This window comes from Bos mutus, chromosome 19 (assembly GCF_027580195.1).
Source record: "Bos mutus isolate GX-2022 chromosome 19, NWIPB_WYAK_1.1, whole genome shotgun sequence".
Lineage (NCBI taxonomy): Eukaryota > Metazoa > Chordata > Mammalia > Artiodactyla > Bovidae > Bos > Bos mutus.
The window spans coordinates 28,033,816-28,166,905 of NC_091635.1; the positions used below are offsets into that span (position 1 = coordinate 28,033,816).

At 41.0% G+C, this 133,090-nt stretch overlaps 12 protein-coding genes and 2 pseudogenes across 21 annotated transcripts; all 14 read right to left on the reverse strand.

Annotated features, from left to right (window-relative positions):
* Positions 1 to 9,015: 9,015 nt before the first annotated feature.
* LOC102265335 (keratin, high-sulfur matrix protein, IIIA3) lies at positions 9,016 to 9,442 on the reverse strand. The gene has a single exon (XM_005899601.3). The coding sequence runs from the start codon at positions 9,412 to 9,414 to the stop codon at positions 9,016 to 9,018; it is 399 nt and encodes a 132-aa protein (XP_005899663.1). The 5' UTR covers positions 9,415 to 9,442.
* Positions 9,443 to 19,625: 10,183 nt separating this feature from the next.
* Positions 19,626 to 20,061, reverse strand: LOC102285173 (keratin, high-sulfur matrix protein, IIIA3). Its single transcript, XM_005899587.2, has one exon. The coding sequence runs from the start codon at positions 20,022 to 20,024 to the stop codon at positions 19,626 to 19,628; it is 399 nt and encodes a 132-aa protein (XP_005899649.1). The 5' UTR covers positions 20,025 to 20,061.
* Positions 20,062 to 26,773: 6,712 nt separating this feature from the next.
* Positions 26,774 to 27,170, reverse strand: LOC102284895 (keratin, high-sulfur matrix protein, IIIA3). Its single transcript, XM_005899586.2, is given in 2 exon segments — positions 26,774 to 26,822; positions 26,824 to 27,170. Coding segments are annotated over 2 exon segments (396 nt in total).
* Positions 27,171 to 40,660: 13,490 nt separating this feature from the next.
* LOC138992015 (keratin-associated protein 4-7-like) lies at positions 40,661 to 41,287 on the reverse strand. 2 transcript variants are annotated; one of them, XM_070388824.1, is made up of 2 exons: positions 41,132 to 41,287; positions 40,661 to 40,999 (listed from the first exon to the last, which is right to left on the reverse strand). In XM_070388824.1, exons 1-2 carry the CDS (start codon positions 41,285 to 41,287, stop codon positions 40,661 to 40,663), a joined length of 495 nt encoding a protein of 164 aa, XP_070244925.1. The 2 variants fall into 2 exon arrangements, with proteins under 2 accessions (XP_070244925.1, XP_070244923.1); XM_070388822.1 differs by having other exon boundaries at positions 40,661 to 41,287.
* A 6,322-nt stretch (positions 41,288 to 47,609) lies between these two features.
* On the reverse strand, positions 47,610 to 48,077 carry LOC138992016 (keratin-associated protein 4-11-like). The gene has a single exon (XM_070388825.1). The coding sequence runs from the start codon at positions 48,075 to 48,077 to the stop codon at positions 47,610 to 47,612; it is 468 nt and encodes a 155-aa protein (XP_070244926.1).
* A 5,414-nt stretch (positions 48,078 to 53,491) lies between these two features.
* LOC138992018 (keratin-associated protein 4-9-like) lies at positions 53,492 to 54,090 on the reverse strand (annotated as a pseudogene).
* A 4,578-nt stretch (positions 54,091 to 58,668) lies between these two features.
* Positions 58,669 to 59,298, reverse strand: LOC138992017 (keratin-associated protein 4-7-like). Of its 3 annotated transcripts, none has more exons than XM_070388828.1 (2): positions 59,162 to 59,298; positions 58,669 to 59,044 (listed from the first exon to the last, which is right to left on the reverse strand). In XM_070388828.1, the coding sequence occupies exons 1-2, from the start codon at positions 59,296 to 59,298 to the stop codon at positions 58,669 to 58,671; spliced, it is 513 nt and encodes a 170-aa protein (XP_070244929.1). The 3 variants fall into 3 exon arrangements, with proteins under 3 accessions (XP_070244929.1, XP_070244928.1, XP_070244927.1); XM_070388827.1 differs by having other exon boundaries at positions 59,132 to 59,298; XM_070388826.1 differs by having other exon boundaries at positions 58,669 to 59,298.
* A 6,417-nt stretch (positions 59,299 to 65,715) lies between these two features.
* LOC138992020 (keratin-associated protein 4-11-like) lies at positions 65,716 to 66,228 on the reverse strand. Its single transcript, XM_070388832.1, has one exon. The coding sequence runs from the start codon at positions 66,226 to 66,228 to the stop codon at positions 65,716 to 65,718; it is 513 nt and encodes a 170-aa protein (XP_070244933.1).
* Positions 66,229 to 71,154: 4,926 nt separating this feature from the next.
* LOC102265056 (keratin-associated protein 4-7-like) lies at positions 71,155 to 71,784 on the reverse strand. 2 transcript variants are annotated; one of them, XM_070388830.1, is made up of 2 exons: positions 71,648 to 71,784; positions 71,155 to 71,530 (listed from the first exon to the last, which is right to left on the reverse strand). In XM_070388830.1, exons 1-2 carry the CDS (start codon positions 71,782 to 71,784, stop codon positions 71,155 to 71,157), a joined length of 513 nt encoding a protein of 170 aa, XP_070244931.1. The 2 variants fall into 2 exon arrangements, with proteins under 2 accessions (XP_070244931.1, XP_070244930.1); XM_070388829.1 differs by having other exon boundaries at positions 71,155 to 71,784.
* A 5,365-nt stretch (positions 71,785 to 77,149) lies between these two features.
* Positions 77,150 to 77,777, reverse strand: LOC138992019 (keratin-associated protein 4-7-like; annotated as a pseudogene).
* A 13,056-nt stretch (positions 77,778 to 90,833) lies between these two features.
* Positions 90,834 to 91,464, reverse strand: LOC106700505 (keratin-associated protein 4-7). 2 transcript variants are annotated; one of them, XM_070388834.1, is made up of 2 exons: positions 91,160 to 91,464; positions 90,834 to 91,071 (listed from the first exon to the last, which is right to left on the reverse strand). In XM_070388834.1, exons 1-2 carry the CDS (start codon positions 91,462 to 91,464, stop codon positions 90,834 to 90,836), a joined length of 543 nt encoding a protein of 180 aa, XP_070244935.1. The 2 variants fall into 2 exon arrangements, with proteins under 2 accessions (XP_070244935.1, XP_070244934.1); XM_070388833.1 differs by having other exon boundaries at positions 90,834 to 91,041; positions 91,079 to 91,464.
* Positions 91,465 to 99,649: 8,185 nt separating this feature from the next.
* LOC138992021 (keratin-associated protein 4-11-like) lies at positions 99,650 to 100,159 on the reverse strand. The gene has a single exon (XM_070388835.1). The coding sequence runs from the start codon at positions 100,157 to 100,159 to the stop codon at positions 99,650 to 99,652; it is 510 nt and encodes a 169-aa protein (XP_070244936.1).
* A 5,575-nt stretch (positions 100,160 to 105,734) lies between these two features.
* Positions 105,735 to 106,363, reverse strand: LOC102282929 (keratin-associated protein 4-7). The gene is given in 2 exon segments (XM_070389817.1): positions 105,735 to 106,282; positions 106,285 to 106,363. Coding segments are annotated over 2 exon segments (627 nt in total).
* An 8,551-nt stretch (positions 106,364 to 114,914) lies between these two features.
* LOC102282286 (keratin-associated protein 4-7-like) lies at positions 114,915 to 115,605 on the reverse strand. Of its 5 annotated transcripts, XM_070389815.1 has the most exons (3): positions 115,469 to 115,605; positions 115,358 to 115,405; positions 114,915 to 115,302 (listed from the first exon to the last, which is right to left on the reverse strand). In XM_070389815.1, exons 1-3 carry the CDS (start codon positions 115,603 to 115,605, stop codon positions 114,915 to 114,917), a joined length of 573 nt encoding a protein of 190 aa, XP_070245916.1. The 5 variants fall into 5 exon arrangements, with proteins under 5 accessions (XP_070245916.1, XP_070245917.1, XP_070245915.1 ...); XM_070389816.1 differs by lacking the exon at positions 115,358 to 115,405 and having other exon boundaries at positions 114,915 to 115,293; XM_070389814.1 differs by having other exon boundaries at positions 115,391 to 115,605.
* Positions 115,606 to 133,090: the final 17,485 nt, after the last annotated feature.

Sequence of the window (133,090 nt, forward strand, 5' to 3'; positions counted from 1 at the left end):
GTAGTGATGCTTTCTAAGGTCCACTTGACTTCACATTCCAGGATGTCTGGCTCTAGGTTAGTGATCATACCATTGTGATTATCTTGGTCGTGAAGATATTTTTTGTACAGTTCTTCTGTGTATTCTTACCACCTGTTCTTAATATTTTCTGCTTCTGTTAGGTCCATACCATTTCTGTTCTTTATCGAGCCCATCTTTGCATGAAATGTTCCCTTGGTATCTCTAATTTTCTTGAAGAGATTCCTAGTCTTTCCCATTCTGTTGTTTTCCTCTATTTCTTTGCATTGATCGCTGAGGAGGGCTTTCTTATCTCTCTTTGCTATTCTTTGGAACTCTGCATTCAGATGCTTATATCTTTCCTTTTCTCCTTTGCTTTTCACTTCTCTTCTTTTCACAGCTATTTGTAAGGCCTCTTCAGACAGCCATTTTGCTTTTTTGCATTTCTTTTCCATGGGGATGGTCTTGATCCCTGTCTCCTGTACAATGTCACGAACCTCCATCCATAGTTCATCAGGCACTCTATCAGATCTAGTCCCTTAAATCTATCTCTCACTTCCACTGTATAATCATAAGGGATTTGATTTAGGTCATACCTGAATGGTCTAGTGGTTTTGCCTACTTTCTTCAAATTTACGTCTGAATTTGGTAATAAGGAGTTCATGATCTGAGCCACAGTCAGCTCCTGGTCTTGTTTTTGTTGACTGTATAGAGCTTCTCCATCTTTGGCTGCAAAGAATATAATCAATCTGATTTCGGTGTTGACCATCTGGTGATGTGCATGTGTAGAGTCTTCTCTTGTGTTGTTGGAAGAGGGTATTTGCTATGACCTGTACATTCTCTTGGCAAAACTCTATTAGTCTTTGCCCCACTTAATTCCGTATTCCAAGGCCAAATTTGCCTGTTACTCCAGGTGTTTCTTGACCTCCTACTTTTGTATTCCAGTCCCCTATAATGAAAAGGACATCTTTTTTGGGTGTTAGTTCTAAAAGGTCTTGTAAGTCTTCATAGAACTATTCAACTTCAGCTTCTTCAGCGTTACTGGTTGGGGCATAGACTTGGATTACTGTGATACTGAATGGTTTGCCTTGGAAACGAACAGAGATCATTCTGTCATTTTTGAGATTGCATCCAAGTACTGCATTTTGGACTCTCTTGTTGACCATGATGGCTACTCCATTTCTTCTAAGGGATTCCTGCCCACAGTAGTAGATATAATGGTTATCTGAGTTAAACTCATCCATTCCAGTCCATTTCAGTTCGGTGATTCCTAGAATGTCGATGTTCACTCTTGCCATCTCCTGTTTGACCACTTCCAATTTACCTTGATTCATGGACCTAACATTCCAGGTTCCTATGCAATATTGCTCTTTACAGCATCGGACCTTGCTTCTATCACCAGTCACATCCCCAACTGCGTATTGTTTTTGCTTTGGCTCCATCCCTTCATTCTTTCTGGAGTTATTTCTCCACTGATCTCCAGTAGCATATTGGGTACCTACTGACCTGGGGAGTTCCTCTTTCAGTATCCTATCATTTTGCCTTTTCATACTGTTAATGGGTTTCTCAAGGCAAGAATACTGAAGTGGTTTGCCATTCTCTTCTCCAGTGGACCGCATTCTGTCAGACCTCTCCACCATGACCCGTCTGTCTTGGGTGGCCCCACACGGCATGGCTTAGTTTCATTGAGTTAGACAAGGCTGTGGTCCTAGTGTGATTAGATTGACTAGTTTTCTGTGAGTATGGTTTAGGTGCGTCTGCCCTCTGATGCCCTCTTGCAACACCTACCGTCTTACTTGGGTTTCTCTTACCTTGGATGAGGGGTATCTCCTCACCACCGCCCCTCCTGACCTTGAACGTGGAATAGCTCCTCTAGGCCCTCCTGCACCTGCGCAGCCACTGCTCCTTGGACGTGGGGTAGCTCCTCCCAGTCGCCGCCCCTGGCCTCAGGCCGGGGTTGCGGGGGTCGTGTATCTCCTCCCAGACGCCACCCCTGACCTCAGACATGGGGTAGCTCCTCTCAGCTGCCACCCCTGACCTTGGACATGGGGTAGCTCTTCCCGGCCGTTCCTACACCATCGCAGCCTGGCATTCTCGGCCGTTGCCCCTGACCTCGGATGTGGGGTACCTCCTCCTGGCCACCGCCCCTCGGGCATGGGGTCCTCCCAGCTTCTGCCTCTGACCTCGGACGTAGGGTAGCTCCTCTCGGCCACGCTTGTGTGTGGTCGCAGCCGCCTGCACTTTCATTTCATGCAAAGATGGGCACAATAATGGACAGAAACAGAAGCAGAAGATATTAAGAAGAGGTGATAAGAATACACAGAAAGACTATACAAAAAAGATCTTAATGACCCAGATAACCATGATGGTGCAAACACTCATCTAGAGCCAGACATCCTGGAATGTGAAGTCAAGTGGGCCTTAGAAGCATCACTACAAACAAAGCTAAGTGAGGGTGATGGAATTTCAGCTGAGCTATTTCAAGTCCCCAAAGTGCTGCACTCAGTATGTCAGCAAATTTGGAAAACTCAGCAGTGGTCACAGGATTGGAAAAGGTCAGTTTTCATTCCAATCCCAAAGAAGGGCAATGCCAAAGAATGTTCAAATTACAGCAGAATTGCACTCATCTCACACGCTAGCAAAGTAATGCTGAAAATCCTCCAAGCTATGCTTCAATAGTAGATGAACTGAGAACTTCCAGATGTTCAAGCTGGTTTTAGAAAAGGCTTAGGAACCAGAGATCAAATTGCCGACATCCACTGGATCATAGAAAAAATAAGAGAATTCCAGAAAAACATCTACTTCTGTTTCATTGACTGTTTAGGTTTGATTTTGACTGTGTGGATCAAAACAAACTGTGGGAAAATCTTAAAGAGATGGGAATACCAGACCACCTACCTGACTCCTGAGAAATCTTTATGCAGGTCAAAAACCTAGAGGGATGGGATGGGTAGGGAGATGGGAAGGAGTTTCAAAAGGGAGGGAATATATGTATCCCTATGGCTGATTCTTGTTGAGGTTTGACAGAAAAGAGCAAAATTCTGTAAAGCAATTATCCATCCAAAAAAAAAAGTAAAAAAGAAACAGAACCAGGCATGAGACAATGGACTGGTTCAAAATTGGAAAAGAAATACATCAACACAATATATTGTCACCCTGCCTATTTAACTTATATGCAGAGTACATCATGTGAAATGTTGGAGTGAATGAAGTATAAGCTGGAATCAAGATTGCCAGGAGAAATATCAATAACCTCATATATGCAGATGATGCCACCCTTATGGCAGAAAGCGAAGAGGAGTTAAAGAACCTCTTGATGAAAGTAAAAGAGAAGAGTGAAAAACCCGGTTTAAAACTCAACATTCAATAAACAAAGATCACGGCATCTGGTCCCATCAATTCATGGCAAATAGATGGGGACACAATGGAAATAGTGAGAAACTTCATTTTCTTGGGCTCCAAAATCACTGCAGATGGTGATTGCAGCCATGAAATTAAGACACTTGCTCCTTGGAAGAAAAGCCATGATCCACCTAAACAGCAGAGACATTACTTTGCCAATAAAGGTCCATCTAGTCAAAGCCATGGTTTTTCCAGTAGTCATGTATGGATGTGGGATTTGGACCATAAAGAAAGCTGAATGCTGAAGAATTGATGGTTTTGGACTGTGGTGTTGGAGAAGACTCTTGAGAGTCCCTTGGACTGCAGGGAGATCAAACCACTCAATCCTAAAGGAAATCAGTCCTGAATATTCATTGGAAGGACTGTTGATGAAGCTGAAGCTCCAATACTTTGGCTACCTGATGCAAAGAACCAGCTCATTGGAAAAGACCCTGATGCTGGGAAAGATTGAAGGCAGGAGGAGATGGGGACAACAGAGGGTGAGATGGTTGGATGGAATCACCAACTGGATGGACATGAGTTTGAGTAAGCTCTGGGAGTTGGTGATGGACAGGGAAGCCTGGTGTGTTGCAGTCCATGGGGTCACAAAGAGTCAGACATGACTGAGCGACAGAACTTAACTGACATATAGCTGTGTAATTTTAAGGTGCATGTTGTGATGATTTGATATATGTCTATATTGCAAAATGTTTACCACAGTAAGGCTAGTTAACACATTCTTTCCCTTACCTAATTGTCATTTCATTATTGTTATGATGAGGATATTAAAGCTGTACTCTCAGAGTACCTTTCAAGTATACAGTATACAGTTGACTCTTGAACAACACAGGTTTAGACTGCATGGGTCTACTTATATGGAAATCGTTTTCAGTCATAAATGCTATAGTGACACATGACCTGTGGTTGGTTTCATCATGGATATGGAGGAACTGAAAGTACAGAGGAACCATAGATATGAAGTCTTGGATATGGAGGGCAGAATATAAATTGTACTTGGATTTTGACTGTGCAGAGTGTCAGTGCCCCTAACCCCAGAGTAGTTCAAGGGTCAGTCATAGTATTGTTAACTATAGTCACCATGCTGTACATTAGATCCTTGGAATTATTCATCTCATAACTGAAAGTTTCTGCCTTTGGACCCAAATCTCATTTCTTCTACCCCTCAGCCCTTGGTAACTACTTTTCTACTCTATGTTTCTTTGAGTCTGATGGTTTTAATTCCATGTATAAGTGAAATCATTGCAATATATGCTTTTCTCATGTCCAACTTATTTCATTCAGCATTATGCCTTCAAGTTTCACCCCTGTTATCACAAAAGGCAGGATTTCCTTCTTTTTGTGACTATTTTATATATATACGTGTGTGTGTGTGTGTGTGTGTGTATATATATATAATTTAGCCTAATTAACAACTAATTTTATTTAGTCATTCATCTGTTGGACATTTAGGTTGTCTCAGTGTCTTAGCTATTGTAAATTACTGTTGTGAACATGAGAATGTGGAAATCTCTTTGAGATAGTGATTTCATCTTCTTTGGATGTATACCAAGAAGTGGAATTGCTGGATCATAGAGTAGTTCTATTTTCAGTTTTTTGAAGAACTTCCAAACTGTTTTCCATAGTAGCTGTAGCAATTTACACCCCCCTCCCCCCCGCAAATAACAGGGTACCAGGGTTCCCTTTTCTCCACATCATCACACTAGCATTTGTTATCTCTTGTCTTTTTGAGAATATCCATTCTAACAGGTGTGAGGTGATATCACACTGTGGTTTTGATTGGCATTGCCCTGGTGATTAGCAATGTTGAACATCTTTTCAACATGTACTTGTTGACCATCTATATGCCTTCTTTGAAAAAATGTTTACAAATCCTCTGCTTATTTTTTAAGTGAATTGGTTTTCTTCTGTCTTTTGTTTTGGTCTGTTGCTATTTACTTGTAGGAGTTCCTTGTGTTCTGTGGATACTAACTGCTTATCAGATACACAGTTTGCAAATAGTTCCTCCCATTTGGTGGTTGCCTTTTCATTTGTAGATGGTTTATTCTGCTCCATAGAAACTTTTTAGTTTGATGTAGTCCCATCTGCTAGTTTTTGCTTTTATTGCTTGTGCTTTATTCTTCTCAAGGCACATTGTCTAATAATCAAATTTTCCTGTTGCTGGGGGTGAGGTGTCTTCATAATCATCACATTTTGGGCAAGGAGAACCTCTTCAGAGGATAATCTCAGGTAAGAAGACTCATTTCTCTACTCTAAACACTTCTGATCCAAAACTGTTCTAAGATGACTTTTTTCTTTCTTTTATAAAGATATACAAAGAATGAGAGGCCATGAGCCCTTCAGTAAATAATTCCAGTGTTTTCAGCCGAGGATACTCATCCTACCCCACACCCAAGTTTCATTTCCTGGCAGAGAAAAAATGGGTCATGTGTGAATAATTCATACCACTGAGCTCTGTGATTTGACACTGGTGGCAAGTCATGTGCTATTTTCTGATGCCACTTATTCTAAAACCAGACAACACTCATCGAAAACTTTGCAACTTACCGACTATGTGTCTTTGGGCCATATGGGATAATAATAGATGTGTAATCAAGGTTGTTGTGAAGGTTAAATGAGCTAATAATTTTGTCAAGCACTAAGAACAGTGCCTGGCACTTAGTGTCTTATATTTGTTGAGTTAGTAAATATATTTTAATAGGTATTGTTTCAGTGGTGCTTTATAAGCTCTAAATTTTGAATTTAGAACAAAGATGAATGGTGTTTGATATGGTAAGTAGCCAGTTCTCTGCTCCATCACCAAAAAATACATATTAAATAGGATTATTCAGTGGGGGATTTCATCAATCATGTAAAATAAAAATATCTTGAAGGAAGATATTAGAATTCCCTCTATTTGAGCACCAACCCTATGTAAAGGGGAATCAGGCTACTGTAGAACAGACGAGAAGAACATGTGTCAGAATTGTGGATAGTGACATTAACCCTATTGAGAGTCCCACAGCCCATGCAACAGAGGGAGGTCTTAAAAAACAACCATAAAAGAAAAGGCTTAAAATTTAGACAGGTTCTTAGTGATGATGGACAACATATTTTGCATAATGAATGCTAGGGCTTTATTTAACAGTATCATTCAACAACCACATTATGAGCAAATTTTAACATGAAAAATACCATCTTGTGTTCTCAATTCTCAGTTGCTATACAAAAGGAGAAAAGCAATTGCACATGTAATCAAAAACAGCCAGCAATTTTTAACAATTTTTATTGGTACATATTGAAAGTGGACCTTACTTTATGCCATTGGAATGATCCTAAAAAGTTAAAATATGATTTCAATGTTTAATAATTTGATCACATTTTAAAGACCTCAGAGAAGTCCACTATTTACAACATAATGGCATACTCTTCTATATATAATAAAAGACTTCTTTAGGAGTACAAACAGATGCTCTCTAACTTATCTGCTTTAAATTCATTTAGACTTTGATAAATATGTTTTTAAAAAGCCTAGCATAATCATAAGAAAGTTTTAAATAATTTCCCCCAGAATAGATATGTTTTAATAGTCCATTTCATTAAAAGTAAAATGTGTGTTCATTTTTAAAAATAATTAAGAAACATGTGAAGAAGAAAATATTAATTCCCAGTGACTGTTAGATTTTTGTGTATAATGTTCCAGGTATATTTTTAGGTATAAAAACACACAGACACAGACATACAGAACACACTTTTTCTTCATAAGATAGTTTAATATTTTACAGCTTACTTATTTTTTACTTAAAAGTGACAGGACAATTGTATGCAGTTTCCTAATAGGTTTACAGTCTTCAACTATTTTTGGTAGTGCTGATATTATGTATTATTTGACTTTTTTCTTATTTATATCTCATCTCCCTAAGTAGATTATAACCTCTTTGAAGCAGGAACTCTGTTTTATTCCTTTATCTTCCTTCAGGGCAAGTCAACTCAGTGCCCTATTCATAGTAGATATTCAATAAATACCTGTAGATAGGCAGTGATTTATTTGCCTGGAAGATGCCATAAATGGCCAATTCCTGAGCATCAAGATAAGCAACTCTCAAAAGCCAGTGTGGATTTAATATCCACACTAGTTGACATTATGAATAATAGTCTAAATAATAATAAGATCTGTAATATATAGAAGGGAGTGTATTACATGAAGAAGCAGTCATACTTGGTCACAAAATACATAACAGTTCCCTTGGGCAGAGGAACGTGTCTCTGATCATACTAAGGTGAAATGTTTGGCCTAAAGGCTTAATATCAGGGACCTTGCATTCTCTTGGGTCTTTTCTGAACATCAGTGGTTATAATTACATTAAGAAACATAGGGAGCTTCCCTGGTGGTCCAGCAGTTAAGAATCTGCCTTGCAATGCAGGGAACATGGGTTCAATCTCTGGGCAGGGAACTAAGATCGATGTACAGCGGAGCATCTAAGCCTGTGTGCCCCAACTACTGAGCCCACAGGCTACAGCTAGAGAGTCTGTGGTCCACAAAGAAAGATCCTGCATGCGGCAACTAAGACCCATGCAGCCAAATACATAAATAAATATTAAAAAGAGAAAGAAACTTATTTGATCTTTCATTACTCATTGCTCTTTAACTTCAGGAAATTCTTTTTTTTATTTTTTATTTTTAACTTTACAACGTTGTATTGGTTTGCCATATAGCTCTTTAACTTCAAAAATAGACAATTGGCCAGATGCTGCTCAAAGTTTCTTCTGCCTCTTTCTATGATGTGCTGCTACTGCTGCTGCTAAGTTGCTTCAGTCGTGTCTGACTCTGTGCGACCCCATAGATGGCAGCCGACCAGGCTCCTTCATCCCTGGGATTCTCCAGGCAAGAACACTGGAGTGGGTTGCCATTTCCTTCTCCAATGTATGAAAGTGAAAAGTGAAAGTGAAGTCATTCAGCCGTGTCCAACTCGTAGTGACCCCATGAACTGCAGGCTACCAGGCTCCTCCGTCCATGGCATTTTCCAGGCAAGAGTACTGGAGTGGGGTGCCATTGCCTTCTCCCTATGCTGTGCTAACAGGTGTCATTTCCGTGAATGAATACTCAGACTGGGAATATAAGTGGTAACCCGATGTAGACTCCTTACTGGTCACTACTGAAGACCATTTCTCAGGTGTTTGGTACCTACCTGTCTGAACTGTAGGCATTGGTGACTTGGAGACGTAGCTGTTCCTATCTTCGTAATCAGCTACTGTGTCTTATAAATGCCATTTACAATGATAATGAGGAAACTACCCAGATTTTGGTTATTTTAGAGAAGAACAAGAGGATTATTTCCTATCTTGCTTTGGATATCTCTGGAAAATAGAGACAGAATCTAATGAAAGGAAATATCACAGACACCATGATTTCTTTGCCGAAAGTGTTAAGTTTATTAGAGAACCAACAACACAATATAGGAGTGAGCAGGGGTCGTGGGAGGACAGGATATTTTTCATCATTTGAAAAGGGTGCCGCCTAGTTTGAAGAGAGGAGGAATGGGCTTCTCAAGAAATGAGGTGGTTCTGCTGTGAAGCTGTGGGACAGCAGGATAGACCCCGCCATCTACCTAATGATGATGCGCGCCTAGGAAGCTCTGCTCAGCAGCAGGGGGAGGTCCTGAAGGTGCGGCAGGTGGTGCGGCAGGGGGCGGGCCGGCAGCAGGTGGGGCGGCAGCACGGGGACTGCACAGAGATGGGCTGGCAACACGTGGTGGCCCAGCAGCAGGGGCGGCAGACCACGGCCTGGCAGGACGTGGGGCAGCAGGTGATGGGGCGGCAGCAGCCCTCCTGCAGGCTGCAGGGGTCGCAGCAGACTGGGCGGCGGCAGGGCTCGCAGATGGGGCGCGTGCAGCGGGGCACGCAGGTCACGGGGCGGCTCACGGTGGTCTGGCAGGACACTGGGCGGCAGCAGCAGGGGTCGCGGTAGCAGCAGGGCTGGAGGCAGCCTCTGCCACAGCTGAAGGAGGAGAAGGTGGGGCCGCAGCAGGAGACGGTCATGGTGGTGTGTGGGGCCGAGTGGGGTTGAGGTGGTGAGAGGAGTTGAGTGTTCTCAGCTGTGAGTGTCTTCCTCCTGCTCTGGGCCCTTTATATACCCTGGCCAGGAGATGATGGCCCCCACGACACATAATCATTTCCTTGTATTTGTTTATTCCTTCTGAAATAGCCTTGGCAAGGTTAGTAAGTTCCCTAGACATTTTTTTCCAGATGCTCAAGTACTCATAAAAGACTGTTTTCCTTATTTAATGAAGACTCATTATATTTTTCTATTTATGGTTCAAATATGAATTTAATGACCCTGACTTCAAAGTGTCCAATTATCTTCATAATTCAGTGATGCTTTTGCCAATTGATGTTTTGATAACATGAGACTGGTTGTCATGTTCTTACTAATAGTGGAAGTGAATTCCCCAACTTATGAGTATCCTTTAACACTGTTAAGCTTCATGGGCAAAGCAAGTTCAGAAAAATACTATAGAGATATTTTGTTTGTCAGCAAAAGAAGTTTTCTGTCTACTTTTTGGAGCTACAGGAATGCATCTTAGGTAAACTATCATCAGTAGCTTTTCCCCCAAGTTTTTTAGTGCTAAAATACACATAACATAAAATTTACTGTTGTAATCATTTTTTGTGTGTACAGTTCAGTGGCATTAAGTACACCCACATTGCTGTGCCACCATCAGCACTCTTCATCACCAGAGCTCTTTCATCTTGCAAAACTGAAATCCTGTACCCATTAAACAATGGCTCCCCGTGACCCTCTCTCCCCAGCCCCTGGACATCTTCAGTGTAACTTTAAAAAAATCTCCCCTTTCCCCCCTGACATCCCATAAATATTGTTTCCAACACAGATATTGGTCCTAGCTAAAGGACCATAGTCAAGTCAATTATCTGGTATCTTACGTGTAAAATGTGGAATATAAACCCAGCTTCTGGAAAGCACCATTCTACTCTTACTATGTGTTTAGCTTTTTTTGGTCTTAGGTACATGCTTATTAATTTCCATTAGTTGTATCTTTCCAAATCATGGTAAATTTTATGTAATTTTCATGATAGCCAGAATCATTGCATTCTAACCACATTCTAAGCATTATACTAAAAGAAATAAACGGATTAATTTATTCTTCAAAAAATCTTATGATACTAGAGAACAAACTTATGGTTACCAAAGGGGATAGCGGGTGCTGTGTTGTACTGTGCTAAGTTGCTTCAGTCGTGTCTGACTTTTTGTGACCCTATGGACCATGGGATTTCCCAGGCAAGAATACTGGAGTAGGTTACCAGGCCCTCCTTGGGGATCTTCCCCGATCCAGGGATTGAACCTGCCTATCTTATGTCCCCTGCATTGGCAGGCGGGTTCTTTACCACTAGCGCCATCTGGGGAAGCCTGGCTAGCAGGCAGAGGAGGACAAATTAGGAGTTTGGGACTGACATATACACAATACTCTATGTAAAATATGTAAACAGCAAGGACCTACTGTATAGCACAGGGAACTATGCTTAATATCTTTTTTTAAATTTTATTTTATTTTTAAACTTTACAACATTGTATTAGTTTTGCCAAATATCGAAATGAATCCGCCACAGGTATACCTGTGTTCCCCATCCTGAACCCTCCTCCCTCCTCCCTCCCCATACCCTCCCTCTGGGTCGTCCCAGTGCACCAGCCCCAAGCATCCAGTATCGTGCATCGAACCCGGACTGGCGACTAGTTTCATACATGATATTATACATGTTTCAATGCCATTCTCCCAAATCTCCCCACCCTCTCCCTCTCCCACAGAGTCCATAAGACTGATCTATACATCAGTGTCTCTTTTGCTGTCTTGTACACAGGGTTATTGTTACCATCTTTCTAAATTCCATATATATGCATTAGTATACTGTATTGGTGTTTTTCTTTCTGGCTTACTTCACTCTGTATAATAGGTTCCAGTTTCATCCATCTCATTAGAACTGATTCAAATGTATTCTTTTTAATGGCTGAGTAATACTCCATTGTGTATATGTACCACAGCTTTCTTATCCATTCATCTGCTGATGGGCATCTAGGTTGCTTCCATGTCCTGGCTATTATAAACAGTGCTGCAATGAACATTGGGGTACACGTGTCTCTTTCCCTTCTGGTTTCCTCAGTGTGTATGCCCAGCAGTGGGATTGCTGGATCATAAGGCAGTTCTATTTCCAGTTTTTTAAGGAATCTCCACACTGTTCTCCATAGTGGCTGTACTAGTTTGCATTCCCACCAACAGTGTAAGAGAGTTCCCTTTTCTCCACACCCTCTCCAACATTTATTGCTTGTAGACTTATGGATCGCAGCCATTCTGACTGGCGTGAAATGGTACCTCATAGTGGTTTTGATTTGCATTTCTCTGATAATGAATGATGTTGAGCATCTTTTCATGTGTTTGTTAGCCATCTGTATGTCTTCTTTGGAGAAATGTCTATTTAGTTCTTTGGCCCATTTTTTGATTGGGTCATTTATTTTTCTGGAGTTGAGCTGTAGGAGTTGCTTGTATATTTTTGAGATTAGTTGTTTGTCAGTTGCTTCATTTGCTATTATTTTCTCCCATTCTGAAGGCTGCCTTTTCACCTTGCTAATTGTTTCCTTTGTTGTGCAGATGCTTTTAATGTTAATTAGGTCCCATTTGTTTATTTTTGCTTTTATTTCCAATATTCTGGGAGGTGGGTCATAGAGGATCCTGCTGTGATGTATGTCGGAGAGTGTTTTGCCTATGTTCTCCTCTAGGAGTTTTATAGTTTCTGGTCTTATGTTGAGATCTTTAATCCATTTTGAGTTTATTTTTGTGTATGGTGTTAGAAAGTGTTCTAGTTTCATTCTTTTACAAGTGGTTGACCAGTATTCCCAGCACCACTTGTTAAAGAGATTGTCTTTAATCCATTGTATAGTCTTGCCTCCTTTGTCAAAGATAAGGTGTCCATAGGTGCGTGGATTTATCTCTGGGCTTTCTATTTTGTTCCATTGATCTATATTTCTGTCTTTGTGTCAGTACCATACAGTCTTGATAACTGTGGCTTTGTAATAGAGCCTGAAGTCAGGTAGGTTGATTCCTCCAGTTCCATTCTTCTTTCTCAAGATAGCTTTGGCTATTCGAGGTTTTTTGTATTTCCATACAAATTGTGAAATTATTTGTTCTATCTCTGTGAAGAATACCGTTGGTAGCTTGACAGGGATTGCATTGAATCTATAAATTGCTTTGGGTAGTATACTCATTTTCACTATATTGATTCTTCCAATCCATGAACATGGTATATTTCTCCATCTATTAGTGTCCTTTTTGATTTCTTTCACTAGTGTTTTATAGTTTTCTATATATAGGTCTTTAGTTTCTTTAGGTAGATATATTCCTAAGTATTTTATTCTTTCCGTTGCAATGGTGAATGGAATTGTTTCCTTAATTTCTTTCAGTTTTCTCATTATTAGTGTATAGGAATGCAAGGGATTTCTGTGTGTTGATTTTATATCCTGCAACTTTACTATAATCATTGATCAGTTCTAGTAATTTTCTGGTGGAGTCTTTAGGGTTTTCTATGTAGAGGATCATGTCATCTGCAAATAGTGAGAGTTTTACTTCTTCTTTTCCAATTTGGATTCGTTTTATTTCTTTTTCTGCTCTGATTGCTGTGGCCAAAACTTCCAAAACTATGTTGAATAGTAATGGTGAAAGTGGGCACCCTTGTCTTGTTCCTGACTTTAGAGGAAATGCTTTCAATTTTTCACCATTGAGGATAATGTTTGCTGTGGGTTTGTCATATATAGCTTTTATTATGTTGAGGTATGTTCCTTCTATTCCTGCTTTCTGGAGAGTTTTTATCATAAACGGATGTTGAATTTTGTCAAAGGCTTTCTCTGCATCTATTGAGATAATCATATGGTTTTTATTTTTCAATTTGTTAATGTGGTATATAACTTTGATTGATTTGCGGATATTGAAGAATCCTTGCATCCCTGGGATAAAGCCCACTTGGTCATGGTGTATGATCTTTTTAATGTGTTGTTGGATTCTGATTGTTAGAATTTTGTTAAGGATTTTTGCATCTATGTTCATCAGTGATATTGGCCTGTAGTTTTCTTTTTTTGTGGGATCTTTGTCAGGTTTTGGTATTAGGGTGATGGTGGCCTCATAGAATGAGTTTGGAAGTTTACCTTCCTCTGCAATTTTCTGGAAGAGTTTGAGCAGGATAGGTGTTAGCTCTTCTCTAAATTTTTGGTAGAATTCAGCTGTGAAGCCGTCTGGACCTGGGCTTTTGTTTGCTGGAAGATTTTTGATTACAGTTTCAATTTCCGTGCTTGTGATGGGTCTGTTAAGATTTTCTATTTCTTCCTGGTCCAGTTTTGAAAAGTTGTACTTTTCTAAGAATTTGTCCATTTCTTCCACATTGTCCATTTTATTGGCATATAATTGTTGATAGTAGTCTCTTATGATCCTTTGTATTTCTGTGTTGTCTGTTGTGATCTCTCCATTTTCATTTCTAATTTTATTGATTTGATTTTTTCTCCCTTTGTTTCTTGATGAGTCTGGCTAATGGTTTGTCAATTTTATTTATCCTTTCAAAGAACCAGCTTTTGGTTTTGTTGATTTTTGCTATGGTCTCTTTGTTTCTTTTGCATTTATTTCTGCCCTAATTTTTAAGATTTCTTTCCTTCTACTAACCCTGGGGTTCTTCATTTCTTCCTTTTCTAGTTGCTTTAGGTGTAGGGTTAGGTTATTTATTTGACTTTTTTCTTGTTTCTTGAGGTATGCCTGTATTGCTATGAACTTTCCCCTTAGGACTGCTTTTAAAGTGTCCCACAGATTTTGAGTTGTTGTGTTTTCATTTTCATTAGTTTCCATGCAAATTTTGATTTCCTTTTTGGTTTCTCCTGTGATTTGTTGGTTATTCAGCAGCGTGTTGTTCATCCTCCATATGTTGGAATTTTTTATAGTTTTTCTCCTGTAATTGAGATCTAATCTTACTGCATTGTGGTCAGAAAAGATGCTTGGAATGATTTCTATTTTTTTGAATTTACCAAGGCTAGCTTTATGGCCCAGGATGTGATCTATCCTGGAGAAGGTTCCATGTGCGCTTGAGAAAAAGGTGAAATTCATTGTTTTGGGATGAAATGTCCTATAGATATCAATTAGGTCTAACTGGTCTATTGTATCATTTAACGTTTGTGTTTCCTTGTTAATTTTCTGTTTAGTTGATCTATCCATAGGTGTGAGTGGGGTATTAAAGTCTCCCACTATTATTGTGTTATTGTTAATTTCTCCTTTCATACTTGTTAGCATTTGTCTTACATATTGTGGCGCTCCTGTGTTGGGTGCATATATATTTATAATTGTTATATCTTCTTCTTGGATTGATCCTTTGATCATTATGTAGTGACCTTCTTTGTCTCTTTTCACAGCCTTTGTTTTAAAGTCTATTTTATCTGATATGAGTATTGCTACTCCTGCTTTCTTTTGGTCCCTATTTGCATGGAAAATCTTTTTCCAGCCCTTCACTTTCAGTCTGTATGTGTCCCCTGTTTTGAGGTGGGTCTCTTGTAGACAACATATGTAGGGGTCTTGTCTTTGTATCCATTCAGCCAGTCTTTGTCTTTTGGTTGGGGCATTCAACCCATTTACGTTTAAGGTAATTGCTGATAAGTATGATCCCATTGCCATTTACTTTATTGTTTTGGGTTCAAGTTTATACACCATTTTTGTGTTTCCTGTCTAGAGAATATCCTTTAGTATTTGTTGGAGAGCTGGTTTGGTGGTGCTGAATTCTCTCAGCTTTTGCTTGTCTGAGAAGCTTTTGATTTCTCCTTCATATTTGAATGAGATCCTTGCTGGGTACAATAATCTGGGCTGTAGGTTATTTTCTTTCATCACTTTAAGTATGTCTTGCCATTCCCTCCTGGCTTGAAGAGTTTCTATTGAAAGATCAGCTGTTATCCTTATGGGAATTCCCTTGTGTGTTATTTGTTGTTTTTCCCTTGCTGCTTTTAATATTTATTCTTTGTGTTTGGTCTTTGTTAATTTGATTAATATGTGTCTTGGGGTGTTTCGCCTTGGGTTTATCCTGTTTGGGACTCTCTGGGTTTCTTGGACTTGGGTGATTATTTCCTTCCCCAGTTTAGGGAAGTTTTCAACTATTATCTCTTCAAGTATTTTCTCATGGTCTTTCTTTTTGTCTTCTTCTTCTGGGATCCCTATGATTCCAATGTTGTAGCGTTTAATATTGTCCTGGAGGTCTCTGAGATTGTCCTCATTTCTTTTAATTCGTTTTTCTTTTGTCCTCTCTGATTCATTTATTTCTACCATTCTATCTTCTAATTCACTAATCCTATCTTCTGCCTCTGTTATTCTACTATTTGTTGCCTCCAGAGTGTTTTTTTATTTCATTTATTGCATTATTCATTATATATTGACTCTCTTTTATTTCTTCTAGGTCCTTGTTAAACCTTTCTTGCATCTTCTCAATCTTTGTCTCCAAGCTATTTATCTGTGATTCCATTTTGATTTCAAGATTTTGGATCAATTTCACTATCATTATTTGGAATTCTTTATCAGGTAGATTCCCTATCTCTTCCTCTTTTGTTTGGTTTGGTGGGCATTTATCCTGTTCCTTTATCTGCTGTGTATTCCTCTGTCTCTTCATCTTGTTTAGATTGCTGAGTTTGGGGTGTCCTTTCTGTATTCTGGCAGTTTGTGGAGTTCTCTTTATTGTGGCGTTTCCTCGCTCTGTGTGGGTTTGTACAGGTGGCTTGTCAAGGTTTCTTGGTTAGGGAAGCTGTGTCGGTGTTCTGGTGGGTGAAACTGTATTTCTTCACTCTCCTTTCGAAGACTTGGGTTGCTTTTCTGGGTGCCTGATGTCCTCTGCCGGCATTCAGAAGTTGTTTTGTGGAATTTACTTGGCGTTTAAATGTTCTTTTGATGAATTTGTGGGGGAGAAAGTGTTCTCCCCATCCTACTCCTCTGCCATCTTAGCTCCTCCCCCTGCTTAATATCTTATAATAACTTATAAAGGAAAGTAATCTGAAAAAGAATATATATATATATGTGTGTGTGTGTGTGTGTAATTGGACTGCTTTGCTGTACTCTTGAAAATGATAGAACATTGTAAATTAATACTTCAAAAAAAAAGAAATCCTATGAGGCAGTTATTGTTATATCTCTTATTTCACGCATAAAGCCAGATAAGTGACTTGCCTAAAGCCATCTGCTAGTGTTGGAGCCAGTAGTTATTCCAGCAGTTATTAGTTATTCCAATCTATGGCAACATTGTAAGCCTGAGGAGTTGAAGAATGAAATTGTGGAAACCTCATTTCCTGTCAATAAGGAATTTCTGCTTTATTTAGGAATTTTAATGACAAATTATTTTTAAAATTGTTGTGTGTGAAATGGCTAATTTTGAGAGTCATCTGGAAGAACTCTATGTCTTAATTAGTATCCTCAGGAATGTGAGGAATTATCTCCCACAGAGCCTTCTCAGAATTCCAAAACACACTTTAAGGAAAAAGTATTAAAGTTGGACATAGTTGAGTGATCTTGAGGCACTATCAACAGAACCACCATCTAGATGAAGGTAGCAGCCTGCCAGCACGATGAACCCCCCAGGTACAGGTCCCACAGCCCTAGGTGGTCTCAAGCCTGCCTTGCCTTTACCCTGCTGTCTCTTGCTTCAGTGTCCCCTCATGTACCAGGCTTCCTTCTGCTTACAGACCCCTTGTGATGTTCAATTATTTCAAATTGTCAGGGTCTGCAGGAAAATCATGTCACTCAGCAGTTTTTTTTTTTTTCCCTCTGCCTCTGGATTTGCTTGGTTCTGACCCGTGCTTTACAATCAAGTCTGTTCTAGATCTGTGACTGAAGGCTGCAATTTAAGCCTTCTTTTCAAGCATTCTGCCCACAGAATCCCTTGCAGGCTTATCCAGACCTGCATCAGCCACTGTGGCTGGCCAGGGTGTGGTGTTACAGTGCAACAAACATGATCCAATAATAATGATGAGCTTGGGATCAAACAGGACATTCTACATCTGAGAAAACACTACAAGATGAGCAAGTCTCTAGAAGGTTAAGGAGGAAAATTCTGAAAAAAGGAAAACAAAGTGTAGTGAGAGAATTTATTAATTTTTAAAATTATTAATAAAACACAACGATCAAGAATATATAGATAGAAACTGGAGTTTTGAACTGTCAACCAGTAAATTGTCAGATACTTTGACCACCTGATACGAACAGCTGACTCATTGGAAAAGACCCTGATGCTAGGGAAAGATTGGAAGCAAAAGAAGAGGGAGAAGAGGGAGGCAGAGGACGAGACAGTTAAGTAGCATCACTGACTCAATGGACATGCATTTGAGCAAACTCCGGGAGGTAGTGAAGGACAGGGAAGTCTAGCGTGCTGTAATTCATGGGGTCACAAAGAGTCGGACATGACTTAGCGACTGAACAACAAAAGCGTCAAACTTAATTAAGAGGAAATTCCATTGTACATACTGACAATGTAAAGGTTTTAAAAATAATGAGCTACTTGTTGAGAAACCTTTATTCCAAGAAAACTACTTCTCTTCAAGCTGTGGCTTCTTGTTTTACTGTAAGAATGCACATGTCCAGCCTGAGAAGAGAACTGGGGTGTAATGAAATCTTTCTGTCTTCCAACCCTTAGAATTTATTCATTCAATTATGTAGTAACTAATTTCTGATCATATACTATGTGTCAAGTATTGTGCTGATCAATGGGAATCCAGCAGTGAACAAAGTCAGTCAAGATCTGGGTCTTCACAAAGATTTCCTTGCCTGATTCCTGTAGCTGGGCAGGTAGATGAGACCAGGTGTATAAACAGCATATTCCAAAAACTCTTTAAGATCAGATGTCAGGAAGTCAATACATTATTTCTCAGGATAACAATAGTGGCTAGTTTTCTGACCAGCTTACAAGTATTTAAAAGCCACAAAAACAGATCTACTGTGGATTAATGTTATTATTTCAAATACATTGGCATGGTTTGGATAGTAAAGTTGTTTAGAGTTCTAAATTAGAAATGGTTCTAGCCAAGCTACATTTCTCCTTCCTTGGCTGGAGGGATTCTGGAAAATATGGCATACTGGTTCTTCTAGGACAGGCATTTCAGTGGTTAGGAATTCCAGGTACCAATTGATATTAATCACTGCACAGTTTTCTAGGTCAGGGAACAAATGGGATTCTGACTTAGGCTGTTGTTGTTCAGTTGCCAAGTTGTGTCTCACTCTTTGTGAACCCATGGACTGCAGCACGCCAGGCTACTCTGTCCTTTACTATTTCTTAGAGTTTGCTCAAATTCATGTCCATTGAGTCGGTGATGCTACCTAACTGCTCATCTTCTGCTGCCTTTTTCTCCTTTTGCCTTCAGTCTCTCTCTTAGCATCAGGATCTTTTCCAATGAATTGGCTCTTCGCATCAGGTGGTCAAAACACTGGAGCTTCAGTTTCAGCATCAGTCCTTCCAATGAATATTTAGGACTTAGGTTTCCTCCCCCTTATCACAGATGTGAGAATGATTCATTAGTCAAGTTTGGGATCAGAGAGACTTCCTATCAACTCTCCACTTCCTCAGCATGAATGAAAACTTTGACTTGAAATATGAAGGTGGTTCATGTAAGAGGTTCTGAATTATCTGGATTGCTATTAAAACTAGAGACCTTGTGCGTGAATTGTTCCTAAAATTAAAAAATAATGGCCCTTGGAAAATCTTTCTTCACTTGTTTCTTCTGACACCCCCCCCCCCGTATTATAACATAAGCTAAAAAAATGAACTTTTGAAGATTAATAAACAATAAAGAAACACATTTGCATCTGAGAAACAAAAATTTATTATTTTACCATGCACAGCCCCCGGATAAATGTAATATTATCCTAGAAAAATATCTCATCTTGAAATAGTAGAGAAGTGATGATGAGTCAGTGGACTAGGGCTCTATTCAAGAGCAATTTTAATCTTTGTTTATTCATTTTTTAAAGCCAAGAATTCAAATCCTGAAAGCTGGAATTTTTCTAAAGACCGTCAAAGAAGGCCAGATTTAGGTACATATTTGTGGGGGAAAAGGGATCAAGAGTTACTGCTCAGTTAATTGTTGCAGGCAGATAGGTTTCAAAAGTAGTATCTCTCATCTGATCCATCAGGGTCGGAAGGGCTGGCACATGTTTCTGAATACCTGGGGTGATTTCCTGCAGGGCTACTCAGCAGCAGGGGGAGGTCCTGAAGGTGCGGCAGGTGGTGCGGCAGGGGGCGGGCCGGCAGCAGGTGGGGCGGCAGCACGGGGACTGCACAGAGATGGGCTGGCAACACGTGGTGGCCCAGCAGCAGGGGCGGCAGACCACGGCCTGGCAGGACGTGGGGCAGCAGGTGATGGGGCGGCAGCAGCCCTCCTGCAGGCTGCAGGGGTCGCAGCAGACTGGGCGGCGGCAGGGCTCGCAGATGGGGCGCGTGCAGCGGGGCACGCAGGTCACGGGGCGGCTCACGGTGGTCTGGCAGGACACTGGGCGGCAGCAGCAGGGGTCGCGGTAGCAGCAGGGCTGGAGGCAGCCTCTGCCACAGCTGAAGGAGGAGAAGGTGGGGCCGCAGCAGGAGACGGTCATGGTGGTGTGTGGGGCCGAGTGGGGTTGAGGTGGTGAGAGGAGTTGAGTGTTCTCAGCTGTGAGTGTCTTCCTCCTGCTCTGGGCCCTTTATATACCCTGGCCAGGAGCTGATGATCCCCATGACAAGCTGTTTCCTGGAGTTGTGGTTGCCCATTGAAATGAGAACCCCAGATTGGTGGATTCAACTGCTGAGGCAGCAATACCAGCATCGCTGATAGGTGCTTTTGTTTCTTCCTGTCTGCTTTTCCCCTTGAAATGAATACTTAATGATTTACATCATCTGAAAAATTACTCATTGAATAGCTAATCCTTCCAGACCATGTCATGTGACAGACGAGTTGAAAGTTTGAGGAATCCAGTGTTGCCACCATCACACTTTCCTCTGTTCATCATCCATGACTAAGCGTGGGACTATAAGGTTCATGAGTCGTAAGCCTGGTTTCTGATTGACGCTGAAATGAAGGATGAGTTTCTGGAAAACCAAAATGGCTTGTAAAAGGTGATGTGTACTGCTTCTGCAATGGAACAAATGGCCCAGTGCTTCTGTAAAATAATGTGTTATTTCACCTTGTTTATCAGGAAATAACCACCTAAGTCACTCAAGTAATGCTGTTTAGTGGCCTGAACTGGCCTATCACTTCATAGCAACATATGGGACCCTTACTAAGTAAATAGTGCTATACTGTAGTTTCTTATCACAGAGTAACTACAATTTTTAGAAAGGTAAGACAAAGGCAGGGAAGCCAGTTAAAGGAGACAAACTTTTCATGCAACAGTAAGGCCAAACGAAGTAAAGATTTTATTCGTATTATGCCTTTCTGAGTGTTCCTTCTTGAGTCTTAGGAATAACACCGAAATTGGAATATTTCTTGCTTCCTAGGTGTGACATAAGCACTTGTACTGAGTTCTTCTACACACATTAAAATATTTATAAAGGGACTAATTATCTTGCTGTTGTAGATGCTTTGGTTTGTTGGCTGAGGATTTTGCTTGCTTACATATCAAGTGTGAAGGTAGGCTTCTAAGAAAGACAAGGGAGGGACGTCCCTGGTGGTCCAGTGGTTAAGACTCTGTGCTTCCACTGCAGGGGGCATGGGTTCCATCCCTGGTTGGTGAAAGAAAATCCCAGATGACACATGGTACAGCCAAAAAAGATAATAAAAATTTTAAAAATGACAAAGGGAAGTAAGTGAACTGGTGATTGATAAGATTATTTTGTCTTTTTCAGTCTCAGCTAAGAAAAATGGGGGTACAGAAAATAAATGTAAATTGGAAAAAAGGTTAAAAATAACAGTGTACTCTTTTCTATTGGCATAACATTGTAAACCAACTATACTTCAAAAAATGTGACATTAAATAAATAAATGCTAAAAAAAGATAACATTGAACAAAGGTTGCTGAGGTAGTTGACACACTTCTGTCCACCATAATTCTGGTCCTTAAAGGCCTTTGAGTTTCTGATCCATGATAGTCTACCCCAATTTGTGGAAGGCCAAATTGGTGAAGTGATTTCTCCAGAGATGTACAGGTAAAAGAGTGGCAAAGCTTCAGCAATACTGCACACCATCTTTTGAGTACAAACACTGATGCATAACTCCTGGTCTTTTTCCAACTCTGAGTCACTTTAAAAGAGTGAACAGGTAGTAGTAGTAATCAAAAATTCTGTCTCATATAGGGAAATAAAATAAGAACTCGCTTAATTTATGGATTATTTTAGCATATTGTTATTCGGCTTAGAATATATTGTTGTTTGTTTAGTCACTAAATTGTGTTCAACTCTTTTGCGATGCTATGAACTGTAGCCCAACAGGCTCTTCTGTCCATGGGATTTCCCAGGGAAGACTAGTAGAATGGGTTGCTATTTCCTCCTCCGGAGAATCTTCCCCACCCAAGAATCAAACCTGAGTCTCCCGCACCTACTGCATTGGCAGGCAGATTCTTTACCTAAGGGATTCCAGGGAATCCCTTAGAATATATACAGAGATTCAAACATTAGGAATAGGAATACATCTGTAAACTCATTGCTTATTTTAACTGACAAACGGACATAGTCCTAAGAAATCTTGTGTTCTGTGATCATGGACTGTCAGAAACTTTGCTATTTGAAGTAACAATAGTAATAAGGGCTGTGCTATGCTTAGTCGTGTCTGACTCTTTGTGGCCCCATGGACTGTAGCTTGTCAGGCTCCTCTGTCCGTGGAGTTTTACAGGCAAGAATACTGAAGTGGGTTGCCATTCCCTACTCCAGGAGATCTTCCTGACTCACGGCTGGAACCTGTGTCTCTTGCATCTTCTGCATTGGCAGGCGAATTGTTTACCACTGAGCCACCTGGGAATCCCAAGTAATAAGGGGACATCCCACTATTGCTTGGATAGGACCGTAATCACCTTAACACAAAAGCAGTCTCAATATCCAATCCAGGGGGCAGAGAATCAGATACGAGATTTTCAGATACCACATTCCGCAGTTATCTTAACTGTGGTTTCCAGAGAAAGGAGACAGTAAGTCCACTTCACTGCCCAGCGCTGCTGGGACGACCCGGAGGGAGGGTATGGGGAGGGAGGAGGGAGGAGGGTTCAGGATGGGGAACACAGGTATACCTGTGGCGGATTCATTTTGATATTTGGCAAAACTAATACAATATTGTAAAGTTTAAAAATAAAATTTAAAAAAATGAGAGAAAAAAAAAAAAAAACAAAGCCGCATTTGGCTTTGAACCTACCATTTCACGTAATTTTACCTGAATTTTCCCATTCCTCAAAATCCTATAAAAACCTTTACCTTCACTTGGTGGGATGTCCTGTGTTTCTAATGCTGTGTGCTCTCCCTTGCTATAGCACACTAATGGACCTAAGTTTGTTAGAAAAGGGATGTGTCCCTGGCCTTTATCTCATGGGCTTTTTTAGTTACATTGTGCAAATTCCAGATGTTCTGCACGAGCATAATTGTTAGAGTAGAAGAAAGTAAACATTATCTAAGGTGGCGATAACTTATGGGATTTTTTAGTTGGATTGAAGAAGCATGTAGTGATGATGACTCTTTCTGATGGCCAGAAAAAGCCATGCCCTTACCTCAATAGTTTCATGAGTTGTGTTTTGTTATGAGTGTCATGAGTTATGTTTTTTTAGAAACTAGTTTGGGCGCCCTGGATGGTAGGACATTTTGCAAGTTCTGAAAATAGAAAATGCATTCTGTGTTCTCCAAAATGATCCTTAAAATAGCCTCCACTCATAAGTGTCAGAGATGGGAGTGGGGAAGATTGAAGGAAAAAGGGCAGGAGGAGGATGGGGAAGACAGAGAAATAAGTCAGATAGAGAAAGAGAGATATCAGAACCTAAAAAGAAATAATACAAGTAAACTTATTTACAAAACTGAAACAGACTCACAGACTTAGAGAATGGAATACTTATGGATACCAGGAGGGAAGGAGCTCAGGGAGAGATAGGGAGAATGGGATCGAAATGTACACACTGCTTTATTTAAAAGAGATAACCAACGAGGACCTACTGTATACCAAAGGGCACTCTGCTCAGTGTTATGTGGCAGTCTGGATGGGAGGGGAGTTTGGGAGAGAAAGGATACGTATATATGTATGGCTGAGTCCCTTAGCCATCCACCTGAAGCTATCGCCACATTATTAATTGCCTATACTCCAATATAAAATGAAAAGTTAAAAAATAAATTCTTTCTCCACCACCTGTCAATTTTGTAATTTAGAGCAAATACTTTAACACTAGCAGCCCCAGTTTCCTCATCTGTAATAACAGTCTCTGATGTTCTTCATAATCCAAATTTATTATAAAATCCACAAAAATGTAGACGACAGAAGATACGGGTATTGTTAGTTGAAAAGAGAAAATATTTTAGTTGGAAAAGACAAAAGGCCTGTGTGATCAGGGAACTACTGGGATTTATTTATCGAATTAAAAAAAATAAATATCTCTTCTAAGTGGTTTAAGTATTTATCTCCTTAAATCTAAGGAAGACTAAACAAGTAATCTTTTGGAGTCTCCTACAGCTTTGTGTTTAATTCCTTTGGGTTAGGGTGAAAGGGAAAGTGTAACTATCAAATGCATATATATCCCCAGTTCTTATTACCCCTGATGATAAACCCCTATTCATATTCATAAATCCTGCCATCAAGGACTCTTTCCTGCATACTGTAAATCAGCCTTTAAAGAGCCCTTTCATCCTGAAATAGCCTGGACCTAATCATGAATTTTTTTGTGCCGTCTTTATTGTATTTATTAGGAAATTAGTCTCTGGCAGTGGTTATGGATTATCCTGAAAAAAGTCTTCCCCCGAATGCCTTCCAACTTAAAATAACATGATGTGTAATAAGTAGCACATCTTTTGAGCCTGTTTGTTACAGCGATGATCAAATGTTCAACAAATATGAATGGTATTGAAACAGGCCAGGACGCTGTGGGGCCTTCCCAGGAACAAATTCCTCCTTGTCCCCGTCTGCTTTTTGTTTGCAGAAAAGCTTTAGCTTCCTAAGCCTCCCCCAAGTTCCAAAGAGCAAATTTAATAGAAGAAATGAGAAATACAGAAACAAAGAAAGACAGTCAAGCAAGACAAAATCATGATAGTTCAGCCATAAAACAAAGTCAAGGACTTTCAGTTCCTTGTCAAGGATACTATTCTGAGCCATACCCTTCAGTTGTTTTGCAGACACTAAACCCCGCATCAGGCAGAAGAAATTAATTGCATGCTGATCACACGCACAGAGACCCCAGACCAATTAGAATCAGAAGGTTGAAGGCAGATTCCTGAAATATCACCCTGTTAACCTCACTATCAACCAATCAGAAAACTGAGTGTGAGCTGATCCTGGACCCAAGACCCTCCTCTTCACCTTGCCTTTAAAAACACTTCCCTGAGAGCCACTGGGGAGTTCAGGTCTTCTGAGCCCAAGCTGCCCATTCTCCTTGCTTGGTTCCATGTTGGTTGCCTTGCAATCAACTCTGCACTTCTCTTCACCACAATGCAGTGTCAAAAGATTTGTTTTACTGTGCATGAGTGAGCAGATCAAAATTGGTTTGGTAACAGTAGGGGTGCTTCCTATGTGCCAGGCACTTTATAAACATTAAGTTGCTTAACTTATCCAGAAATCTACATTTATAAATATTAATTTTCTCATTTTGTAGACAGGGAAAACTGGAGGTCAGAAAATTTAAGTTAAACTGATGAATTTTTTGCTTTAAGTAAATATATAGCTTTTAGAATTCTTTTCATAAAGACAATTCCCTTCTAATGTATTTTGATTCAATAAATAGAAATTGACTACCAGCTATATTCTAAACATCAACCTCAGTAATGGGAACCAGGCAAATTGTGGCCCCTTCATTTGAGGTAGAGAAATAGATAATCTCAATACTATGCCTTGTGAAGAGGGAAGGAAGTATAGGATGTTATTGGCACAACTTAGGGGCACCTAACCTAGCTTGTGGGTGTGTGCATGTGTGTTCGTGCATGTTATGCATGTGTGTTTGTGTGATGGAGGTCTTCAGTTCAGTTCAGTTCAGTTCAGTTGCTCAGTCATGTCCAACTCTTTGCAACCCCATGAATTGCAGCACGCCAGGCCTTCCTGTCCATCACCAACTCCTGGAGTTCACTCAAACTCACGTCCATCAAGTCCATGATGCCATCCAGCCATCTCATCCTCCGTCGTCCCCTTTTTCTCCTGCCCCCAATCCCTCCCAGCATCAGAGTCTTTTCCAATGAGTCAACTCTTCACATGAGATGGCCAAAGTACTGGAGTTTCAGCACTTTAGCATCATTCCTTCCAAAAAACACCCAGGACTGATCTCCTTTAGAATGGACTGGTTGGATCTCCTTGCAGTCCATGGGACTCTCAAGAGTCTTCTCCAACACCACAGTTCAAAAGCATCAATTCTCCGGCACTCAGCTTTCTTCACAGTCCAACTCTCACATCCATACATGATGGAGGGCTTAGGACAGAACAATTGGAGAGGACTGAGCTGAATCTTGGAAATGACTCAGGGTTAGGTAGATGGAGAGGGTGGAGGGAAGGGGTAGATGAAAAAATATTCCAGATTAAATGAAGAACATGACAAAAGCAAAGACATGGAACTTCATGACTTGTGCCAGTTACTGTGAGAAGTTCAGAGTTGTTTAGAGTGAAATACAGTTGGGGAGTGTTGAGACATGAACCTGGAGATGTGGGCAAAGGACAAGCCACGGAGGACCTAGTGTGCTCAGACTTCCTACGCACGTGGGCAGTCTGAGGACTGGTCTCACAGTCCTGTACCACTTGCTAAGACTCATACCTGGATCCCTGTACCTCTTCTTTTCCTCTCCTGTCTCCTTCATCCTCTCCATCTGTCTTCCTTTTCATTGTTTGCTCATCTGTGTACACTCATAAACATGCACTAATGAATGAATCAGGAAGCGGGAGTGTTACAGGAAAAAATTAGTTTATTGAAAAATAAGCAGGCAATACATTCAAAAGATGGAGGGGAGAGTTTAAGCAGCCTCTGGAATTCAGAATGGCTTTGCAACACCCATTCTGGGGACTTTTAAAGATGGATTTAGCATCCATTGTGACTTCTGCTGATGGAGACACCTGCACGTTTGACTGGACATCTGCTTATATATCCAAATGGTAAAATATAAAAATGACTATTGTCACCTTATGAAAAAATGTCTATTTTTCTTTCAGCGTAATTAAAATGCAGAGTGGATGCTTAGGCTCCAGGATGTTGCTTTATAAGAAAGTGGGGTCTCAGCAGCAGGGGGAGGTCCTGAAGGTGCGGCAGGTGGTGCGGCAGGGGCGGGCGGCAGCAGGTGGGGCGGCAGCACGGGGACTGCACAGAGATGGGCTGGCAGCACGTGGTGGCCCAGCAGCAGGGGCGGCAGACCACGGCCTGGCAGGACGTGGGGCAGCAGGTGATGGGGCGGCAGCAGCCCTCCTGCAGGCTGCAGGGGTCGCAGCAGACTGGGCGGCGGCAGGGCTCGCAGATGGGGCGCGTGCAGCGGGGCACGCAGGTCACGGGGCGGCTCACGGTGGTCTGGCAGGACACTGGGCGGCAGCAGCAGGGGTCGCGGTAGCAGCGGGGCTGGAGGCAGCCTCCGCCACAGCTGGAGGAGGAGAAGGTGGGGCCGCAGCAGGAGACGGTCATGGTGGTGTGTGGGGCTGAGTGGGGTTGAAGTGGTGAGAGGAGTTGAGTGTTCTCAGGTGTGAGTGTCTTCCCCGTGCTTGGGGCCTTTTATATACCCTGGCCAGGAGCTGATGATCCCCAGAGACTCATGCCATTCCTTGTTAATATTCTGGCCAATCAAGTGAGGATTTAGCATTGACTAATACCAGTTTTGGTAACCCTCTACCCCTGTACCCACGCACACACCCCACAGATATTTTCTGTTTTCTTGTTTTGTTTATAGTCACCAAATCTAGCCACATGATTTGAAGCTAGTGAAATTTCCTTTGAAATATGCAATCCATATAAAAAAGAATGTGTTTTCCAAATTATGCTAGTATCTAATTACTTTATCCTTTGGCCCTGTAGTTAGCATTTTATTTCTGGACTTCAAAGACTCCCATAATTGCCACCCAAACAGTGACCTGGTATTTGCAACCATGCACATGAAGCTAACAGGCTCACAGTAGCACTCCAGCCAGCCCAGTGTCACCTGTTTCCCGGGTGTCTCCTCCATGACTAACTGAAAGGCAGGTTTGTGGTTCTCCATATGAGGAGGGCTACATGGCACCCAGGATGGCTGCCACACGGTTTAATCACTCCTCCCCAGGAGGGCCTGGGTGGTCCTGGTGGATTCTGTACCCTCCTCACCTTCCAAACCAAACTCAACCTCTACCTTAATGATAAAACCCTCATCAAGCATCCATTGCAATTTTTATCTGTGTAATTTCTCGGGGTTGTCATTGCATGTGTAGATTCTGCGAAGAGATGGCAGAGAACTTATACATATATCTCCTCATTTTATGAAAAGGGTCATGTGGCTTCACCATGGTCACCTCATGGGGTCCCAGTCTCCTCATTCCTCAGTAAACAACGTCTACTGTGACTTTTCTGTTTATCAGCCTTTGCAGATGATATAGTTGTCAGACAGGAGAGAGAATATCTTAAGTATTTTTTCCTTCCCCAGTTTTACTGGAATATAATTGACAATCTCAAGTAGGGATCACTTAGAGTGATTGTTGCCGTTGTTTAGTCGCTAAGTTGTGACCTCATGGACTGGAGTCCTCGCCAGGCTCCTCTGTCTATGGGATTCTGGAGTGGATTGCCATTTCCTTCCCCAGGGCATCTTCTCGACCCAGATTCTTTACCCCTGAACCACCGGGGAAGTCCCCAACTAAAAATGAATGAGGAAACAATTTACCCCAATGACAGATAATCCAAAAGGGCCTCAGGGCTTGCAAGCTAGGCCAGATCTGTGCACCAGCACAGAGAATCAATAGAGGTTGACTTATTAGAGCTGGGATGGGGTGGGGGAACCGCTTTTTCCCAGGTCTTAAAGTATAGTCTTGCCTGGAGAATCCCAGGGACTGGGGAGCCTGGCGGGCTGCCGTCTATGGTGTTGCACAGAGTCGGACACGACTGAAGCGACTTAGCAGCAGCAGCAGCAGCAGCAGCAAAGTATAGTCTGGCTTCCCTTGGTAGCACATTGTGGCTCTGTGAGATATGCACTTGTCTAATCCCTTTTATTGTTTTTTAATTGTACCTTCACCCTATACTTTACCCTTTATGATGAGTTCTATAAATTTGAATCTTATGTATGAAGTACATTTACACGTTTCCTTTGAATTAAAAAAAAAAAAAGAATCCTGTCCTGTCAGCCATGTGCTAAATGGAAAAAAAAGGGCCAAGAGCTTGCAAATCACTAATCAAATGCTTTTAAAATGTCATTTGTCCTAAAATTACCCCCTTGAGCTACAAGGAGGAGGCTTTTTGTTGTTGTCATGAGGGTATCAGTTTTATTTTTCCTTCAATGATATCATGAAAGATATCACGAATGTGAATTATATCAAGTTCATTCTCTATATTCCTCATGCCAAGATACTCTCTTGGCTCCTTTTATAATATTAGTTGATTTTTACTGTACAGACTAAATGTTCTCTGACATAATGTGGCTAGAATTACATAAAATATTGTGGGCAAAGTCACATTTTAATTTGATATAAGGGTAATATATTCTGATTTGCTTACAAATAACATTTTTATTTATGACTTACATTCTGTGGAAATTTTTGGCCTCAACAGTCCTTCGAATTAATGTATCACAGTTTTACAAGGAATTTCTTAACTAGGCCCTTACTGGAAGCTTATACGCATTTTCCCCTAAGAACAGTTTATAATAGTTCCCTCTGGATGTATCGTTTTGTTTGCTGATGCTGTGAGCACTGGTTTTTCTTCTCAGTATGTAAGAGCTTTAAGTTACTATATGTATCGAGTACTAGGAGACACAGAAGAGGTGTGTTTGATCCCTGGTTCAGGAAAATCCCCTGGAGTAGGAAATGGCAACCCACTCCAGTATTCTTACGTGGAAAATTCCATGGACAGCAGAGCCTGGTGGACTAAGTCTGTGGGTTTTCAAAGAGTCAGACGCAAGTGAGCATGCACACACACGTACACACATGCACATTCCAGGGACTATAATAGGTATCTTTACCTGTCTTATTAGTCATCATAGCAATCAAATGAGTTACATATTATTACTTCTGTAGATAAAGATTTGAACCTCAGCGAGTTTAAGTAGTTTGCCCAAGGTTATACAGTTCTTAAATAATTGGAATAACACAGCTCTCAAGAGTCTGTGTTACATCCCAAGTATGTCTGACCCTTAAACTTACGTTTTAACAAACATGCTTACAAAATCCAGTGGGATTTTTCTTCACTTTAAGATGAATAATTTCACTTTTTACTATTCTTAAGTGCTTTTAAAAATATTTGCATTTATTTTTAAATAAACTATTGAGATATCTTGCATGTCCTTCGATTTCAGCCTCATGCACAAAGTGGTCTGTGATGGTCCTGTTCCTGAAAGCGCTATGTCTATCAGGGACTAGTGGGGTTACCATGAACTGGGGAGAAGCACATCCTAGCATTTCAAAATAAAATTAGGGGTAGGGATCAAGGGGCTTCCCTGGTAGCTTAGGCAATAAAGAATCTGCCTACAATAAAGGAGACCTAGGTTCGATTCCTGGGTCAGGAAGATCCCCTGGAGAAGGAAATGGCAACTCACTCCCAGTATTCTTGCCTAGGAAATCCCATGGATGGAGGAGCCTGGCAGGCTTACAGTCCATAGAGTCACAAAGAGTCAGACATGACTGAGCTACTAACACTTTCCCCTTCAGGGGATTAAGAGATACGAACTGTTTTGTATAAAATAGATAAGCAACAAGGATATATCATACAACACAGAGGACCATAACCAATAACCTGTAATGGAGTATAATCTATAAAAATATTGAATCACCATGCTGATCCAATATAATATTGCAAGTCAACTAAACTTCAATAAAAAATAAAACAAAATTTCAAAATAGAGACTGCATCTCATATGGCATATCATAAATGTCTTAAAGCTTATTTTGCAGGGTTTTTCTTTTTTTTCCAGGCATTATACACCCAGTCCATTAAGTAGTCAAGATACTCTTCAACTGTGAGGCTTGATACCTTTCATGTTCTTCAGAAAGAGGGACAGTCCAAACCTGTGCTCCTGCAATTGGCTTGGGGTTGAAGATGCCCTGTGGATTGTGTTTGGAGTCTCCACAGCTATGGAAGGAAAACCTGTCCTCACTAGTGCATGATGAGGGAAATGAGTATCTGGCTCTGCTTATACATTAGCGTGTGCTTTTCCCACTACACAAACTGCATGTTCTCCATAAAGTAAGACTGGGTCTGTGGTGGCAAAGATGAAGCAAAGTTGGGGCCCCTCCTCTTTGCCCCACGTGCTGGGGTGATGGTTGGTCTCCAGGGGGTTATCCTGACTCTCCCCCTCTGTCTGGTCAGCAGCCTTTCCTTGCAGTCCACGTTGGGGCTGTTGTGCTGGAGTTTTGTGGACAGGAACTTTCTCTTGTTGACCCAAAGCCTGCTTCCCAGCTCTTCTCTTCTGGGCCGTGGAGCACTGCTGGTCCTGGAGTGTCTCCTGGGGAGGTAGGGTGTGCCTGTGGCTCTCCCTGGTTATGGGGACACCAGTAGTGGGGCTCTCAAACAGTGTTCAGCCACAGGAACTCACAGAGGCAGACATCCTGCCTGGGCCATCAGCGACAAATCATAAGAACTTAGTTTTATCTATAAACCTGGAGATTATTATTAATCTAGTCTTCCAGAAAGTTGAGATAAAATCAAGTCCAGCAAAACACTTGGGCATTCCCCTATTGTTATTTCATTTATGGAAAACTATCTGGTTAATCTTTTCATACCAATTGATATATTTACTAGTTTCTCATTGCCACCACAGTTGAATTAGTCAACTCTTGCTGCATAACAAATAATCACAAACTCTTATAACATACAACAGCAAGTATTTATTTCTTGGCCACTTGTCCGCAGTTCAGTTGAGTTTGGCTGATTTTTAAGGCTGGTCTTGGTTTCTGGCCATGGATTAGTTTTGGACTTCCTTCTGAATTCATGTTTCCAGAATCAGCAAATAAAAATACACATCTCTCAGTTAAATTTGAATTTCAAATAAGCAACAAATAATATTTTACTGTAAGTATATAATATTTTAGTGTAAGTATATGTAAGTATGCATAGGGCATCCTTACATAAAAAATTATTTGTTGTTTATCTGAAATTGCAGTTTAATGAGGCATCCTGCATTTTACCTAGTAACCCTATTTCTGACAGCACAAGGGAGCAATTCCCATCATGCAAACACATTCCAAATCTTGGCTAGGGTTGTGTCTTCTAGTATCCCATTGGCCAAAGCAAGTCACATGGTGAAGTCCAAATCATGGCTAGGAAATGGGGAGAGGACACGTCTCCCAAAGACGCAGGAGAGGCAGACAGTAAATATTAGTGAAGAGTGATCTAATCTGCCAGAGTGCAAATTAGTTACTTTATAACCTTTGTTATGAAGCTTGAATAAAGACTTTTAGAAAGTCCAACTGGATTTCATCCTCTGGATCTCCATTCATGTGGGTAACTTTCGTTTTACTTACTCTTTTCATCCTGATCAACCAAGAAATGTCATTGATTAAACAGGGGCTGCTTGGTTTCTCCATAAGAAATTCATGTTATCTGTCTCCTAATAGTTTGTCTTTGATTAGGTATTCAACAGGCAAAAGTATGGGAATGGCACTGATTTTATGAAAGCAGCTATTGATTTAATCAAATATTTCATTAGAAATCCTATTTCATTGTGTACCAATTATTTCAATGACTAGCAGACAAAATTTTCTCTTGGGAAAGTTAATTGAAGGACTTCAGCAGCACGGATACCAAATTGATATGAAATCTCCCCCCTGACTATATATATGCATATATATGGATTCTGGACATAATTTTTTGTTTTATTTATTTATTTGTTGACCATACTGAGTGACTTGCAGGATCTAACCTAAGTCCCTGGCAGTGAAAGCACTGAGTCCTAATCACTGGACTGCAAAAGAATTCCCATTCTCCACATCACTTTCATTTTTTGGCTGTGCCATGGCATGCAGGATCTTAGTTTCCCAACCAGGATTTTTTTTTCTTTTTTTTTTAAAATATAAATTTATTTATTTTAGTTGGAGGTTAATTACTTTACAATATTGTATTGGTTTTGCCATACATCAACATGAATCCACCACAGGTATACATGTGTTCCCCATCCTGAACCCTCTTCCCTCCTCCCTCCCCATAGCATCCCTCTGGGTCGTCTCAGTGCACCAGCCCCAAGCATCCAGTATCATGCATCAAACTTGGACTGGCGATTCATTTCATATATTAAACTGTGTCCCCTGCAGTGGAAGCGCAGTCTTAAACTGAACCACCAAGGAAGTCCCTGGATATAATTTTTAAAATAATAAATTTCTTGTATTGTTTTGGGGATGTAAACTGATACAGCCACTATGGAGAACAGTATGGCTATTCCTTAAAAAACTAGAAATAAAACTACCATATGACCCAACAATCCCACCACTAGGCATATACTCTGAGGAAATTGTAATTCAAAAAGACGCATGTACTCCAATGTTCATTGCAGCACTACTTACAAAAGCTAGGACATGAAATCAACCTAGATACCCATCGACAGAAGAATGGATAAGGAATTGTGGTGCATATATACAATGGAATACTGCTGCTGCTGCTGCTAAGTCGCTTCAGTCGTGTCCGACTCTGTGCGACGCCATAGACGGCAGCCCACCAGGCTCCCCCGCCCCTGGGATTCTCCAGGCAAGAACACTGGAGTGGGTTGCCATTTCCTTCTCCAATGCATGAAAGTGAAAAGTGCAAGTGAAGTTGCTCAGTCGTGTCCGACTCTTCGTGACCCCATGAACTGCAGCCTACCAGGCTCCTCCATCCATGGGATTCTCCAGGCAAGAACACTGGAGTGGGCTGCCATTTCCTTCTCCAACAGTGGAATATTACTCAGCCATAAAAAGAACACATTTGAGTCAGTTTTAATGAGGTGGATGAACCTACAGCTTATCACACAGAGTGAAGTGAGTCAAAGAGAAAAACAAATATCATATATTAACACATATATATGGAACCTAGAAAGATGGTACTTATGAACCTATTTGCAGGGTAGCAGTGGAAATGCAGACATAGATAACAGACTTGTGGACACAGTTGGGGGAGGAAAAGGTGGGATGAATAGAGAGAACAGCACTGAAACATATACACTGCCATATGTAATAGAGATAGTTGATGAAAATTTGCTGTATGATGCAGGGAGCTCAAACCCAGTGCTCTGTGACTACGTAGAGGAGTGGGATGGGGTGGGAAGTGAAAGGGAGTTTCAAGAGGGAGGGGACATTTGTATGCCTATGGCTGACTTATGCTGATATATGGCAGAAACCAACACAATATTGTAAAGAAATTTTGAAAATGTTAGTTGTTCAGTCGTGTCCAACTTTTTGTGGCAAGGAAATTATCCTCCAATTAAAAATATAGAAATTAATAAAAATTCAAAAAGAAAGAAAACAAAAGTTTCCAGACTCCAAAATGAAGCTGGAACTTCAGACCAAATTTTTCAATCTGTGAACTGATGCTGAAGCTTCTTCAGGATATGAACCAATGACTCTGGGCTAGGGTTTTAACTCCCTTACTGGGCCCAAAAGATTACAAAAGAGTCTGGAAGGATCTCTCATCTGAGATAGCCAGAACTGTAAATTCTTAGCAAGAGAAGCCCAGTGAATCTTATTCTATGTGAATGTTGATAGAAGGAAAACAAAATCTATATGTAGAACTGTTTGCAATATAAATGAGTTTAAAATCCAATTTTACTCTTTGCTATGGTGTAGGAATACCAGGCTGAGAAAATCATCTGTCTTGGGCCAGAGAAATCCCTGGGACTCCCAGCAACAGCAAGGTCTAAACCATTATGAGGGTGAACCAGTGGAGATCCATTTCCTCTTGTGATGTGTCATTATTTATCATGAGTTAATGTTCTTCAGGAATTGTTTTTGCCTTAGAACTTTCGCGTTCCTTGGGTGTGGAAGCACTCTATGACTGTATTTTTTATTTACTAACCAACTATTGGTCTTGGTTGCCCCTGAATACTGGGGGTTCTACTCTTGTCAGTTTGATGTTATGATGACAAATAATACTTTCCTCCACTCCTTCAACCATGTGGTTACCTAACACCAGAAACCACACAGTTCATCTGTATAATGGTGAAAATCGTGGCTTCCAAAGTCTTTTAGGGACTTTCCTTCGGTGAAATTGCTTTTTCAGCTGGGATGGGGGATGGGGGATGGAGGGCACTGGAGAGTAAATATTCCATTAATCCATAGTAAATATTAGCTTTAGCAGGAGATGACTGGAGAATTTGTCCAACTGCCATACCTCCTCCTAAATCACGAAGATGTTCTGGGTTCTATGTCTTTTGAGATCAAGCCAATAACAATGAACTCTTTTGCGTCAGAGTCTCTTTCCATGTCTTCTGCAAAGCTTCAATAGTCTTAGTCTCTTGATAGAAGAAGTGAGAGAGATGGCACTCTCTGCCACTTGACATTTATTTTTTTGGCTGGTGGTTTGTAGTTTTGTTAGTTATTATTATTTTTATTGGACTATAATTGCTTTACAGTGTTGTGTCCATTTCTGCTGTACAACAAAGTGAGTCGGCTCTATGTACACATATATCCTCTCCCTCCTGAATCTCCCTCCCCACCGTCTCAGCCCTCTAGGTCCTCACAGAACATGGAGCTGAGTTCCCTGTGCTATACAGCAGCTTCCCACTAACTACCTATTTTACACATGGTAGTGTATATATGTCAATGCTATTGTCTCTTTGCAGGGAAGGAATAGAGATGCAGACATAGAGAATGGACTTGCAGGCACAGTGGGAGAAGGAGAAGGTGGGACAGATTGCGAGAGCAGCATTCCCTCTTGACATTTTCACTTTTGCTTTTTTAAGTAAAAAATCTCTTTTGGCTTTTTCCATCATATCAAATCTCAAGTGTATAGGGGTCATACAGTCTCTTTTGTTACTCAGTCAGTCAGTTCAGTCGCTCAGTCGTGTCCGACTCTTTGTGACCCAATAAATCGCAGCACGCTCGGCCTCCCTGTCCATCACCAACTCCCGGAGTTCACCCAGACTGACATCCATCGAGTCAGTGATGCCATCCAGCCATCTCATCCTCTGTCGTCCCCTTCTCCTGCCCCCAATCCCTCCCAGCATCAGAGTCTTTTCCAATAAGTCAACTCTTTGCATCAGGTGTCCAAAGTACTGGAGTTTCAGCTTTAGCATCATTCCTTCCAAAGAAATCCCAGGGCTGATCTCCTTCAGAATGGACTGGTTGGATCTCCTTGCAGTCCAAGGGACTCTCAAGAGTCTTCTCCAACACCACAGTTCAAAAGCATCAATTCTTCGGTGCTCAGCCTTCTTCACAGTCCAACTCTAACATCCATACATGACCACAGGAAAAACCATAGCCTTGACTAGACAGACCTTTGTTGGCAAAGTAATGTCCCTGCTTTGAATATGCTATCTAGGTTGGTCATAACTTTTCTTCCAAGGAGTAAGCGTCTTTTAATTTCATGGCTGCAGTCACCATCTGCAGTGATTTTGTTACTAGGAAGGTGACAAATTTTCACAACCCGTGAGCAACTAATGTCAGGTGCACACTTGGGACCCTTCTGCAGTCTGGAAGTTCTCATTTTCCTTATTTCTCTTCTCTTAAATATGAAGAGCTGTCATTACATGGAGCCCCATCTCTGCCAATAATTGCAGCCAAAACTTTCTCATTGTAATTCATAGAGGTGGGAATCCATATCACCTACATGAATCAATGTTCTTATTTATATTCAAATAAGTGGAAGACAGGGAGGAAGGGATCCTCAGGACTGACATTGACTTAGTAGAGCTTCCGCATTCTGCCTCAGCCCTGAACTGGCCAGCATGTCTTGCAATTCTTCCCATCAAGAGGTAGATTTTGTTTCCTTACTCTTTGTGTCTAGTTTGGCCTTAGGACTTGCTTTGACCAATAGCATACAGTGGAAATAGTGTTATATGAGTTCTGGAATCTAAGCCTTAAGAAGTCTTCAAGCATTTTCCTTTCCTTCCTGGAAGAGTCAACTACCAGACATGTAAATCTTGGAACTTTGAATCCCAGTTAAATTTTGAGATCAGCACAGTGGTATGAGTGAGAACAGGAAAGATCATCAGAATGCCCAGTCAATGCACAGAATTGTGAGAAATAAAAAATTGTTGCTGTGTTTGGCTATTAAACTTTGGCATGGATTGTAATATAGCAACTGGCAAGTGAGATGATATATATTCAGTTTATTTCTAGTGATAATTACCCTTGTGAAGAAGGTGGTCTGTGTGTTTCCTTCAGATGAGCTCCCCTTACTTTCCTCATCCTGGAAGTAGCCAGCATAGAAAGTGTTTTAGTAGTTGAGAATGTTTGATGCTCTAATGATGCTTTAACTTTTAGTTCAATTTTAAAATATTTTTATAGACAAGTCATAGAACATTATTTTGGAAAGTAATTTCTGACACTATCCAAATGTGAAAGTGAAAGTCACTTAGTCGTGTCCCACTCTTTGCGACCCCATGGACTCTACAGTCCATGGAATTCTCCAGACCAGCATACTAGAGTTGGGGGCTGTTCCCTTCTCTGGGGGATCTTCCCAACCCAGGAATCAAACCCAGGTATCCCACATTGCAGGCGGGTTCTTCACCAGCTGAGCCACAAGGAAACCCAAAAATACTGGAGTGGACATTATCCAAAGGTGTTGCTATTTCAAATTCTAAATCAGGGGTTAGGAAATCTTGCCATTACTTACTCATTGGGCAGGTTTCAATCTTCTTTGTAGAATTCAGTATCAACGTGCCCCCCACCCCGAGTCAGTGTGTACCCCAACTGAGAACTACTCAAAACTACAAATTAGCATCAATTAAAAGAATCGTTAAAAAGTGAACTCTGAAATTCCAACCTCCTAGGAGGAGATATTTAAGTTATGTTAAGTGAGTGAGGAGGAGGAGACATTTGAATTGTTAAGTGAGGAGACATTTGTTAAGTGAAGAGACATTTGTTAAGTGAGGAGACATTTGAATTACAAGGAAAACTCTGAGAGATATACTCAGAAACACAGCACACCATCCAGATCTGGCATATTTTCTAAAAAATATCAAACTACCAATGGTATTTTTCACAGAGCTAGAACAAATAATTTCACAATTTGTATGGAAATATAAAAAACTTTGAATAGCCAAAGCAATCTTGAGAAAGAAGAATGGAACTGGAGGAATCAACCTGCCTGACTTCAGGCTCTACTACAAAACCACAGTCATCAAGACAGTATGGTACTGGCACAAAGACAGAAATATAGATCAATGGAACAAAATAGAAAGCCCAGAGATAAATCCATGCACCTATGGACACCTATCTTTGACAAAGGAGGTAAGAATATACAATGGAGAAAAGAAAATCTCTTTAATAAGTGATGCTGGGAAATCTGGTCAACCACTTGTAAAAGAATGAAACTAGAACACTTTCTAACACCATATACAAAAATAAACTCAAAATGGATTAAAGATCTCAACGTAAGACCAGAAACTATAAAACTCCTAGAGGAGAACATAGGCAAAACACTCTCCGACATACATCACAGCAGGATCCTCTATGACCCACCTCCCAGAATATTGGAAATAAAAAGCAAAATAAAAACAAATGGGACCTAATTAAACTTAAAAGCTTCTGCACAACAAAGGAAACTATAAACAAGGTGAAAAGACAGCCTTCAGAATGGGAGAAAATAATAGCAAATGAAGCAAATGACAAACAACTAATCTCAAAAATATACAAGCAACTCCTGCAGCTCAATTACAGGAAAATAAACAACCCAATCAAAAAATGGGCCAAAGAACTAAATAGACATTTCTCCAAAGAAGACATACAGATGGCTAACAAACACATGAAAAGATGCTCAACATCACTCATTATCAGAGAAATGCAAATCAAAACCACAATGGGGTACCATTTCACTCCAGTCAGAATGGCTGCGATCCAAAAGTCTACAAGCAATAAATGCTGGAGAGGATGTTGAGAAAAGGGAACCCTCTCACACTGTTGGTGGGAATGCAAACTAGTACAGCCACTATGGAGAACAGTGTGGAGATTCCTTAAAAAACTGGAAATAGACCTGCCTTATGACCCAGCAATCCCACTGCTGGGCATACACACTGAGGAAACCAGAATTGAAAAAGACACATGTACCCCAATGTTCATCGCAGCGCTGTTTATAATAGCCAGGACATGGAAGCAACCTAGATGTCCATCAGCAGATGAATGGATAAGAAAGCTGTGGTACATATACACAATGGAGTATTAGCCATTAAAAAGAATACATTTGAATCAGTTCTAATGAGGTGGGTGAAACTGGAGCCTATTATACAGAGTGAAGTAAGCCAGAAAGAAAAACACCAATACAGTATACTAACGCATATTATGGAATTTAGAAAGATGGTAACACAAAACCAATACAATATTGTAAAGTTTAAAAATAAAAAAAATAAAAAAGAAAGATGGTAACGATAACCCTGTAGGAGAGAAAGCAAAAGAGACACAGATGTATAGAACAGTCTTTTGGACTCTGGGAGAGGAAGAGGGTGGGATGATTTGGAAGAATGGCATTGAAACATGTATAATATCATATAAGAAATGAATCGCCAGTCCAGGTTTGATGCAAGATACAGGATGCTGGTGCACTGGGGTGACCCAGAGGGATGGTACGGGGAGGGAGGTGGGAGGGGAGTTCAGGATGGGGAATACGTGTACCCCCGTGGCGGATTCATGTTGATGTATGGCAAAACCAATACAATATTATAAGGTAATTAGCCTCCAATTAAAATAAATAAATTTAAATTTTAAAAAATAAAATAAAAGCTGAAAAATATACAGTAATATATAACTCATTGAGTTGTATTCATTAAACATATATAACTTTTTAATACAGCAATCAGACCTTAATAAAATGTTTTTTTTTTTTAAATACAATGAAACATGGTATCTCCTCAACTGAACTCAATGGAACATATAACCCGTCTATGATTATAACTTGGAAATGTTGTTTATTAAGTGAAAGGAATTGAATACATTAAATTCTTTACAGGCAATTTTTAAAAATTTCTTTGACATGTACTCCACACTCAGAAATTTTATCCTTTTTTTCCAAAAGGGAGCTAGTGCAATTTTTAAAAATTTCTTTGACATGTACTCCACACTCAGAAATTTTATCCTTTTTTTCCAAAAGGGAGCTAGTGCTATTAAAGGGTATAATGTGTTTTGATTAACTCTGCCCTAATTTAGTATATTAAGCCACATGCACATGCACATGCACATATACATACATGCCAGTTTTGCTCTAAAATCTTAAATCATCTATATCTGATGTAGCATCTATTGTCAAAGTGATTTCAACATGGGTTATTCTTCCTGTATCTTCATATACAATATAAATTGTCTAGTTAGTAAGTAAAATGATCATGAAAATAATAGGAAAAAATACCAGTGAATTTTTATGTGCAGAGAAGTTTATTAGAAAGCAGAGACGTGACAAAACAAAAGAAATTCACTTGAGGAGAAAATAAAGGGTAAATTGGACCCCCCCACCCCTGATCTCAGGGTGTCAAGTCAGTGCCACTCAGCGGCTGCAGATAATAGCCACCTGGTGGACCACCTGCAGATCATGACCAAAATATCAGGAAGAATGAAACATTGAGAGGACTGAGATAATTTCTTATCTGATGGATTGCAAATTAATTCTTACTTGGTGCTGATATAGAAAGGAAAATATGACAAGGAAGAATTATAAATGAGCCAGAATATGTTCACAGAGTCAGAAGAACAGTGGTGGACCCACTGTAATCATGAGATTCAACTAACTGAGTGATGTCAGCTAGACTCCATGAGTCCTATGGGTCAGCACAAAAAAGGATCTACATATGTGGGACAGAGGTAAGTGGAGAGAGTGGTCACAAGACAGCAGGTTCAGCAGCAAGAGGAGGGACAGCACACGGGGCGGGGGCAGGTGGAGATGACACAGGTGGGGCGATAGCAAGTGGTGTGGCAGGAGACCCGGCCACACACTGGGCGCAGGCAGCAGCTGGAGCCACAGCAAGAGGGGCGGCAGCAGCTGGAGATGCGGGAGCAGGTGGGCTGGCAGCACACAGACTGGCAGCACCGGGGCCTGCAGCAGCTGGAGATGCAGCAGGTAGGCCTGCAGCAGCTGGAACCGCAGCTGGACCCACAGCAGGAGGGGCGGCAGCAGCTAGAGATGCAGCAGGTGGGGCGAGGGCAGGTGGGCTGGCAGCACACAGGCTGGCAGCACTGGGGCCTGCAGCTGGAGATGCAGCAGGTAGGCCTGCAGCAGCTGGAACCACAGCTGGAAACACAGCAGGAGGGGCGGTAGCAGCTAGAGATGCAGCAGGTGGGGCGAGGGCAGGTGGGCTGGCAGCAGACCGGGCGGCAGCAGCTGGACACACCACAGCTGGGGCGGCAGCAGGTGGTCCTGCAGCAGGTGGTCTGGCAGCAGCTAGGGCGGCAGCAGGTCTCCAGGCAGAGACTTCGGCCACAGCTCTGGTCAGAGCAGACGGAGCCACAACAGGAGCTGACCATGGTGTCAGAGGGTGGAGGTTCTAGGTGAGTTTCCAGGAAAGTGAGTTTCTTGAGTATGAGAGTTGCCTTGGCCCACAGCCCCCTTTATATCCTGCTGAAAAGCTGCTATCATGACATCATTATTTCCTGGTTATTGTTTACCCTTCTAGGAAACTTGATCATTTAATTACATAATTGTGTGTTTCTCAATTAGTATTCCAAAATGGAGAAAATAACACTATTCCTTTTCCTAGTATGCTCCTGTGTGTCCAATTGAGAGCCCAGTCCCAGTTCTTCCTTAGTGGGTGTCACCTTTGCTCCTGGTGGGTTCAATGTCTTATGAAACATTAGTCATATGACACTAACATTTTTTTGGGGGGGAATGTGATATTCTCTCCTATCACTGCTCTTTGAACTTCAGAGAGGAAATGTTTCTTATAAGGCTCATGTGTATTTTGTTGTCAAAGGTGAGGGGAACATGGCTTGTCAGATGAAACATTGAAAAGGAATTAGACAGAAAGATATTTGGGGGGAGGTTGTCCCACAAATAATATGGATGAATGTGATCCTACGTGGGCATCTTGGATGAGCAGGAAGATAGTTAGACCACAAGGAAGTTTCAAATTCTGTGTCTGATTTCATTCCACTGTCTCAAGCACTTAGCAATACTCATAGCTTTTAAAGAGAAGAAACACATTTTTGCTGTATGTCTCCCAGGCTAGGCAATCAGAATGAGATGTTGTGATTTATCTTTTAGTTGTCAAGCTTATATACAGGATATTTTATTATAAAAGCATTCGTTGTATATAAACATGTTTGGAATGATTAAGCCTTCAAAAATATGTATCCAAGATATTCGGTTGGGTAGTAAGAGAACCTGACAGATAACTCCTCATCTGTTTCCTGTAGATACTTGACTAAGACACATGCATAAGAAACAGATTCAGTCAGTTCAGTTCAGTCACTCAGTCATGTCTGACACTTTGCAACCCCATGGACTGCAGCATGCCAGGCCTCCCTGTCCATCACCAACTCCTGGAGCTTACTCAGACTCATGCCCATTGAGTCGGTGATGCCATCCAACCATCTCATCCTCTGTCATCCCCTTCTTCTCCCGACTTCAATCTTTCCCAGCATCAGGGTCTTTTCAAATGAGTCAGTTCTTCACATCAGGTGGCCAAAGTATTGGAGTTTCAGCTTCAGCATCAGTGCTTCCAATGAATATTTAGGACTGATTTCCTTTAGGATGGACTGGTTGGATCTCTTTGCTGTCCAAGGGACTCTCAAGAGTCTTCTGCAACACCAGAGTTCAAAAGCATCAATTCTTTGGCACGCAGCAGCTCCAGCAAGTCCGTAGGCCCTGGAGCATTGGCTATGTGGTGCTGGGGTGACTGTGAGGAGATACCCCATATCCAAGGACAGAGAAGCACCTGCAAGATGGTAGCTGATGCTGTAGTGGTGGCTGTGTGGCACTGGAATGACTTTAAGGAGATACCTCAAGTCCAAGGGCAAAGGAAAAGTCCCAGAAAGATGGTAGAAGGGGCAAAATTGCATTTAGAATCACTGTCCATACATGCTAGAGATGCTTAGAAGGCTCAAACATACCTTGTTCACACCAGGACCTAAAGACCCCACAGAGACTGAGACAGAACTGTGTTTGAGTGTCTCCTGAGGAGTTACAGTTCAGCAGTGGACTGCTGAAGGGGCAGGAGCTCTGGGTACAGAAGACCTGGCATAGCCCCCTTGGAGGAAGTATGGCATAGTCTCCTTGGAGGAAGTCGCCATTAACCCCACCACAGAGCCACCAGAACTTACACAAGACTGGGGAAACAGACTCTTGGAGGGCACAAACAAAACCTTGTGTGCACCAGGACCCAGAAGAAACAAGCAGTGATACTACAAGAGACTGACCCAGACTTGCCTGTGAGTGTCCAGGAGTCTCTGGCAGAGGTGTGGGTTGGCGGTGGCCTGCTGCAGAGTTGGGGGCATTGAGTGTAACAGTGTGTGCATGGGACCTTTTGAAGGAGGAAGCCATTATCTTCATTACCTCCGTCATAGTTTGGCCCCAGGTAAATAGCACAGAGGGAACATAGCCTTGCCAATCAACAGAAAATTGTATGGCTCCACCCATCAGAACAAGACCAGTTTTCCCCTCAGTCAGTCTCTCCCATCAGGAAGCTTCCATAAGCCTCTTATCTTTCTCCATCAGAGGGCAGACAGACTGAAAACCAAACACAGAAAACTAACCAATCTCATCACATGGACCACAGCCTTGTCTAACTCAATGAAACTATGAGCCATGCTGTGTAGGGCCACCCAAGACAGACGGGTAACAGTAGAGAGTTCTGACAAAGCATGGTCCACTGGAGAAGTGAATGGCGAACTACTTCAGTATTCTTACCTTGAGAACCCCATGAACGGTATGAAAACAAACAGTTTGGCAATAGTTAAAAGAAGGGCTTCCCTGATAGCTCAGCTGGAAAAGAATCTGCCTGCAATGTGGGAGACCTGGGTTCAATCCCTGGGTTGGAAAGTTCCCCTGGAGAAGGGACTGGCTACCTATTCCAGTATTCTGACCTGGAGAATTCCATGGACTGTATAGTCCATGGGGTCGCAAAGAGCTGGACATGACTGAATGACTTTCATTTTCAAAAGAAGGACAGTTATTTAAGTCTTTATTTTTTAATTGGAAGATAATTCCTTTACCAGGTTGTGTAGGTTTCTGCAGTACAACAATGTGATTGACTCATAATTATATATATGTCCCCTCCCTTTGAGCTGCCCTCCCACCCCAATCCCATCCCACCCCTCTAGGTTGTCAAAGAGCACTGAACTGAGCTTCCTATGTTATTTTAAATGAAGAACTGAGATCAACATATATAGTATGTGGATAAGTTCCATACATTTTCAATAAAAGGTGAGGAATGATGACATTTATCATTTGTGCAGTACTCACTATTCATTATGCTAAATTCACTAGGCATTGTGCTGTATTCACTAAGCATTGTGCTGAATATCTTATATTTGTTTTGAATCTGTAATGCAGCATATAATATAGAGTGTATTCTTACTACTTCTTTAAGCAATAGGCCAAAGAAGCATAGAAATGTTAAGAGGAAAAAAAGAAAGCTTGTGTGTAAGATTAAACAGAAGTTAAGCTGTATTAGGACAACTGAGAAGGGGTGAAAAATAAAGCTTGCAAGCCTTTGCTGAAGCTGCTTCATCTTCCTGGAATGTTTCATCTTTGTCATTATCTTTGCAAACTACTATTCCTCTGTCAAAACCCTAGCTTTCCCCTGAATGCTTCCTACAAATGATTAACTACCCTGTTCAAATACAATTTGTCCCTGCATTGTGCTCCGAATTTTGCACTCTCTGTGATGCAGACACCCTGAGGGCATGAACTATAAAATTTAATTTCGTTACTGGGACAGAGCACATTAGTGACAAATGTTTGTCGAGTGAATGAAGGTTTTTGGATAAATTAAGGGTATGTAATGGTCCTTTAAAAAATATGTCTGTTTTGCCTGGTTGAGAAAAGTGGGAGAAACATTCCAAACAAAGGGATCATAGTTATACTTGAGGAAAACCACATTTGTTTAAGTGGCAAGCAATGTGTAACCTGATGAAACACATTTGAGGAAGTTCAAATTGATCTATAGAATGAAACTTATTTACAGGTAATCATGGATAAAGATACTGTATTAACACAGAAACAGATATAATAGAAAGGAGGTGAGTACAAATGTTGATACTGGTTCTCTTCACTTCCAGACATCCCAGTTTAGCTCTCTTTTCTGAGAAATAACCACCATCACTGGTTTAATGTCAATCAGCTAAAAATATTTGCTGAACATCTACTGTCTTTGTTTGAATTGCAGCCAAAGTAGATACTGAAACAAAGATGTGAGTGCAAGTAGTTCACCTGGGGCAGCAATTCTCGGAAGTACACGTGAAGAAGTGGGAAAGGAAGACAGGAAAGAAAGAAAAAGCCAAAAGTCTGGGTCAATAATGCAGTTGCCATGGTGGGTAACTGAGGAATGACTCTGGGGCCTACCTGAGGCTGGGAAATATTAGCTGCCACCGTTATATGCCTAGAAAATCCCACAGAATCAACTGAATATTATTGTTAACAGTGACGCTGGCTATCTTAGAAAATTGATAGATTTCTTATGCACTTTTATATTTCTTCATAAGATGTAATGGCAAAATGAATTCACAGATCTGAGCAATAAATATAAAAAGATATGTAAACAAATCTGTCAAATAGTACACTTATCTGGTATTGGAGGAATGTATTAACATTGCCTGAAGGCCAAAAAATAATATTTGAATAAACATCATTAAAAAAAGTACAAAAAAGGTGAGTTTGTGAATAAAGACATAAATGTCCCACAAAAGGATTCAGTAAGAATGTATATCAATTTGTAAAATTGGTTTTGAATGGGATTGGCAAAGACAAATGATGGGCAACTCACTTATGATCACATTCTTTTGTGTTATTTTTTTTTTTTTTAAAGCATGTGTTTGTGTATAAGTGACATAAAATCCTTAGAAAAGAATTAAAGTACTTCAGATAAAATTCACAGTTCTCTCTACAAATTCAGTTCCATAAGTTTTATATGTTTGTGTTTAAGTTTGTACTTATATTATCGCTCAGTCTTGTCTGACTCTTTGTGACCCCATGGACTGTAGCCTACCAAGCTCCTCTGTCCATGGGATTTTCCAGGCAAGAATATTGGAGTGGGTTGCCATTTACTTCTCCAGGAGATCTTCCCAAACCAGGGATTGAACCCGGGTCTCCCACATTGTAGACAGATGATTTACCATCTGAGCCACCAGGGAAGTCTTATTATATACTAAAAGATGATGACTACGTTGCAGTCAGTCTTTCCAGCTCTCAAATTAACTGTTGTGAATTACAAATTGCTTTTCGGGACTGTTTGAGTTCCCTAGGAAGAAGACCCACAGATGAAAATTAGCAAACAGGGTGTTTATTGAGAAGTGATCTTGGGATTAGTACTGCTAGGCGGAAAGGGAAGGAAGTGAGCAGAAGTGGACAGTTGGAGAAATCAAGCTAGGATAGAGTTTCAGTGGACGTCTAAGCATGGCACTGGAAAGGTCCCTTTTTACTCTTGGACATAAAATCAGAGTCACCAGCAACACCAAGAAACTGTCACCAGGTCTGTTTCATTGCTTTATATCACCTGCCTGGCACTGAAGGTAGCCCCACTATAAGACAGAATCAACTGAATATTCTGAATAGTAATAATAATAATAAACCAAATCTACTGAAGCTCTGGCTACCAGAATAAAGAAGAACTCCACTGTATGTACAGGGGCTTCTATGGTGGCTTAGAAGATAAAGAATCTGCCCACAGTGCAGGAGACCTGGGTTTGATCCCTGGGGCAGAAAGATCCCCTGGAGAATGGAATGGCAACCCACTACAGTATTCTTACCTGCAGAATCCGTGGACAGAGGAGCCTCGTGGGATACAATCCACAGGGTCGCATAGAGTTGGACACGGCTGAGTGACTAACATTTCAACTGTGTACGTGGATGAAAGACTCATTGTATGTGACCCGAAACAGAAATTAGATAGACTTTACTAACCTATCTATCTGCTGCTTTTGTAGGTGAAAAAACCCTGAAAGGTGGTGTTGTTAAAAATTATGAATTGTGCTCAATCTTTCCAAATCTTTTCTCATGTTATTATATGCATAGATGCTCTATCACTTCAGTTTCACCTCCTTTCCCCATAAAGACTAGAAAATGATTAATTTATTTTCTAGACGTAACTAGTAGTGATCAGTATCATTTGACCTCTCTTGAAGGTTGATTAATTTGTGCTGTTTGGCAGGTGCAGGCAAAATTCAATTACTTTGGGTTGAAATGTAAATCCTTTTTAAAAAAGAAAGAGACTAACAATCAGATTCAAATTTCAGTGCCAATAGGGGGACATTTATTTAGGTTCATGGAAATAACAAGACATAAGAAAATCTTTACCAAAGAGTACACCAAAAAATCTTCATTGTATTTCCATATCAGAGGTAAAAATCAGTGGACCCACAAGTGATGGAGACAAATTCCTTAAGCATGATTAAGAGATATCCTGAAGAAAAAGGGAGGAGTGTTTAGAAATTGTAATTTCCTGGGAGATTCTGAGTGATCTCATTTGTATGGGAGGGACTGTGGAGAGAAGATAGAACGTGGGCTCATTATGTCTGGTGTTTGCTTATCAATTCAAGGGACCAGTTCTCTTGAATCTTCCACATTTTAAAAAGAAGCTCTGCAACTGTGGGGAGGGAGGAAATGAGGAAGCAGTATGTTCAAAGCAGAGATTCAGCAGCAAGAGGAGGGACAGCAGACGGGGCGGGGGCAGGTGGAGATGACACAGGTGGGGCGATAGCAAGTGGTGTGGCAGGAGACCCGGCCACACACTGGGCGCAGGCAGCAGCTGGAGCCACAGCAAGAGGGGCGGCAGCAGCTGGAGATGCGGGAGCAGGTGGGCTGGCAGCACACAGACTGGCAGCACCGGGGCCTGCAGCAGCTGGAGATGCAGCAGGTAGGCCTGCAGCAGCTGGAACCACAGCTGGAAACACAGCAGGAGGGGCGGTAGCAGCTAGAGATGCAGCAGGTGGGGCGAGGGCAGGTGGGCTGGCAGCAGACTGGGCGGCAGCAGCTGGACACACCACAGCTGGGGCGGCAGCAGGTGGTCCTGCAGCAGGTGGGGCGGCAGCAGGTCTCCTGGCAGAGACTTCGGCCACAGCTCTGGTCAGAGCAGACGGAGCCACAACAGGAGCTGACCATGGTGTTAGAAGGTGGAGGTTCTGGCTGAGTTTCAGAAAGTGAGTTTCTTGAGTCTGAGAGTCTTCTCGGCCCACAGCCCCCTTTATATCCTGCTGAAGAGCTGCTACCATTACATCATTTCCTTGTTATTGTTTAACCCCCTAGGAAAATTGATCATTTAATTACATAATTGTGTGTTTCTCATGCAGTAGTCCAAAATGGAGAAAACAATACTTTTCCTTTTCCTGGTAAGTGCCTGTGTGTCCAATTGAAAGCCCTGTCCCAGTTCTTCCTTTTGGGTGTCACCTTTTCTATTGGTTGGTTCAATGTCCTATACAGCTTTTATCATCTGACTCTAGTATCTTTTTTTGGAATGTGATATTCTCTCCTATCACTGCTCTCTGAACTTCAGAGAGAAAAATTTCTTATACAGCTCATGTATATTTTGTTGTCAAGGGTGAGGGGAACAAGTGCTGGTCAGGTGAAACACTGGAAAGGAATTAGAAAGAAAGATGTTTGGGGGAAGATGTCCCAGAAATAATATGGATGAATGTGACCCTAAGTGTGCATCTTGGATGGTCAGGAAGATAGGTAGACCACAAGAAAGTTTCACATTCTGTGTCTGATTTCACTCCACTGTCTCAAGCCCTTAGCAGTACTCACAGCTTTTAAATAGAAGAAACACATTTTTGCTGTACGACTCCCAGGCTAGGCAACCAGAATGGATGTTTTGATTTATCTTTAAGTTGTCAAACTTGTACACAGGATATTTCATTTTAAAAGCATTCACTGTATATAAACATGTTTGGAATGATTAAACGTTCAAAACTATGGATCCAAGAATTCTGTTGCGTAGTAAGAGAACTTGACAGATAACTCCTCATCCTTTTCCTGTAGATACTTGAATGAGACACATGCATAAGAAACAGCATGACAATAGTTTAAAAAAGGGCTTCCCTGGTAAGTCAGCTGGTAAAGGATTTGCCTTCAATGTGGGAGACCTTGGTTCGATCTCTGGGTTGGTAAGATCCCCTGGAGAAGGGAATGGCTACCAATTCCAGTATTCTGACCTGGAGAATTCCATGGACTATATAGTCTATGGGGTCACAAAGAGCTGGACATGACTGAGCAACTTTCATTTTCAAAAGGATGACAGTTATTTTTTTAAGTCTTTATTTTTTAATTGGAGGATAATTCCTTTACAAGGTTGTGTAGCTTTCTGCAGTACAACAATGTGATTCAGGCATAAGTATATATGTCCCCTCCCTCTGATCTGCCCTCCACCCCAATCCCATCCCACCCCTCTAGGTTGTCAGAGAACACCAGACTGAGCTTCCTATATTATTTTTAAATGAAGAACTAAAATCAACATATATCCATACATCTTCAATAAAAGGTGAGGAATAATGATATTTATCATTTGTATTTACTATGCATTATGCTAAATTTACCAGGCATTGTGCTGAGTTCACTGAGCATTGTGCTGAATATCTTATTTTTGTTTTGAATCTTTAAAGCAAAATATAGTACAGTGTGTATTATTACTACTTCTTTTTTTTTTTAATTTTTTTTTCTAATTTTATTTTATTTTTAATCTTTACATAATTGTATTAGTTTTGCCAAACATCAAAATGAATCCGCCACAGGTATACACGTGTTTCTTTAAGCAATAGTCCGAAGAAGCATAGAAACGTTAAGAGCAAAAAAAAATTTGTTTAAGATTAAACAGAACTCCTGTACTCTTGCCTGGAAAATCCCATGGATGGAAGAGCCTGGTGGGCTACAGTCCATGGGGTCACTAAGAGTCGGACACGACTTCACTTTTCACTTTCATGCATTGGAGAAGGAAATGGCAACCCACTCCAGTGTTCTTGCTTGGAGAATTCCAGGGACGGGGGAGCCTGGTGGGCTGCCGTCTATGGGGTCACACAGAATCGGACACGACTGAAGTGACTTAGCAGTAGCAGTAAGCTGTTTAGGACAGCTGAGGAAGAGGTAAAAAATAAAGCTTGCAAACCTTTTCTGAAGCCATGTCATCTTCCTGGAATGTTTCATCTTTGTCATTACCTTTGCAAACTCCTATTCCTCCCTCAAAACCCCAGGTTTACACTACTTGCTTCCTCCCAATGATTAACTACCCTGTTTAAATGCAATTTGTCTCTGCATTGTGCTCTGTTTTTTGCACTCTGATGCACCACAGTTACTTTCTGTCATTCCACTATTGTTACGCAGACACCCTGAAGGCATGAACTATAAATTTTATTTTTGTTACTGGGACAGAGCACATGAGTGACAAATGTTTGTCGAGTGAATGAAGGCTTTTGGATGACTTACAGGTATATAATGGTCCTTTAAAAAATATGTCTTTTTTCCTGGTAGAGAAAAGTGGGAGAAACATTCCATCAACGGGGTCATGGTTACACCTGAGGAAAACCACATTTGTTTATGTGGCAAGCCACATGTCACCTGATAAAACACACTTGTGGAAGTTCAACTTTGATCCATAGAATCGTACATACTTATAGGACACCATGGATACATATACTGCATTAACAAAGAAACAGATATGATAGAAAGGAGGAGAACACAAGTGTTGACACTGGTTCTCTTCACTTGCAGACACCCCAATTTAGCTCTTTTGGGAGAACTAACCACCACCACTGGTTTAGTATCAATCAACAAAAAATATTTGCTGAACGTCTATTGTCTTTGTTTCAATTGCACCCAAAATAGATATTGAAACATAAATGTGAGTGCAAGTATTTCACTTGGTGGAGGCGGGGGAAAGAGGTGGATTCTGGGACATACACATGAGGAAATGAGAAAGCAAGGCAGGAACGAAAGAAAAACCCGTAAGTCTGGGTTAATAATGAGGTTGCCACTGTGGGTAACTGAGGAATGTATCCGGGGACATACCTGAGGCTGGGGGCTATTCACCACCATGATTATACGTCTAGAAAATCCCAAAGAATCACCCGAATATTATTGTTAACAGTGAAGTTGACTGGCTTAGAACACTGATAGATTTCTTATGCACTTAGCAATATTTCTTCATAAAATCTAACGGGAAACATGTATTCACAGTTCTCAACAATAAATATAAAAAATATGCAAACAAATCTGTCAAATAATATACTTACCAGGTATTGGAGGAATGTATTAACATTGCCTGAAGGCTAAAAAATAATATTTGAATAAATATCAGAACAAAAAAAACATGTACAAGTAAAGCTGGGTTTCTGAATAAAGACATAAATGTCATACAAAAGCGTTCAATAAGAATGTATCTCCATTTGTAAAAATTTGTTTTGAGTGGTATTGGCAAAGACAAATGATGGGTAACTATTTTGATCACTCTTTTGTGTTATTCAAAATTTTTATTTTATTATTTTTTTTTAATTTAAATTTATTTATTTTAATTGGAGACTAATTACAATATTGTATTGGTTTTGCCATACATCAACATGAATCTGCCATGAGTGTACACATGTTCCCCATCCTGAACCCCCTCTCCCACCTCCCTCCCCATACCATCACTCTGGGTCATCCCAGTGCACCAGCCCCAAGCATCCTGTATCCTGCATTGAACCTGGACTGGCGATTCATTTCTTATATGATATTATACATGTTTCAATGCCATTCTCCCAAATCATCCCACCCTCTCCCTCTCCTTACTGTCTCAAATGTCATACAAAAAGATTCAATAAGAATGTATCTCCATTTGTAAAAATTGGTTTTGAATGGGATTGGCAAAGACAAATGATGGGCAACTATTTTGATCATTCTTTTGTGTTATTCAAAATTTTAAAAAAAGCATGTGTGTGTATAGGTGACATAAAATCCTTAGAAAAAAATAAAAGTACTTTAAATAAAATTCACAGTTCTCGCTACAGATTCATTTCCATAAGTTTTCTTGGATTATGATTAAGCTTCTACTTACTATACACTAAAAGATGAAAACTACATTTCAGGCAGTCTTTCCAGCTCTCAGATTAACTGTTGTGAATTACAAATTGCTTTTCGGGACTGTTTGAGTTCCCTAGGAAGCAGACACAGAGGTGAAAATTAGCAAACAGAGTATTTATCGAGACGTGCTCTTGGGACTAGTAGTTCTAGGAGGAAAGAGATGGGAAGTGAGCAGAAGTGGACAGTTGGAGAAATCAAGCTGGGATAGAGTTTCAGTGGACATCTAAGCATGGTACTGGAAAGGTCCCTTTTTTTGTCTTGGACATAAAATCACAGTCACCAGCAATACCAAGGAACTGTCACCAAGTCTGTTTCATTCATTTATATCACCTGCCTGGCACTGAAGGTAGCCCTACTATAAGTCAGAATAAACTGAATATTCTGAATAGTAATAATAATGATAAACCAAATCTACTGAAGCTCTGGCTACCAGAATAAAGCAGAATCCCACTGTATACCTGTAGGGGCTTCCATGTTGGCTCATAAGATAAAGAATCTGCCCGCAATGCAAGAGACATGGGTTTGATCCCTGGGGCAGAAAGATCCCCAGAGGAATGGAATGGCAACCCACTACAGTATTCTTGCCTGCAGAATTTCATGGACAGAGGAGCCTGCTGAGCTACAATCCACGGGGTCGCATAGAGTTGGACCCAGCTGAGTGACTAACATTTTCACTGTATATGTGGACGAAGGTCTCACTGTATGTGACTCAAAGTAGAAAATACATAGACTTTACTAAAATATCTATCCACTGCTTTTATAGGTGAAAAAACCTTGAAAGCTGATGTTGTTAAAAATCATGAATTGTGTTCAATCTTTCTAAATCTTTTCTCATGTTATTATCTTCATAGATGCTCTATCACTTCAGTTTCACCTCCTTTCCCCAAAAAGACTAGAAAATGATTAATTTATTTTCTAGACGTAACTAGTAGTGATCAGTATCATTTGACCTCTCTTGAAGGTTGATTAATTTGTGCTGTTTGGCAGGTGCAGGCAAAATTCAATTACTTTGGGTTGAAATGTAAATCCTTTTTAAAAAAGAAAGAGACTAACAATCAGATTCAAATTTCAGTGCCAATAGGGAGACATTTATTTAGGTTCATGGAAATAACAAGACATAAGAAAATCTTTACCAAAGAGTACACCAAAAAATCTTCATTGTATTTCCATATCAGAGGTAAAAATCAGTGGACCCACAAGTGATGGAGACAAATTCCTTAAGCATGATTAAGAGATATCCTGAAGAAAAAGGGAGGAGTGTTTAGAAATTGTAATTTCCTGGGAGATTCTGAGTGATCTCATTTGTATGGGAGGGACTGTGGAGAGAAGATAGAACGTGGGCTCATTATGTCTGGTGTTTGCTTATCAATTCAAGGGACCAGTTCTCTTGAATCTTCCACATTTTAAAAAGAAGCTCTGCAACTGTGGGGAGGGAGGAAATGAGGAAGCAGTATGTTCAAAGCAGAGATTCAGCAGCAAGAGGAGGGACAGCAGACGGGGCGGGGGCAGGTGGAGATGACACAGGTGGGGCGATAGCAAGTGGTGTGGCAGGAGACCCGGCCACACACTGGGCGCAGGCAGCAGCTGGAGCCACAGCAAGAGGGGCGGCAGCAGCTGGAGATGCGGGAGCAGGTGGGCTGGCAGCACACAGACTGGCAGCACCGGGGCCTGCAGCAGCTGGAGATGCAGCAGGTAGGCCTGCAGCAGCTGGAACCGCAGCTGGACCCACAGCAGGAGGGGCGTAGCAGCTAGAGATGCAGCAGGCGGGGCGAGAGCAGGTGGGCTGGCAGCACACAGGCTGGCAGCACTGGGGCCTGCAGCAGCTGGAACCACAGCTGGAAACGCAGCAGGAGGGGCGGTAGCAGCTAGAGATGCAGCAGGTGGGGCGAGGGCAGGTGGGCTGGCAGCAGACCGGGCGGCAGCAGCTGGACACAGCACAGCTGGGGCGGCAGCAGGTGGTCCTGCAGCAGGTGGTCTGGCAACAGCTGGGCCGGCAGCAGGTCTCCAGGCAGAGACTTCGGCCACAGCTCTGGTCAGAGCAGACGGAGCCACAACAGGAGCTGACCATGGTGTTAGAGGGTGGAAGTTCTGGGTGAGTTTCCAGGAAAGTGAGTTTCTTGAGTCTGAGAGTCTTCTCGGTCCCCAGCCCTCTTTATATCCTGCTGAAGAGCTGCTCTCATGTCATCATTATTTCCTTGTTATTGTTTACCCTCTTAGGAAAATTGATCATTTAATTACATAATTGTGTGTTTCTTATTCAGTATTCGAAAATGGAAAAAATAATACCATTCCTTTTCCTGGTAAGCGCCTGTGTATCCAATTGAAAGCCCTGTCCTAGCCTTCCCTAGTGGGTGTCACCTTTATTCCTGGTTGGTTCAATGCTTAGAAAGCATTAGTCGTATGACTCTCTAACACTTTTTTTTTAAATGTGATCTTCTCTCCTATCACTGCTCTCTGAACTTCAGAGAGAAAAAATTTCTTATATGACTCATGCATATTTTGTTGTCAAGGCTGTGGGGAATAAGTGCTGGTGAGGTTAAACATGAAAAGGAATTAGAAAGAAAGATGTTTTGGGGGAGGGTGTTCCACATATTATATGAATGAATGTGATCCTATGTGGGCATCTTGGATGGTGAGGAAGATAGTTACACTACAAGGAAGTTTCAAATTCTGTGTCTGATTTCATTCCACTGTCTCAAGCACTGCTAGCAGTACTCACAGCTTTTAAATAGAAGAAACACATTTTTGCTGTATGTCTCTCAGGCTAGGCAACCAGAAGGGGATATTTTGGTTTATCTTTTAGTTGTCAGACCTGTACACAGGATATTTCATTACAAAAGCATTCATTATATATAAACATGTTTGGAATTATTAAGTCTTCAATAATACGGATCCAAGACATTCTGTTGGGTAGTAAGAGAACTTGACAGATAACTCCTCATCTTTTTCCTGTATATGCTTGAATGAGACATACGCATAAGAAAGAGTTTGGCAATAGTTAAAAGAAGCGCTTTCTAATAGCTCAGCTGGGAAAAAATCCGCCTGCAATGTGGGAGACCTGGGTTCGATCCCTGGGTTGGGAAGATCCCCTGGAGAAGCGAACAACTACCCATTCCTGTATTCTGGCCAGGATAATTCCATGCACTGTATAGTTCATGGGGTTACAAAGAGCTGGACATGACTGAGTGACTTTCATTTTCAAAAGAATGACAGTTATTTTTTTAAGTCTTTATTTTTTTAATTGGAGGATAATTTCTTTACAAGGTTTTGTAGCTTTCTGCAGTACAACAATGTGATTCAGCCATAAGTATATATATATATATATATATATATATATATATATATATATCCTCCTCTGATCTGCCCTCCCACTCCAATCACATCCCACCCCTCTAGGTTGTGATAGAGCATAGGACTGAGCTTCCTATGTTATTTTTAACTGAAGAACTAAAATTGACATATACAGTACATGGAAAAGTTCCACACATCTTCAATAAAAGGTGAAGAATAATAATATTTATCATCTGTAGAATATTTGCTATTCATTATGCTAGACTCACTAGACTCTGTGCTGAGTTCACTGAGCATTGTGCTGAATACCTTATATTTGTTTTGAATCTGTAATGCTGCATATAATATAATGTGTTTTCTTACTACTTCTTTAAGCAACAGGCCAAAGAAGCATAGAAACGTTAAAAGGAAAAGAAAAAAAAAAAAAAAAACTTCTGTAAGATTAAACAGAAGTTAAGCTGTTTTAGGACAGCTGAAGAAGGGGTGAAAAATAAAGCTTGCAACCCTTTGCTGAAGCTGCTTCATTCCATGTTTCATCTTTGTCATTATCTCTGCAAACTCCTATTCCTCTCTCAAAACCCAGGTTTCCCCTGTATGCTTCCTCCAAATGATTACCTACCCTGTTCAAATATAATTTGTCACTGCATTGTGCTCTGAATTTAGCACTCTCTGCAATGCAGACACCCTGAGGGCATGAACTATAAAATTTAATTTTGTTCCTGGGACAGAGCATATTAGTGACAAATGTTTGTCGAGTGAATGAAGGCTTTTGGATAAATTAAGGGTATGTAATGGTCCTTTAAAAAATATGTCTGTTTTGCCCGGTTGAGAAAAGTGGGAGAAACAGTCCAAACAAAGGGATCATGGTTATACTTGAGGAAAACCACATTTGTTTAAGTGGCAAGCAACGTGTCATCTGATAAAACACATTTGTGGAAGTTCAAATTTGATGCACAGAATCGAACTTACTTATAGGACACCATACATACATATACTGTATTAACACAGAAGCAGATATGATAGAAAGGAGGTGAATACATATGTTGACACTGGTTCTCTTCACTTCTGGACATTCCAATTTAGCTCTCTTTTGTGAGAATTAGCGACCATCCCTGGTTTAAAAGTATATATTGAGACAAAGATGTGAGTGCAAGTAGTTTACTTTGGGGGGCAATTCTGGGAAGTACACCTGAGGAAGTGGGAAAGCAAGACAGGAATGAAAGGAAAGCCCATACGTCTATAATAATGCGGTTACACTGTGGGTAACTGCGGAATGAATCTGGAGACCTACCTGAGGCTGGGGGCTATTAGCCGCCATGACTGTGTGTCTAGAAAATCCCACAGAATCAACTGAATATTACTGTCAGCAGTGAAGTTGGCTGATATAGAAAACTGATGGATTTCCTATGCATTTAGCACGATTTCTTCATAAAATATAATGGGAAAATGAATTCACAGATCTGTGCTAAAATATAAAAATATGTAAACAAATCTGTAAAATAATATACTTACCTGGTATTGGAGGAATGTATTAACATTTCCTGAAGGCCAAAAAATATTTGAGTAAACATCAGAACAAAAAAATGTACAGCTAAAGCTGGGTTAGTGAATAAAGACATAAATGTCATACACATGCATTCAATAAGAATGTATCTCCATTTGTAAAACTAGGTTTTGAATGGGATTGCCAAAGCCTAATGATAGGAAACTAAATTTTGATCACATTCTTCTGTGCTATTTAAATTTTTTAAAAAGCCATGTGTTTATGTATAAGTGACATAAGACCTTTAGAAAAGAATATATGTAATTTAGATAAAATTCACAGTTCTCTCTACAGATTCAGTTTCATAAGCTTTCTATATTTATGTTTAAGCTCGTACATATTATATACTGAAAGATGAAAACTACATTTCAGGCAGTCTTTCCAGCTCTCAGATTAATTATTATGAATTACCAATTGCTTTGGGGGACTGTTTGAGTTCCCTAGGAAGCAGACCCAGAGATTGAAATATGCAAACAGGATATTTATTGAGAAGTGCTTGTGAGATTAGCAGTTGTAGAAGGAAAGAGAAGGGAAGTGAGCAGAAGTGGACAGTTGGAGAAATCAGTCTAAGAAAAAGTTTCAGTGGACATCTAAGCATGGCACTAGAAAGTTCCCTTTTTTCTCTTGAACATAAAATCACACATTCCAGCAATACCTAGGAACTGTCATAAAGTCTGTTTCAATCATTTATATTACCTTCCGGGCACTGAAAGTAGCCCCTCTATAAAGCAGAATAAATGGAATAGTCTGAATAATAATAATAAATCAAATCTATTGAAGCTCTGGCTACAAAAATAAAGCAGAACTCCACTGTATATGTAGGGGCTTCCACTGTGGCTCAGAAGATAAAGAATCTGTTGGCAATGCAGGAGACCTGGGTTCGACCCCTCGGGCAGGAAGATCCCCTGGAGAACAGAATGGCAATCTACTCCAGTATTCTTGCCTGCAGAATTTCATGGACAGAGGACCTGCTGGACTACAATCCACGGGGTCACATAGAGCTGGACCCGGCTGAGTGACTAGCATTTTCACTGTGTATGTGGACGAAGCACTCATGGCATGTGACCCAAAGCAGAAAATACATCTATCCGTTGCTTTAATAAGTGCAAAAAACCCTGAAAGGTGGTGGTGTTAAAACTCATGAATTGTGTTCAATCTTTCCAAAACTTTCCTCCTGTTATTATATTCATAGATGCTTTATCACTACAGTTTCACCCTTTTGCCCCATAAAGACTAGAAAGTGATTATTTATCTATTTTCTGAACATAACTAATAGTGACCAGTGTTATTTGACCTCTCTTGAAGGTTGATTAATTTGTGCTGTTTGGCAGTGCAGGCAAATACAATTACTTTGGAATGAAATGTAAATACTTTAAAAAAAGAAAGAGAGTAACAATCAAATTCAATTTTCAGTGTCACTAGGAGGACGTTTATTTAGGTTCATGGAAATAACAAGACATAAGAAAATCTTTAACAGAGAGTACACCAAAAAATCTTCATTGGATTTCCCTGTCAGAGAGATAAAAATCAGTGGCCCCACAAGTGATGGAGACAATTCCTAAGGCATGAAAAACATATGTCCTAAAAAAATAGGGAAGAGTGTTGGGAGAATGTAATTTCCTTGAACATTCTGAGTGTTCTTACTTAGAAGGGAGGCAGTTTGGACAGAAGTTAGAATGTGGGCTCAGTATGTCTGGTGTTTGTTTATGAAATTCAAGGGACCAGTTCTCTTGACTCCTCCACATTTTAAAAAGAAGCTCTGCACTTGTGGGGAGGGAGGAAATGAGGAAGCAGTATGCTCAAAGCAGAGATTCAGCAGCAAGAGGAGGGACAGCACACGGGGCGGGGGCAGGTGGAGATGACACAGGTGGGGCGATAGCAAGTGGTGTGGCAGGAGACCCGGCCACACACTGGGCGCAGGCAGCAGCTGGAGCCACAGCAAGAGGGGCGGCAGCAGCTGGAGATGCGGGAGCAGGTGGGCTGGCAGCACACAGACTGGCAGCACCGGGGCCTGCAGCAGCTGGAGATGCAGCAGGTAGGCCTGCAGCAGCTGGAACCACAGCTGGAAACACAGCAGGAGGGGCGGCAGCAGCTAGAGATGCAGCAGGTGGGGCGAGAGCAGGTGGGCTGGCAGCACACAGGCTGGCAGCACTGGGGCCTGCAGCAGCTGGAGATGCAGCAGGTAGGCCTGCAGCAGCTGGAACCACAGCTGGAAACACAGCAGGAGGGGCGGTAGCAGCTAGAGATGCAGCAGGTGGGGCGAGGGCAGGTGGGCTGGCAGCAGACCGGGCGGCAGCAGCTGGACACACCACAGCTGGGGCGGCAGCAGGTGGTCCTGCAGCAGGTGGTCCGGCAGCAGGTGGGGCGGCAGCAGGTCTCCTGGCAGAGACTTCGGCCACAGCTCTGGTCAGAGCAGACGGAGCCACAACAGGAGCTGACCATGGTGTCAGAGGGTGGAGGATCTGGGTGAGTTTCCAGGAAAGTGAGTTTCTTGAGTCTGAGAGTCTTCTTGGTCCCCAGCCCCCTTTATATCCTGCTGAAGAGCTGCTACCATTACATCATTTCCTTGTTATTGTTTAACTCCCTAGGAAAATTGATCATTTAATTACATAATTGTGTGTTTCTCATGCAGTAGTCCAAAATGGAGAAAATAATACCTTTCCTTTTCCTGGTAAGTGCCTGTGTGTCCAATTGAAAGCCCTGTCCCAGTTCTTTCTTTTGGGTGTCACCTTTTCTACTGGTTGGTTCATTGTCCTATACAGCTTTTATCATCTGACTCTAGCATCTTTTTTTGGAATGTGATATTCCCTCCTATCACTGCTCTCTGAACTTCAGAGAGAAAAATTTCTTATATGGCTCATGTATATTTTGTTGTCAAGGGTGAGGGGAACAAGTGCTGGTCAGGTGAAACACTGGAAAGGAATTAGAAAGAAAGATGTTTGGGGGAGGATGTCCCAGAAATAATATGGATGAATGTGATCTTAAGTGTGCATCTTGGATGGTCAGGAAGATAGGTAGACTACAAGGAATTTTCAAATTCTGTGTCTGATTTCACAGCATCTCAAGCACTTAGCAGTACTCACAGCTTTTAAATAGAAGAAACACATTTTTGCTGTATGCCTCCCAGGCTAAGCAACTAGAATGGGCTGTTTTGATTTATCTTTTAGTTGTCAGACATGTACACAGATATTTCATTATAAAAGCATTCATTAATTACAAAGAAGTTTGGCATTATTAAGCCTTCAAAAATATGGATCCAAGAATTCTGTTGGGTAGTAAGAGAACTTGACAGATAACTCCTCATCTTTTTCCTGTTGATGCTTGTATGAGACACATCCATAAGAAACAGTTTGGCAATAGTTAAATGAAGGGCTTCCCTGATAGCTCAGCTGGAAAAGAATCCACCTGCAATGTGGGAGATCTGGGTTCAACCCTGGGTTGGGAAGATCCCCTGGAGAAGGGAAAGGCCCCCCATTCCAGTATTCTGACCTGGAGAATTCCATGGACTGGGTAGTCCATTGGGTTGCAAAGACCTGGACTCGAGTGAGCGACTTTCATTTTCAAAAGAATGACAGTTATTTTTTTAAGTCTTTATTTTTTAAATGGAGGATAATTCCTTTATAATATTGAGTAGGTTTCTGCAGTACAACAATGTGATTCAGCCATAAGTATATATATATGTCCCCTCCATCTGAGCCGCCCTCAAACCGCAATCCCATCCCACCCGCTAGGTTGTCATAGAGCACCGGACTGAGCTTCCTATGTTATTTTTAAATGAAGAACTAAAATCAACATATATAGTAAGTGGATAAGTTTCATATATCTTCAATAAGGTGAGGAATAATGATATCTATCTTTTGTAGAGTATTTACTGTGCATTATGCTAAATTTCTTGAAGAGAAATTTTTTTTCTTCAACAAAATTAGAGATACCAATGGAACATTTCATGCAAAGATGGGCTCGATATAGGACAGAAATGGTATGGACCTAACAGAAGCAGAAGATATTAAGAAGAGGTGGCAAGAATACACAGAAGAACTGTACAAAAAAGATCTTTACCACCAAGATAATCACGATGGTATGATCACTAACCTAGAGCCAGACAACCTGGAATGTGAAGTCAAGTGGGCCTTAGAAAGCATCACTACGAACAAAGCTAGTGGAGGTGATGGAATTCCAGTTGAGCTATTTCAAATCCTGAAAGATGATGCTGTGAAAGTGCTGCACTCAATATGCCAGCAAATTTGGAAAACTCAGCAGTTGCCACAGGACTGGAAAAGGTCAGTGTTCATTCCAATCCCAAAGAAGGGCAATGCCAAAGAATGCTCAAACTACTGCACAATTGCACTCATCTCACATGCTAGTAAAGTAATGCTCAGAATTCTCCAAGCCAGGCTTCAACAATACGTGAACCGTGAACTTCAGATGTTCAAGCTGGTTTTAGAAAAGGCAGAGGAATCAGAGATCAAATTGCCAACATCCACTGGATCATTGAAAAAGCAAGAGAGTTCCAGAAAAACGTCTATTTCTGCTTTATTGACTATGCCAAAGCCTTTGACTGTGTGGATCACAAAAACTGGAAAATTCTGAAAGAGATGGGAATACTAGACCACCTGACCTGCCTCTTGAGAAACCTATATGCAGGTTAGAACTGGACAACAACAGTTAGAACTGGACATGGAACAACAGACTGGTTCCAGATAGGAAAAGGAGTACGTCAAGGCTGTATATTGTCACCCTGTTTATTTAACTTCTATGCAGAGTACATCATGAGAAACGCTGGGCTGGAAGAAGCACAAGCTGGAATCAAGATTGCCAGGAGAAATATCGATAACCTCAGATATGCAGATGACACCACCCTTATGGCAGAAAGTGAAGAGGAACTAAAAGGCCTCTTGATGAAAGTGAAAGTGGAGAGTGAAAAAGTTGGCTTAAAGCTCGACATTCAGAAAATGAAAATCATGGCATCTGGTCCCATCACTTCATGGGAAATAGATGGGGAAACAGTGGAAACAGTGTCAGACTTTATTTTGGGGGGCTCCAAAATCACTGCAGATGGTGATTGCAGCCATGAAATTAAAAGACACTTACTCCTTGGAAGGAAAGTTAAGACCAACCTAGATAGCATATTGAAAAGCAGAGACATTACTTTGCCAACAAAGGTCAGTCTAGTCAAGGCTATGGTTTTTCCAGTGGTCATGTATGGATGTGAGAGTTGGACTGTGAAGAAAGCTGAGCGCCAAAGAATTGATGCTTTTGAACTGTGGTGTTGGAGAAGACTCTTGAGAGTCCCTTGGACTGCAAGGAGATCCAACCAGTCCATTCTGAAGCAGATCAGCCCTGAGTATTCTTTGGAGGGACTGATGCTGAAGCTGAAACTCCAGTACTTTGGCCACCTCATGCGAAGAGTTGAGTCATTGGAAAAGACTCTGATACTGGGAGGGATTGGGGGCAGGAGGAAAAGGGGACGACAGAGGATGAGATGGCTGGATGGCATCACCGACTCGATGGACGTGAGTTTGAATGAACTCCGGGAGTTGGTGATGGACAGGGAGGCCTGGCGTGCTGCGATTCATGGGGTCGCAGAGTCGGACACGACTGAGCAACTGAACTGAACTGAACTGAACTGATGCTAAATTTACCAGGCATTGTGCTGAGCTCACTGAGCATTGTGCTGAATATCTTATATTTGTTTTGAATCTTTACTACAGCATATAATGTAGTGTATATTCTTACTCCTTCTTTAAGCAATAGTCCAAAGAAGCATAGAAACATTAAGAGGACCAAAAAAAAAAAAAAATCTGTAAGATTAAACAGAAGTTAAGCTGTTTTAGGACACCTGAGGAAGAGGTGGAAAATAAAGCTTGAAAGCCTTTGCTGAAGCCGTTTCATCTTCTTGGAATGTTTTATAATTGTGGTTATCTTTGCAAACTACTATTTCTCTGTCCATACCCCAGGTTTCCCTGAATGCTTCCTGCCAATGATTAACTACCCTGTTCAAATACAATTTGTCCCTGCATTGTGCTCCGAATTTTGCATTCTCTGCTGTCCCACAGTTACTTTCTGTCATTCCACTACTGTTATGCAGACACCCTGAAGGCATGAACTACAAAATTTAATTTGGTTACTGGGATAGAGCATGTTAGCGACAAATGTTTGTCGAGTAAATGAAGGCTTTTGGATGACTTACGGGTAGATAATGGAACTTTAAAAATTATTACTCATTTGCCTGGTAGTGAAAAGTGGGAGAAACATTCCAAACAAAGGGGTCATGGTTACACTTGAGGAAAACCACATTTGTTTATGTGGCAAACAGCGAGTTACCTGATAAAACACATTTGTGGAAGTTCAACTTTGATCCATAAAATGGAACTTACTTGTAGGATACCATGGATACCTATACTGTATTAATACAGAAACAGATATGATGGAAAGGAGGTGAACACAAATGCTGAAACTAGTTCTCTTCACTTCCAGACAGCCCAGTTTAGCTCTCTTTTTTGAGAAGTCACCACCACCACTGGTTTAATATCAATCAACAAAAAAATTTGCTGAACATCCATTGTCTCTGTTTCAATTGCACCCAAAATAGATATTGAAACATAAATGTGAGTGCAAGTAGTTCACTCGGGGGGTGGGGTTGGGGATTCTGGGACATACACATGAGGAAATGAGAAAGCAAGGCGGGAATGAAAGAGAAACCCATAAGTCTGGGTGAATAATGCGGTTACCACTGTGGGTAACTGAGGAATGAATCCAGGGACATACCTGAGGCTGGGGCTATTCACTGCCATGACTATATGTCTAGAAAATCCCAAAGAATCACCTGAATATTATTGTTAACAGTGAAGTTGACTGGCTTAGAACACTGATAGATTTCGTATGCACTTAGGAATATTTCTTCATAAAATCTAATGGGAAACATGTATTCACAGTTCTCAACAATAAATATAAAATATATGTTAACAAATCTGTAAAATAATATAATTTAATAATATAGGACCAGGTATTGGAGGAATGTATTAACATTTCCTGAAAGCAAAACAATAATATTTGAATAAACATCAGAAAAAAAATGTACAACTAAAGCTGGCTTTGTGAATAAAGACATAGATGTTATACAAATGCGTTCAATAAGAATGTATCTCCATTTGTAAAAATTGGTTTTGAATGGGATTGGCAAAGACTAAATGATGGGCAACTCATTTTGATCACATTCTTTTGTGTTATTCAGTTTTTTTTAGAAGCATGTGTTTGTGTATAAGTGACATAAAATCCTTAGAAAAGAATAAATGTACTTTAGATAGAATTCACAGTCCTCTCTACAGATTCATTTCCATAAGGTTTCTCAGATTGTGATTAAGCTTCTACTTAGTGTAAACCTAAAGATGAAAACTACATTTCAGTCAGTCTTTCCAAGTCTTAAATTAACTATTGTGAATTACGAATTGCTTTTGGGGACTGTTTGAGTTTCCTAGGAAGCAGACGCAGATATGAAAATTAGCAAACAAGATATTTATCGAGAAGTATATTTGGGATTAGTACTTCTAGGAGGAAAGGGAAGGGAAGTGAGCAAAAGTGGACAGTTGGAGAAATCAAGCTGGGATAGAGTTTCAGTGGACATCTAAGCATGGCACTGGAAAGGTCCTTTTTACTGTTCGACATAAACTCACAGTCACCTAGGAACTGTCACCAGGTCTGTTTCACTCATTTATATCACCTGCCTGGCACTGAAGGTAGCCCCACCGTAAGGCAGACTTAACTGAATATTCTGAATAATAATAATAATAAACCAAATCTACTGAAGCTCTGGCTACCAGAATAAAGGAACTCCACTGTATACATGTAGGGGCTTCCATGGTGGCTCAGAAGATTAAGAATCTGCCCACAGTGCAGGAGACCTGGGTTCGATTCCTGGGGCAGAAAGATCCCCTGGAGAACGGAATGGCAACCCACTCTAGTATTCTTGCCTGCAGAATTCCGTGGACAGAGGAGCCTGGTGGGCTACAATCCACGGAGTCACATAGAGTTGGACACGGCTGAGTGACTAACATTTTCACTGTGTATGTGGAGGAAGGACTCATTGCATGTGACCCGAAGTAGAAAATGCATAGACTTAACTAAACTATCTATGCTATGCTTTTATAGGTGAAAAACCCCTGAAAGCTAGTGTTGTTAAAAATCATGAATTGTGTTCAATCTTTCCAAATCTTTCCTCTGTTATTATATTCATAGATGCTCTATCACTTCAGTTTCACCCCTTTCCCCCATAAGGACTAGAAAATGACTGATATACCTACTTCCTTGACATGACTAGGCAGCGGTCAATGTCATTTGACCTCTCTTGAAGGTTGATTATTTATGCTGTTTGGCAGGTGCAAGCAAAATTCAATTACTTTGGATCAATATGTAAATGCTTTAAAAAACGAAAGAGCGCAACAATCAGATTCAATTTTCAGTGCCAGTAGGAAGACGTTTATTTAGGTTCATGGAAATAACAAGACACAAGAAAATCTTTGCCAAAGAGTACAGCAAAAAAATCTTCATTGGATTTCATATCAGAGAGATAAAAATCAAGTGGCCTCACTAGTGATGGAGACAAATTCCCTAAGCATGAAAGAACAGATGTCCTGAAGAAATAGGGAAGAGTGTTGGGAGATTGTAATTTTTGGGTAGATTCTGAGTGATTTCATTTAGAAGTGGGGGAGTTTGGAGAGAAGTTAGATCGAGGGCTCAGTCTGTCTGGTGTTTGCTTATGAAATTCAATGGACCGATTCTCTTGAACCCTCCACATTTAAAAAAGAAGCTCTGCAACTGTGGGGAGGGAGGAAATGAGGAAGCAGTATGTTCAAAGCAGATTCAGCAGCAAGAGGAGGGACAGCACACGGGGCGGGGGCAGGTGGAGATGACACAGGTGGGGCGATAGCAAGTGGTGTGGCAGGAGACCCGGCCACACACTGGGCGCAGGCAGCAGCTCGGGCGGCAGCAGCTGGAGCCACAGGAGCTGGAGCCACAGCATGAGGGGCGGCAGCAGCTGGAGATGCGGGAGCAGGTGGGCTGGCAGCACACAGGCTGGCAGCACTGGGGCCTGCAGCAGCTGGAGATGCAGCAGGTAGGCCTGCAGCAGCTGGAACCACAGCTGGAAACGCAGCAGGAGGGGCGGTAGCAGCTAGAGATGCAGCAGGTGGGGCGAGGGCAGGTGGGCTGGCAGCAGACCGGGCGGCAGCAGCTGGACACACCACAGCTGGGGTGGCAGCAGGTGGTCCTGCAGCAGGTGGTCTGGCAGCAGATGGGGCGGCAACAGGTCTCCTGGCAGAGACTTTGGCCATAGCTCTGGTCAGAGCAGACGGAGCCGCAACAGGAGCTGACCATGGTGTCAGAGGGTGGAGGTCTGGGTGAGTTTCCAGGAAAGTGAGCTTCTTGAGTCTGAGAGTCTTCTCAGCCCACAGCCCCCTTTATATGCTGCAGAAGAGCTGCTATCATTATATCATTATTTCCTTTTTATTGTTTACCCTCTTAGGAAAATTGATCATTTAATTACATAATTATGTGTTTCTTATTCAGTATTCGAAAATGGAGAAAACAGTACCTTTCCTTTTCCTGGTAAGCGCCTGTGTGTCCAATTGAAAGCCCTGTCCTAGTTCTTCCGTTGTGGGTGTCATCTCTACTCCTGGTGGGTTCAGTGCTTACAAAGCATTAGTCATATGACTCCAACACTTATTTTTTGAGTGTGATCTTCTCTCCTATCACTGCTCTCTGAACTTCAGAGAGAAAAAGTTTCTTATATGGCTCATGTATATTTTTTTCTCAAAGGTGAGGGGAACAAGTGCTGGTGAGGTTAAACACTAGAAACGAATTAGAAAACAAGCTGTTTGGAGGGAGGATGTCCCACAAATAATTTGGATGAATGTGATCCTCTGTGGGCCTCTTGGATGGTCAGGAAGATAGACCATGAGGAAGTTAACGAATTCTGCCTCTGATTTCACTCCAGGGTCTCAAGCACTTAGCAGTACTCACAGCTTTTAAATAGAAGAAACACATTTTTGCTCTATGCCTCCCAAGTTAGGTAACCAGAATGGGATATTTTGGTTTATCTTTTAGTTGTCAGTCATGTACACAGGAGATTTCATTACAAAAGCATTCGTTATATATAAAAATGTTTGGAATTAATAAGGCTTCAACTGAGCGAAGACATTCTGTTGGGTAGTAAGAGAACTTGACATGTAACTCCTCATCTTCCTCCTGTAGATGCTTGAATGAGACACATGCCTAAGAAACAGTTTGGAAATAGGTAAAAGAAGGGCTTCCCTGATAGCTCAGCTGGGAAAGAATCCACCTGCAATGTGGGAGATCTGGGTTCGATCCCTAGGTTGGGAAGATCCCTGGGAGAAGGGAATGGCCACCCATTCCAGTATTTTGACCTGGAGAATTCCATGGACTGTATAGTCCATTGGGTCGCAACAAGCTAGACACAAATGTGCAAGTTTCATTTTCAAAAGAATGGCAGTTATTTTTTAAGTCTTATTTTTTAGATGGAGGATAATTCCTTTACAAGGTTGTGTAGCTTTCTGCAGTACAACAATGTGATTCAGCCTTAACTGTATATAATCCTTTCCCTCTGATCTGCCCTCCCACCCCAATCCCGTTTCACCCCTCTAGGTTGTCTTAGAGCACCAGACTGAGCTTCCTATGCTATTTTTAAATGAAAAACTAAAATCAACATATATAGTATGTGGATAAGTTTCATACATCTTCAATAAAAGGTGAGGAATAATGATATTTATCATTTGCAGAGTATTTACTGTGCATTATGCTAAATTTCAGAGGAGGCAATGGCACCCCACTCCAGTACTCTTGCCTGGAAAGATCCCATGGATGGAGGAGCCTGGTAGGCTGCAGTCCATGGGGTAGCGAAGAGTCGGACACAACTGAGCGACTTCCCTTTCACTTTTCACTTTCATACATTGGAGAAGGAAATGGCAACCCACTCCAGTGTTCTTGCCTGGAGAATCCCAGGGACAGGGGAGCCTGGTGGGCTGCCGTCTATGGGGTCGCACAGAGTCGGACAAGACTGAAGTGACTTAGCAGCAGCAGCAGCAGCAGCATGCTAAATTTACCAGGCATTGTGCTGAGTTCACTGAGCATTGTGGTGAATATCTTTTATTTGTATTGAATCTTTAATGCAGCTATAATGTAGTATGTACTCTTACTACTTCTTTAAGCAATAGGCCAAAGAAGCATAGAAACATTAAGAGGAAAAAAATATTCTGTAAGATTAAACAGAAGTTAAGCTGTTTTAAGACAGCTGAGGAAGAGGTGGAAAATAAAGCTTGCAAGCCTTTGCTGAAGCCATTTCATCTTCTTGGAATGTTTTATATTTGTGGTTATCTTTGCAAACTACTATTCCTCTCTCAAAACCCCGGGTTTCCCCTGAATGCTTCCTCCCAATGATTAACTACCCTGTTTAAATATAATTTGTCCCTGCACTGTGCTCTGAATTTTGCACCTCTGCTGTCCCACAGTTACTTTCTGTCATTCCACTATTGCGATGCAGACACCCTGAAGGCATGAACTATAAAATTTAATTTTGTTACTGAGACGAGCACATTAGTGACAAATGTGTGTCGAGTGAATGAAGGCTTTGGGGTGACTTAAGGGTATGTCATGTTCCTTTAAAAAATATGTCTGTTTGCCTGGTCGAGAAAAGTGGGAGAAACATTCCAAACAAAGGGATCATGGTTACACTTGAGGAAAACCACCTTTGTTTATGTGAAAAGCAACATGTCACTTGATAAAACACATTTATGGAAGTTCAAACTTGATGCATAGAATGGAACTTACTTATAGGACACCATGGATACATGTGGTATAGTAACACAGAAACAGATATGATAGAAAGAAGGTGAACACAAGTGTTGACACTTCTCTGCACTTCCAGATATCACAATTTAGATCTCTTTTGTGAGAATTAACCACCATCACTGATTTAATATCAATCAGCTAAAAATATTTGCTGAACATCTATTGTTTTTATTTGAATATCACCCAAAGTTGATATTGAGGCAAAGATGTGAGTGCAGGTAGTTCACTTTGCGGAGTGATTCTGGGAAGTACAGATGAGGAAGTGGAAACGAAGGCAGGAAAGAAAGAAAAACCTAAACGTCTGAGTTAATAATGCGGTTACCACTGTGGGTAACTGGGGAATGAATCTGGGGACATCCTGAGGCTGGGGCTCTTAGTTGCCGTGATTGTACATCAGGAAATCCCACAGAATCAACTGAATATTATTGTTAACAGTGAATTTGGCTGATATAGAAAACTTGTGGATTTCCCATGCATTTAGCAAGATTTCTTCATAACATGTAGTGGGAAAAATGAATTCACAGATCTGTGCAATAAATATAAAAAATATGTAGAGAAATCTGTGAAATAATATACTTATCTCGTATTGGAGGAATGTGTTCACATTTCCTGAAGGCCAAAAAATAATATTGAACAAACATCAGAACAAAAAAATGTACAGCTAAAGCTGGGTTAATGAATAAAGACATAAATGTCATACAAATGCATCCAATAAGAATGTATGTTTGTGAAAATAGGTTTTGAATGGGATTGGCAAAGACCAACAACAGGAAACTCACTTTTGAACACATTCTTTTATGTTATTTAAATTTTTTTAACTAAAGCTGATATTGGTGTATAAGTGACATAAAATCCTTAGAAAAGAAAATGTGTACTTTAGATAAAATTCACAATTCTCTCTACAGATTCAGTTCCATAAGTTTTCCAAGTTTATGTTTAAGCTCCAACTTATTATACACTAAAAAATGAAAACTACATTTCAGTCAGGCTATCCAGCTCTCAAATTAACTGTTGTGAATTACAAATTGCTTTTGGGAACTGTATGAGTTCCCTAGGAAGCAGACCCAGAGATGAAAAATAGCAAACAGGATGTTTATTGAGAAGTGTTCTTGGATTAGCACTTCTAGAAGGAAAGGGGAGGGAAGTGAGCAGAAGTGGACAGCTGGAGAAATCAAGCTGGGATAGAGTTTCAGTGGACATCTAAGCATGGCACTGGAAGGGTCCCTTCTTTGTCTTGGACCTAAACTCACAGTCACCAGCAATACCTAGGAACTGTCACCACGTCTGTTTCATGGCTTTATACCACCTGCCTGGCACTGAAGGTAGCCCCCCTATAAGGCAGAATAAACTGAATATTCTGAATAATTATAATAAAACAAATCTACTGAAGCTCTGGCTACAAAAATAAAACAGAACTCTAGTGAATATGCAGGGGCTTCCATGGGGACTCAGAAGATAAAGAATCTGCCCGCAATGCAGGAGACTGGGGTTTTGTCCTTGGGGCAGAAATATCCACGGAGAACGGAATGGCAACCCACTCCAGTATTCTTGCCTGCAGAATTCCGTGGACAGAGCAAGCTGGTGGGCTACAATCTTTGGGGTCACATAGAGTTGGACACAGCTGAGTGACTAACATTTTCACTGTGTGTGCGGATGAAGGACTCATTGCATGCGACCCTAAGTAGAAAATGCATAGACTTTTACTAAACTATCTATGTGATGCTTTTATAGGTGAAAAAACCCTGAAAGGTGGTGTTGTTAAAAATCATGAATTGTGTTCAATCTCCAAATTTTTTCTCCTGTAATTATGTTCATAAATGCCCTATCACTTCAATTTCACCCCTTTCCCCCAAGAAGACTAGAAAATGATTAATTTATCTACTTTGTAGACATAACTAAGAAGTGATCAGTGTCTTTTGACCTCTCTTGAAGGTCGATTAATGTGTGTTGTTTGGAAGGTGCAGGCAAAATACAATTATTTGGATCAAAATATGAATCCTTACAAAAAGAAAGAGAGTAACAATCAGATTCAATTCTCAGTACTGGTAGGAGGAGGTTTATTTTGGTTCATGGAAATAAGAAGACATAAGAAAGTCTTTAACAAAGAGTACTCAAAGAAATCTTTATTGGAATTCCATGTTAAATAAAAATCAGTGGCCCCAAAAGTGATGGAGACAAATTCCTTAAGTATGAAAAATAGATGTGCTGAAGAAAAAGGGAGGAGTGTTGGGAGATTGTAATTTCCTACGAGATTCCGAGTGATCTAATTTAGAAAGGAAGGGAGTTTGGACAGAAGTTAGAACGTGGGCTTGGTATGTCTGGTGTTTGCCAATGAAATTCAAGGAACCAGTTCTCTTGAACCCTCCAATTTTAAAAAGAAGCTCTGCAACTGTGGGGAGGGAGGAAATGAGGAAGCAGTATGTTCAAAGCAGAGATTCAGCAGCAAGAGGAGGGACAGCACACGGGGCGGGGGCAGGTGGAGATGACACAGGTGGGGCGATAGCAAGTGGTGTGGCAGGAGACCCGGCCACACACTGGGCGCAGGCAGCAGCTGGAGCCACAGCAAGAGGGGCGGCAGCAGCTGGAGATGTGGGAGCAGGTGGGCTGGCAGCACACAGACTGGCAGCACCGGGGCCTGCAGCAGCTGGAGATGCAGCAGGTAGGCCTGCAGCAGCTGGAACCACAGCTGGAAACACAGCAGGAGGGGCGGCAGCAGCTAGAGATGCAGCAGGTGGGGCGAGAGCAGGTGGGCTGGCAGCACACAGGCTGGCAGCACTGGGGCCTGCAGCAGCTAGAGATGCAGCAGGTAGGCCTGCAGCAGCTGGAACCACAGCTGGAAACACAGCAGGAGGGGCGGCAGCAGCTAGAGATGCAGCAGGTGGGGCGAGGGCAGGTGGGCTGGCAGCAGACCGGGCGGCAGCAGCTGGACACACCACAGCTGGGGCGGCAGCAGGTGGTCCTGCAGCAGGTGATCTGGCAGCAGCTGGGCTGGCAGCAGGTCTCCTGGCAGAGACTTCGGCCACAGCTCTGGTCAGAGCAGACGGAGCCACAACAGGAGCTGACCATGGTGTCAGAGGGTGGAAGTTCTGGGTGAGTTTCCAGGAAAGTGAGCTTCTTGAGTCTGAGAGTCGCCTTGGCCCACAGCCCCTTATATCCTGCTGAAGAGCTGCTATCATGACATCATTATTTCCTGGTTATTGTTTACCCTCTTAGGAAAATTGATCATTTGATTACATAATTTGTGTTTATCCTGCAGTATTCCAATTTGGAGAAAATAACAGTTTTCCTTTTTCTGATATGTTCTTGTGCGTCCGATTTAAAGATCTATCCCAATACTTCTTAGTGGGTGTCAGTTGTGCTCCTGGTGTGTTCAATGTCTTAACAAAGCATTAGTCATGTGGCTCTGAAATTTTCTTTGAGTGTGATATTTTCTCATATCACTGCTGTCTGAACATCAGAGAGAAAAAGTTTCTTATATGGCTCATGCATATTTTATTGTCAAGGGTGAGGGGGAAATGTGCTGATAAGGTGAAGCACTGGAAAGGAAATAGAAAGAAAAATGTTTGTGGAGACTTGTCCTGCAAATAATAGGGATGATTGTGATACTCTGTAGGCATTTTGATGGTCAGGAAGATAGCTAGACCACAAGGAAGTTTCAAATTCTGTATCTGTTTGGGCTCTACTGTCAGAAGCACTTAGCTATAGTCACAGCTTTTAAGTAGAAGAAACACATTTTTACTGTGTCTCCCAGGCTAGGCAACATGAATGGGATGTTTTGATTTATCTTTAATTTGTTAGACTTGTACACAGGATATTTCATTACAAAAGCATTCATTATATATAAACATGCTTGGAATTATTAAGTCTTCAAAAATATGGATCCAAGACATTCTATTGGGTAGTAAGAGAACTTGACAGGTAACGCCTCATCTTTTTCCTGTAGATACTTGAATGAGTCACATGCATAAGAAACAGTTTGGCAATTGCTAAAAGAAGGGCTTCCCCGATAGCTCAGCTGGGAAAGAATCTGCCTACAATGTCAGAGACCTGGGTTCGATCCCTGGCTTGGGAAGATCGCCTGAAGAAGGGAACAGCTACCCATTGCAGTATTCTGATGTAGAGAATTCCATGGACTGTATTGTCAATGGGGTTACAAAGAGCTGGACACGACTGAGTGACTTTCATTTTCAAAAGAATGACAGTTATTATTTTAAGTCTCTTTTTTAAATTGGAGGATAATTCTCTTACAAGTTTGTGTAGCTTTCTGCAGTACAACAATATGATTCAGCCATAAGTATATATATGTCCCCTCCCTCTGATCTGCCCTCCACCCCAATCACATCCCACCAATAGAATGACGTCTATTAGGTTGTCATAGAGCACCAGACTGAGCTTCCTGTGTTATTTTGACTAAAGAACTAAAATCAGCATATATAGTATGGGATATGTTCCATACATCTTCAATAAAATCTGAGGAATAATGATATTTATCATTTGTATTTACTATGCATTATGCTAAATTCACTAGGCATTATGCTGAGTTCACTAAGCATTGTGCTGAATATCTTATATTTGTTTTGAATCTTAATACAGCATATAACACAGTGCATATTCTTAATACTTCTTTAAGCAATAGGCCAAAGAAGCATAGAACTGTTGAGGGAAAAAAAAAGAAAACTTATATAAGATTAAACAGAAGTTAAGCTGTTTTAGGACAGCTGAGGAAGAGGTGGAAAATAAAGCTCGCATGCCTTTGCTGAAGCTGTTTCATCTTCCTGGAATGTTTCATTTTTGTCATTATCTTTGCAAACTACTATTCCTCTATCAATACCCCAGGTTTCCCCTGAATGCTTCCTCTCAATGATTAACTACCCTGTTCAAATACAATTTGTCCCTGCATTGTGCTCTGAATTTTGCACTCTCTGCTGTACTACAGTTACTTTCTGTCATTTCACTTCTGTGATGCAGACACCCTGAAGGCATGAACTAATAAAATTTAATTTTGTTACTGAGACAGAGCACATTAGTGACAAATGTTTGTCGAGTGAATGAAGGCTCTTGGATGACTTATGGGTATGTAATGGTCCTTTAAAAATATGTCTGCTTGCCTCGTTGAGAAAAGTGGGAGAAACATTCCAAACAAAGGGATCATGGTTACACTTGAGGAATACCACATTTGTTTAAGTGGTAAGCAACGTGTCACCTGATAAAACACATTTGTGGAAGTTCAAATTTGATCCTTTGAGTGGAACTTACCTATAGGACACCACGGATACATATGCTGTATTAACACAGAAACAGATACGATAGAAAGGAGGTGAGCACATATGTTGACACTGTTTCTCTTCTCTTCCAGACATCCCAATTTAGCCCTCTTTTGTGAGAAGTAACTACCATCACTGGTTTAATATCAATCAGCTAAAAATATTAGCTGAACATCTATTGTTGTTGTTTGAATTGCACCCAAAGCAGATACTGAGACAAAGATGTGAGTGCAGGTAGTTCACTTGGGGGTGGGGGGGAATTCTGGGAAGTACACATGAGGAAGTGGGAGAGCAAGGCAGGAACGAAAGAAAACCCATAAGTCTGACTTAATAATGCGGTTACCACCTGGGTAACTGGGGAATGAATCTGGGGCATACCTGAGCCTGAGGACTATTCTCAGCCATGATGATATGTCTAGAAAATCCCAAGAATCACCTGAATATTATTGTTAACAGTGAAGTTGGCTGACCTAGAAAAGTGATAGATTTCTTATGCACTTAGCAAGATTTCTTCATAAAAACTGATAGGAAGCATGTATTTACAGTTCTCAACAATAAATATAAAAAATATGTAAGCAAATCTGTCAAATAATATACTTACCTGGTATTGGAGGGATGTATTAACATTGCCTGAAGGCCAAAAAATAATATTTGAATAAACATCAGAACAAAAAAATGTACAGCTAAAGCTGGGTTTGTGAATAAAGACATAAATGTGATACAAATGTATTCAATAAGAATATATCTCTCTTTGTATAAACAGGTTTTCAATGGGATCGGCAAAGACTAATAATAGGAAACTCACTTCTGAACACATTCTTTTGTGTTATTTAAATTTTTAAATAAAGCAGATATTGATGTATAAGTGACATAAAATCCTTAGCAAAGAATAAATGTACTTTAGATAAAATTCACGGTTCTCTCTACATATTCATTTCCATAAGTTTTCTATGTTTATGTTTAAGCTCCTACTTATTATACACTAAAGATGAAAAATAAATTTCAGTCAGTCTTTCCAGCTCTCAGATTAACTGTTGTGAGTTACAAATTGCTTTTCGAGACTGTTTGAGTTCCCTAAAAAGCAGACCCAAAGATAAAAATTAGCAAACAGGATGTTTATTTAGAAGTTTTCTTGGGATTAGCACTTCTAGAAGGGAAGGGACAGGAAGTGAGCAGAAGTGGCACTGGAAAGGTCCCCTTTTTGTCTTGAACATAAAATCACAGTCTCCAGGAATACCTAGGAACTGTCACCAAGCTGTTTCATTCATTTATGTCACCTCCCTGGCACTGAAGGTAGCCCCTCTATAAGGCAGAATATACTGAATATTCTGAATAATAATAATAAACCAAATGTACTGAAACTCTGGCTCCTTGAATAAAGTAGAACTCCACTGTATATGTAGGGACTTCCATGGTGGCTCAGAACATAAAGAATCTGCCCGCAGTGCAGAAGACCTGGGTTTGATCCCTGGGGCAGAAAGATCCCCTGGAGAATGGAATGGCAATCCACTCCAGTATTACAACAGACTGGTTCCAAGTAGGAAAAGGAGTATGTCAAGGTTGTATATCATCACCTTGCTTATTTAACTTATGTGCAGAGTACATCGTGAGAAACGCTGGGCTGGATGAAGCACAAGCTGGAATCAAGATTGCCGGGAGAATATCAATAACCTCAGATATGCAGATGACACCATCAGAAAGTGAAGAAAGAACTAAAGAACCTCTTGATGAAAGTGAAAGTGGAGAATGAAAAAGTTGGCTTAAAACTCAGATGCCAGTCCAGGTTCAATGCACGATACTGGATGCTTGGGGCTAGTGCACTGGGACGACCCAGAGGGATGGTATGGGGAGGGAGGAGGGAGGAGGGTTCAGCATGGGGAACACATGTATACCTGTGGTGGATTCATTTTGATATTTGGCAAAACTAATACAATTATGTAAAGTTTAAAAATAAAATAAAATTAAAAAAAAAAAAACTCAACATTCAGAAAACTAAGATCATGGCATCTGGTCCCATCACTTCATGGCAAATAGATGGGGAAGCAGTGGAAACAGTGTCGGACTTTATTTGTTTGGGTTCCAAAATCACTGCAGATGGTGACTGCAGCCATGAAATTAAGACACTTACTCCTTGGAAGGAAAGTTACGACCAACCTAGACAGCATATTAAGAAGCAGAAAATTACTTTCTCAACAAAGTTCCATCTAGTCAAAGCTATGGTTTTACCAGTAGTCATGTATGGATGTGAGAGTTGGACTATAAAGAAAGCTGAGTGCTAAAGAATTGATGCTTTTGAACTGTGGTGTTGGAGAAGAGTCTCAAGAGTCCCTTGGACTGCAAGGAGATCCATGCAGTCCATCCTAAAGGAAATCAGTCCTGAATATTCATAGGAAGGACTGATGTTGAAGTTGAAACTCCAATCCTTTGGCCATCTGATGCGAAGAACTGACTGACTCATTTGAAAAGACTCTGATGCTGGGAAAGATTGAGGGTGGGAGGAGAAGGGGACGACAGAGGATGAGATGGCTGGATGGCATCACCGACTCAATGAACATGAGTTTGGGTAAACTCCGGGAGTTGATGATGGACAGGAGGGCCTGGCGTGCTGCAGTCCATGGTGTCACAAAGATGTGGACACGACTGAGAGACTTAACTGAACTGAATTGAACTGAAGGTTGATTAATTTGTGCTCTTTGGCAGGTGAAGGCAAAATACAATTACTTTGGATCAAAATGTAAATACTTAAAACAAAGAAAGAGAGTAACAATCAGATTCAATTTTCAGTGCCAGTAGGAGGACATTTATTTAGGTTCATGGAAATAAAAAGACATAAGAAAATCACCAAAAAATCTTCACTGGATTTCCATATCAGAGAGATAAATTCAGTGGCCTCACAAGTGATTTGACAAGTTCCTTAAGCATGAAAAATAGATGTGCTGAAGAAAAAGGGAGGAGTGTTGGGAGAATATAATTTCCTGGGAGATTCTGAGTGATTACATTTAGAAGTGGGGGAGTTTGGAGAGAAGTTAGAACGTGGGCTCAGTATGCCTGATGTTTGCTTATGAAATTCAAGAGACCAGTTCTCTTGAACCCTCCATATTTTAAAAAGAAGCTCTGCAACTGTGGGGAGGGAGGAAATGAGGAAGCAGTATGTTCAAAGCAGAGATTCAGCAGCAAGAGGAGGGACAGCAGACGGGGCGGGGGCAGGTGGAGATGACACAGGTGGGGCGATAGCAAGTGGTGTGGCAGGAGACCCGCCACACACTGGCGCAGGCAGCAGCTGGAGCCACAGCAAGAGGGGCGGCAGCAGCTGGAGATGTGGGAGCAGGTGGGCTGGCAGCACACAGACTGGCAGCACCGGGGCCTGCAGCAGCTGGAGATGCAGCAGGTAGGCCTGCAGCAGCTGGAACCACAGCTGGAAACACAGCAGGAGGGGCGGCAGCAGCTAGAGATGCAGCAGGTGGGGCGAGGGCAGGTGGGCTGGCAGCACACAGGCTGGCAGCACTGGGGCCTGCAGCAGCTGGAGATGCAGCAGGTAGGCCTGCAGCAGCTGGAACCACAGCTGGAAACACAGCAGGAGGGGCGGTAGCAGCTAGAGATGCAGCAGGTGGGGCGAGGGCAGGTGGGCTGGCAGCAGACCGGGCGGCAGCAGCTGGACACACCACAGCTGGGGCGGCAGCAGGTGGTCCTGCAGCAGGTGGGCTGGCAGCAGCTGGGCTGGCAGCAGGTCTCCTGGCAGAGACTTCGGCCACAGCTCTGGTCAGAGCAGACGGAGCCACAACAGGAGCTGACCATGGTGTCAGAGGCTGGAGGTTCTGTTGTTAATAGGAGAGTGAGGTTCTTGAGTCTGATCTTTCCTTGCCATCTGTCACTTTTATACCCTGCTGAGAACTACTTTGAGCATGTACAGGATTATTGTTGTTGTTTTTATCTCACTAGAAAATCAGTTCATTTTTAGCAAATTATATAATTGTGTTTATCTGGTAAATATTCCTACATTTAAAAATGGCACATTTCCTTTTCCTCTTGTATTCTGAGCTATCTAATTTGGTTAAAGCCAAGTGAATCAGCACCCATATTTCTTCCCTTATCTGATGTGTCCTTCAAGTAGACTCATTATAAGACATTGTTTTACTGGATTTCACAAGTTTTTATTTATGTATTTAACTCCAGGATAATATGCTGAGAGTGAGGACTAAATCTCCTCTGCTGTCAAAGAGGTTAAGAGCAATCATATGAAATGCTGGTGGGAAAATAGGATTAAAGACCCATCTTAGATTAGGAAAGAGAACCACTCATGTACAATGAAGAATACTCTGATTCCTTTGGACTACTGGATGTTCATTAAGGTGTTCAGTTCAGTTCAGTCGCTCAGTCAGTCCAACTCTTTGTGACCACACAAACTGCAGCACGCCAGGCCTCCCTGTCCATCACCAGCTCCCGGAATTTACCCAAACTCATGTTCATCAAGTCAGTGATGCCAAGCAACCATCTCATCCTCTGTCATCCCCTTCTCCTGCCCCCAATCCCTCCCAGCATCAGGGTTCTTTTCAATGAGTCAACTCTTCACATGAGGTGGCCAAAATATGGGAGTTTCAGCTTTAGCATCAGTCCTTCCAATGAACACCCAGGCCTGATCTCCTTTAGGATGGACTGGTTGGATCTCCTTGCAGTTCAAGGGACTCTCAAGAGTCTTCTCCAGCACCACAGTTCAAAAGCATCAATTCGGCGCTCAGCTTTCTTTATAGTCCGACTCTCACATCCATATACGACTACTGGAAAAACCATAGCCTTGACTAGACGGACCTTTGTTGGCAAAGTAATGTCTCAGTTTTTTAAAAGATCCCAAAGGAAGTGCCTGTTTTCTTTATTGTGCTGTACTGGAGTGGGTTGCCCTGCCCTCCTCCAGGGGATCTTCCTGGTCCAGGAATGAATCCATGTCTCTTATGTCTCCTGCACTGGCAGGCAGGTTCTTTACCACTGGCGCCACTTTCTTTATTAGTTCTATCTATAAAGTGTTTTCTTTATTGGATCTATTCACCTTGAAAGAGTTGTAGTGCAGTGATTCACTACTTCTAAATAGTAAAAACACCTTGGCATGATGGGTCCTTTTTAACATTATTAAATTATTATTGACATGTTCCTCAAAGATTACATATTATAAGTTTTTTTTTAACCTATATTTTAGTATGTCAACATACGCAATGGGCTATGTATAACTGAGTATTATTGAAGTATATTTTTTTGTATTATGAGGTATTGTCTCTTAGCAAGATATTGAGATTTTTCCTTGATATAAATGAAAGATTAAGGGATTAAGGCTTAATTTCTTTCCCACATACACTCGAATAAGACAAATAAGACACACACATGAGGTTTGCAGCTATTTAGAGTGTGATTACTAAACAAAATACCAATTATATATTTAAATTCATATACTTTTATGAAATATAACACTAATAGTTACTATTTTTGAGTGCCTACTACATGTTAGGAATTTTCTGAGTCTTCTATAATTGTTATCTTGTTTACACTTCACAAGGACTTTGTGAGGTAAACACAATTTTCTTAATTCTTCTGACATGAAGTGATATGGCTCAGATAGATTGAAGTCACACAGTAAGCAGGGAAGGTAGTTCTCCCATAGAACATTCAAAGAAGTTAAGAATATTATACTCCTAAGTCATTTTCTTTCTGTCTCTTTTGTGTAAATATGCTTTCTCCCTTGTCAACACAGCAAACTCTTGCTTGTACTTAAATGTCCAGCCAAGACACAAAATCATCTCTAATGTCTTTCTTGGTTTCTACCACATTCAAAATGAGTCCTTCCCTCCTTTTGTTTTAAGATATGCCTCTGATCTAGAGTATCACACTTGATTGTAGCTAGTTTGTATGTCTATTTCCAGTCCTTCTGTTTGCCCCTATGAGGTTAGGCACTGTCTTATTCAGTTTTATAGATATGATACCCAGCAATTGCCCTGAGTGAATGTTAGTTGAATGACCATGGGATTTATTGAAAACACAGGGCATTTACTTGTCCTTTAACATGCTACAGATGATCTAGATGGATGGAGAAGAGAAGAGCAGACAATGGGGACATTATTGAATGAGGGCGTAGGTTGACTTATGATGAAGTAAATGACTTGTCTGGCTGGTAAGTGTAGAAGAATAGAAAAAAAAAATAATGTTCACTGATAGAGTGAGAGAATTTAAAGATAATCTTGAATTTATACAAAGGAAAGTGGATATCATCATACAGTTGGGAGAAAGTTGTGAACCAATATCTCAGCTTTGTAAATATTACTTAGCTAGAGGTGGGTGGAGAGACAGGAAGTGGGAAGACAGGTGGTGGTTGCAGTCTAGGGGTGGGAGGTGAATGCCTTTCTGGGTTGGTTACAATGAGTGTGGTAAGGAAGATATTTATGCAATAGATGTTTCTAAGAGAGTCAACTAGTCACTTACAAGATGGGAATGGAATCACTAGAAGATCTCATCATTAAAGAGGACTCTGTTTAATAGTTTTCAACTGTATACACATACATTTGGCAATTAAGTTCTAATAGTGAAAAGACAATTAATTGTAATGAAAAAGAAATACAAAGGAATCCCCCATAAACAAAGTAAAAAAAAAATGAATAATAATGAACTGATGAATTGAAAATAAAATTACTTGCAATGTATGGCAAAGACAAAGAGTTAATGGCTTTAATATATAAAGTGCTTATAAAATTAGATTCAGTTGGATAAAAGGCCTAAAATCTGATGGAAAATAAAATGCAACTGTTTTTTCAACATATAAAGATGCCCAAACTCACTCATAATAATAGGAATGAAATTATACAGGATACCACTTCTCACCTTGAGACTGTCAAAAATTCAAGATCTGACAACATTCTCTGATCACAGGACTATGGAAATAAGTTTGTTTATCATTTTCTTGTGATGATTTGATAATAATTAGCAGCATTATTCTTTGATTCAGCTATTCCAAGTCTATAAATTATCCAAAAAATACTCAGGAAAAAATATGAAAACATGCAAGATTATTCATAGCAGTGCTATTTGTAAAAACAAAGCAACGATAAATCTGATGTCCTTCAATGTGGTACTGGTGAATAAACTATAGTTGCTGGGCTCCAGCCCCGGTGGATCCAGGGAATTCGAAGCGGGACGGCGTCCGCGAGGATCAGGAAACAATTGCTTAATTAAACGTTAATTAAGGATATAAAGAGTAATGGAATAAGGATAGCTCAGTGAGGAAATTCAGTGGAGAAAAGAGGCTGAAATAAGGATAGCTCAGTGAGGAAATTCAGTGGAGAAAAGAGGCTGAATAATTCAGCCAGAAGGTAAGAGAAAGAACGACATGGTGAGACCAAGTTTTGGTGAACAAGGCCCGCACTTTATTTTCCAAAGTAGTTTTTATACCTTAAGTTATGCATAGAGGATAATGGGGGAAGGGGTAGAGTCATGCAGCAAGCCAGGCTTTCTTCCTGCAAACTTATCTTATGCAAAAGCTTAGGTGATTTGCATCATCTTCTGGCCCGGAGGCCTGTTAACATTTTAAGACCCTTTCTTCAGAAAACTTATTTTTCTCTAAAGGTGATAAGTCAGGCGCCACCCTCCAAAAGCATTAGATAAAGTTGCATTCCTACAGAGCAAAGGTGTGGTGGGCTATAACAAGAAAAAGAATTAACTCAAGGGTCCCAGGTTACAAACATTAAAGCTACTATTTACACCAATTATATTAATCAATACACTGCCAAGGACACAGCAGGTAAGGGATATGGAAACTTAGCAGCAAACATTGGCCCAAAAAGTGAAAATCCTTCACCAATACAATTTCTAATCAATCTTTTAACTGCTCAAAGGAATCTGTATTTAGTCAGTTTAGAACATCTCATGCCTCTCACAGTTGGGAGGCTCTGAGCAATCACATGTGGCCGGAAAAACCTATTCAGGCAGGCTAGAGGATTTCCAAAGGAGTTTGTAGGTTGAAACACTGTCACACCCAGGAATTATTAACTGGAGCTGTAAGCTAACTCTTTTTTCAGAGAGGTAGTGGGGGACAGCCCCCTGTAAAGTCAGAGGTGTAGGTGAAAGCACAAAGCAGAAAGTAGGCAGACTCTGGTTTTGGGTGTAAATGCTCGAGAATTTCCAGGGGGACTCCTGAGGCTTGATCCCGCCTTTGCGTATGCTGAGCCTCCTTCCTCATGACCTTTGTCATGGGTGGAGGTCCTCACGCTGGCTCCTGGCAGTGATAGAATTCCAGTTGAGCTATTCCAGATCCTGAAAGATGATGCTGTGGAAAGTGCTGCACTCAATATGCAATATGCACTCAGTATGCAATATGCCAGCTCCCTGCATATAGTGTGTTCCCATTATGGAATAATATTAAGGTTGGTACAAAAGTAATTGCAGTTTTGCATTGTTGAAATTTTCTGTTTGATATTGGAATACATTCTTAAATACATGTGGTTATGTTATGCATCATTTTAATGCACATTTATCACTTAGATTTTTGCTAATGACATTACTTGCTGTTTGTTTTATATTTATTTTAGACTATAGAAATGATGTTAGACAAAAAATAAATTTAAGTGATATTTTTATTCGAATTTAAATGGGGTGTAAAGGCAGCAGAGACACCTCACAACATCAACAATGCATTTGGCTCAGGAACTGCTAACAAACATACAGTGCAGTGGTGATTCAAGAAGTTCTGCAAAGGAGATGAGAGCCTTGAAGATGAGGAACATGGTTGCCGGCCATCAGAAGTTGACAACGACCAATTGAGAGCAATCACTGAAGCTGATCCCCTTACAACTACACAAAAAATTGCCAACGAACTCAACATTAACCATTCTACAGTCATTTGGCATTTGAAACAAATTGTAAAGATGAAAAAGCTCCTTGAGTGGGTACATCATGAGCTGACTGAAAATCAAAAAAATCATTTTGTCTTCTCTTACTGTATACAACAACAATGAACCATTTTCAATCAGATTGTGACGTGTGATGAAAAACGGACTTTATATGACAACCACTGATGACCAGCTCAGCGGTTGGACTGAGAAGTTCCAATGCATTTCCCAAAGCAAAATTTGCAACCAAAAAAAGGTCATGGTCACTGTTTGGTGGTCTGCTGCCCAACTGATCCACTACATTTTTCTAAATCCTGGCAAAACCATTACATCTGAGAAGTATACTCAGCAAATCAATAAGATACACTGAAAACTACAATGCTTGCAGCTGGTATTGGTTAACAGAAAGGGCCCAATTCTCCAAGACAATTATTGACCGCAAGTCACACAACCAACACTCGAAAAATGGACAAATTGGGCTACGAAGTTTTGCCTCATCTGCCATATTCATCTGACGTCTAGCCAACCAACTACCACTTCAAGCATCTCAACAAGTTTTTGCAGGGAAAATGCTTCCACAACTTTCAGGAGGCAGAAAATGCTTTCCAAGAATTCAATGAACCCTGAAGCATGGATTTTTATGCTACGGGAATAAACAAACATTTCTCATTAGCAAAAATGAGTTGATTGTAATGGTTCCTGATAAAGATGTATTTGAGCGTAGTTATAATGATTTAAAATTCACAGAAACCGTAATTACTTTTGAACCAACCTGATATTCGGTGGTAAAAAGTGATGAGAATCTGTACATGCTACTATGAAGTGATGTCAAGGATATATTGCTAAGATATGGTCAAGCCAATGGATAAAATATCTGTAGTGTTCTACAATATCTCTAAAAAGCAAGAAAATAAATATAGAAAATATTTGCTTGCATCATTTTATAAAATAACGGAAGAATAAAGAAAGAGAAAACAAGAAAGAGGGACTTACACTCCCAGCTAAGAGGGAGTGCTGGGGATTGGCTCGGCAATCAAGAGAGAACACTGGTGCCTTAGAGAGGGGAAACAACAAAGATGATCCTAGGACTGCCCCAGTTTATCTCTTGAAGAGAGTTTCTGGGATGCCGCTCCAAGAGGGAGAATCAGATAGAGCCTGGTAATTATGCTGACTTGAGATGGAGCTGGGATGAAGGAGGAAAGACAGCTAGAATTTGCAGGGCAGGATACTAGAGAGGAGAGAGCTGCATAGAGAACCCCAGAGATCCTCAGAAAGTCCACCTAGAGTGTTGAGCTAATTACCCATCAGTGCATGCATGCGAAGAAACTAGTCAAGGGCAGAGAACCCCACCCCTAGTCATCCCAGTAAAAGGCAGAGGGAGCAATCCTTAGAGCTGACACTGGGCCAGAAATAGTCCCATGTTTCCAATGGTTCAGAGTGAAGAGTCTCATAAATCAGGGTTAGAATTCTCTGAAAGGTATTGACTCAAGAGTGGGGCAAATTTTTCTGGAGTAAAGCTGCTCTGGTACTATTTCACACAGCTTACAAGTAAGTCTTGAGAGGATCAAACTATTAAGTAACTTAATTTCATCCCAGAACAATCAATTAATTGGACTCTATCAAAATGAACGGAGAAGGCAATGGCAAGCCACTCCAGTACTCTTGCCTGGAAAATCCCATGGATGGAGGAGCCTGGTGGGCTGCATTCCATGGGGTTGCTACGAGTTGGTCGAGACTGAGCAACTTCACTTTCACTTTCATGCAGTGGAGAAGGAAATGGCAACCCACTCCAGTGTTCTTGCCTGGAGAATCCCAGGGACAGAGGAGCCTGGTGGGCTGCGGTCTATGGGGTCACACAGAGTTGGACACGACTGAAGCGACTTAGCAGCAGCAGCAGCATCAAAATGAAATTTTTTTTTTCTTCAAAGGATACTGTTTGGGCGATAAAAGGGTAAGCCGAATACTTGGAGAAAATACAGAACATAATCTAACAAATAATCTGTTTATAGAACATATAAAGAACTCGAATTCTTACCATTCAATAATAAGAAAATGAATAACCCTCTACCTCCAAATGAACAAAAGATTTGAAATTCACCAATGAAAATACACAGAAGGCAAGGAAACCCAGGAAAAGATGTACAACAACATTAACCATTAGGAAAATACAAGTTAAAATCACAATAACACTATACACACTCTGCATACAAAGTCTCTTCAGTCATGTTCAACTCTTTATAACCCTATGGACTGTAGCCCACCAGGTTTCTCTGTCCATGGAATTTTCCGGCAAGAATACTGGAGTGGGTTGCCATGCCCTCCTCCAGGAGATCTTCACAACCCAGGCATTGAACCCTCTTCTTTTCTGTCTCCTGCACTGGCAGGTGGGCTCTTCACCACTAGTGCTATCTGGGAAGCCCACACACACCTACAATGGTTAAAATTAACAAGACTGATCTTAGCAAACATTGATGTTAATGTGAAGTTATTGAAGCTGTTGTACAACGAAGGGACATCAAATGGCACAATCACTTTGTGAAACAGTTTGACACTTTCTTAAAGAGTTAAAGATACACCTACCATATGACCTAACCCTTCCACTTCAAAGTATTTACCCAAGAGAAATTTAAAGTATAGATCTGTACAAAGACTTGTTCACAAACATTCATGGTGACTTTATTTGTGATAGAAAAAATAATCCAGAAACAACCCAAGTGTCCATCAACAAGTGAGTGGATAAAAAAATGTTACAAGTCCACATTTCTCAGCAATAAAAAGAAATGAACTAGTAATACAGACAACCACATGAATCTCAGTCTAATTGGGCTGAGTGAACAGCCAGGCAAGATAGAGTACAGAGTGAAGAATTTCATTTACATGAAATTCCAGAAAATGCAAATAAATTTATAGTGACCAGAATGGCAGTTGCCCATGGGCAGGGGATGGGAGAGAAGCACACCCACAAAAGAGAGTATGGGTGTGCTTTATCTTGATGGTAGTGTTGATTTCATGAGTATGCACATATAAAACAGCAAATTGTACATTTTAAGTATATGTAGGTTTTGTATGTCAATTGTATGTTAACAAGGCTGAAAAAAAGTAATGGCAGTATTACTCATAATTTTAAAAAATCTTGACCCAGAGGGATGGTATGGGGAGGGAGGTGAGAAGGGGGTTCAGGATGGGGAACATGTGTACACCCGTGGCGGATTCATGCTGATGTATGGCAAAACCAATACAATATTGTAAAGTAAAAAAAAATAAAAATACTTATGTTAAAAAAAAAATCTTGACCATAAAGGGTGGAGGGAATAGGATAGAGAAGACAAAGGATAAAAGCTAAATCTCATTGAATACATCCTGTTCTGTAGCTTTGACTTTGAACCTATGCAAATATTTTGCAAAATTATAAAAAACAAATTTTCAAAAATTTCTCAGAATTGTTAAAATAACAACAGCAACAAAGGAACGTAACTATATATTGAGGTATAACTTCAGGGACAGGAACAGTTCCAAGATTGTTTTAAAAGCTAAAAAGCAATCTTAAGTTTATTTTCAGTAACAATTAAAAACATTGGTTTTAATGTTGGTGATATTATTCTGAACTGGTATGCAAACATTGAGGAATAAACAAAGTGAGTTATTACACTGGTGTCACTGAGGTATTTGGGGCACTGGTAGAAATGAGATTTGTAGGTAAAGGTATCTGAAGTTAAGTAAAAACCCCGTAGTTCTCAGTAGAAACTCATAACATGATCTGCCTTTATATTTATGTCTTCTAGTTGTAAACACTGAAAAGGCTGATAGAAAATGCTTTAGGGGTAATGAGCATTCTCATATTTCAATTTATGGTCTCAAACAGTGTTTCCCTCTGAAAGAAATAGGACTCCTTGGAGAAAGGAGTGATTAAAAGTCTAGGGAAAGAAATATACAAATGAATTTGGAATATCTTGTTATATTAAAAACAAGGAAGTCCTTGAGGACTACCAGATTCATTCACAAAAACCCAAGGCCAATTGGAAGTTGCTTATTTGAACATCACTTGGCATGTGAGCTGGAATGGATTGATACACCGTCAAGTGTATTGAAATCCATAAGTCCATATTGGTGGGAATTTAAAAAAACTCTTTGGTTTCTTTTGAAGGAGGTACCCTGCTAAATAAAGAGAAAGACTCAAGCATTTATTTTGCCTTTTCTGCAGATACTATTCCTCAAGATAACCAAACACTGATGAGGGGAATTTTCTCTTTATGGAATTATTCTAGGTAATACATGGCAGAGGAATAATAGAACTGCAAAATGATGTTTTTGTTGTGGCTAATGAAGAAGGGGTTCTAGGCAATAATCACCCACAGCAGCTAATATCACAAAAAGAAAGACAACCAGACAATATGTGCTTCCTGATGGAAAAAGAACACCACTAACTATGAAGCAGTCAGAGTCCTGCGTATCTTTTGGGAATATAGTCTCTCATTAGCAAGTTCAGCCATTTTCTGGACAAATTATGTTGTAGCAACTCTAGTCATACTGTTCATGGGGTTCTCAAGGCAAGAATACTGAAGTGGTTTGCCATTCCCTTCTCCAGTGGACCACATTCTGTCAGACCTCTCCTCCATGACCCGTCCATCTTGGGTGGCCCCACACGACATGGCTTAGTTTCATTGAGTTAGACAAGGCTGTGGTCCATGTGGTCAGATTCACCAGTTTTCTGTAATTGTGATTTCAGTTTGTCTGCCCTCTGTCTGCTTATTTAACTTATATGCAGAGTACATCATGAGAAATGCTGGGCTGGAAGAAGCACAAGCTGGAATCAAGATCCCCAGGAGAAATATCAATAACCTCAGATGTGCAGATGACACCACCTTTATGGCAGAAAGTGAAGAAGAACTAAAGAGCCTCTTGATGAAAGTGAAAGAGGAGAGTGAAAAAGTTGGCTTAAAGCTCAGCATTCAGAAAATGAAGATCATGGCATCCAGTCCCATCACTTTATGGTAAATAGATAGGGAAACAATGGAAACAGTGACAGACTTTAGTTTTGGGGCTCCAAAATCACTACAGATGGTGACTGCAGCCAGGAAATTAAATGACGCTTGCTTCTTGGAAGAAAAGTTATGACCAAACTAGACAGCATATTAAAAAGCAGAGACATTCCTTTGCCAACTAAAGTCCATCTAGTCAAGGCTATGGTTTTTCCAGTACTACAGGAGATGCAACCAGTCCATCCTAAAGGAAATCAGTCCTGAATTTTCATTGGAAGGACTGATGCTGAAGTTGAAACTTCAATATTTGGCCACCTGATGTGAAGAACTGACTCATCTGAAAAGACCCTGGTGCTGGGGAGAGAAGGGGATGACAGAGGATGAGATGGTTGGATGGCATCACCAACTCGATGGACATGAGTTTGAGTAAGCTACGGAGCTGGTGATGGAAAGGGAAGACTGGCGTGCTGCAGTCCATGGGGTCGCAAAGAGTTGGGCATGCCTGAGAGACTGAACTGAACTGAACTAGGCTTGATCCTTAGCTTGATCTACCCTCTAGCTGCAGGAGATGAGAGTCGATTTCTATGCTGCCAATGAAAGTTTCCTTTGGGCTTGAAAATCAATGCCAAAGAATGTTTAAACTACCGCACAAACTACCGCACTCATCTCACACGCTAGTAAAGTAATGCTCAAAATTCTCCAAGCCAGGCTTCAGCAATACGTGAACCGTGAACTTCCTGATGTTCAAGCTGGTTTTAGAAAACGCAGAGGAACAAGAGATCAAATTGCCAACATCCGCTGGATCATGGAAAAAGCAAGAGAGTTCCAGAACAACATCTATTTCTGCTTTATTGACTATGCCAAAGCCTTTGACTGTGTGGATCACAATAAGCTGTGGAAAATTCTGAAAGAGATGGGAATACTAGACCACCTGATCTGCCTCTTGAGAAATTTGTGTGCAGGTCAGGAAGCAACAGTTAGAACTGGACATGGAACAACAGACTGGTTCCAAATAGGAAAAGGAGTTCATCAAGGCTGTATATTGTCACCCTGTTTATTTAACTTATATGCAGAGTACATCATGAGGAATGCTGGACTGGAAGAAACACAAGCTGGAATCAAGATTGCCAGGAGAAATATCAATAACCTCAGATATGCAGATGACACCACCCTTATGGCAGAAAGTGAAGAGGAACTAAAAAGCATGTTGATGAAGGTGAAAGTGGAGAGTGAAAAAGTTGGCTTAAAGCTCAACATTCAGAAAACGAAGATCATGGCATCTGGTCGCATCGCTTCATGGGAAATAGATGGGGAAACAGTGGAAACAGTGTCAGACTTTATTTTGGGGGGCTCCAAAATCACTGCAGATGGTGATTGCAGCCATGAAATTAAAAGACGCTTACTCCTTGGAAGGAAAGTTATGACCAACCTAGATAGCATATTGAAAAGCAGAGACATTACTTTGACAACAAAGGTCCATCTAGTCAAGGCTATGATTTTTCCAGTGGTCATGTATGGATGTGAGAGTTGGACTGTGAAGAAGGCTGAGCACCGAAGAATTGATGCTTTTGAACTGTGGTGTTGGAGAAGACTCTTGAGAGTCCCTTGGACTGCAAGGAGATCCAACCAGTCCATTCTGAAGGAGATCAGCCCTAGGATTTCTTTGGAAGGAATGATGCTAAAGCTGAAACTCCAGTATGAAGAGCTGACTCATTGGAAAAGACCCTGATGCTGGGAGGGATTGGGGGCAGGAGGAGAAGGGGACGACAGAGGATGAGATGGCTGGATGGCATCACCGACTCGATGGACATGAGTTTGAGTGAACTCTGGGAGTTGGTGATGGACAGGGAGGCCTGGCGTGCTGCAGTTCATGGGGTCGCAAAGAGTCGGACATGACTGAGTGACTGAACTGAACTGAACTGAACTGTGGCTCAGGTGGTAAAAAATCTGCCAGCAAAGCGGGAGACCAGGTTTCAATCACTGGGTAAGAAGATCCCCTGGAGAAGGGAATGGCAACCCACTCCAGTATTCTTGCCTGGAGAATTCCATGGACTAATAGAAGGCAGGCAGGCTACAGTCCATGGGGTTGCACAGAGACAGACACGGCTTAGCGACTAACACTTTGACTTCGACTTTAATGAAACTTCTGGCTTTTACATCTGTCCTTTCTTTTAATTTCTAACATATCACCTTTAATCTTTCATTGTGTTTTCTCCCAGCTACAAACATTCAGTTCCATTATTCTTACAATTATTAACTGATTTCACAGGTAGACAGTATGAAAAAGAGGTCCCATAGAGCATTAATTATTTCAAGATTTTGCAGAAGGTATCATTTCTTTGATTTTTATTCATGAATTCCTGAGAATATCTATTTTGTCTAAGAACTAAGGAGACTTACAATGAGACCTGAGCTGTGACTAGGAAGCTTAACCTCTATTGTGAAATTAACAAAGCCATGTTATCTATTCTACAAGTGTAGGTAAAATACAGTTGTCCAGAATGCATAAAAAATCTCAAAGAAATGTATCATCACACTACAAGTTTCATATAGGAAAGTGATAGTTTATTTTCGGCATAGAGTTACAACTTAGGAAAATTTGGGGAATAAAAATGATAAAGGAAAATTTTCACTGGAGCCATTAAGAGAGCAACTATAAAAATTCATAATGCAGAAATATTGAAATTGAATTTTAGCTGCTTGATGACTTGAAGGCCAAAAGTTAAGAAGGAGAATTTGAAGCGAATTGATCAACACAAGAGTTGGTATGTTACTAATACAAACAAATTCACACTTGGATGAAGGGGAGAGGTCCAAACAAGTAGAATTTGGACTGACGCCAGAATGTGCTCACAGAGATAGTGGACCTGTGGTGGGCTCATTAAAATCATGAGACCCAAATCAGTTCAGCAACATCAGCCCCAGCCCCTGTCCTAATGATCAGCACAGAAGAAGGGTCTGCATTAGTGGGGACAGAGGTAAACAGAGACAGTGGTCACAGGGTGGCGGGCTTAGCAGCAAGAAGAAGGACAGCACACGGGGCGGGGACAGGTGGAGATGACACAGGTGGGGCGATAGCAAGTGGTGTGGCAGGAGACCCGGCCACACACTGGGCGCAGGCAGCAGCTGGAGCCACAGCAAGAGGGGCGGCAGCAGCTGGAGATGCGGGAGCAGGTGGGCTGGCAGCACACAGACTGGCAGCACCGGGGCCTGCAGCAGCTGGAGATGCAGCAGGTAGGCCTGCAGCAGCTGGAACCCACAGCTGGAAACACAGCAGGAGGGGCGGCAGCAGCTAGAGATGCAGCAGGTGGGGCGAGAGCAGGTGGGCTGGCAGCACACAGGCTGGCAGCACTGGGGCCTGCAGCAGCTGGAGATGCAGCAGGTAGGCCTGCAGCAGCTGGAACCACAGCTGGAACCACAGCAGGAGGGGCGGTAGCAGCTAGAGATGCAGCAGGTGGGGCGAGGGCAGGTGGGCTGGCAGCAGACAGGGTGGCAGCAGTTGGACACAGCACAGCTGGGGCGGCAGCAGGTGGTCCTGCAGCAGGTGGTCTGGCAGCAGCTGGGCCGGCAGCAGGTCTCCAGGCAGAGACTTCGGCCACAGCTCTGGTCAGAGCAGACGGAGCCACAACAGGAGCTGACCATGGTGTCAATGGAAGGAGTGGAGTTCAAGAGTGGGCTTGCAAGAGGGTGGCTTCTTGTTTTTGACTGTTTCCTTACTCCTGTCTCTTTTTATACTCTGCGTTTAACTGGTCTTACCATGAGCAATGTTTTTCCTTGTTATTTTTCCTTCTGGATAATCAATTAACATTACTACTAAGTTCATAGTTGTGTTTATGAGGTTAATTATGCGAAAGCATCAATATCTAAGGCATCATTTCCTTTTTTCTATTGTTATGATTCACTGAATCTTGTTAAGCCGTGTGTAACCACTTTGTTTTTCTTCCTCTAATGTGTCTTCTAAGTTGGAAATATCATGTGATATTCTATTACTGAAATTTTATGTGTCACTTTTTTCCTTCTTTGTGTATAACTCCATGATACTACTTTGAGAATGGCCCTGTCTCTTTTCATGTCAAAGTGGAAATAATGCATGCTGCTGACAGGCAGAGTGCTGATAAGGAAATAAGAGGAAAGACTCTTGTTGGGGTTTTGTGTATAGTGTGGGGAGACTGTGGTGGGGAGGTAAGCTTATTGACACACTTTTGTACAAGGAGAGAAGACTAGGTTGTGTTTCCTGGCTGATTAGAGAGTCAGGGGGTTACAAAAGACTTCCAGTCTCATTGTAATGACTACCCCAAGAGTTAGCTTTTAATTTTTCCTTTTCAGTGCTAAGAACTTTTCCCTATAGTGTGCTAAAAATGAGTGGGTTTGACCTATCTTCATACACCAACATATGCAATGAATTCTGCATTATATAGAAGGTTTCATTTAAAGCATCTTTTTCTTGTACTCTTTTAAAAATTTGAATTCAAGTCATTCTGCTTAAAGAGGCTATAAATAGGCAAGCCTTGCTTTTTATTCTCCTGCTCAAGCTTAGTCGCTCAGTCATGTTCAACTCTTTGTGACCCTTCAGACTGTAGCCCTCCAGGCTCCTCTGTCCATAGGATTTTTCAGGAAAGAATACTGGAGTAGGTTGCCATTTTCTTCTCCATGCTCATTATCCTACAGACAGTCAAATATGTTAAAAGGCAAGATTTTGACAAGTACTCAAAACACCAAAGCATGAGTTTCCAAAACAAGCATTATGTGTTTAAAACAAGGATAAATTGGGAAATTGGGATTGTTGTATATACACTACTGTATATAGATAACTAACATAAAGAGAACCTACTGAATGGAAGGAATGATGCTAAAGCTGAAACTCCAGTACTTTAGCCACCTCATTCGAAGAGTTGACTCTTTGGAAAAGACTCTGATGCTGGGAGGGATTGGGGGCAGGAGGAGAAGGGGACAACAGAGGATGAGATGGCTGGATGGCATCACTGACTCGATGGACGTGAGTCTGAGTGAACTCTGGGAGTTGGTGATGGACAGGGAGGCCTGGTGTGCTGCGATTCATGGGGTTGCAAAGAGTCGAGCACGACTCAGCAACTGAACTGAACTGAACTGAACTGAACTGAATAGGACAGGAAACTTTACTCAATACTCTGTAGTACCTGTAAGGAAACAGCATCTAAAAAAGAGTGGATATGCGTGTATGTGTGGGCTTCCCTGATAGCTCAGTTGGTAAAGAATCCACCTGCAAGGCAGGAGACCCTGGTTCGATACCTGGGTCAGGAAGATTCGCTGGAGAAGAGACAGGCTACCCACTCCAGTATTCTTGGTCTTCCCTACTGGCTCAGCTGGTAAAGAAACCACCTGCAATGCAGGAGACATGGGTTCAATCCCTGGGTTGGGAAGATCCCCTGGTGAAGGGAATGGCTACCCACTCCTGTATTCTGGCCTGGGGAATTCCATGGACTGTATAGTCCAAGGGGTCGCAAAGAGTTGGACACGACTGAGTGAATTTTACTTTCACTTTCATAAGTGTATGTGTAACTGGCTTACTTTGCTGTACAATAGAAACTAACATAACGTAAATCAACCATACTCCAATAAAATATTATAATAAAAAATATCCTGGGAAAACCTTCCAGCCAATATATTGGAACTAATGTTTCTTTTTCACAATAGTCATAGATCTTTTGCCTTAGCTTAAACAGTTCTCTGAGTACTCTTAAATCTTAAAATGTTATTTTTGCCTTAAAATTATGTATTTTATATTTGTTATTTCTTTCTTTCCAATAATATATCATCTATTAAAAGGCCAGAATAATGCCAAAAATAAATACAAGCATTACATACTTTCCAAAAAAATGAGATAATATAGATGGCTACTATTTGTAAGTGCTTGCCATGTGCCCAATATTCTGCTGAATGCTTTGTATTTATTACCTTGATTTTTCTTATCAAAGACCCCATGAGGTACTTGCTATTCTCTAAGAGTCCACATAAGAACGAATTAAGGTTGCAAAGCCTATAATCTAAATAGTCTATAAAGTATGTGTATGTGTGCATGAGCACTCAGTCTTGTCCAACTCTTTGTGACCCCATGGACTGTAGCCCACCAGGCTCCTGTGTTCCTGGGATCCTTCAGGCAAGAATACTGGACTGGGTTGCCATTTCCTTCTCCAGGGGATCTTCCTGATCAGGGACTGAACTACATCTCTTGTGTCTCCTGCATTGGCAGGCAGTTTCTTTACCTGTTGAGCCACTGTGGAAGCCAGTCCATGAAGTATAAATAACACTAATTCCACACCTTTGATTATGCTGTTATAGCTCCTTAGAATGTTCCTTTTCCTATAACAACTCAGTATTTTTTTATTTTTCATTTGAGTTCCAGCTTAGAAGTCTCTTCTTATGGTTTTCCTTGACATATTTAAAGAAAAATCATCTGCTCCTCCATTCTACTTGATTACATTTGCAACACTAGAATTTTGCACATCGGACTATACCTAAATGTCTGTCTCCAGCTGGACGGTAAACACCTGAGGTGAACACTTGGACCATATATCATCATCAACATGCATGGAATGGAGCACATCACCAGTGTTTTCTTTGCATTTCTAGGAATCACTTTCTAAATTTGTTTGTGTAATTACACAAAGTATGTGTGGCTCCAAAGTAAATTCCACAAAGCCAGGCTTATCCAAAGAAGTTATTCCTAATCCCTCCATGCATTCCCTTGCTCCCCATAGATAGTCATTTTTATAATTTAAAGTTTTCCTTCTTATTGCTATTTCAAAAACATTTTTGCATATCTGTAGCTCCTTTGTTTCTTGGATAAATGGTTATATAATATACACACTTGACTCCAAGTTGCTTTTTCTCATTTAACAATTTATCCCAGAGATTACTTTATAGTAGTATGTTCAGATATTCTTCATTCCATTCTCAGCCACAAAGTAGCCCATTCTCTGGACATAATGTGGCTTATTTAGCCTGTTCCATGTATTGGTATCATCAATTGATCAATTTGTTGGCTTTAATCAAGTAGTTTTTACTATATATGTAATATATATAGTGACATATAATGTAAATATATATAAAATATACTGCTGATATCTTCATGGGTCACAGCCTTGTCATGGTGAAGGGGCTTGCATAACTCAATGAAGCTATGAGCCATGTCATGCAGGGCCACCCAAGATAGACAGGCCATAGTGAAGAGTTCTGACAAAATATGGCCTGCCAGAGGAGGAAATGGCAAACCACTCCATCATTCTTGTTATGAGAAGAACCCCACAAATAGTATGAAAAGGCAAAAAGATATGACACTGGAAGATAAAACCCCAGGTGGGAAGGTATCCAATATGCTACTGGGGAAGAGCAGAGGGCAATCACTAATAGCTCCAGAAAGATGAAGCAGCTGGACCAAAGTGGAAATGACACTCAGTTGTGGATGTGACTAGTGGTGAAAGTAAAGTCTGATGCTGTAAAGAACAATGTTGCATAGGAACCTGGAATGTTAGGTCCATGAATCAGGATAAACTGAATGTGACCAAGCAGATGGCAAGGGTGAACATCCATATCCTAGGAATCAGTGAGTGAAATAAAATGGACGGAAATGGGAGAATTTAATTCAGATGACCATCATATGTACTCCTGTGGGCAAGAATCCCTTTGAAGAAATGGAGTAGCCGTCATGGTCAACAAAAGTGTCTGAAATGCAGTACTTGGGTGCAGTCTCAAAAATGACAGAGTGATCTTGGTTCATTTCCAAGCAAACCATTCAACAATAATCCAAGGCTTTGCCCCAACCACTGATGCCAAAGAAGCTGAAGTTGACTCTTTCTATGAAGACCTATAAGACCTTCTAGAACTGACACCAAAAAGAAAAAAAATAAATAAAAGATGTCCTTTTCATTGCAGGGGATTGGAATGCAAAAGTAGAAAGTCAAGAGATACCTGGAGTAAGTTTGACCTTGGAGTACAAAATGAAGAAGGGCAAAGGCTAACAGAGTTTTGTCAAGAGAACACATAACACACTGGTCACAGCAAACATCCTTTGCCAACAACCCAAGAGACGACTCTACACATGGATGTCATCAAATGGTCCATTCCAAAATCAGATTGATTATATTCTTTGCAGCAAGTTCTATACAGTCAGCAAAAACAAGACCTGGAGCCTGACTGTGGCTCAGATCATCAGCTCCTTATTGCAAAATTCAAGCTTAAATGGAAGAAAGTAGGGAAAACCTCTAGGCCATTCAGGAATGACCTAAATCAAATCCATTATGGTTATACAGTGGAGGTGATGAATAGATTCAAGAGATTAGATCCAGCAGACAGAGTGCCTGAAGAACTGTGAACTGAGGTTTGTAACATTGTAGAGGATGCAATGACCAAAACCATCCCAAAGAAAAAGAAATGCAAGAAGGCAAAGTGGTTGTCTGAGGAGGCTTTGCAAATAGCTGAGGAAAGAAGAGAAGTGAAAGGCAAGGGAGAGAGGGAAAGATATACCCAACTGAGTGCAGAGTTCCAGAGAATAGCAAGGAGAGATGAGAAGGTCTTCTTAAGTGAACATTGCAGAAAACACACAAAAACAATAGAAGGGGAAAGACTAGAGATCTCTTCAAGAAGACTGGAGATATCAAGGAAACATTTCATGCAAGGGTGGACATGATATAGACAGAAACAGTAAGGACCTAATAGAAGCAGAAGAGATTCAGTAAGAGGTGGCAAGAAAACACAGAAGAATTGTATGTAAAAAGTCTTAATGACACAGATAACCATGATGGTGTGGTCACTCACTTCGAGTCAGACCTCCTGGAGTATGAAGTCAAGTGGGCCTTAGGCATATTTACTATGAATAAAACTAGTGGAGGTGATGGAATTTCAGCTGAGCTATTTCAAATCCTAAAAGATGATGCTGTTTAAAGTGCTGCATTTAATATGCCAGCAAATTTGGAAAAAGCAGTGACCTCAGGACTGGAAAAGTTCCATTTTCATTCCAACCCTAAAGAAAGGCAATGCCAAAGAATGTTCCAACTACTGTACAATTGTGTTCGTTTCACATGCTAGCAAGATTATGCTCAAAATCCTGCAAGCTAGGCTTCAGCAGTTAGTGAACTCAGAACTTCCAGATGTACAAGCTGGATTTAGAAAAGGCAGAGGAACCAGAGATCAAATTGCCAACATTTGTGGATCACAGAAAAAGCAAGGGAATTAGAGAAACGCATCTACTTATTGCTACATTGACTGTACTAAAGCCTTTGTGTGGATCACAATAAACTGTTGAAAATTTTTAAAGAGATGAGAAAAACACCACATTACCTATCTCTGGAGAAACCTGTATGAGGGTCAGGAAGCAACAATTAGAACTGGGCATGGGACAACAGACTAGTTCAAAATCAGGAAAAGAGTATGTCAAGGCTGTATATTGGCACTCTGCTTATATAACTTATATGCAGAGTACATCATGCAAATTGCCGGGCTGGATGAATCACAGGCTGGAATCAAGATTGCAGGGAGAAATAACAACAACCTCAGATATATAGATGATACCACTCTAATGACAGAAGATGAAAGCAACTAAATAGCCTCTTGATGAGGGTGAAAGAGGAGAGTGAAAAAGCTGACTTAAAACTCAACATTATAAAAACCAAGATCATGGCATTTGGTCCCATAACTTCATGTCTAATAGAAGAGGGGAAAGTGAAACAGTGACACTTTTATTTTCCTGGGCTCCAGTATCACTGTGGATGGTAACTAAAGCCATGAAATTAAAAGACGCTTGCTCCTTGGAAGGAAAATTATGACAAACCCAGAGAGTGTATTATTAATAAATAGTAGAGCCATAACTTTGCTGACAGAGGTGATAACTGACATAGTGAAAACTATGATTTTTCCAATATGTGAAAGTTGGACCATAAAGAGGGCTGAGCATCGAAAAATTAATGCTTTTGAATTGTGGTGCTGGAGAAGACTCTTGAGAGTCCCTTGAACTGCAAGGAGATTCAACCAGTCAATCCTAAAGATAATCAATCCTGAACATTCATTGGAAGGACTTATGCTGAAATTGAAATTCCCATACTTTGGCCACTGGTTGAGAAGGGATGACTCATTGGAAAAGAGTCATCTGATGCTGGGAAATATTGAAGGGAAAAGGAGAAGAGGGTGGCAGAGGATGAGATGTTTAGATAACATCACTGAGCCAATGGGCATGAATTTGACCAAAGCCCCGGAGGTAGTGAAGGACAGGGGAGCCTGGAGTGCTGAGTCCATGGGGACACAAAGAGTCAAATGCAGTGTAGCAACTGAACAACAACAAAATATATAATGAATGGTGATGTGTAGTGTATGGTGAATTATATATATATTTAATGTATATATTAATACATGTATCTCTGTACCTTTATATATAATCTTTCATTATTTGCTTTATTTTCTTTCTCTCTTAGTATGTCTTTAATATTTAGGAAAGTATATATTTTGCACTGACAATTGCCATATAAATATCTTTATATAATATTCTATGAGCCCAATTTATAGGCTACTGTCAGCTGATGCTCTACTTTCAGAAAAACTTTTAAAATCTTTTAAAAGGGGACTCTTTCCCCATTTGTAGCACTAATACCTGCATCTAAAGAATGGCTCAAAAGTTCATCTTATTTGTATAAGTAAAAGCATAGAGAAAAAAAACTATGCATAAACTTGAGTGGATAAATGTATAGAAAAGATATTTACAAGTAAACACATCAGTGATTTTTGCTGAGAAAGTCCACTTCAATGTCTCTCCATTAGTGCAGAGAGTTTGTTCTCTGTTGTTTTCCCCAGATACTTCAGTGCCTTTAACAGTGTCTCACATTTAATAAATATTCAAGAATGAATGAAAGAAGAGAATGACATCTGAAAGGAACCACTGAAAGCAGACAAACTTTTCAGTGAAAATATTGGCTCCCATTTTCCTACAGAAACAGTTGACAGGAGCTCAATGCTACTCTCAGATGTGGTCATGCAGACTGCAATTTGCCAGTTTCCACCAAACATGTTGTCTTATCAAAGACTTGCTTCACTTGTCTAGGTCACCTATCTGTTCTTTGAGTGCATGTGGATTTGAAACTTCCTTCAAAAAAAAAAAAAAAAAAAAGAATCACCACTGAGGTCCTATTGTAAATAGGGGAGAATCAGTGCACACTTGGTTTGCTGCATGGATGACACCTATAGCATTGAGTGCAAGTCTGAATATAAACTTGCAGACTGTGTTATATAGCACATTGTGTAGCTATCAAAGCTGATGTAATGCCTGAACCATATACTGTGTTCTTTTTGCTTTTATATACGAGAAGTTCTCCAAACTACTTTTCACTTTTTTGTTCTTTTCCTGGGCTAGGATTTATAGTGTTATCTGATTTGCTCATGAAATTAGCAGGCACCTAGGAAAGAATTAGATGGTGAATGACTGTCACCGAGAAGTGGCAAGGCCCTGCTGTGTGTCCTGCAGGTGTAATTTGTCTAGCAACCAAAGACAAAATCTTAAAGGAGAAAAAAACCACAATGAATTTTTAATACAGGAAAGTATCACTTTATTTTGGTACAGAAATAGATCAGGTTACAGAAAAGTTTTAGGAAAAGTTAGAAGAATGAGTTTACCAATTTTCAGGTGAAAGGGGAAAATCTGTTACTGGAGAAGTGCTCCATGCCATATCCATCACCTTCAACAGCTTGGTCTGCTTCCTCACGGGAATTATGAAGCCCAGTTTAGCTGAGCAGCATCAACCCCAAAGGAGGGTCTGCATGTATGGGGACAGAGGTAAATGGAGACAGTGGTCACAGGGCAGCGGGCTCAGCAGCAAGAAGAGGGACAGCACACGGGGCGGGGGCAGGTGGAGATGACACAGGTGGGGCGATAGCAAGTGGTGTGGCAGGAGACCCGGCCACACACTGGGCGCAGGCAGCAGCTCGGGCGGCAGCAGCTGGAGCCAAAGGAGCTGGAGCCACAGCATGAGGGGCGGCAGCAGCTGGAGATGTGGGAGCAGGTGGGCTGGCAGCACACAGGCTGGCAGCACTGGGGCCTGCAGCTGGAGATGCAGCAGGTAGGCCTGCAGCAGCTGGAACCACAGCTGGAAACACAGCAGGAGGGGCGGTAGCAGCTAGAGATGCAGCAGGTGGGGCGAGGGCAGGTGGGCTGGCAGCAGACCGGGCGGCAGCAGCTGGACACAGCACAGCTGGGGCGGCAGCAGGTGGTCCTGCAGCAGGTGGTCCGGCAGCAGGTGGGGCGGCAGCAGGTCTCCTGGCAGAGACTTCGGCCACAGCTCTGGTCAGAGCAGACGGAGCCACAACAGGAGCTGACCATGGTGTCCGAGGGTGGAGGTTCTGATGTTAATAGGAGAGTGAACTTAGTGATTTGAAGTATCTCTGCTGCTTGTCCTCTTTTATACCCTACTGAGACTGCTGTGTTCATGTCCTAGACTGCTTCCTAGTTCAGTTACCTAAAGAAACATTAGTCATTATGTTAGATCATCATGTTTTTCTGGTTAACTATTTTAAAATGAAGGAAAATAAGATTTCCTTTTCCCAGTGTGTTAAAATTTTCCAGTCCAGCCTTTCTTACAGAATTGCTTTTACTCTTTTCCTGTTTGTCGTGGACTCCGTCACTGGAATTTACCTGTGGTCTGTGTATGACTCCATGATGTTGTTTGGATGGATTGTCATCATGATGCCAAGATCTCTTTTGATGTCAAAATAGAAGCAGAATTATTGTAGGCAAATAGAGAGAAAAATGGTCGTCCTTGTGAGTTATCTGTACGCCATGAGGAAGACAGATCCAATCCGTGAGTCACGAATGCTGACTAGATACTGGACTGTCTCTGGTGCTTCAAAGGATGTGTCAGGTACTACTTCCTGTATCCAATTTGAACCTGTTACCAATGACTCATTTTTTTTAAGTATTAAAAAGTATTTGGAGCCACCTTGAAGGGACTCTCACTGACCCAATAAGGAGCAACTTGAATAACACAATGAATAAATGGCAGTAAAGAATTTTAACCCATTAAATAAAAATCCATGAGTCGATACTGAGGCCCATTGTGTAAAAAAATAAGAGAAAGTTATCCATGACAGTAGAATGTCAGCTAATTAATACAGAAATAAAAAGGGAGTTAAAAATCACTGTCTACCATCCTCATAGTAAAATTTGATTCATGTAGCCCTAATCCTAACTCTAAGTTTATTTTTATCTAAATCATATCATAATCTACCTATCTATTTCTACCTATCATCTATTTACCTACCTATATCCATCTATGAGAGAAAAAAAATGTGGCATGATTTTGAATATAGGTAAAAACTATATGGTATAAAGAAGTTTGTATTACTCTTTGAACTATTCTGTAAATTTGAAATATTTTTTAAAATAAAAAGTAGATTTTTTGATAGCAGCCATTCCAGCTGGCATGAAATGGTACCTCATTGTGGTGTCAATTTGTATTTTGGGGAGGGAGGTGTTAAGGGGTTTGGGATGGGGGACACATACACACACATGGCTGATTCATGTCAATGTATGGCAAAAATCACCACAATATTGTAAAGTAATTAGCCTCCAACTAAAATAAATTAATTAATTAAAAGAAAAAGAAAATACCACAAAATAATCCAGCATCCCTAGTAAATAAGCAAGTGCCTATTTAAATGATAACAAATAAATAGAGGTATGTGAAAAAAAATAAAAAGTAAAAAAATATTTAAACGAATTAAGATTAAAAATCTTTTCCTGCAGTGTTAGTATATTAAGAGGAAGCAGTTTGTGTCTTTGGGGGGAAATATTAAAGTATATGATAAATCTTAATAGGAGCTTCTACTATAAGAAGCCTTTCTTGTGTTTCTAACTAATGCCATAACCTTTTTCATCTTCTTGGGTCCCTCAAAATATAGAACTTTTAACAACATGGCAGATGAAGTTGATGCTAACAGACCCACCTTCTAGATCAAGCAAATAGAAATGCTTGAGAAATATTTTTAAAATATTTCCATTACATAGCCAAACTTAAAGGGAAAGAAAAATTCTCATTTTTCAGAAGGAAAAAGAGAATGCCAACTGCATATGATAGCTGATATCCAAGATTGTGAAGGTTTGGTATCTAGTTATAAGCTTTCAAAATGGGAGGCTGGTAGTTGAAACCCAGGTAGGTGCAAGAAATGACTTTAAACCTTTCACAAGACAAGGTCTAGGAAGGGAGCATTCTATCCATAGTCTGCATTCTTGAAGTGGAACCTAGTAAGATGGGGACAAGAAAACCTTATCTCCCCACTAGGAATTGTAAGTGGTGATCAAAGTGCCTGTGGACATCTAAACCACAGCAGTATCACTAAGCTTTCCAATTCACACTAAATGAATAGGGGAGGAATCTCAAGTTGAGAAACTAACAAAACAGTGAATATCCTTGGAAACATCAGAGACAAAAGCAGAAATTATAGCACAGAGAAATAATCCCTTAAAAAACAAAATAACGTTAACTGTGAAGAGAAATAAGCTTCTAAGACTACACATAGACTTCATGAGTTACCCAAAAGGGAAAATGTTACAAAATATTCCCCACAAAAAATCCTCGAGTCTATTTCTGTTGACTTTTCCTTGTTTTTAATAATATGGTCCTTTGATTCTTATATACCTGGTAATTATTTTTATTGAATGCCAAACATATGTAAAAAACTGTAGAGGCTTGAGGTGATTTTTTATCTTCTACCTGGAACAGATTTAATTTTCTTCTTGGACTGTGGGTTCTCAATACTACCCGCATAAGTCAACTCCCAAAGACTGTTGTTTAGTCACTAAATCATGCCCCACCCTTCTCTTTGTGACCCCATGGACTGCAGCATGCCAGGCTCCTCTATTCCCCACCATCGCCTGGAACTTGCTCAAATTCATGTCCATTGACTCGGTGATGCTATCTAAGTCCCCTTCTCCTTTTGCCTTCAACCTTTCCCAACACCAGGCTCTCTTCCAGTGAACCAGCCCTTTGCTTCAGGTGGCCAGTCCTTCCAATGAATATTCAGGACTGATTTCCTTTAGGATTGACTGGTTTGATCTCCTTGCAGCCCAAGGGACTTTCAAGAGTCTTCTCCAGCACCACAATTCAAAAGTATCAATTCTTCAGCCCTCAGCCTTCTTTATGACCCAGCTCTCACAACTGTACATGACTATTTTCTTAACTTTATCTGTTTCTCACAGCCATTCTTATCAAGAGGTTTGGTCTTATATCTGCTTTGTCATGCCTGGAAGTTACATTCTGTCCTTTAATTTTTCAAGAAGCCTCTCTTTTGGACCCTGCAATCTACTAGCTGTCTTTTTACCTCTCTGTTTATCCCTTTCCATTCTCTTGTGGTTGCTGTTGCTCCTCTTTCAACTTACAAATGTTGGAGTTTTCCATTAGCTTAGGCCATATGTATCCTCTCTTTAGACATCTAACTTCCTATAACCCAAGAAAATACCTACTGGCCCATGGCATTAGAAATCATTTTCGATTTGTAAGTGCCTCACTTGCAGACTGTGGTAGGAGGACACTAAGATGACTCTCAAGGATCCCACCTCCTCTGACTCATGTCCTTTGAAATGCCTTCCCATTAAGTGTAAGCTGGACATTCCATTCACTTCAAATGAATGGAATACAGCAGTAATGAGGACATAGGGCTTTCCAGACTAGGTTATTGTAAGATTTGGGTTTTCTTTCTGTTTCTTGGTCCTTCTCAGGTTGCTCACTCTGAAGGAAGCCAGCTACCTTGAGTGATCAGTCCATGTGGTGAAGAACTGAGTCCTCCTGCCAACAGCCATGTGAGTGAGCTTGGAAGTGGATTTTCCTCTCTTCATAAGAGTGCAGTCCTGGCCAACCACTTGCCTGCAACCTCATGAGAGATCCTGACATGCCACTTCCAGATTTCTAACCCTCAGAAAGTTAATGAGATAATAAATGTTTTGGGGGGGGACAACTTGTTAACCAACATTAGGTAACTAATACACATACCAACTCCTGGTCTGTGAAAGTCTACTGCATTTTCCATGAAGATAATCATGTTATTTTCAAATAATGATAGATATATTGGTTTATTTCCTTTCCAATTCTTCACATATTCTGTTTCTGGGGGGAAAATTCAAGAGGGATGAGACATATGTATACCTATGGCTGATTCATGTTGATGTATGGCAGAAACCAACACAATATTATAAAGCAATTATCCTCTAATTAAAAATAAATTAACAGAAATAATTAAGTAAGTAAATCTTTCTTTATTGTAAAGAAAAGTACTGAAAGAGCCTCTCACTCCAGAGAAAAATAAAACAAAAAAATTTTCTTATGCTGAGACCAAGAGAAAGTGTAACCAATTCTCATCTACCATCTCAGATCCATTCAGAATTCTGTGCTTTGAGTAAGAGTGAGCAATAATGCCCCATACAACTTAAATTATTATCTCATTATTATTTATGTGTAGAATTTATGGAAGTCAAACACATTCATGATTCATTACCATTGAATTACTTATTTACCCTATAACTCTTAGAATATGCATATACAAAGCTTTCTATATGTTTCTCCTACTTTTACTAGCACAAATTCATCAGGAATTTGTTTTTATCCTTTTTTCCTAGGATAGACTTCATAGGAATTTGGGAGGGCTCTGAGTTAACCTAAGATCAAATTTGGTCCTTTAATTGGGTTCCCTACTAGTTTCGTATTTCTTATAGGATATGTTGACAAGATACCTCAGACCCATCTGTCAAATACACATCCTAGAAAAGTCGTTAAGATAAGAAAATACTAAAATTTGAATATTTTCAGTATTCTGTTAGCCCCCAACTTCTCAGGAAGGTTGATTTTCCCAAAACAATTATTTTGTTGTCAGTGGATGGAGAGGAAATAAGAAGTCTAAGAGTGTAATAAATTGGGTTACATGTGGGATAGATAAACCCAAGGGAGGACTCTGGTTTTCCAAGGAGAAGAGCAAGGGCAGAGCAGTGTATTTGGAGAGAGGGAAGGAAAAAGAAGGAAGGAAGCAAGGAAAATGGAGGGATGAGGCAACTAAGAGAGGAGTGGGATTTTAAGGAAATATATGCTTTATAATGGAGAAGGAAATGGAAACCCACTCCAGTATTCTTGCCTGGAGAATCCCATGGACAAAGTAGCCTGGTGGGCTACAATCCACGGGGTTGAAAAGAGTCGGACATGACTGAGCATACAGCACATGCTTTAAAAATATTTAAGAAAGGTTTGCTGTGGGGTATAATCCTTCTCCTCCATAACCTTAAATTTTTTAAGGAAATTATTATTTTTCAATTCTCTTGGAGACATTGCGTTACGTATTGTGTTATTTCTGGCTTTGTTTGTTTTCTTCTATATCACTGCATATTGGGTTTGTCCTAAAGGTGAAAGCAGAAATTGGTAAGCCTGATAGAGTTGTATTAATATGTTGAATACCATTTCCCAGGAAAAGAGGACAATCATTATAAAGCAGCAAACACAAGAACATTGTATGGGCCAGGAAAGTGGAGCTTTATTCAGAAGCAGAAACAAAATACAAAAATATCACTGTAAAAGCATTATAGGATGTAGCCCCCAGACTTTCAAATCTGAGGCTGTGACACCAGGGCCCCTATAGGCCCTGTAGGAATTTTCATGTTTGGACTGGAAGACCCAGTAGCCCCAAATCAAAAGGTCAAGTATAGAACTGGGGCAACTCTGCTAATTTCTTTCTATAAATACCACCTAGTTTCATTTGCTAGTAAGGAAAAGGCCAACAAAGGAGAGAGTCTGGCCTGAGGTCAGGATGTGGACACACAGACTATGGGAATGGCCTCTCCTCTGGTGTCTGTGTGATGCATGGAGTCTGCTTCTGTGATAAGATGGATAAAGAGGAGAAGGTGGGTTCAGAGAGGTGGCTCAGCAGCAAGAGGAGGGACAGCACACGGGGCGGGGGCAGGTGGAGATGACACAGGTGGGGCGATAGCAAGTGGTGTGGCAGGAGACCCGGCCACACACTGGGCGCAGGCAGCAGCTGGAGCCACAGCAAGAGGGGCGGCAGCAGCTGGAGATGCGGGAGCAGGTGGGCTGGCAGCACACAGACTGGCAGCACCGGGGCCTGCAGCAGCTGGAGATGCAGCAGGTAGGCCTGCAGCAGCTGGAACCACAGCTGGACCCACAGCAGGAGGGGCGGCAGCAGCTAGAGATGCAGCAGGTGGGGCGAGAGCAGGTGGGCTGGCAACACACAGGCTGGCAGCACTGGGGCCTGCAGCAGCTGGAGATGCAGCAGGTAGGCCTGCAGCAGCTGGAACCACAGCTGGAACCACAGCAGGAGGGGCGGTAGCAGCTAGAGATGCAGCAGGTGGGGCGAGGGCAGGTGGGCTGGCAGCAGACCGGGCGGCAGCAGCTGGACACACCACAGCTGGGGCGGCAGCAGGTGGTCCTGCAGCAGGTGGTCTGGCAGCAGTGGGCCGGCAGCAGGTCCCCTGGCAGAGACTTTGGCCACAGCTCTGGTCAGAGCAGATGGAGCCACAACAGGAGCTGACCATGGTGTCAGAGGGTGGAGGTTCTGGGTGAGTTTCTAGGAGAGTGAGTTTCTCAAATTTGGAGGTTTCTCTTCCCATGTCCTCTTTTATACCCAGCTGAGGGACTTCTGTGATTATGAAGAGACTAGTTCCTTCTTTTGGTTTATATGACTAAAATGCAATTAGTAAGTCATATGTGTTTTTCTAGAAAAATCTGTTAATATATAGAAAATAATCATTTCCCTTTTCTCAAGTTCCCCAGTGTTCTCACATGAATCACCTCTTCTGTTTCTTTAGTTTGTAAGCTTATAAGACTTCAGTCCCTGGGTATCATGTGACATCGGTGGGCCTCTGTTCCTTGTTTATTTCTCACCTTGATATGATTTTGGGAGAGTTTCTGATGAGATTAGGATCTCTAGTGGAAATTTCACGTTTCAATCAGATGGCATGTTTGTCGAGAAAATGGAAGTAAGCTCTACTTTTTGAATGTGAGAAAACTTATGATTCATTGTGTGTATACTGGGTGGTCACTGAACTAATGACATTCCAAACTGTGTTATTTCTCATCACCCTGATGGACTTTGAAACAGTTAGCTGTGACTCAGTGTTTTTAAGTAGCAAACAGTCATCTGAGATTAATCAGAAATGTCTTTGATCTTCAGATATGTCTTCTAGCCTAGGGTACAGTAATTGACACAATAGTTTTGAATCAAAATATGTCATAGTTATGCTTTGTGGACATTTTATTAAAATCTTTTTCAAATATTCTGAGCTAAAATGCCTAGCAGTTTTTGTAGTATTACTTATGCGTAAGATATTCTTAGATGCATTAAGAGGAATATAAATAACATTCATTATCTTACCTGTACTTATATAGAAATTGCATCCATAAAAAGCTTTATAACCAAAACCAGATATAATTAGGCTGCTAAATTAGAGGTCTCTTTAGTGCCACAGGCATTTAGAGAAAAACAACATTCTAGGAAAGAGAAGGTAATCTTCTTGATATTCCCTCTTCCTGCAAAATCTTGTGAGTTCAGCATTCTCCTAGTGATTTTTACCAGTGAGTTCAACTGCCATCTTCCTCCAAAATCTTCCTTGATGCCATGAAAAGTCAAGTCCTTCCTCTGATGCACTTCTGCTGTGCTTTGTGTATTAATGGGCTCTATCATATAATTCTCTACCAGAGATGCACTTATGTATCTGGCTCACTCTAGAATATAAACTCCATTTGTACAGACTCCGATTTACTCATCTTCATATCTTCAGGGACTGAAATGAGATGAGTTTTTGATAAAGGAGATGTCTGTGCAATGAGTGAAGATTTTGTCTGACCATCAAAGAAGACACACTGACCTTGAAAACATGTGTTATTCATATAGATGGACATAAGGGGGATTTAAAAGAAGGAGCTATATTTGAGATTGGGCATAACCCTGGTTTGTGATGCTGAAAGGGGTATGTCTGGAAAGTCTATTTTAAGAAGTAATGAGAAAGAAGTTGAGATTCCTGGAATGTGGGAGAGGTCTTGTGTAGCCTTGAATTCTAGAAAAAAAAAAAGGAGTAGATCTATTAAGTCTTTAGGTGGGGAGGTAATAAAATATATACACTATATATGAACTATTTTAATTTTTGATCTGCGTTTAGAAATGCTAAAATGAGGGAGACATTGCTTAAAAGGTTGAACTGGGTCAGGGTGAGAGGTGAGCTCTCAGAATCAGGTGATGGCAATAAACATCATAGAGTTATTGCAAAGAAAGTATCAGCAGATACTTTGAACAAACTGAAAATAGAACTATAAGGAGGGATCTTCATAAGAGTTATAAAAGATACCTCAGTTTAGCCATTTATACACTTTATATGTATATACATTCACATAAATGTCCCAGATGGCACTAGCAGTAAAGAATTTACCTGCCAGTGCAGCAGACATAAGAGATGTGGGTTCGATCCCTGGGTTGGGAAGATCTCCTAGAGGAGGAAATGGCAACCCACTCCAGTATTCTTGCCTGGGAAATTCCATGGACAGAGGAACCTGGTGGGCTACAGTCCATGGGGATGCAAAGAGTCAGACACTGAACACACACGCACACTCACACACACACATATATATGTGTGTGTGTGTGTGTGTGTATATATATATATATATGTATGTATATATATATATGTGTGTGTATATATATATGTGTGTATGTGTATATGTTGGAGAAGGCAATGGCACCCCACTCCAGTACTCTTGCCTGGAGAATCCCATGGACGGAGGAACCTGGTAGGCTGCAGTCCATGGGGTTGCTAAGGGTCGGACACGACTGAACGACTTCACTTTCACTTTCATGCGTTGGAGAAGGAAATGGCAACCCACTCCAGTGTTCTTGCCTGGAGAATCCCAGGGACCGGGGAGCTTGGTGGGCTGCCGTCTATGGGGTCGCACAGAGTCGGACATGACTGAAGTGACTTAGCAGTAGTGTATATGTAAGCTTCCTACCTCCTGCTGCTGCTGCTTCTAAGTCGCTTCAGTCGTGCCCAACTCTTTGCGACCCCATAGACGGCAGCTCACCAGGCTCCCCTGTCCACGGGATTCTCCAGGCAAGAATACTGGAGTGGGTTGCCATTTCCTTCTCCATCCTACCTCCTAGGGGATATTAGTCTAAACATTTAAAGGATAGACTAACAGAAATGGTAAGTTATGTTAAAAAACAAAGAAGAAGAGGAACTGAAATCACTTGGAGATATGGAAAAGATGTATGCATCAAAAAATTAAAATGAAATATTTGGCACAGTTATGCACTTAATATGCCTACATGCTGCATGCTAAGTTACTTCAGTTATGTCCACTCCTTGTGACCTCATGGACTGTAGGCTGCCAGGCTCCTCTATCCATAAGGATTCTCCAGGCAAGAACACTGGAGTGGGTTCCCATTTCCTTCTCCAGGGGATCTCACTGGGCCAGGAATCAAATCCAGGTCTCTGGCATGCAGGCAGATCTATAGATACACATACAGACATATATTTCTATATATAGGCATCTATTTATGTACGTATTTTGGTCAACATGATGGTAGGTGAAAAGGTTCCTCCGTGCGATTTTAATCTGCATTTCTCTTATAGTAAAGGCTGCTGCTGCTGCTAAATCACGTCAGTCGTGTCTGACTCTGTGCGACCCCATAGACGGCAGCCTACCGTATAGTAAAGGAGATTAGACAATTCTTCATATGTTAAAGAGCTATTTGTATTTTTCCTTTTCTACAAGGAAAATTGTAGGAAAAAATTCCATAATATCTATAATTATGCTTTTGTTTTTTCACTGTGTTTAGCCTTCATACAGTGATTTTTGCAGGAGCTGTTTGTATATTATCAAAATTAGCCTTTTTATATAATGTGAATTTCAAACATTTTTCCTAGTTTGTCTTTCTTCTTTAATTTTGCTTCTGTGTTTTTACCACATAGATGTTTACATTTTAAATTAATTTATTTATTTTAATTGGAGGCTACTTACTTTACAATATTGTGTTGGTTTTTGCCATACATCGATGTGAATCACCCATGGGTGTACATGTGTCTCGCCATCCTGAAACCGCCTTCCACCTCCCTCCCAACTCTATCCCTCTGGGTTGTCCCAGAGCACCAGCTCTGGGTGCCCTGCTTCATGCATTGAATTTATACTCAAATTTATTCATCTTTTCTTTTATGGCTCCTGGGGCAAGTGTCACACTTTGAAAAATCTATCCAGTTGTAAATTTGCATAAACATTGTCCCATAGTTTCTTTTGTGAAGTTCAAAGTTTCATGTTTTATATTTTCAAATATTGTTCTTAATTCAGTTCAGTTGCTCAGTCATGTCCGAATCTTTGTGACACCATGGACTGCAGCACGCCAGGCCTCCCTGTCCATCACCAACTCCCGGAGTTTACCCAAACTCATGTTCATTGAGTCAGTGATGTCATCCAACCATCTCATCCTCTGTCGTCCCCTTTTCCCCCTGCCTTCAATCTTTCCCAGCATCAGGGTCTTTTTCAATGAGTCAGTTCTTCACATCAGGTGGCCAAATTATTGGAGTTTCAGCTTCAGCATCAGTCTTTCCAATGAACATTCAGGACTGATTTCCTTTAGGATTGACTGATTTGATCTCCTTGCAGTCCAAGGTACTCTCAAGAGTCTTATCCAGCACTACAATTCAAAAAACATCAATTCTTCGGTGGCAGCTTTTTTTTTTATTTATTTACTTTTTTTTTTTTTTTTTTTACAATATTGTATTGTATTGGTTTTGCCATACATCTCCAATTCTCACATCCATACATGACTACTGGAAAAACCATAGCTTTGACTAGATGGACCTTTGTTGGCAAAGTAATGTCTCTGCTTTTTAATATGCTATCTGAGTTGGTCATAGCTTTTCATTCAAGGAGCAAGTGTCTTTTAATTTCATGGCTGCAATCACCATCTGCAGTAATTTTGGAGCCCAAGAAAATGAAGTCTTTCATGGTTTCCATTGTTTCCCAGTCTATTTGTTATGAAGTGATGGGACCAGATGCCATGATATTTGTTTTTTGAATGTTGAATCTTAAGCCAGCTTTTACACTCTCCTCTTTTACTTTCATCAAGAGGCTGTTTAGTTCCTCTTTGCTTTCTGCCATAAGGATGGTTTCATCTGCATATCTGAGGTTATTGATATTTCTCCCAGAAATCTTGATTCTAGCTTGTGCTTATATGATGCTTAAGATTGCTTAAGATCTCAGCTTATATGATGTATTCTGCTTATAAGTTAAATAAACAAGGTGACAGTATACAGCCTTGATATAACTCCTTTCCCAGTTTGGAGCCAGTCCGTTGTTTCATGTCCGGTTCTAACTGTTGCTTCTTGACCTGCATACAGATTTCTCAGGAGGAAGTTCAGGTTGTCTTGTATTCCCATCTCTTTAAGAATTTTCCACAGTTTGTTGTGATCCACATAGTCAAAGGCTTTGGCATAGTCAATAAAGCAGAAGTAGGTGTTTTTCTGGAACTCTGTTGCTTTTCCTCTGATCCAACAGATGTTGGCAATTTGATCTCTGGTTCCTCTGCCTTCTCTAAATCCATCTTGAACATCTGGACATTCTTGGTTCACGTTCTGTTGAAGCCTGGCTTGCAGAATTTTGAGCATGACTTTGCTAGTGTGTGAGGTGAGTGGAATTGTGCAGTAGTTTGAACATTCTTTGGCATGGCCTTTCTTTGGGATTGGAATGAAAACTGACCTTTTCCAGTCCTGTGGCCACTGCTGAGTTTTCCAAATTTGCTGACATATTGAGTATAGTACTTTCACAGCATCATCTTTTAGAATTTGAAATACCTCAACTAGTCTATTAGGTATTAAACAGATATAGAATATGCAGTTTAAGCATTTTTGAATCTGATATGAACATAGCCCAACACCATTAAGTAATATATTTTCCCCCATGTATTGAAAATATTAATATCATTTTTTGGGGGGGAGGGTTTGGTAATGAGTTTTTTTAATATAAATTTATTTACTTTAATTGGAGGTTAATTACTTTACAATATTGTATTGGTTTTATATATTAAATTCTCTTGTGTATTTGTGTCTAGTTTTGACTTCTTTTTAAAAATTCATTAATGATTTTTCATGCATTAGAATATTAATATATATAATATTAATTTGATCTTAATGGCTACAAGTTCAAGTCTAAAATTGTGGTAATATGCTGCTGCTGCTGCTGCTGCTAAGTCACTTCAGTTGTGTCCAACTCTGTGCGACCCCACAGATGGCAGCCCACCAGGCTCCCCCATCCCTGGGATTCTCCAGGCAAGAACACTGGAGTGGGTTGCCATTTCCTTCTCCAATGCATGAAAGTGAAAAGGGAAAGTGAAGTCGCTCAGTTGTGTCTGACCCTCAGCGACCCCATGGACTGCAGCCTTCCAGGCTCCTCCGTCCATGGGATTTTCCAGGCAAGAGTAGTGGAGTGGGGTGCCATTGCCTTCTCCGGGTAATATGCTAGTTAACTCAAATATCTGTATGTGGCAAAACAGTAAATGTACACTGGGTTCCCTGCCATGAGAAAATAAATTGAACCTGGGTGGACTCTCAGGCTGGCATTTTAAAGAAGACACTATCCAAGACTGTGATGACATATTAGTCTTGTTAGACTTGGGCTTCCTGTAAATTCTTGTATATAAATTACATCTGAACAGTTCAGAGGAACCATCTTGTTTTATCCTTGAAAGTCTACTGTTAATTTCTGAGAACTGTCTTCTCACATACTAACCAGATAGGACTATTAAAGGAGCTTGTGGGAATTATGATTTTGCTTTAGCTATTCCTGAAGCAGAGCTTGTTGCAGGAATTGTGTTACTTTCCTGAAATGATTTATTGCTTACTATTTTCCATCTAGAAGGGCTTGAACAGTGCCAAACAGAGGATTAGCATGGCCAAATGAGACTGAGTGAAGGGTACATTTAGTGGATGCTCTATTCACTTGAAATCTATCCTAAGATAAAGTTGACTGGACCACAGAATAATCACTCCAGCCACACTTTCTGATTCATAATTTTATCTCATGGTTTTTACTTTTACAATATCTTCTGTGTCACTTTTGGATCTTTTAAAACACTATAACTCTCCCTGGTGGCAATTGTTGTACATTAAGTGCCTGTATAGAGCAACCCTAAGAAGTCTCACACTCTTGGGCTACTTCATCCAAGTCATTGCATAGGATGAGGGGTAGCTGTTCCTTGCTATTATGAGTCCTGGGTGCTGAGCTATTCTGTGCTGCTTTCCCTAAACTCTATCTGTGCCTTTTTAAATAGTCCTTTTATTATCCAGATACAGGGGCCATCTCATTCCCATTGTGACCCAGTTCTTGTTGTAAAAACAGGAAATTATAAGCCTTAGATATTTTAATACTGAAAAAGACAGTGTACACCTCCATTCTTTGAGTTAGCACTAACTAATAAAGCATAATGTTAAAGCTATAGTCTGTATCCTTTAATTAGCAGTTATCAAAGAAAAACACATAGGACGATAAAACATTTGTCAATTCTAGCGTATGAAATGCGGAGAAGGCAGTGGCACCCCACTCCAGTACTTTTGCCTAGAAAATCCCATGGACGGAGGAGCCTGGTAGGCTGCAGACCATGGGGTCGCTAGAGTCGGACACGACTGAGCAACTTCACTTTCACTTTTCACTTTCATGCATTGGAGAAGTAAATGGCAACTCACTCCAGTGTTCTTGCCTGGAGAATCCCAGGGACGGGGGAACCTGGTGGGCTGCCGTCTATGGGGTCTCACAGAGTCGGACACGACTAAAGCGACGCAGCAGCAGCAGCAGCAGCAGTGTATGAAATGAGAGGGCTGTCTGCAAAACATTTCAGTGTAAGTTGAAAAAGGTGAATCTGAAAATGTGTATAAGACATTTCAATGGTAAACTAAGAACATAGCTCCCAGTCTACACTGGGGTGAAACCCACATGATGTCTGTCAGCTTCTATCCATTTTGTCTGTTAACATCTAAATGTTTTCTAGAACTAATAATAAACTCTTTGTTATGTTCACTATTTACAAATATAGCACAGGTAATATAAACAAATTTTGAGTTTAAAATGTTTTTAATATACTCCTGATTATGAAACAAAACTTATAGACTCTTAGAGTTGTGTAGAAATAGTACTATTGCATATATTCTGACACATTTTCACAGCTAAGAAGGATCGTGTTTACTTGAGTTTTGGTGATGAGAAAGTTGAGTCTCAAAGACTCATGCAGTCTTAAGGGCCCATGCACTCTTAAGTAAGACCAAGGAAGGTGATGAAAGCCTAAACTGGAAGAATAAAACCAACAAGAAGATGGAGAAATCTCAGAAATATGAGAAACTAAAATTATGAAGGGGTTTTAGTCTGGAAGTACTTAAGTTTTGAGCATCTATTTACTAGAAAGTTTTGAATTTTTATGGAAAAATTGCCATGATCTTTATTAATTTCCAGAAATCTGGATTTAGAAGGTATACTTAGTATTCTGAAAAAGTCTTGTGTTTCGAGAGGAAGACAGGAGAGAAAGAAGGAAGGAAGGAGCAAAGGACAGAGGGAGGAAAGGAAGAAAGGAAAGGAAAGAAGAGGGAGAAAAAAGGACTTGAGGTAGGTTGAGGAGAACTCCTAATGTAAGTAACTGTTCCTGAACATACTCTCCTTCATTTGAAGCAAGATGATCCTTAATGTAAAGTGATAAAGATATGTACACATACACACATGCACACACACGTTGTATCTTTACCAAATCAGGAGATTTCAGTATTAGGGAAATGGCTGTTTATTAAGAACATATAAAAACAATGTCATATGAGATCATCACAATCTGTATACTTCAGATGAAGACATTACTGGTCTAAGAATAGATGTATTTGAGCCTGAGTTAAAATCATATGACAAATATGTTTTCATCTGTCACTTCCTACAACTGAGCACCAACTCTGAAGGCCAAATCAGAAGGAGTTGGCCACTGTGCCCATTCCCCAGTTACTGGCTGGCTCCAACACATTTTATATGATTTCTGAGGACACACTTAGTATGACAAAAATCATGGGCAGAGATTCAGCAACAGGAAGAAGCACAGCACACAGGGTGGGGGCAGGTGGAGATGACACAGGTGGGGTGATAGCAAGTGGTGTGGCAGGAGACCCGGCCACACACTAGGCGCAGGCAGCAGCTCAGGTGGCAGCAGCTGGAGCCACAGGAAGAGGGGCGGCAGCAGCTGGAGATGTGGGAGCAGGTGGGCTGGCAGCACACAGACTGGCAGCACCGGGGCCTGCAGCAGCTGGAGATGCAGCAAACAGGCCTGCAGCAGCTGGACCCACAGCAGGAGAGGCGGCAGCAGCTAGAGATGCAGCAGGTGGGGTGAGAGCAGGTAAGCTGGCAGCACACAGGCTGGTAGCACTGGGGCCTGCAGCAGCTGGAGATGCAGCAGGTAGGCCTGCAGCAGCTGGAACCATAGCTGGACCCACAGCAGGAGGGGCGGCAGCAGCTAGAGATGCAGCAGAGGGGGGCGACAGCAGATAGGCTGGCAACACTGGGGCCTGCAGCAGCTGGACACACCACAGCTGGGGTGGCAGTTTGTCTGGCAGCAGACAGGGCAGCAGCAGCTGGACACACTGCAGCTGGGACGGTAGCAGGTGGTCCTGCAGCAGATGGTCTGGCAGCAGGTGGGGCAGCAGCAGGTCTCCTGGCAGAGAGTTCGGTCACAGCTCTGGTCAGAGCAGACGGAGCCACAGCAGGAGCTGACCATGGTGTCAGAGGGTGGAGATTCTGGATGGGTTTCCAGGAGAGTGAATTTCTCGAGTTAATTGTCAAAATGTTTTCCTTTTTTTTTGTTTGTTTACATACATTTAAGTAATTATCAGAATATACAATTATGGCTGTCTGTTTAATGACTTAATCTTACTGGAAACAAAATTTCTTTTCTAGGTACAATAAATTCTATCCAATCTGCTTTTCCTCTGATTCATACCCACTGGCATCTTCTAGCCCACACTCGTGTCATTGTCCTCCACAGAGGGCTATCACATGATATTTGGCATCTGGAATTACATTTCTTCTCTCCTCTCCCCTCCTATGTTTTCACCAGGATGGGATTTGGGAAATCATATTTCTTGTTGTATATTTCTTCCCATGACCAATGCAGAAATCCCATCTGCACAGCATGGCACCTTGCATGGGACATGAGAAAAAGGCCCTGTTCTGTGGGTCATTTTTGAGCAGTGATGATGGGACAGTTCTATGTGTATGACACTGATGACCTCTATGCCACTGGAATGGATTTCCTTGGATGTTTCAAACTTTGGATCATGTTTGATATTCTAAAACCCCGGCAGATAATTTATGGTTCCTGCTACTACTAGGTCACATTGTTGATTAAGTGGTTACTTTGCTATCTTAAATGTTTGTGTCATATCTCTCCAGCTTGTCTCTTAGATTCTGTAAGACATAGCCTCATTTTTATTTTTTACCTCATTCCTAATTAAGAATATTTCTTCAGTGGAGCAAAAAAAAAAAAAAAAAAAGGTTGACTAATCAGTGTGGCTGTCTTCAGAACTTACTTCCAAAGCTGGGAAATCTATAGAATAAGTTTTTTTGTATAAATTTGAAATGTGAGTAAACTTTAGTAAATTCAACTTTATTTCTACATATCCTCCATTGGTGATAGCCCAACTTGAGAATGCATTAGAATCCTCTGGATATCTTATTAAAGATGGCTGAGACTACCAGGGCTTCCTTGGTGGCTCAGATGGTGAAAAAAAAAAAAAAAAAAAAAAAATCCTCCTGCAATGTGGGAGACCTGGGTTCAATCCCTGGGTTGGGAAGATCCCCTGGAGAAGGGTATGGCAACCCATTCCAGTATTTTTTGCCTGAGGAATCCCGATGGACAGAGGAGCCTGGCAGGCTACAGTCCATGGAGTTGCAAAGGGTAGGACATGACTGAGTGACTAAGTATGCATGAGACTACTCCCAGAATTTCTAATTGCAGGGTTAAATTTGAGGTTCTGCATTTCCAACAGCCACCCAGATGATTTTGATGTGGGATTCAAGGATCACACTCTGGGATCTACTGATTTGTTCTGTTCATTTAAGCTTTGAGGAATTGCCTATATCAAGTTCCTGCCTTATGTACCAAGCAGACTTGTTGAGTGGATTATCTAAGAGACACATGTTGCCAGTTGTTATTACAAATGTAATGATGTTGCAAATATACTTCAGAATCACCTCCCAGGAAATTTATGGTTTACTTGGAAGACCATACACACACACACACACACACACACACAATTGTAATAATTTAATATAGTAAAGCAACAACAAAGGAGTTCATAGTAGTGTAATTTAACTAAAAAAATTGTGCTGAAGGCAAATTAGCCAACATGACAGTTTGGTAATGACAGAAGTTTATTCATGAATAAATATATCTAGTCAATATTTTTAACTTTATTTTACAATTTATTACATTTTAGGTGAAACATCAAAATGTACAAATCTTAACGTGTTATTTGATGAGTTTTGATAAATGGATACATCCATGTAACCTCCACACCTACCAAGATAGAGCACATTTCTATTACATCAGAAAGTTCCCACAAGTCACTTCATTAAACTTCCCACATCTATAGAGACAATCATTGTTTTAATATTTTTCACCACAGATTAGTTTTGATCTAGAAACTCAAGCAAAAGATATATACTGTAGTCTCTTTTCTGTCTAGCATCTTTAGCTTGGCATATAATCTGTGAGAATTGTTAACATTGATGCATTAAGAGCTGTACTGATGAAGTACCAATGTTGCATTTTAGCTATTACCAATTAATTTCATGGCGGGATGACCAATCATTCCTATTTGCCCAGGGCTTAGGGGCTTCCAAGCCTTAGGACTTACAATGTTTAAACCAGGAAAGTCTCAGACAAACACAGACAAGTTGGTCATCTTCTGATGACATTCTTAAATGTCTTTATTCTGTTCTGTGACAGTGATTATACCATTTTGTCTTTCAGGTCACTTATCCATTCTTCTGCCTCTGTTATTCTGCTATTGATTTTTCATTTGTTGTTATATTGCTCATCTCTGTTTGTTTGTCCTTTAGTTCTTCTGCTGCTGCTGCTAAGTCGCTTCAGTCATGTCTGACTCTGTGTGACCCCATAGATGGCAGCCCACCAGGCTCCTCTGTCCCTGGGATTCTCCAGGCAAGAACACTGGAGTGTGTTGCCATTTCCTTCTCCAATGCATGAAAGTGAAAAGTGAAAGTGAAGTCGTTCAGTCGTGTCCGGCTCTTTGAGACCCCATGGACTGCAGCCTACCAGGCTCCTCTGCCCATGGGATTTTCCAAGCAAGAGTGCTAGATCTTATTAAACATTTCTTACATTTTCTCAATTGTTGCCTCCATTCTTTTTCTGATATCCTGGATGATCTTCACCATTATAATCCTGAATTCTTTTCAGGAAGATTGCCTGTCTCCACTTCACTTAGTTGTTTTTCTGGGGTTTTATCTTGTTACTTCATCTGGGACATAATCCTCTGCCATTTCATTTTGTCTAACTTTCTGTGACTATGGTTTTCATTATGCAGGCTGCAGGGTTGTAGGTTTTGTTTCTGCTGTCTGCCCTTTGGTGGATGAGGCTGTCTAAGAGGCTTGTGCAAGAGAGGATGGTGGTGGGTAGAGCCAGGTCTTATCCCTCTGGTGGACAGGGCCACACTCATTAAAAATTTAATCTGTTTGTCTGATCTGTAGGACTGTGTTCCCTCCCTGTTGGTTGTTTGACCCTCCCTGTTGGTTGTTTGACCTTGTTTGTCACTGAAGAGACATTACTTTGCCAACAAAGGTCTGTCTAATCAAAGCTATGGTTTTTCCAGTAGTCATGTATGGATGAGAGAGTTGGACTATAAAGAAAGCTGAGCAAGGGAGAATTGATGACTTTGAACTGTGGTGTTGGAGAAGACTCTTGAGAGTAACTTAGACTGCAAGGAGATCAAACCAGTCCATCCTAAAGGAAATCAGTCCTGAATATTCATTGGAAGGACTGATGCTGAAGCTGAAACTCAATAATTTGGCCACCTTGTGGCCAGATGTGAAGAACTGACTCATTGGAAAAGACTCTGATGCTAGGCAAGATTGAAGGCAGGAGGAGAAGGAGACAACAGAGGATGAGATGGTTGGATGGCATCACTGACTCGATGTACATGAATTTGAGCAAGCTTCAGGAGTTGGTGATGGACAGGGAAGCCTGGTGAGTTCATGGGGTTGCAAAGAGTCAGACACGACTGAATGACTGAACTGAACTGAAATACCTTGCCATGTTTTTTCATTAACTTTTATTGGAGCATAGTTGATTTACAATGTTGTTTTAGTTTCTGCTGTACAATAAAGTGAATCAGTTATCCATACTCATACCCACTCTTTTTTTAGATTCTGTTCCCATGTATGTCATTATAGAGTACTGAGTACAGTTCTCTGTGCTATACAATAGGGTCTTATTAGTTATCTATTTTATATGTAGTAGTGTGTGTATGGGCTTCCCTGGTAGCTCAGCTGGTAAAGAATCTGCCTGAAATGCAGGAGATCCCAGTTCAATTCATGAGTCAGGAATTTCCCTCAGAGAAGGGACAAGGAAATCCAGTATTCTTGGGTTTCCCTGGTGGTTCAGATGGCAAAGAATCTGCCTGTCAAGTGGGAGACCTAGGTTCGATCCCTGGGTTGGGAAGATCCCCTGAAGGAGGGCATGGCAATCCACTCTAGTATTATAACCTGGAGAATCCCCATGGACAGAGGAGCCTGGCGGGCTACAGTTCATGGGGTCCCAAAAAGTCAGACACGACTGAGCAACAGGCTAGGTCAATACAGTGTGTGTATGTCAATTCCAATTTCTCAATTTATCCTTCCCCACTTCCCCCTTGGTAACCATAAGTTTGTTTCCTACATCTGTGACTCTATTTCTGTTTTGTAAACAGGCTCATTTGTACCTTTTCCCCCCAGATTCCACATAAAAGCAATTTCGTGTGATATTTGCTTTCCTCTGATTTACTTCACTCAGTTGACAATCTCCAGGTCCACCCATGTCAATGCAAATGGCATTATGGTATTCTTTTATGTGGCTAAGTAATATTCCATTATATATATCCATATATATGTGTGCGTGTGTATATATATACACATACACATACATGTATCTATGCTGCTGCTAAGTCACTTCAGTCGTGTCCGACTCTGTGTGACCCCATAGACGGCAGCCCACCAGGCTCCTCTGTCCCTGGGATTCTCCAGGCAAGAACACTGGAGTGGGTTGCCATTTCCTTCTCCAGTGCATGAAAGTGAAAAGTGAAAGTGAAGTCACTCAGTCGTGTCCGACCTTCAGCGACCCCATGGACTGCAGCCTTCCAGGCTCCTCCATCCATGGGATTTTCCAGGCAAGAGTACTGGAGTGGGATGCCATTGCCTTCTCCGACATGTATCTATATATATCTATATATCTATATATACCTTTTGGCGAAAGTTGCTCAGCCATGTCTGACTCTTTGTGACCCATGGACTATATAGTCCATGAAATTCTCCAGGCCAGAATATTGGAGTGGGTAGCCTATCCCTTCTCCAGGAGTTCTTCCTGACCCAGGAATCAAACTGGTGTTTCCTGCATTGCAGACAGACTCTTTGTGGTAATATATATAATATTAAATATTATATGCCACATTATCTTTATCCATTCTTCCATCAATGGACAGTTAGGTTGCTTCCATGTATGGACTACTGTAAATAGTGCTGCAATGAACAGTGGGGCACATGCATCTTTTTGAATTATGATTTTCTCTAGACAGCATATTCAAAAGCAGAGACATTACTTTGCCAACAAAGGTTCGTCTAGTCAAGGCTATGGTTTTTCCTGTGGTCATGTATGGATGTGAGAGTTGGACTGTGAAGAAGACTGAGCGCCAAAGAATTGATGCTTTTGAACTGTGGTGTTGGAGAAGACTCGAGAGTCCAAGGGACTGCAAGGAGATCCAACCAGTCCATTCTGAAGGAGCTCAACCCTGGGATTTCTTTGGAGGGAATGATGCTAAAGCTGAAACTCCAGTATTTTGGCCACCTCATGCAAAGAGTTGACTCATTGGAAAAGACTCTGATGCTGGGAGGGATTGGGGGCAGGAGGAGAAGGGGACGACAGAGGATTAGATGGCTGGATGGCATCACTGACTCAATGGACGTGAGTCTGGGTAAACTCCAGGAGTTGGTGATGGACAGGGAGGCCAGGCGTGCTGCGATTCATGGGGTCGCAAAGAGTCGGACACGACTGAGTGACTGAACTGAACTGAACTGAACTGGATATATTGCCAGAAGTGGAATAGCTGGATCACATGGTAGCTCTATTTTTACTTTTTAAAGGAACTTCGATACTGTTCTCCATAGTGGTTGTACCAAATTACATTCCCACTATTGGTGTAGGGAGGTCCCTTGGAATGTTTTTATCACAATAAATTTTCTTAGTAAACACTTGATTCTTATGTTTTTATTTTATAAACTTGTGTTTGCAAAACTAAAGTATATGAGACATTTGAATAATTATATTGTCAGGTAACATGGTATATGGGGGACAGAGATTTTCACTTGATTTGTTATATGTGAGATGTTAGGGGGAAATGAAACATAAGAGAGTTTTTGATTACTAGGGGAGTGTTTCCTATATATTTCCGGGAGATTAAGAAACCTGTTTTTGAAACAGCTGCAAAAGCAGGGTATGTCATCATTATAAAGAAGTGTGAAGAGAATCACAGCCAAAGACCAGTGGTTCACAAAGCAGGCTGCATAATGGAATCAATTGAAGAGTGATTTAAAAAACCATTGCTGCCTGGCTTCTGTCCAGAAAAATTCTGATTTAACTGGTCTGGTGTATGGTGTGTGTCAGAATTTTTTAAAGCTTCTCAGGGAATCTTATTGTGCAGACAAGTTTGAGACCCACCTCCTTAAGCTATTTTACATTGGAAGGAGAAGCAGCTAAAATATTAAAAAATAATTGGTACCCTACATATAGTAGAGAAAAATGATCCTGAATTTGAAACATTGAACTTTGAGCAATTTTAAATGGAAAAATGGATAATTCTTTTTACTCTTTCTGATGGCTCTAATATCAAAACCAAAAGCTATACTTGGATGAAAAACAGAACATCGGTTAAGAACCATAATGGGAAATTACTACAGATAGCACATTGAATTTTTTTCAATGAAAATCAAAACATCACTGAGGAGAGACATCATTTGTGTTCTCCTTCTTAAAATTTTTACCTATCATCTGTACCCAAGGCCTCCCATTAGAATACATTAATACAGCACAGAGTTTGAAGAGGGTCACCCCACTCATCTTCACTCCCAGTCATCCATGTGGTCCGGAATTTATGCCTCCTTCACCATGTCTGTGGGCACTGTGCATCTAGAAGTCCCAGCTCTAAGAGAAGAAAGTTCCCTCCAGGATCTTTGTTTTTTTTTTTAAGTTAATTAATTAATTTTTTTATTTTACAATATTGTATTGGTTTTGCCATACATCAACATGCTTCTGCCACGGTTGTACACGTGTTCCCTATCCTGAACCCCTCCCACTTCCCTCCCCATACCATCCCTCCAGCTCATCCCAGTGCACCAGCCCCAAGCATCCTGTATCCTGCATCGAACCTGGACTGGCGATTTGTTTCTTATAAGATATTATACATGTTTTAATGCCATTCTCCCAAATCATCCCCCCCTCCCTCTCCCACAGAGTCCAAAAGACTGTTCTAGACATCTGTGTCTCTTTTGCTGTCTTGCATACAGGGTTGTTGTTACCATCTTTCTAAATTCCATATATATGCATTAATATACTATATTGGTGTTTTTCTTTCTGGCTTACTTCACTCTGTATAATAGGCTCCAGTTTCATCCACCTTATTAGAACTGATTCAAATGTATTCTTTTTAATTGCTGAGTAATACTCCATTGTGTATATGTACCACAGCTTTCTTATCCATTCATCTGCTGATGGACATCTAGGTTGCTTCCATGTCCTGGCTATTATAAGCACTGCTGCGATGAACATGACTTCTAGTGGTTCACACAGTTCTCACACACTGTTCTCCAAGTATTTGTTCTCAGCCTTAAAAAGCCACCACACCTGGAGGTTTCTGCCCTCAGAGTCAGTCCAAAACTGGTGATAACTGATATTCAACCACCTTGCCTCTGGAAGGATAGATTTGTGATCATTCACATGCCTCATCCATGGGGTCAGATGAGGATAGCATTCAAATGAAACATCATTTTGGCTTATCTTTTTCTACTACCTTATCATGTATCCATCAGTTTCTTAATGATTTCTCCTGAGAGTACTTCCTTATAAATCTGTTGTGCAAGAATCCCTGTTTTAGGCTCTGCTTTTCACGTACCCAATATAAGATACACAAATTGGGATTGTTGTTGTTGTTCAGTCACTCTACGTCATGTCTGACTCTTTGTGACACCATGGACTGTAGCATACCAGGCTCTATTGTCTTTCACCATCCCCAAGAGTTTGCTCAGATTCAAGTCCATTGAGTCAGTGATGTTATCTAACCATCATCCTCTGTCACCCCCTTCTCCTCCTGCCCTCAATCCTTCCCAGCATCAGGGCCTTTTCCAGTGAATCAGCTCTTTGCATCAGGTGGCCAGAGTATTGGAGCATCAGCTTCAGCATCAGTCCCGCCAATGAATATTCAGGGTTGATTTCCTTTAGGATTGACTTGTTTGATGTCTTTGCAGTCCAAGGGACTCTTAAGTCTTCTCCAGTATCACGTTTCAAAAGCATCATTTCTTCAGCACTCAGTCTTCTTTATGGTCCAAATTTCACATCCATACCTGACTATTAGAAAAACCATAGCTTTGACTATACAGATCTTTGTTGGTAAAGTGATATCTCTGCTTTTTAATATGCTGTCTAGATTTGTCATAGCTTTCCTTCCAAGAAGCAAGCGTCTTTTAATTTCATGGCTGCAGTCACTGTCTGCAGTGATTTTAGAGACCGAGAAAATAAAATGTGTCACTGTTTTCAATTTTTCCCCTTCTATTTGCCATGAAGTAATGGGACCAGATGCCACGATCTTAGTTTTTTGAGTGTTGAGTTTTAAGCCAGCTTTTTCACTTTCTTCTTTCACCCTCATCAAGAGGCTCTTTAGTTCCTCTTTACTTTCTGCCATTAGAGTGGTATCATCTGTACATCTGAATCTGTTGATATTTCTTCTGGCAGTCTTGATTCTATCTTGTGATTCATCCAGCCTGGCATTTCACATGATGTATTTTGAATAGAAGTTAAATAAGCAGGATGGCAATATACAGCCTTGTTTTACTCTTTTCCCAATTTTGAACCAGTCCCTTGTTCCATGTCTGGTTCTAATCGTTGCTTTGTGACTGGCATACAGGTTTCTCAGAAGACAGGTATTCCAATCTCTCTAACAATTTTCCAGTTTGTTGTGATCCACACAATCAAGGGCTTTAGCATATTCAATGAAACACAAGTAGATGCTTTTATGGTATTCCCTTACTTTCTCCATGATCCAGCAAATCTTGGCAGTTTGGTCTCTCGTTCCTCTGCCTCTTCGAAACCCAGCCTGTACATCTGGAAGTTCTTGGTTCACATACTCCTGAAGCCTTGAATTTGAGCAGTAGTTTGAACATTCTTTGGCATCACCCTTATTTGGGGTTGCCATGGAAACTGAACTTTTCCAGTCCTGTGGCCACTGCAGAGTTTTCCAAATTTGCTGACGTATTGAGTGCAGCACTTTCACAGAATCATCTTTTAGGATTCAAAATAGCTCAGCTGGAATTCTATCACCTCCACTAGCTTTGTTCATAGTAATGCTCCCTAAGGCCCACTTGACTTCACACTCCAGTATGTCTGGCTCTAGGTGAGTGATCACAACATCATGGTTATTTGAATCATTAAGACTTTTTTTGTATAGTTTTTCTGTGTATTCTTGCCACCTCCTCCTGAATCTCTTCTGCTTCTGTTAGGTCGTTACAGTTTCTGTCCTTTATTGTGCACCTCCTTGCATGAAATGTTCCCTTAATATCTCCAACTTTCTTGAATTTCTTTGAACGTCTCTGGTTTTTCCCATTCTGTTATTTTCCCTATTTCTTTGCATTGTTCACTTAAGAGGATCTTCTTGTCTCTCCTTGCTAGTCTCTGGAACTCTGCACTCAGTTGGGTGTATCTTTTCCTTTCTCCCTTGCCTCTCACTTCTCTTCTTTCCTCAGCTATTTGTAAAGCCTTTTCAGACAACCAATTTGCCTTCTTGCGTTTCTTTTTCTTTGGGATGGTTTTGGTCATTGCCTCCTATACAATGTTACAAACTTCTGTCCATAGTGCTTCACTCTGTCTATTAGATCTAATCCCTTGAATCTATTCATCACCTCCACTGTATAATCATAACAGATTTGATTTAGGTCATAACTGAATGGCCTAATTTCCCCTACTTTCTTCAATTTGAGCCTGAATTTTGCAATAAGGAGCTGATGATCTGAGTCATAGTCAGCCCCAAGTCTTGTTTTTGCTGACTGTGTAGAACTTCTCCATCTTTGGCTGCAAGGAATGTAATCAATCTAATTTCAATATTGATCATCTGGTGATGTCCATGTGTAGAATCCTCTCTTGTGTTATTGGAAGAGGGGGGTTGCTATGACCAGTATGTGCTCTTGATAAAACTCTGTTAACCTTTGCCCTGCTTCATTTTGTACTCCAAGGCCAAATTTGTCTGTTACTCCAGATATCTCTTGTCTTCCTACCCTTGCATTCCAAAACCCTATGATGAAAAGGACTCCTTTTTTTGGTATCAGTTCTAGGAGGTCTTGTAGCTTTCCACCTTCAGCTACTTTGGCATTAGTAGTTGGGGCATAGACTTGGATCACTGTCATATTGAATAGTTTGCCTTGGAAATGAATGGAGATCATGTTGTCGTTTTTTGCATTTCAGACTTTTGGTGACTATGAGGGCTACCCCATTCCTTCTAAGGGATTCTTTGCCCACAGTAGTAGATATAATGGTCATCTGAAGTAAGTTTGTCCAATTCTATCCATTTTAGTTCACTGATGTTGATGTTCACTCTCGCCATCTCCTGCTTAATCAAGTCCAATCTAACTTGATTTATGGACCTAACATTCCAAGTTTCTATGCAATATTGTTCTTTACAGCATCGGACTTTATTTTCACCACCAGACACATCCACAACTGAGTATTGTTTCCACTTTGGCCCAGCCACTTCCTTCTTTCTGGAGCTATTAGTAATTGCCCTCCATTCTTCCCCAGTAGCCTATTATACACCATCTGACATGAGGGGCTCATCTTCCAGTGTCATATCTGTTTCCCTTTTCATACACATCATGGAGTTCTTGTGGCAAGAATACTGAAATGGTTTGCCATTTCCTCCTCCAGTGGACCATATTTTGTCAGAACTCCCCGCTATGACCTATCCACTGTGGGTGGCCCTGCATAGCATGATTCATACCTTCCTTGAATTATGCTAGCACCTTTGCCAGAACAAGGCTGTGATCCACAAATGGTTGGTACCCCTTTAAATACAGTCTCCTTTACAATGGGAGCTACTAATATGGTGAGCCAAGTTACTTTTGGTGGGTATATTTTATCCCTCAGATATAATGATATGAAAAACCCCATTTTAAAGAATACTTTGGCCACCTTATGTGAAGAGTTGACTCATTGGAAAAACCCCTGATGCTGGGAGGGATTGAGGGCAGGAGGAGAAGGGGACGACAGAGGATGAGATGGTTGGATGGTATCACCGACTCGATGGACATGAGTTTGGGTAAACTCTGGGAGTTGATGATGGACAGGGTGGCCTGGTGTGCTGTGATTCATGGGGTCACAAAGAGTCAGACACGACTGAGCAACTGAACTGAACTGAGGCTAAAAATAATCAGGCAAAAGTTGTTAGAAGTAACAGCAAAATGTTCAAACCATTTAGAGGCTCAATTGACAGCAAATTCAAAAGTTGTCTAACAACATAGCAACCATCCATATGGTATTAAAATTTTTGAAGTATACTGAAACTTAGATTTGGAATACTGGTGTCTTAGATAGGGTGCCCTCAGAAGCAGATCCAAAGCCAGGAATTTGAGAGCAACTAATTTATTTGGGAGATGACCCTAAGAAGCACTTTAGGGAATTTGGAAAGTGATTCAGGGAAAGGACAGAAGCCAATATAAAAAGCTTTAAAGAGCAAATTACTCCTGAAGGTATCTGGGGTTCAATCCCAGTAAAGAATTCTAGGAACTAGTATGATATATCCTCATTCAAGGGAAGAGAAGCTAAGTCATTTATCCACCTACTTCTGTCCACTAATCAAGCACTACTTGCTCTGAAACTTTAACTTTCCTATCTCTGACCCTCTCAGATCTTGCTCCTTCATCCAGAGAAAGTCCTCAGGCAGAGAGATCCAAGTGCTTCCCATAAGCAATCATCTTCCCATATTAGAATAAGGAGTGCTGAGGGACTGGAGATGGAAATCCATAAATCACCTGCTATAGTCTATTCTTTCTGCAGAGAAGAACCATGGAATGATTGACAGGTAAGGATGACAATTCAAGAATGAAAACTGAGACACAATTCTCTTTATTTGCTGGCATGGACAGTTAACATTGATTTAACTTTAAGATTTGGGAAAAGCTCCATATAAGAAAATTTGGTGGGAAACAAATATATAATTGGAATATATTGGTTGACAGATTTCAGAGAAAATTGGTACTTTGTGCTTGTTTAGTAGAGATAGTATCATGATGGAGAGGGGGCAATATATTTGGAGGCCAAATTTAGTATAAGAATCTGTTAGAACTGAGGTTTGACAGTTGGCCTCTCATGGTTCAGCTAACACTTGGACTCTATTGATCAGGTTGGTTGATGGTGCAGGACAGGGCATTCAGCAGCAAGAAACCCTAAAGTAGACTGTGTAGCAGCAGGTGGTCTTGCAGCATCTGGGGCGGTAGCAGCTAGAGATACAGCATGTGGGCCTGCAGCAGCTGGAGATACAGCAGTGGGGGTGGCAGCAGGTGGGGCATCAGCAGGTGGTCCTGCAGCAGGTGGGGTGGCAGCAGACTGGGTGGCAACAGCTGGACACACCACAACGGGGGCGGCAGGTGGTCTGGCAGCAGACAGGCGGCAGCAGCTGGACACACTGCAGCTGGGATGGCAACAGGTGGTTGTGAAGCAGGTGGTCTGGCAGCAGCTGGGGTGTCAGCAGATTTACTGGCAGAGACCTTGGCCACAGCTCTGGTCAGAGCAGATGGAACCCCAACAAAAGTTGACCATGGTCTCAGAGGGTAGAGGTTCTGGGACAATTTTCAGAAGAGTATATTTCTTGAATCTGAATGCCTTCTTGCTCCAGGTCCTGTTTTATACTCTGCTGAAGGAGCTCTTTTTTTTGTTACTGTTTATCCTAATAAGTGAGGAATTATTAAATCAGGCAATTATATTTTCCAAATTGGATGGGAAACAATTTCCTATTTTTGATGGGTTAGCATTTACCTCAGTGACTCTTCCTGCATCATATTTGGTTGTCTTCCTTTGCTACAGATACTGATTAAACATTCTAAGCTGAATATGCTGGCCCTCACCTATCTGCTTTTTGCTCCTGAGTTATCTCCTGTCATTCCTTCCTTGCAGGGATCATCTATGTTTACAGATACTGTAGATCCTTCCACAAAGCTTTGTCGTATGAACTTTGACATGGAGTAGTCCAGGTGTCACCTTCCACATCTGTGGATCTTACATGCTCACAACTTTTGTAGCATTCCTTATGGGAAAAAAAAAAAAAAAGATTTAGTTGTACATTCAGTTCAAAAGGAAATCTCAGAAGATGGAATCTTAAGATGAGCTTCCCTGGTGGCTCAGATGGTAAAGAACCCACCTGCAATGCGGGAGACCTCGGTTTGATCACTGGGTTCAATCCCTAGGTGGGTTGGGAAAATCCCCTGGAGAAGGAAAAGGTTACTCACTCCAGTATTCTTGCCTGGAGAATTCCATGGACAGAGGAGCCTGGCTAACTACAGTTCATGGGGTTACAAAGAGTCAGACATGACTGAGCGACTTGTAGGTAAGATGAGAATTTAGGATAAAATTTTCATCAGTGTGGTCAGTTCTAAGCAAAATTGGTTAGTGTATAGATAGGAGAAACCCAGGATACACAAATTGTGTTCTCATCTCATTTCCAAGACTTAAAATGTTGGCAGATTTTTTTTTGTTTTTAAAGAACAACATATTCAAATATCATATGATATTGCTTATATACGGAATCTTAAAAAAGAGTACAAATGAACTTACTTCAAAACATAGAGTCACAGATGTAGAAAATAAACTTAGGGTCACCAGGGAATAGGGGTGGATAGATTAGGAGATTGGGATTGACATATGCACACTACTATGTATAAAATTGATAGCTAATAACAGTACAGTTCCCTGTACTATATAGCATAGGGAACTCTGCTCATTATTCTGTAATGATATATATGGGAAAAGAATCATAAAAAGAGTGGATATATGTATACGTATAACTGATTCACTTTGCTGCACATCTGAAACTAACATAACATTGTAAATAAACTATACTCTAATAAAAAACTTAAAAAGAGAACAATGTGTCTGCAATGGGACATAGCCCTTCAGGAATCACCACTGGAGTGGGAACCAGTGCTTGTGTTAATTTAAAAATTATATTTATATATAAAATAGAATTGAAACTGGTTCCAAATTGAGAAAGGAGTACGTCAAGGCTGTACACTGTCACCATGCTTATTTAACTTATATGCAGAGTACATCATGTGAAATGCTGGGCTGAATGAAGCACAAGATGAAATCAAGATTGTGGGGAGAAATATCAATAACCTCAGATATGCAGATGACACCGTCCTTATGGCAGAAATTGAAAAGGAATTAAAGAACCTCTTGATGAAGGTGAAAAAGGAGCGTGAAAAAACTGCCTTAAAACTCAACATTCAAAAAAAAAAAAAACTCAACATTCAAAAAACAAAGATTATGGCATCCAGTCCCATCATTTCATGGCAAATAGATGGGAAAAGAATGGAAACAGTGACAGACTTTGTTTTGGGGGGCTCCAAAATCACTGCATTCCCTGGTGGCTCAGAGGATAAAGCATCTGCCTGCCATGCAGGAGACCTGGGTTTGATCCCTGGGCTGGGAAGATCCCCTGGAGAAGGAAATGGCAACCCACTCCAGTATTCTTGCCTGGAGAATTCCATGGACAGAGGAGCCTGGCGGGCTACAGTCCACGGAGTCGCAAAGAGTCGGACATGACTGAGTGAGTTCACTTCAAAATAACTGTAGATGGTCACTGCAGCCATGAAATTAAAAGATGCTTGCTCCTTGGAATAAAAGCAATAACAAACCTAGTGTATTAAAAAGCAAAGATATTACTTTGCCATTATATATTCAAAGCTATGGCTTTTCCAGTAGTCGTGTATGGCTGTAAGAGCTAGACAGTAAAAAAGGCTGAGCACCAAAGAATTGATGCCTTTGAACTGTGGTGCTGGGGATGACTCTTGGGGGTCCCTTGGACTGCAAGGAGATCAAACTAGTCAATCCTAAAGGACACCAACTGTGAGTATTCATTGGAAGGACTGATGCTGAAGCCGAAGCTCCAGTACTTTGGCTACCTGTTGTGAAGAGCTGACTCACTGGAGAAGATCCTGATACTGGGAAAGACTGAAGGCAGGAGGAGAATGGGGAGACAGAAGATGAGATGGATGGATGGCATCACCGACTCAATGGACATGAGTTTGAGCAAACTCTGGGAAATGGTGAAGGACAAGGTAGCCTGGCATGCTTCAGTCGATGGAGTCACAAAGAGTCAGACACAACTGAGCTGAGGAACTGAACAACAACAATATCAAATTAGAATATACAGTGTAACCTGAAGTGTGAAAAAAACATATATATATATATATATATAGATAGATAGATAAACATTGATATCATTACCAGAAATGTGCATAGTAATTATCACTGGTTGATAGACTTATGGAAACTTAATTTTCTTCTTAATACTTTTTCTTCACTTTTTCTTTAATGACTTGTTTTTCTTTTGTAAACAGAAAAAAATTTTAAGAAAGCTATGTCATGCCATTACATTACTTAGAGATCTCCACTGTGAACCACTGGGGTTGGGTATCAGGGGAGTTCCAGGCCAGCATGGTGCTCAGAGAGTAGCACCAGTTCAGCTGTACTGGCTGCTATGATGTTCTATTAGTAAATAAACAATGCCCTGAGCTCCCAGAGTGCCCCTGCCATGATGCATCCTTGTGATCCAGTAAGAAAGAAAGTCAAGAATATGAGAAGGGCTCCTCTTCTAGAGCTAAGCCTTATGTCTATTCTGATTATTTAGTGACTTTGAACTACTGGTTTATAAATAATTTGAATCTCATTCTTGCCCTGTAATGCCAATTCACAAACCCAAGACTGCACAATGATACATTTCATGTGAGTGCATTCAACAAAAAAGTATACCTTTAAACTGCTTAGTAGGCAGGAAACCAAAGCTCCACCAGCTTGTTATGAACTGGAAGAAGTGTAGGAAGCACAGCACTAGGCTTGATTCTCAGTACACCTCCATATAGTTTAACTCATGGTCTGGGAGGAGCATCTCTCTATTCATTAAAGAGGTAATTCCAATGCTAGAGCTTCAAACACCCAAAATGAAATGCCAGATTTGGAACTGGAGCTGCAGCAACTAGGCAACTTAAAGAATGAAGCAGAGGTACATGTGGAACTATCAGAATGGAGCATGCTGTGAATAAGATCAAGAGAGCATTGCAGAGGAGGAAAAATCATGTTACCTCTGCCGTTCGAGAGGGAAATCTTTCTAGAGAGAACCTACTTTTCTAGGTTCTTGGCTGAGACCCACCTGTAATAAAATAGATTAATAGGCAAAAACCAAACATAAATTTAATTACATGTATACCTCTATGTTTTTGAACTGTGGTGTTGGAGAAGACTCTTGAGAGTCCCTTGGACTGCAAGGAGATCCAACCAGTCCATTCTAAAGGAGATCAGCGCTGGGATTTCTTTGGAAGGAATGGTGCTAAAGCTGAAACTCCCGTATTTTGGCCACCTCATGCGAAGATTTGACTCATTGGAAAAGACTCTGATGCTGGGAGGGATTGGGGGCAAGAGGAGAAGGGGACGACAGAGGATGAGATGGCTGGATGGCATCACTGACTCAATGGACGTGAGTCTCAGTGAACTCCGGGAGCTGGTGATGGACAGGGAGGCCTGGCGTGCTGCGATTCATGGGGTCACAAAGAGTTGGACACGACTGAGCGACTAATCTGATCTGATCTGATACCTCTATATGTACATGAGAGATACCCAGGAAAACTAAGGAGTTCCTCAAAATGGGCCACCACCTTAAATATCATCTCTAGCTAAATGCAAAAGATTTTGGAGACAGGAGAGGCTGGTTATGGGAGTTAACCAGGAAAAACACAGTAAGCAGTGGTAAGGTTGTTACGCAGATTTAAGTTATTTGCCTTGTCCAGTAATAAGAGTTTCTAGACATTTAGAATCACCTTTTTCTTCCTAGTATAGAGAGGGAGACACCCTTACAAATGTAGACTACCATTATAAATGTAAATACCTCTTACAAAAGGATAATTCTACTCAGTGTCTCCCATATATACTGTCTCTTGAGAATAACCAGCCTAAAATAGTATTTATGCCAAAGAGGAATATTTTGGGGTGGCACACTCTGCTCCTCCTCAGGATAATAAAGGCAAGTAGCTAATAGACATAAGAAAAGCTATTTAACTTGTCATTAAGAAATACAACTTAAAAAACCAATTTCTATTTTGGATTGATTATAACCAGGGCTGGTGGCAATGCATAGAAACTGGAAGGCTTATAGAATGTAAGGTGAGAGTATAAATTGATGATGCTCTTTGGAGGATGTGTTGGCAATCATTATTAAGCATATATATGGAATTTAGAAAGATGGTAATGATAACCCTGTATGCGAGACAGCAAAAGAGACACAGATGTATAGAACAGTCTTTTGGACTCTGTGGGAGAGGGCAAGGGTGGGATGATTTGGGAGAATGGCATTGAAACATGTATAATATCATATATGAAACGAATCACCAGTCCAGTTTCGATGCAGGATACTGGATGCTTAGGGCTGGTGCACTGAGACGACCCAGAGGGATGGTACGGGGAGGGAGGA

Excerpts from the sequence above, each read along its gene's own strand:
- LOC102265335 (XM_005899601.3), bottom strand. The coding sequence starts at position 9,414 with ATGACCGTCTCCTGCTGCGGCCCCACCTTCTCCTCCTTCAGCTGTGGC.
- LOC102285173 (XM_005899587.2), bottom strand. The coding sequence starts at position 20,024 with ATGACCGTCTCCTGCTGCGGCCCCACCTTCTCCTCCTTCAGCTGTGGC.
- LOC138992015 (XM_070388822.1), bottom strand. The coding sequence starts at position 41,287 with ATGGTCAGCTCCTGTTGTGGCTCCGTCTGCTCTGACCAGAGCTGTGGC.
- LOC138992016 (XM_070388825.1), bottom strand. The coding sequence starts at position 48,077 with ATGGTCAGCTCCTGTTGTGGCTCCGTCTGCTCTGACCAGAGCTGTGGC.
- LOC138992017 (XM_070388826.1), bottom strand. The coding sequence starts at position 59,298 with ATGGTCAGCTCCTGTTGTGGCTCCGTCTGCTCTGACCAGAGCTGTGGC.
- LOC138992020 (XM_070388832.1), bottom strand. The coding sequence starts at position 66,228 with ATGGTCAGCTCCTGTTGCGGCTCCGTCTGCTCTGACCAGAGCTATGGC.
- LOC102265056 (XM_070388829.1), bottom strand. The coding sequence starts at position 71,784 with ATGGTCAGCTCCTGTTGTGGCTCCGTCTGCTCTGACCAGAGCTGTGGC.
- LOC106700505 (XM_070388833.1), bottom strand. The coding sequence starts at position 91,464 with ATGGTCAGCTCCTGTTGTGGCTCCGTCTGCTCTGACCAGAGCTGTGGC. Across the intron at positions 91,042-91,078 it reads TGCTGTGTTTCCAGCTGTGG|CTGCTGCAGGCCCCGGTGCT; the intron begins GTTCCAGCTGCT and ends CTGCATCTCCAG.
- LOC138992021 (XM_070388835.1), bottom strand. The coding sequence starts at position 100,159 with ATGGTCAGCTCCTGTTGTGGCTCCGTCTGCTCTGACCAGAGCTGTGGC.
- LOC102282286 (XM_070389811.1), bottom strand. The coding sequence starts at position 115,605 with ATGGTCAGCTCCTGCTGTGGCTCCGTCTGCTCTGACCAGAGCTGTGAC. Across the intron at positions 115,345-115,390 it reads TCCAGCTGCTGCAGGCCCCA|CTGCTGCCGCCCCTCCTGCT; the intron begins GTGTTGCCAGCC and ends CTGCATCTCTAG.